The sequence below is a fragment of the Magnolia sinica genome, chromosome 6 (assembly GCF_029962835.1).
Source record: "Magnolia sinica isolate HGM2019 chromosome 6, MsV1, whole genome shotgun sequence".
Lineage (NCBI taxonomy): Eukaryota > Viridiplantae > Streptophyta > Magnoliopsida > Magnoliales > Magnoliaceae > Magnolia > Magnolia sinica.
Genome location: NC_080578.1, coordinates 82,716,909 through 82,861,087, shown reverse-complemented (window position 1 = coordinate 82,861,087; position 144,179 = coordinate 82,716,909). Strand labels below are relative to the sequence as shown.

The window sequence follows — 144,179 nt, the reverse complement described above, 5'->3', positions numbered from 1 at the left end:
CCCAAAAATCAGCCGTATGTGGAACTTAGGTGGGCCATACCATCTAAAATCATGTGAAGAAATGCCTAAAACATATAAAATCACTTGGTAGGGCCCACCTAAAATTTTGATGCATATGAAACTTGGTCTAACTCCTCATCCAAGTGGGACACACATAATGGATGGGCTAGATTTATGAACCACATCTCGGTGGTCCTAACAAATGATTATGAATATTTTAATGGATGGTAACCCCTCTCAACTTTTGTATGTGGTGTGGCCCAAAAAAGTCACGGATTGACTTGATTTTTAAGCCCCAGGCCCATCATGGAATGGTGCATATGACTGATTGGGTAGATGTTTGACACCCATCACGGTGGGGTCCACACAGCTTGACTGTATGAGAAGTTCCCATGAGCTCGACCGTATGGAACCTTTTCCAATATATATATATATATATATATATATATACATACATACATACATACATACATACATACATACATACATATATATAGAGTAATGGTCTCTTGCGAACCATCCCACATGATACCTTGGTGCGGTCCAATTCCCACCGCAAGAGATCCTTGTGCGGGCGCAGATTGGCTAGCTACTACTGAATTTGTGGCCCCACTATGATATACGTTTTGTATCCATGTTGTCCATCCACATGGAGAGATCATTTTAGGATGAAATCCAAAGAATGAGTGACATCCAAAGCTTCAGTTGACCCCACTACAGAAAACAGTGGGGAGAGTAACGCCGCCATTAAAAACTTTTAAAGGCCACAAAAAGTTTTCGATCAAGATTATATTTATATTTTCCCTTTTTTAAAAATAGATGAACGGAGTGGATGAAACACAAACATCATGGTGGGCCCATAGAGCATAGACCACCAGCCACGCCAATCTGTGCGGGAAATCAGATTGCCTACTGAGTTACTCAGTAGGCTCTTATTGTACCAGGTAAATAAAGTTAGGCCACTTTTGAATATATGTGGTCTATCTAGACCGTCCATCCGTTTTTCCATCTAATTTAAGGGGTTGAGCCCAAAATTGATGCATATCCAAAGATCAATTGGATCCAAAACTCCTGTGGCCCTCCTAGTATTTTTCAACGGTAGACATTCAATTCAACTGTTTCCTATGGTGTGGTCCATTTGAACATTGGATATACCTCATTTTTTAGTTCAAGTATTCAAATTATCTGTTAAAATGAATGAACGGAGTAGATAAAATAAATAAACCATGGTGGACATCACAGAGTTTACTCAATACGCTAAGTGCAGTGAGTTACTCACCACGCAATCCGCTTCTTAGCACCGGACCTTACTCTACGGAAGTGACGTCACCAAGTTTTGTGGACCCCACTATGATGTATGTGTTGTATCCACAACATCCATCCATTTCGAGATATTATTTTAAGCCATGAGCCAGAGAATGAGGTAGATCTAAAGCTTTAGTGGACCCCACCACAAAAAACAGAGGGAAGATTGATGCCCATTGTTGAAACCTTTCTAAGGCCCAACATGATGTTATTTTCAAAATCCAACATGTTCAAAAGTTAACAAAGACATTAAAGATGGGAAAATATAAATATAGGCTTAATCGAAAACTTCTTATGGCCTTTAGAAGTTTTTAATGGTGACGTCACTCTCCCTGTTGTTTTCTGTAGTGGGGTCCACTGGAGCTTTGTATGTCACTCATTCTTTGGATTTCAACCTAAAATGATCTCTTCAGATGGATGGACGGTGTGGATACAAAACATATATCATGGTGGGGCCACAAAGTTAGTAGCAGCTGGCCAATCCAGGACCGCACCACGGTATAATGCGGGAGGGTTCGCGGGAGACCATTACTCTATATATATATATATATTATAAAATTATTATATATCCATCATTAAAATCCTCCTAAGGCCCACCGTACTATTTATTTGACATCCAATATGTTGATTAGGTCATACAAGGCCAGATGAAGGGGGAAAACAAAAATCAGTTTGATCTAAAACTTTTAAGGCCTCAAAATGTTTTTAATGATTGACGCTCATTCAACACTATTTCCTGGAATGTGGTCCACTTAAGATTTGGATATATCTCATTTTTAGTCTCATACTGTAAGATGATCTTTAAAAATAGATAGACGACATGGATTAAACACATACATCATGGTAGGGCTCACAGAGCACCAACCACTAGCCATTGGATGGTGTCAGGGGGAGTAGCCAATCCGTTCCCCTTATTTGTGGTGTGGTCCATTTAATCTTTGGATATGATTCATTTTTTGGATAATTCTCTAAAATTATCTTGAAAAATGGATGAACGGTGTGGGTTGGTCCCAAATTTTCAATAAATCCAAAACTCAAGTGTACCATGCCACGCGAAATAGTGTGGAATAATGATTTCCACCATTGATACCTTCCTTGGGCCCACAACAATGTTTATTTCACATTCAACGTGTTCATAATATCAAAAAGATATAAATGAAGAGAAAACACAGACATTAGCTTGATCCAAAACTTCTATGAATGTTATGTTTAATGGTGGACGTTCAGTCCCTACTTTGTAGTCCACTTAAGCTTTGGACCCACCCCATTTTTTGGTTAATGTCTTAAAATGATCCAAGAAAAGTGTTGAACGGTATGGAGAAAGTCAATCCATGACTTAGGTGGGCCAAGAGCTTAAAAATAAAGTCAATCCATGACTTGGGTGGGCCACACCACATAATATAATGGAGAGGGGTTTCCTTAAAACATTCATAATCATATATTGGGTCTGCCTAAATGTGATTCACATATCCAACCCACTCATTATGTGTGTCCCACTTGGATGAGGGGTCAGACTAAGTTTCAACCGCATCCAAAACTCATGTGGGCCCCACCAAGTGCTTTTATATTTTTTAAGATGTCTTCACATAGTTTCATCACACACTGCCAGAGGATGCTGTTGGAGATAAAATGAAATGAAAGAAAAGAGAGATGGTTTATGGTATTTAATGAGATAGAATATTTTAATCTCTTGATCCATCATTTAGTTCTTACTTTTAATCTCATCCGTCTAATCAATGGCCTGAAAAGATATGGATTGTCTTATGTCTAATTAGTTGCATGAAAAAAAAGTACAGTTTTGGGACAATCCTAACCGTCTAATTAATGGGTTGAATCTCCATTTTTACTGATATCCACGTCGTCCATTCATTTTTATAGATCACTTTAGCGGTTAATCTAAAAAATGAGGCAGATCTAAATCTCAGGTGGACCACACCATAGGAAAATAGTAGTGATTGAATCTTCACCATTAAAACCTTGTTAGGGCCCACTTAATGTTTGTTTGATATCCACGCCATCCATTTATTTTTACAGATCACTTTAGGAGTTGTTCCTAAAAATGAGGCAGATCTAAATATCGAGTGGACCACACCATGGGAAAACAGTAGTGATTGAATCTCCACCATTAAAACCCTCTCAGGTGGGCCGGTTTCAGCCGCATTCAAAACTCATGTGGGCCCCACTAGTTTCAGCCGCATTCAAAACTCCTATGGTGTGGTCCACTCTTTGGATATGCTTCCTTTTTGTTCTCTAGACCTCAAATTATCTGTTAACATGGATGAATGGAGTGGATAAAATAAATAAATAATAGTGGACCCCACAAAGTTTACTCTGATAAGGACTTTTTAAGGCCCACCACAATCTGTGTGTTCTATCTAATCCGTCCATCTGTTTTGAAATATAATTTTAGGGTATCATCCCATAAAATGAGGTATATCAAAGGCTCAAGTGGACCACACGGTAAGAAACAATGGAGATTAAATCACACATGATTCCTATGGTGTGGTCCACTTGGGCCTTCAATATACCTCATTTTTGGGATCATTCACTAAATGTATTTATAAAAATGAATGGACGGAAGGGATAAACCATATACATCATGGTGGACCCCACGTGGGTACCCAATCCATACCCAAAATAATTGGGCGCGCGCTAAAAAGAGAGCTGCACGCCCAAATCAATATACAACCATCTCTCTCTCTCTCTCTCTCTCTCTCTCTCTCTCTCTCTCTCTCTCTCTCTGCCCAAAACCGATTCTCCCTCTTTACGCCCAAAACCCCCCCCCCCTCTCTCTCTCTCTCTCTCTCTCTCTCTCAATCATCCCATTTTCAAAGCCCTAGCATTTTCTCTCTCGCTATCTCAACGAACTTGGAAAGGTGAGCAATTGTTCATTTTCTTTTTATTGATTTCCTTATGTTTTTCAAATCTTCTTCGATTCTCGACTGAAGATCTCGATTATCAAAGAAACTCATTCAAACTTTACTCTTCTTTTTCTTTGTTTACATCTGCAAGTGAAATTGCTGATTTTATAAATGGGTTGCAGGTAAAGAAGGGCCTGCACGAGCCCATGAGCATGGGTTGTAAATGTGGAGTGTTTTTGTGTTGATTCTGTATTGTAATTGGAGTGTTTTTGTGTTGATTTTGCATATGGATTTTGATTGTTAGCATTTTCTAACGATTGTGGATGTCGGTTCATTGGCTCTTATAGGGGTTCATACGGGCTTTTGCATGGGTGTTACCTATTTTCAGAGAATCCATGCCAAATGTAAACTTGAAACCTGAAAAGATGCGATCTCTAGCAAAGGCCTTTCCAGAATCTTCAAGGTCCTTTGATGATGGGCTGTATAGAGCACTTGATATCTATTTCAAGGTTCGAACCCATTCATCGATATTTACTGTAGCTTGGATTTGTAACTTGCTTTCCTTTTCACAATGTTTTACCTTAGCAAGTTCTAACTTGCATAAAATGTCTTGTCTAACTTGTTTGTTTTTGCACCATATAGAGATATATCATTAGGTGCTAAATGACTAGTTCCAGTAATTTAAATATGCAATGAAATAATGTATATCTTTATGGGTGATGATAAGGTATATCTTTCACGGGACTTGGTAAATGTGTTGTAAATTCTAGGTACAATGAGGTTGAGGGATAGCCCCTCACCATCCTTCTCTTTACTGTGTGCATCTCTGTGGTTGTATCTTTTGCTTGTTTTAATAAATTTTCTATGTTACTTTTCAAAAAAAAAAAAAAAAGAAAAGAAAGAAAGAAAAAAAAAGAAGAAGAAAGAAAGAAAGAAAGAATCTTTTGGATTCTTATAGTGTCGTCTTGAATCTGCAATTGGTTTTTATTTTTGGTGTGTTTTTTTGAGATTCTTAGTTAGGTTTTGTTTGGTGATGTCTTTTATGCTGCTTTTGATTCTTTGTAGTTATTCTGCTATGGGTATTTGATTCCTTCCACCTAACCCAGATTTGGTCATGTTGATGGTTATGGTTATTATTTGGATTTGGTGTGTTTTTAAATTGGTTTTGATTCTTTTGCAGCATTTTGTAGTGTTTTGTGTTGATTCAGCAAATGGGTTTGGGGTTTTGTGTTTTGACATGCACATGTGCTGCAATGGCTTATGCTATATTTCTCATCTAGGAACTCCAATATCATAATTTTTAGTCCATGGAACCACCAGTTGATCTTGAAAAATCATTTGTATGGATAACATTCATATATTGGTGCTATCATATTTGTAAATTATTCCTTATTCATAAATTATGGAGGCAGTACAATGATTGTTGGGAAGCAAGAATATGAAGGTGAATCATCAGAAATGGGACCCTCAGACATTCTCTTCTACTGACAGAAAAACAGTTAGGATCTATCAATAGTTTATTCAACATTGCATCCTTCCTTAGGCTGTAACACGGTTTGTATGTGCATGCTGGTACCTTAATCCTTTGTACTAATTTGATGCACGTGTTCATCTATGTTGCATGCATTTGGGTGTTTGCATGGATTTTATTTCTCAATGATTTCGTTGAGCCTCCATACTGATCGTTTTTGTACTAAATGATGAAATAAAATTCATGTAGCCGACTCCAATTAGTTAGGTTAAGGCGGTGGCAGTGGCGAATGTGACTGATCACACGTTGGAGATCCACTTCTACTGGGCTGGATGTGGACTACTGCAAGTTTGGTGATTGGATGTGGACTGCTGCTCTAACTTATCAAATGGTTGTGTTAGTCCAATCCCTTGGCTTTTTGAGTATGACCTGATCATTTTTCTTGTAGTGTGGAAATGTCTCGTGCTTTTTTGTTTTGAATCTTCTATCTCTTGCAGGATCGAGGCAGTTATTAAAAGATGGTGCAGAAATATATAGGTTCATATGTTACTTCAATGGTGACATTGTGGGAATATGTTATTTGGAATTTGTTTGGTTGGAATATGTTATTCCGAGTGGACTCATATTTGTAAGTTTTGCCAAATCTTTAAAGTTGGATTTGGACCTGGAAGAAATGTTTTATTTGAGGCTACTTACTCCGTATGAGTACTCAGAAACAACATTAGGTTTTGTCTTTTCTTCCTGATTAAACTCAATGTTCACAATACAATTCACATGTGCATCCAAACATGCATATGAGTTTACAAGCCAAACAAATCAGTTTAAAACAGAAAGATGATTGACCATGTTCTTGCTTGCATGTATCCGTATTAGTTGCTCTTCAAATTGAGTTTTGCTGTCATGGAGTCTTCATTGTTGTTATCTACTTTATGTGCCTCATGTCACTTTATGTAACCAATGGTGGTTTCCAATAGTTGAAAGCCTTTATTTAGGGTGCCACTTCTATTTTAAAATTTCATGTTTTTGAGGAAATTCCAGATGTAAAGTTTCTTATCTCTGTATTTTAGCTATCACTATCGGCACTATTAGTAAATAATGGGTTTGCTCACATATGGATTGTAGGGTGGCGCTGAAAGGGAGCAAGCTCTGCTTCAAATGCTAACTGGGATGGATGGGTTCAAAGTTTCAACATCACAGGTATGCATTAAGAACTGTCCTTTAAGTTCTAGAGTAAATATAATCTAAATTTCTGTTAAAATAGTCGTTTTGAGAAGATTATAAGGGTTAGTTTACCATCCAGGGATGGAAGGCTGGCCATATTATAGGTATCCTGTCCTGGGAGTTGGTAGTACAATTCACCATGTCATAGGGATTAATATGAACAAATAATGACATGCCTTAAGGCATCCATCCCAACATCTTAGTCATAATCAACTCAAAATAAACCTAGTACATAGAAGGAATATAGATACACTAGTAATTCCCCTCAATATCTTCATATGGATGTTTCTTGCTTTACTTACCTTTTATGTTGTTTTTAAATGTATTAGCTCGAAATTGATGGAGCAGACTCAGATGTGAGTCGGAGCTATCCGAATGTTGATAGGGGGTCCTTGGAAGGTGGGAACCGTTGTTATGACCATGATGAAGCTGTCCATTTCCTATGGACAACATTGGAGTGGCCTGGCCATTTGGATAGGCCGTGTTTATGTATTTGCTCGAAATTGATGGAGCAGACCTGAATGTGCATCGGAGCTATCCGGATATTGAGCGGGGGTCCTTGGAAGGTGGGAACCGCTATTGTGACTATGATGAAGCTGTCCATTTCCTATGGACAGCATTGGAGTGGCCTGTCCATTTCGACAAGTCGTGTTTATGTATTAGCTCAAAATTATTGGAGCAGACCCGAATGTACGTCGAAACTATCCGGATATTGAACAGGGGTCCGTGGAAGGTGGGAACCGCTGTTATGATCATGATGAAGCTGTCCATTTCCTATGAATAGCATTGGAGTGGCCTGGCCATTTGGACAGGCCATGTTTATGTATTAGCTCATTAATGGCTTAGCCATCGAAATTATTAGAGCAGACCCTAGTTTAACCCTACACCTAAACCTAAACTTAAAACTAATACCTAAAACTAAACATCATGGTGGGGACAGTGCCCCCGACCATTGATTCATTCCTAGGACCCACCATGGTGGTTATTTGAAATCCAACCTGTTGGTAAGTTCACACCAACCTAAACCTGAAGAATGAATAACACAAATATCAGCTTGATCGAAAACTTAACCTAAATGTATTCTCAAATCCCTAAAATCTAAACCTAAACCTAAAACCTAAATGTATTCTCAGATCCCTAAACCTAAACCTACACCTAATTCTAATTTCAACTCCCTAACCTAAACCTAAACTTGAAAGCCCAAACCTAAACCCGATCCCGAACCCGAATCTGAATCCCTAAACCCTTAGCCTAAACCTAAACCTATAACCAAAACTTAATTCACTTAACTTAAACCTACACCTTAACCTAAACATATAACCCGAACCCAAACCCAAACCCGAATTCCTAAACCTAAACCTAAATCTAAACCTATAACCTAAACCTATTCTCAAATCCCTAAACCTATAACCTAAACCTAAACGTAAATATATAACCTAAACTTATAACCTATAACCTAAACCCAAACCTAAACCTATAACCTTAACCTAAACCTTAACCTATAACCTAAACCTATAACCTAAAACCTAAAACATAAACTCGATCCCGAACCCAAACCTGATTTCCGAAACCTAAACCTTAACCTATTCTCAATTTCCTAAAGCTATAACCTATAACTTAAACCTAAACCTAAACCTAAACCTATAACCTAAACCTAAACCTATAACCTAAACCTATAACCTTAACCTAAACCTATAACCTAAACCTAAACCTATAACCTAAATGTATTCTCAAATCCCTAAACCTAAACCTACACTTAATCCTAATCTCAACTCCTTAACCTAAACCTAAACTTAAACCCGAACTTGATTTCCTAAACCTAAACCTTAACCTATTCTCAATTCCCTAAACCGTAACCTATAACCTAACCTAAACCTATAACCTACACTTATAACCTAAACCTGTAACCTTAACCTAAACGTAAAACCTAGACCTAAACCTAAAACCTAAATGTATTCTCAAATCCCTAAACCTAAACCTATAACCTACAACATTAACATAAACTTATAACCTACACCTATAACCTACAACATTAAACTAAATCGATACTTATAACCTAAACCTATTCTCAAATCCCAAAACCTAGAACCTAAAACTAAACCTTAACCTAAACCTAAACCTATAATCTAAACCTAAACCTTAACCTATAACCTATAACCTATAACCTAAACTCAATTCCCTAAACCTTAACCTATAACCGAACCTAAACCTAAACCTATACCTATAACCTACACTTATAACCTAAACCTAAACCTGTAACCTTAACCTAATATGTAAATGTATTCTCAAATCCCTAAACCTAAACCTATAGCCTAAACCTATAACCTACAACATTAACATAAACTTATAACCTACAACATATACATAAACCTATACTTATAACCTAAACTTATTCTCAAATCCCAAAACCTATAACTTAAACCTAAACCTAAACCTATAACCTAAACCTAAACCTATAACCTAAACCTATAACCTAAACCTAAACCTTAACCTACAACATATAACTTATAACCTATAACCTAAACTCAATTCCCTAAACCTTAACCTATAACCTAACCTAAACCTAAACCTATAACCCACACTTATAACCTAAACCTAAACCTAAACCTATAACCTAAACCTAAATGTATTATCAAATCCCTAAACCTAAACCTACACCTAATCGTAATCTCAACTCCCTAACCTAAACTTAAACCTAAACTTGAAAACCCAAACCTAAACCCGATCCCGAACCGGAAACCGATTTCCTAAACCTAAACCTTAACCTATTTTCAATTCCCTAAAGCTATATAACCTATAACTTAAACCTAAACCTTAACCTAAACCTATAATCTTAACCTAAACCAAAATCTATAACCTAAACCTTAACCTATAACCAACCTAAACTTATAACCTATAACCTAACCTTAACCTAAACCTATAACCTAAACCTAAACCTATAACCTAAACTTAAAACCTAGAACCTAAACTTAAACCTATAACCTAAATGTATTCTCAAATCCCTAAACCTATACCTATACCTAATCTTAATCTCAACTCCCTAACCTAAACCTAAACCTAAACTTGAAAACCCAAACCTAAACCTGAACCCGATTGATGTAATAATGTAGCCCAATCACTTGGCAACAAGCAAGAAAATCTTGCTTTGTTGGCAAGCATACTCGAACTCAAGCATCACAATGCATCTATTTCCATCTCCACTATCTCTTATAGCATAGATTATTTGAGATTTGGATTTATCTCATTTTTAGAGTCATGTCCTAACACAATATGATAATATTAATAGACAGGGTGGATTTGTCACCAACTTTATTCGAAGACCATATAGCTTCTCCTTATAGGAAGTTGGGTAGGGCACATGTAGCTTGAATCCGTCAAAGGAGATAAGGATCACCTCTCATATGTTATCTCTCTTTTCATTTGTTTTTTTCCATAGGATTGTTTATTTTGTGGTGTCTGCTCACGTACAACATTTTATCATGTTAATATAATTATAAGTGGCCTAATCTTACCTTTCTAAAAATAACTAATAATAATTTTTACCTGATGAGAAATCACCAAGTACTATTAGGCTCAACCCAAAAGATAAATCAGCATTTTCTTTCTTTCTTTTTCTTTTAACACACACTTACACACCAGAGTCGCTTACGACCACAATGGGTACTTGAACCCATGACCTTGTATTGAAACTATTTTGAATCTACCATGAAGGCATGAGTAAGGACCTAGGTGTGTGTGCACAGTTGGCGATGTGTTCACCACACTGAATTTTGTGAGCCCCACCAGGAAATAGGCTATGAATAATTTTATGTATTTTATTTATGATGTTAAACTTATATGTATTTATGCATGGATGAATGTGATGTGGATAAGATTGTTTGTGTTTGGATGGATATAGTTTATGTTTGGATGAATGTAGTTTATGTTTGGATGGATTTACATAGTTTGGGTTTAGATGGATGTGAATGTGAATATTATGAATATATTATATAACAAGTGTATACCAGGAAGAATATGATGAAATATATTGTGATAGGTGTATATCAGGAATTTTGTGCTAGAATATTGGGAAAAAAAAGAGAGAAAGAGAGACTTTTACCTATGAAATATTTCGTAGGTAAAAGTCACGTTTTTTTCATAGGTAAAAGTTTCTAAAAGTTTTTTACGTATTTTTTTACCGATGGTGAAAGTTTTGTAAATATTTTTACCTATGAAAATTTTCGTAGGTAAAAGTTTTTTATTTATTCTTTACCAACGAAACAATTCATCAGTAAAAGTTTTTAAATATTTTTACCAATGAAAAACCTCGTCAGTAAAAGTTATTTATTTATTTTTTCTTCATCGGTAAAAGTTTTCTACATATTTTTACCTACGAAAAGAATCGTCGGTAAAAGTTTTGTACTTATTTTTTACTGACGAAAAAATTCGTCGGTAAAAGTTTTGTAAATATTTTTACCTACGAAAAGCATTGTCGGTAAAAGTTTTTTACATATTTTTTACCGACGAAAATATTCTTTGGTAAAAGTTTCGTAAATATTTATACCTACGAAAAAAATCATCGGTAAAAGTTTTTTACTTATTTTTTACCGATGAAAAATTTCGTTGGTAAAAATCTTGCCTTTGCCGATGATTCAAAATTTTCATCGATAAAAGCCTTTTGTAACGTTGTTTTATCGACGAAAATTTTCGTCGATAAAACTTTTTACCTACGAAAATATGCCTTTTAGCGATGAAAATTTTCGTCGGTAAAAGTGAGATTTCTTGTAGTGTGTAGCCCACTTGATGTGTATAAGGCCCATGTGTAGGGCTCACCTATTGTGTATTTGAAGCCCATGGGTTGTGGCCCATTGTGATGTATTCAAGGCCCATGGGCAAGGCCTGATGAGATGTATTTATGGCCCATATTTGAGGCCTATATGTTAAGGCCCATATGATGTATTCAAGACCCATGGGACATGGTCCATTGTGATGTATTTGAGGCCCAGGTATGAGGCCCAATATGATGTGTGTTAGGCCCGTGTGAGCAGCCCCTAGTGATATGTGTTAGGCCCATGTGAGCGGCCCATAGTGATGTTTATTCAGCCCATGTGATGAGGCCTAGTGTGATGTATGCGAGGCCCATTGAGATTGTATGTGGTCCATTGTGATGTATATAGGCCCATGTGATGTATATTATGGCCCATGTGTCGAGGCCCATTGTGATGTATATGTGACCCATAAGTGAGTCCCATAGTGATGTGTATTAGGTCCTTGTGTGAGGCCATGGGCCCATGATACATTTGGCTCTATGTGGCTTACTTCTTGGGAGCAATGATAGTTAAATGTATACATTGATGGGCGATGATGGTTAAATGTCCACATTGTGACCTTCCCTTAGGCCATTTCAATGGTCGAGGCTGATTGTTGAGGTCGATTCCGATTGTAGAGGCCGATTCCAATTGTCGAGGTCGATTCTGATTGTTGAGGCCGATTCCGATTGTCGAGGCTAATTCCGATTGTCGAGGCTGATTCCGGTTGTTGAGGCTGATTGTTGAGGCCAATTCCGATTGTTGAGGCCCATGTGATACGGCCCACTTGATATATATGAGGCCCGTGTGATGTGGCCCACAGTGACCATGTGAGGCCCATCGTGACCATGTGAGGCCCATTGTGATTACCTGAGGCCCATTATAACCATGTGGGGCCCATTGTGATTGTACGAAGCTCATTGTGACCATGTAAGGCCCATTGTGATGGTATGAGGCCTATTATGTATGTATGAGGCCCATTATGATGTGTAATGACCATTATGTTGTGATGATATGAGGCCTATTGTGAATCTATGAGGTCCATTGCAATAATAGAGGCCCATGATTATTGTATGAGACCCGTCGTGATTAGATGAGACCCATCGCGATGTGAGACGCCCATGGTGATTGTGTGAGATCAATCCTTATTATGTTCGATAATCATGCATAATATCATGTTACATGCCCATACGCATCATCTACATGTTTGATATGAGATGTGATTGACCATTGCATATGTCATAGGGTAGGTTGTTTATGGGACTCCCTGATAGGCAAAATTGTCACACATAAGCACATGGTATGTGTAGGATTGATGCATGATTGGACTGTGTGACTCATGCATCTCACATTGTGTGATTATGATTATCGTACGCCCTAGCGACATCAGGGTTGTAGCCTTCACAGGCATATCGTGGATGTCCAGATGGGACACCAAAAATTTGTTCTACATGGGGTGCTATAGATATCCCTGGGTGAAAGTCCTAGAACCCTCTTAGTTATAGAGGTTGCTCCAACATTTAAACCGAGTGGATGTATGAGATCATGAGGGTCGTTTACCATTAGGCCATGTCTCCCACTATGTTGTGTTCAGTTAGAAGGGGGTGCGGCTTTACCTGCCCAAGAGGAGGGGGCAAAGCTAGGCTGAGTTTGACCAGCTTGAAGAATGGGTCCGCTATCGACGAGCTGGACCTGATATTATTAGGTGGATAGTGAGGTCTCTTCCACTCACCTTATTGCTCGCGATGGGGCGACAATCTGGTTTAGAGTGTAATAGACCTCGGTGATTTCCCAGAGAGGATCCGTACTGATATGTGAACTTATTGAGTAGGATGTGAATACTCATTCATTCATTCATTCACTATCCACTCGGGCTAGCGGTGCGTAACTAATTATTATGTACCTTTGTAATGGCAAGAATTTCGATTAGGTGCGCGACTAACCTGAGATCAGGAGTCTACTACATTGAGTCTGGCTATCCAAATTTAGGTATGGGACTAGTTTGGATAGAAGTCTCTTGTGATGGACCCCATAGCCTGCGATACTATGTACTATCATCCCGACTTCACTCCAGCTTGGTCATTTCATTCGTATCATATATTGCATTGCATCCGCGGCATTTAACATTTTGGGTTGTCATGTTTCTGCATTTATATGGCCTAGATACGTCTGACGGTATTCGTGGACTCATTAAGATTTGCATATTACATTGCATCATCAGCATCTGATAATTGGCTTACTATCTCTACATTGCATAGCTGATCTACATTGCTTCATCAGTATATGATATTGTTTTATTATATTTTTGCATCGCATAACCTGGATAAGGCTAATGGTATTTATGGGCCTATCAGCATGTTTTCGCATTACTCTAATATCGTATGATTTATGATCTTGCCAGTATTTATGATATTGTATGGGCTTGTCAGTATTTCTACTTACTCTGATTACTCTGATATTGCTTACTTGGCACTTACCTTGTGCACACACTTTCACCACCCACTAAGCTTTTTATAAGCTTATGCACGATAAATGCGTGTAGGTGGTGTTAGGTTGCAGCAGCATTGAGCTTGGAGCATGCAGCAGACCTCTAGAGCTTTGATTTTTTATATATGTATTTTCCTTTCAGCATTGTATTCAAACGATTATATTAGTAGATATGTGATGATAATGTTGCCTTTGTGATTTAGGTAAACTTGTGGTTATGCTTCTTATGAGATAAATGTACGTTGAAAAATCCTCCTTATAGGATCTCAGGATCAGAATCTAGCGTATGGGTACTGAGAGTCGAGAATGGGGTACTATGGAGGCTGTCGGCACCGGATTCGGTGATCGGGATTCCTGTGAGTCTGATCTCCGGGTTTGGGGCATGACAAGATTGGCTGGTTTTTCACAGTGGAAACATATTCATTTTAAGTATCAGCATTGATCAAGAAGGTGACTTGCCTTTCCACAATGAGAATAGGATCTTATGATCCTTTTATTCTCTTGATTTGTTTCAACTAGGTTAGCATTTGAAGCAGTGTCATTAATATTTTCCTTTTGATCTCTTATACGATTGGCTTCATCTATTCAGATATATACAATAATGTTTTCCATGGACATTTCATTTTTCTTGTGTTTTATCTTATTTTTGTATTCTTTCCAAGTGGGATGGAGTTTTTCAATTAAAGCACCTCCAAGGAAAACATCATCCATTTTTAAACCTTTAAATATAAGCTCGTGCACTAAACTTTGATACTCAAGTATCTGATCAGATACGAGTTTATTATTTAACATAGAAAAGTTCATAAATGAGGAAATAATATGCTTTTTGGCACCATTTTCTTCTAAAATATATTTCTCAGCCATTGCCAACCAGATATCCTTGGTTCTTTCATATATAGCGTATACATCGTACAGTTCATTAGAAAGAGAATTCAGAATATAATATTTGTACTTGTGGTCATCCCTTGCAATAGTTTTTTATCGGCTTCATTTTGAAAATTATTAGATAGCACATACGATACTTTTTATGTATTTAAAGCACATGTGAGTTTCTATTTTCACCTTTTAAAATGGTTCCCATAAAATGGTACGATTTTAGATAATTCGATGGATGATTTTACTGCTATGTTTGTCATAGTTACAAATATACATATCAGTAAATCAATTTCAAAATTGTATAAATTTTGGATCTGTTAATCCATAATTATGGAAATTCAAAATTAAAATTAATTGTAAAACAAAATAGGAAATTTCAATAAGGAGGAATTTAAAAAACTTATTTGATTCAAGGCGCGGCGAAAGTCACTCGGCTTGAAATTGATTTGTCCTCCTTTGGACAATATTCATAATGCAACATGAATACTGGACAATCGATCACCAGTATACCCTCAAATGTGGTCTCGTCACATTGGCGCACTCAATATACGAAGACCCAAACTATCATTGTATGTCTAACCCGAAGATTTAACCAGATGAAGAAAAAAAAAATCGTTGCAGAGATTTGAAGTGAGAGAGAGAGAGAGAGAGCCAAAAGATTAAATTAATTATAAATTCAAAACTAAAGAAGTCCCTTATATAGACTTCAAAGATTACCTCAAATGGATGTGTACTCACACATGCTAATAATCATGGTTGTTGGGTTTTTTGAAGAATAAAACCTTTTATTTTCGGCTCTGTTCAAAAATACAAAACAAATTTTCAAAATGCAACAAAAAACTTTTTTTTTGCAAGTATACTCACACACGCATGCACACCACACCGCATCACACCGCGCTGCACCACATCACACCTCAAATGGGTGTGCACGCACACCTGCCAATAATCATGGTTGTTGGGTTTTTTGAAGAATAAAACTTTTTATTTTCGAGCTCTGTTCAAAAATATAAAACAAATAACCATTATGGCTGACTGCTGCAAAACAAAATTTCAAAATGCAACAAAAAAAAACTTTTGGTTTGCAAGTATACTCACACACGCATACACACCACACCATCCGACACTGCACCGCACTGCACCACATCACATTAGGGCTGTACACGAGCCAAGCTAGCTCGAAAAGCTTGCTCGGCTCGACTCAATCTAGCTCGACTTAACTTGGCTAGAACGATGACTTGAGGCAAGCCAAGCTTCAAATGACCTAGCTCGTTTTGAAAACAAGCCGAGTTCGATCATAGTGGATCTTGACTCGACTCGAACTCAGCTCGACTCTACTCGAATATATATTATATTATATATAATATATTATATTTAAAAATAAAAAATTAAATATTTTATATATATTATTAATTGAATATTTGATTTGGGAGTTGGGTCGGTATGGGTTTGGTCAATTGGGTCGGGTGGCTAGGTTGAGTCAGGTGCCGATTGGGACGGGTTGCTGGGTTGAGTCGGGTGCGAGTTGGGTCAGGTTGGGATTAGGCTCGACTCGACTCGAGGTAAGCTCGCCTCGACTCGATCCACTAGCTCGCCTCAAGCTCGACTTGGAATTTTTGGAAAACATGCCAAGCTCCAATGGTAAGCTCGAGGCCGAGCTCGAACTCAAACTCGAGGAGAGAACGGACGAGTCAAGCCAAGCTTGGCTCACCTCGACTCGACTCGGCTCAATGTACAGCCCTACATCACATCCCCCCCTCCATCCCCCAAACGACCAAATTCACATACCCCATGAAAGGGGCCTAAGCCCTATGCAAAATCTTCTTTTTATAAACATAAGTTTTTCTCCTTGCCTATCCAATGTGGAACTAAATCTGCACTACTAAAGAAAAAAAAATACCTTTGTTGCTTTTTAAAAAATGTAGAGGAAAATTTTCAAATCATTTAAAAATCATTTTTATTTATTTTAAAACACCAAAAAAATACATGTATCATAGTGGGCTATACCTTCACACATCTACTAAGGTTGTTGGTCTTCTGGATCCACCAAATCCACGTACTGTATATGTATTGGTGGGCCACGGCTTTGGTTAATCCGTTTGTGTTGGTGGGGCACGACTTCGGTGGATTTATCTATGGATGCGTGATTGTGGGGTATTTAATTAGTGGATACATACAAACATATATACATACATCATGTGTATGTATCTATAATATAGTTAATGAAACTTTTTAATTGTATTTTCTATATAAAAAATGTATGATTGATTAAATGTTTAAAACACAATATATTTAAGAAGATTGGTTTTTTAAAAAAAACATGTACTTTTTTCTAAAAATTGAATTAAGAGCTATTCTTTTACATTTTATTGATAACAAAAAAAAATAAAAATGGAAAACTTATAGGAGCCATTTAAAAATAAAGATTGGTGGTCATTGCTAAGGGTGCAACTTGTGTTGAGCTTGTTTACACCCATTTTTAGCACACCAACATGGAACAATAAGAAGTCGACATTACGGGATTGATCCTAGCAGAAATCATACTCGTGCTCCAAGATATCTTTTGTTTGATATTATATTCGGCAATACGCATTCTATTATTAATGTAAAGGCATAGACCATTACTCATACATTTTTGGGAAGCGATGCGTTGCATACCATGCGACCACAATTAGCAAGTCAATTAATGAGGCAGCGTGCCTGGCACGTTTATAAAGACCCACTAAGGGAAAGAATCCTATCACAGATCTAGATACAATTCACTTGGTAAGGTCGTTCGAGCTGTCTCTCATAGTTCTTTTAAAATTGAAGATCTTTCCAAAGACATTCGGAGGGTTTGTAGCATAAAGATTCTAAATATCCAAAGCTAGGACTAATAATCAGACCCAAATCAATAGAGGATGAACGCCAAATAGATTTGGTCTCTATCCATACATCAATCGAAATTAAGAGAATGGGAGGATTTGACCCCTCCAGGATTATGATCAGAAGGGAGTGAGAGTTCAGGGTCTTGCATGAGGTGATTTAATTAGGTCATTCAGATGCATGAATGGCCATGATCGATTTAAGGTCTGGGATCAATGATAAAGGTTTCTCTAATTGGATCCCAAATCTAGATGTAAGATCCTGAATATTCTAAAATAAGGAGTCCATGTAAAAGAGGAAATCTAAAAGCCCATGGTTCCAGATCTACACAGATCTCCTTATTCAAAGTGCATGTAGTAAAGCGAAGGATCCCAGATGAAGGAAATCTAGTGAGGGTTTTACCACCTCGACAACCTATAAAAGAAGCACGTGATGAAGAGCTCGAGGCCCACGCCAAAAAAAAATCTATCTCTTTTACATCTATATTTACTTTTATCCTAGCATAGAATAACTTAGTCTTAGTATAGATTGCTATTGTCCAGCACCACTTCTACAACAACTGTAGGATTCGATTAAATATCCACAATCCTAAATTGTTAGATCATGATGAGCTGAATTCTTACTTAGGCGAATCTTCCCGATCACATCCTGTTGACCATCATCCTCGATCAATCTGTTCTTACAAAAGGATAAGGTATTTATCTCTCGTTTTACTTATTTATTTTGGTATTTTATCAATTATAATAAGCTTCATCAAATATTAATGAAATCAGTATTGTCTTAGCCTTCTTTTTATTTATTTGTTAATCTTTATTTCTTTGAGAAATATTAATTGCAATTACTAATGAAAGGAAAATCATGAAGTCGTAAGGTAAAAAGAAATCCATCAGAGATGACTCACCCCTATCCTTTTGCAAATCATCTAATCGCTAATCACAATCGGTGACTGACTCGATATCTAAATTTGGTCCTACACATTCATTTCGGCATTAGGGTCATTAGTGTTCAATCAAACATTGAGTTGAGTACGACTTTGGCAGGCCCGCACATCATAATCGCACATGAAATCTGAATATATGCCCCTAATCACACATGTCATCTTGTGTTTGATTGAATTGCATAAACAAAGCCAACCCAAACTTGTTGGCTCAACCCGAGCATTGGGTCACACCCTGATCGATAGCTCAAGTGGTAGACTGAGTGAAAGATACCTCGTTTCAACACTGAGTATCGAGTGGGGGTGGCTAATAGTGAAGTGTCAACTAACAGTGTGGTGTACTAACAAGCTAACAAAAAAAAACCCCGAGCATTGGGTCATGTTGGCTAAGGTAGGCTTTGAGGTATTAGACAACCCTGCCCAATTTAATCGGCTTTGTATATAATATATACACAAGTGAGTTATGAATAACATACATAGATCAAGGCATAGATATAAAATAGGGTTCACGAGAGTTTAAACTTAATTATCAATGAACCAATATTATTTTCAGTCCATAGGATGTTCATATTACAGAGCCTGATGAATGACACAAATTTTTGACATGCGTGTTGTCCATTGGGTTCTCTCACATGTGTTCCACCCCTCACATTATGGACTCTTTATTGAATATTCATGAGTCATGACTCTATTACACAGCCCATTCAACACTCACACACACGCACGCACCACATATGCACTCCATCCCATTATCCACTATGTTCACATATGTACCTTTTTTCAATTTATTTATGAGTGGTGATTGCGAAATTTATTTTGCTAATGATTTTCTTTGGTAGTTACATGTATTACTTTAATAATATTACTTAATTATTATATATTTCATTGTATGTGAACTTTATTAGTTGTTGATATTAACTTGATCCAACCTATAAATCCAACCAAAATTTGGATAGGGTTAAGCATTTAATAGTCTAAGTTGGTTAGCTTGGATAGGGTTTGGCCTACTTGAGGTTGGGTTGGACTGACTTGACCCTTTACCTAACCCAACTTGCCTAACTTGCAATCTAGTCACCCTTGTTGATAGAACCAAGTTTAGTAGAAATTGGTCAATTTATACAAAGATTGTTTGAAAAGGAAGAATTTAACATAGGCAAAGAACAACGTTAGGCAACCCACATGCCTCATTTTTCATGCATGCAAAAATTCTAATTATTTTTAAGCCAAACTAAGCTACTTAATATAGAATTTACCTATGTAGAAGTGGGCGGCTTGAGTATGTGTCACTACAATGTTCATGTGAAAGCCACCGCTGCTACCAGCTGAGTCAAGTCGTTAGGCCCAGGACCCAAAAATCAGCTTCGTTTATGATTCAGGTAGGCCACATGACTGGAAGTAGGGTACTGGGCAATGCTCACCCTCCAAAGTATTTCCTTTGGTATGGTTGAGCTGAATCATGGATGGGCCTGATTTTTGAGCTGCAGGCATGTAATGGTCTTAGTGGATTTCATATAATCACCATGGTGGACTCTACAAAAAACAAGGGTGGACGTCCCTCATTTGTTTCCTTTGCAGTAGCTCACCAAAATCACAGGTCAGCCTAATTTTTTGCCCCTATACCTAATGTGGGATTACGAGTGGATTTCACATACACCATGGTGGCCCTATCAAAAGTCAAAGCTACTGTGAATCTTATAGAAGGCCACTCTTGATTTTCCCACCATGACATGAATGTGAGATCCACTCCGATCATTAGAAGTGTAATGCCACGTCAAGCTTAGGGCCAAAAAATCATGTAGACTTGTTATTTAGGTGGACCACCGAAGGAAATAATTGGAAGAGAGACATCCACACTTAATTTTTATAGCACCCACCGTGATGATTAATGAAATCAACTTCAATCATTAGATACCACACCGAATTTTAGGCCTGGGTCCCAAAAATCGAGCATATTCGTGATTCAGTTGGGCCATACCATGGGAAACAATTTGAAGAGTGAGCATTTTAGCTGTACACTATTTTCAATTGTGTGGTCCACATGAATCATATAGGGGGCTTATTTTCAGGATATGGGCCCAACATAGGATGGCTCCCTTGAAAGTAGGGTGAATTCACATAAACATCATAGTGGGGGCACTTGAGCTGCCAATTTCTTTAGTGGCATTGGCAGCCGTTCTAATAAATCCAAGGGAAGGTACTCCAATGATAATGTTTAGATCGATAAGGTGGCAAGATATTGAAAACCTTTTTGAAAAAGGAAGAATATAAAATACCTAATTTATATATAATATGTATACAAATAGGTACAAATATAGCCACTTTCCCTCTTCAATTCAACTCTGCATTTTGGCATTTTTGTTTCTCTCCTGTACTTTTTACTTGATCAAGGTTGAATTAAATGCATACATTTCCTATGTGGGCCATATGCTCTTTTCTTGGCTACGATTTATTTTTTGACCAGGTTGGATCGGTCAATTGGACAATTCCATTGACAAACGGAGCGGATGATGTATGGCCCTTACTGCAGGGCCCACGTTGATGTGCATTTTTTATCCACTCCATCCATCCTTTTTCGAGACCAGTTTAAGAAATGTACTAAAAAATGACGCAGATCCAAATATCAGGTGGACCATGCTATAGGAAACAGTGGTGATTTAACGTTTAGCCATTAAAAATTCCTAAGGCTACCATGATGTTTCCTTATGGTTTATTTTCCATCTAATATGTTCATCAGATAAAAATAAAATAAAAAATAAACCCTAGATGAATGGAAAATAATAAATATCAGCTTGATCCAAAACTTTTCTAGTCCAAAATAAAAAATAAAAATAATAGTCAATCACTACTGTTCTGTTTGGTATGGTCCACATGAGATTTGGATCTGCTTCATTTTTGGGGTCATGACCTAAAAATGAGCTGAAAAAATGATGAATGGAGTGGATATAGAATACATACACCAATGTGGGCCCCACGAGATAAGGGCCGCACCCAATCCGCTCCCTTGACGAGCTATAGAGGCCCATGGGCAGCCAGGCAGGTTGGGTTCAATCTGAGCCAACCAATTTAATTTACTTAAGTGGGCCACATTTTCTAACCCGAGCCTGATTTACTATCCATTTAGGTTAGTCTGAATGCCCCTCTAAATCTAGTTGGGTCAGGGCCACACCTATTTAGGATCTTCTAATTTCTGAGATTTTCTGTAGATAGGCAATCAAAGGTGAAGCCCATAGTATCAACGGTTCGGATCACTGTAGTATGGCCCCCATTATACAAGCTCAAACACCAAAGCACTGAAGAAGAACATGAAATAAATGGCTCCAAGTAAAATAAACCTGCGAGAATGCCAATTCAATCTGTCGTTTTGCCCTTTGGTGTTTCTTTCCGGTCCATGAGCTTGAGGCTGGGACGCGGATTAGCTACTGACAAGCCGAGTAGCGAGACTCCCTACTGAAGTGACGTCACTAAGTCCTGTGGGCCCTACTATGATGTATGTATTGTATCTACACCGTCCATCCATTTGGAGATATAATTTTAGGGCATGAGCAAACTTATGAGGCAGATCCAAATCGGTAGTGGACCCCACCCAACACAGAAAACAATGAGGAGATTGATGCCCACCGTTGAAATCTTCCTGAGGCTCACCATGATTTTTATTTGAAATCCAACCTGTTCAGTGAACATGGAGATGAAAGAAGGGAAAAAAGAAATATCAGCTTGATCGAAACTTTTGTGTCCTATTTAAGTTTTTAATGGTGGCCTTCACTCTCCCCACTGTTTTCTGTGGTGGGGTCCACCGGATCTTTGTATTTGTCTCATTCTTTAACTCATGACCTAAAATTATATCTCCAAGTGGATGGACGGTGTAGATACAACACATACATCATATTGGGGCCCACAGAACTTGGTGACGTCATTTCAGTAGCAAGTCTTGCTACTCAACCTGTCAGTAGCCAATCCGCGTCCGGCTGGCTGCTACATGGTGGGTGGTACGTTTCTGTGGTGGGACCCATAGTGGTTGACCAGAGAGAATCTACGCATGTTGTGGGCCCCACAGGTGTAGATAGTAATTGACAGTGGGCTGACGCGTGTTCATAGCCCATGTTGCATTGCAGGTGTACAAGCTTGTCATACACGGACTCTGACATGACTCCATAAACGGCTACTAATAAGGACCCCACACACAAACATCCAACTGGCCTTTTGGTTGCCATTTTGGTTTTATTTGGGTTGGGCCAATTTCAGGCCTTATTCCGGACCCATTTGGTCGTCTCATATGTGTTGTTGTCCGTGTGGTGCTTGAGCTAATTTTGGTGTGTTCCAGTTGAGCGTTGGATCTGCCTCATTTTCGTGCACATACCTTAAAATGATCTAAGAGAAGAGATGAACGTCGTAGATAAACAGATACATCACGGTGGGCCCACCCACAGACCTGCCTGTTCTTGGCTAGGGACAGGTGGGGTAGGATGCAATCCGCGTGCATTGGTTGGTGTGGGCCCGTTTGCCGAGTGGTTGTGGGGGTGCGGATTAGGTGCGCCTGATTATCGGGCCCACCTTGATGTATGTGTTTTATATCCACACCATTCGTTTTTTTTTCTTTTTTCGGATCATTTTAGGACATGGGATAAAAAATGAAATAAATCCAAATATCAGGTGGACCACATTAAGGAAACAGTGGTGATTAAACGCTCACCGTTAAAAACTTCTTAGGACCCATCGTAATGTTTATTTTCCATCCAACCTGTTGATAAGGGAAAAAACAAATATCAGCTTGATGCAAAACTATTGTAGCCAAAAATATGTTTTTTTTATGGTCAATCACCACCGTTTCCTGTTGTATGGTCCACTTAAGATTTGGATCTATTTCATTTTTGGTCTCATGCCTCAGAAAAATGAATGGTCGGTATGGATATACTACACATATATCAATGTGGGCCCCACGTTCAGGGGTGCACTTAATCCGCTCCTATTCAAGTGGGCTGTCAGGTTTTAGCGGACCTATTATCAGCCAAATCTTGTCTAGGCCCTTCTGCACTTGGGCATGACCATGTAATTTGAGTTAGAATCTTACCGTTACTCTAGATCGATTTTGGATTGTTAGTTCTGATCTGTTTTCATTACTAAATCTGGAATTCCTTGATATGTGATTTTGTAAATTTTGACAGTCATTCTTCAAGGCCAGATCTAACCCACTCATCCAGGGACATAACTGACCATTCATTCTGGACTTTGGGTTGGGCAGTGACCCCTCCACTACCCAAGTCGGTGGTGAAAAGCCCTGTGGACCTCACCATGGTGTATGTGTTTTACCCCGCAGTCCATCCATTTTTTCAGCTCATTTTAAGGCATGAACCCAAATATGAGGTAGATCCAAAGCCCAAGTGGGCCGTAGGAAACAGTGGGGATTGAACGCCTACTGTTGAAATCTTCTTAATAGCCACTGCAATGTTTATTTACCATCTAACCTGTTCATAAAGTCATAAACCTAGATGAACCTAAAAATTTTATGGCCCCCAGGAAGTTTTCAATGGTAGGTGCTCAAAACCCACTGTTTCCTTTGATGTGGTCTACTTGTGGTCTGGGTCTGTCTCACTTTTAGGCTCATGCTCTAGAATGAGATGGAAAAACAGACTGATGGCATGGATAAAATACATACATCATTATGGGGTCCACAAAGCTTTTCCACTACTCACCAACCAATCCAAGTCCATTTATTTAACCCAGTTTATATTTGACCATTAATGGTAGTTTAATATTTGGACCAAATAAATGGGCTTTTTATATGATTCTTTGGATTGATAAATCACATTATAATCTTTTAATTCTGGGGTTGGAATTGGTTGTGTTAGTCACCATGGTGGCCTTAATGGATAAAACTTTCATGTTGCTACTCATATAAGTGTTATTTCATTTCTTCCACAGGTGGTTATGATTTCATAGAGTTGCAAATTAGCTTTGGTCCCAAGGCAGTGTGATATGATTGATGCCTTGACTTAGATTTAAGAAACCAATATAACCTAAAGGCATGGGTTTCTTGAATTTTATAAAGTAGGCATTAGTCAGCTTCATGTTTAGGAAAGCAATTTACATGTTGTGATCTTGGCCGACAACGTAAGTTTCTTGTGAAGGTTGATGAGGTTACTTCATGATTGCTTTGGATTATTTAATAGTAGCATGATAGATTAAAATGGTGTTTACTCATTGTTCATGCTTCAATTTCAAAAGGAATGGAAAAAGAGATGTGAATATATGATTGTTACATTGTTGCAGAGCAACCTTGCAACTTTATTCTTAGGTTATTGTGTGATATTTTGACTCTCAATGACCCTTACTATCAGAAAAATTGAGAGGAAACCATTGAGATTGTTCTTGGGTGTGGGAACTAGGATATGAGATTAAGAGAAGATAATTCCATAAAACCCTGAAGTTAGTTACAAAATCAAAAAAGCCAACTTTAAAATTGGAAACTGAATCAGTTTCATAACCATGAAGTATTCCATCTTTGATTTCAATACAGAGCCTGATGTTTGAGAATAAACAAAGCTTTCTTGGGCATAACAGGAAGCCACTTTCTCACAACAGGTAAAGGTGGATATGACCTTGCTTTAGAGAAAGCTCATGTCCATAATGGAGATGTCATGTACAACCTAAACATTGAGACCTTTAAAGTGGATTTCTCATGTGACTTTGTTGCACTTTTCAATTCTTGACATGGGTCAGTCTGTTCAAAATGACTACGGTACCAGGATGGATAAGGATTTTAAATGAATTGATTGTACTAATGATTTAAATATCTATATCGACACAAGTACGGTGCCCTTGAAATACAAAAGGATATTGGTATTGCATAACAATAAAGTACGTATTTGTGAAATTTTGAGAATTTGATTAAATTTTCAATGAAAATTCAAGAAATGTTAAAAGACATTATCACACACTTAAAACTAAAAAAATTACAAAAAAAAAAACACAAATATACATAATAAATTTCCTTTGTATAGGGCTTTAATTATATGCTAACATGAGTAATACAATTTAAATAATAAATAAAAGTCACAAAATTTTATTATTTATTTTTAAAAAAATTAGCACATTAAATGTATTAATTAGTAGCACTACATTTGTCCTAAAATGTAGGGTGCATTTTTAAATTTTTGACAATGTTAATGAATCCTTAATATATATATATATATATATATATATATATATATATATATATATATATATATATATATATATAAGCAAATGGTGTGGTAGATATTAACAACAGTATCCATGCATCGATACACAAATATGAGGAACAAATATTGGTTGGTCAGTGTAATTTAAGAAAAAAAAAACCATTTTCATTTATTTTTATATTTTTAATTAAAAATAATTTTATTTTAAAATTTCAAAAACTTCCATCAATATATAAATCAGCCTACAATCACTCTTACATTATTTTCCAAACTCTAATTGCAAGTTAAATGGGTGAAATTTTATAATTAAAAAAAAAATTGATTTTTCAAAATAAAAAATCTCAAAAAAAAAAAAAAAATCATAATTGTGCACCTTAGAAAATCAAGGTGCACCTTGATCACTTGGCCATGTGAATGTGATAGGGTTCTATCTTAGCCATTGAGGTTAATGTTCATGGGTCCTTTAAGATATATCATGTGACTTATTTAAATCTAGTGTTATTTTAAACTTATATTTTATCGGTTGTGTGGGGAGTATGTAGTACATCTCCTGGTCCTTGAGAAGTTGAAATTGGACACAGTGGTCACTAAGCGAAAAGTTGTGTTCCAATGAATTTTAGTAATATGATGAGCCATGGCTAGCACAGATGCTTAACACACATGGGTGGACATCATTCTTTGAGATGTATGGTCATCCCATATAAGGGAGCTTACTTGGGCCAAGATGAAAGATCTCTAACATTAGGAACTAACTTGGTATCGATTGTGTCTTTATCCCTTATCCTATATAAGAGTATGAGTATCTTATTGGCATAGGATCATGGTTTGGATTTTTGGACACTTGTAGTGGTGGAATGAATTTCAAGTCGATAATCTAGGGGCCCATTAGCTTCAAGCATGATCATGTGATCAAAGACTTGATGGTGCATATTGGCTAATTAATTCTCACACCTAAGGACGTGTGAGAATCATGGATCTTGACTGGGAGACTTTAGCTTTACAAGATTTCATAGACACCCCTGAAAGTAAATGATGCTTGGTACATCCATTAAGGTTCATTAATTCATGTATTGACTAATAAAGGATTCACTGAGTTTCACATGGGACTTATTTAAGGCTAAATCTAATTAGATTAGGAACTCATCAAGTGATTTTTTTAATAATGACTAACGCTTAAAATGTTTTAATATGCTTTAAAAAGGTTTTCAACCATTAAAACTATTTTAATCGCACTTGACGATGATATGATGGCCTATATTTGATGTCCACTACTTGATCAACATGAAATTTGGATCTATGGTTGATGGCCTAGATAGTAAAAGGAATAGATCATAGGTATGTGCACATGTGAGAATCAATAGATTTCCTTCATGATAGAGTATACCAAAGTTTGTATGGCGGTGGAGCATTGTATTGTGGGTACCCATTAAACCATATCTCTTCTATATATTAATCATAGTAGAAGGGAAATAAACAAAGAAAGAAAGCTCGGACATCACCCCCATTGGGCATCCCAACTTAGATAAAGAAAAATGAGAGAGGTGAGAGAGAGGGAGATCTTTTTCCATTGCTCTACATCATCACCATCATCCATCTTCTTCTTTTTCTCCATGATCTACTTATGTGGATTATTAGTGTTAATCTTAGCCCCTACTAGAAGTTGATATTCTCTCTTGGGATCCCTACTTCTGTGATAGATCGGGGAAAGACCTCCTAGGTTAGAGAATATATATGTTAAAGTACTTGTTGTGGAAAATAAATATGAGGTGTTGTAATGCCCCATTGTTTTTGTTGTGGGGCCCACTGTGGACCCTATTGGGAGATCCTGCCTGTATAAGTTGACATGTTTGTCCATGTTCGGCTAGATCCAATTTTTGTATTGTGTTTTAGATGTGTATACGTGAGCTATTTTAGGTGGTTTTTTACATGATGCATGATTTTAATAGCCTTGTGATTGATGGTTTTGAATTATGTGGATTGGGCTTGGATGGGGATTGATAATAATTGTTCTCATCCATTCGATGAGATGAACTGTTGTTTGTGATTGTCTTGATGAGAGATTAATCACATGCATACTGGATTAGTAGGGCCATTATGGAAGGCCTGGATTCATCAGAATGATCATGCTTACGTGAGATTTAAGCTATTGATCCCTAGCCATCCAATTCCATCTAGGTTCATCTAGTTTGAGTGAGAAATAAATAGATTTTATGGGAGGGACAAAGGAAGGAAATAAGTGGATTGGATTGGACCAACATGGCCTCTTCATCGATTTGATCAAATTAGAATTTTGAAAGTTCATTTGTGTTGAATAGACTCTCCATTTCAAAGGATCCTTTATGATCTCTTTTATAATCATCATCTCCCTAGTAGCTCATGAACACAGATTTCATTTTCAATAGATCTAATGGAGGCCATAATAGTGCAATTAGAAAGTTTTGTGACTGAAAGTTCAAACATTTAGTATGTAAATTTACAAAATTAACTTTTAGATTTAAATGGGCATCATGTTAATATGACTTGATGTTAATGAGGTGATTTCTTTATTAGAATATGAAAAACATTATTTCTCAATGATAATAATAATAATAATTAATATATATATATATATATAAAAGATCAGTGGGAGTAAATTTGCATTTCTATGGTTATTTTCTGATGATAGGATGCTTAGTAGTATCTATATGAAAAATCATGCCCCATGTAATGCACAGGTTAGGATAAGGTGATAAGTTTAACAATTTTCAGTACTTAAGGATTGATATTTAGAAAAATAAAATAAAGGGCATCCCTTAAGTGTTGCCATTAGAGAGCCCAGTGCATGCTCAGTCTTTACTAGTCTAGACATAAAGTATACAGTTGGAATGTTAGGAAGGTACCTACAGCGAACAAAGGACTTCATGGTCACATCGATCATTGAGAGTCAATTGGATATTTAGATTTGAATCATGCTTATTTCCTCGACGACAAGCTGGCCCAAGGAGTCGAATTGAGTAGAAGTGTTAAGAAGGCACGACTTCATTGACTATGCAAGCGGGTCTCACATGTTAGGCCATCTAATTATAGAACTTTATCTCAGGACTTCAGATATGGATTGTGTTTTGAAGCTGTCAAGACAATTCAGTTACAGTATTCTTTTCAATAACAATGACAAGCAGTCAGGTTGAAGTAAGTAGACCTTTAAATCCTTGTTAGAAGTTCCCATTATCTCCCAAGTTTGCACTGAAAGTAAAGAAGAAGAGACTACAAGAGAGAACTCCTATTGTAATATAGATTCTTTGTTGGATTGACTGGGTAGTAGATAAGATTACAACAATTTAAATGTAAGACAATGTCCTTCTACCTTTGATTCTTCATTGTAACATAGAAAAGATCTTTGTTACATGATTTACAACCAGAAATCTCAACTGCAAATCTTGTTCTTGATGACTTTGCATAATTGCCTTAGAAGCTTTCAATCTGGCAGTGTAACAATGCTTTGTGTTTTCTCCAATTTTTCTCTTAATTTTGATTTTGAAAGAGGTTTTTTTTTTCACATTGTAACTTCTTGTACATGATATGGAGCAGTAGGAGAAATCAAAAAATCGCCTCATAACCATGCAGCTGGGCTCGATTGCATAGCTAGCATTGTCGAGCAGTTAGAATTTCAATTGTGCAGTTGGTCCTGCCTCCGCAGCTGGCACAGTAGCACAGATGGAGTCTCAACTAGTTGGGCTTTTATACACGGATGGGATTGTCAACACAGCTAAGTCTCAGCTGTGTAGTTGAGGCAGGTCCATCTTTTCTAAGTGATTTTCCACCCAAAAAAAAAAAAAATCTCAAATTTCGGGGTATATGAGAGTCTTTTAATGTTTTGGGGCAGCTTGATGACTTGAATCCATATTTGGACATTGGCGTGTTTGATTCGATAATAAATATTTAGGGCCCATTTGGATACCATCAAATAAGTTACTTTTTCTACTTACAGCGGTAGGTAAGTGACTTATTTTAGATAAGGAAGTTTGGTTTATGATTATAAGTAACGTTTTTACTTAAAAGTATATAATCACTTCAGTTAATTTTTTTAGCTTTTCTACTTTTCATTAGTTGTTAAAGCGAGGCATCAGGAGAGATGAAAGAGAGGAGAAGCTGATAAGTATGTTGTTTGCCAAACATACTTATCTTCTTAATAAGTAAAAACTCAGATAAGCTACTTGTGGAATAATTAACTTATCTTAAGCAACTTACAATCCAAATGCCCCTTTATTATCTTCAAAGCGTGGATGGTTCTTATCAACGGTCGTAATTCTTCCCAGAGACAATCGGAGACACTGGAGATGTTCTTTGCATTCTTGATTATCAATCTGAATTTTTAACCATTAATAGTTTTCCACTGCATGGAAGCTTTAATTCTTCCTGGAGACCATCAGAGATGTTGGAGATGTTCTTTGGATTCTTGATTATCAGTCTTATGTGTTTTTAACCATTGATAGGTTTCAGCTGCATGGAAGCCAGTCGAGTTCCAGCTGCTCAGTTGGGCCAAGCTAGCCCTTGCAACTAGAAAACCAATTTCGCCTTGTGCAGATGGGCTCCAGCTGAATGGGACTAAGCTGATTATCTGTCTTGAAAGAGGCACCAAATTGAAGAATTAAATGCATCAAAGCATTACATAAATTTTCAGGCCACCCCATTGATGTATAATCACCATTGATTCATTTTCTCATGATTCAAACATCTGTTTGCTTCTAAATTTTGTAAATGCCTCTAGCATGTCTCAATCTTCATCATACAATAATTTTTCTTCTTAATTATGTGTAGGAGTTTATGTGAGTGTGTTGAATGATCCTCGATTTAAGACATAAGGCATCTCTCAGCAAAAAAAGTATAATCACTTCAAAACAGGCAGACATTTTAGAACGTAATTTCCATGCAGCATTATCACACTATGAGATCTATTTCACTGGGTGTGCTAATTTTTGTGACCATGATCGTCTCAAATGGTATGCTCATATAACAGCTACATTTTTTAAAATTTTAGTGTGTATTAGGTGTTTTGAAGGCATTCAACTTGAAACATTGTTTTCAAATATTTAAAATTAGATGTTGAACCATATGGCCCAAGTGGAAGAGTATAAGAATTTCCCATCAAGTGGTCTAAATTGAACGAGTCTGAGGTCTTAAAACTATGATATTGTCTCTAGAACTTCATTTGCAAAAAACACCATTTTTTCTAGTTTGCAATCCAGCCACTAATACCCAAATCAGCATTACACATCCAAAGGCACACTTCTTGCAAAATTTATCTGAAAGAGTACTACTGTAATAATACTCAGATATATGATCACCATTACAATAGCTGTAAAACAATATAAATATGAAATAAGGCGAAGTCTACTTGAGCTGTGTATTAGGTGGGGCACACCATCTGGATCATCTGAACAGAACAGGCTCGTGAACGGTCGTGTGCGTCATATTTACAAAAACAATGAATGGTCTATAAAAACTTGAACCATCCGCATTCAATTTCCAATGTATTTGGTCTGCCTGAGGGCTGACTACCCTGACCTTGCTATCAAATGGTCCAAATTGTGGGGCCCACCTGATACACAGCTCAGATATCAGCACACATCAGATGGCGTGCTGTTATCCAGAGTGGTCTATGTGGGGTTGAAAACCTTGGAATAGGAAAATCCAATAAAAGGTAGGTCCATACTACAAAATGCCTTTCACAAGAAATCACTTAGTAGTAACTCACCCACCCCATGCAACTCACATACACAACAATATAGAATGTGGGTCCCATTGTAGATGAATCATAGGCTGAATGTTACACTTATGGAACAGTTTGAATCATGGTTACCAGGAACTCGTTTCTCCACACACCTTTCCCACTACCATTTCCTGCATATGCATTTCAAGTTTCTGGCTAACTACTGTTATAACTGAACTAAAATAGGACATTTCAGCATTCGTTTCACTATCATTTCCCACTCCATGTGTCACTCTGGTAACTATGATTACAACCCTCCAAGTGGTCAACCCAATTCCAATACAAATATGATGGCAAAGATCACATGATCAGTTTATCTGCAGGCTACAATACATCCGCAATAACTACAAGGTACAGACGGTCAGGATTTGCAAATATGTGATGAGTTGTCAGAACTTGAGTTGGGCAAAGGTGCACTATCATCTAGCCCAAAAAGAAAGGTAACAAGAAAATGATCGAAGGCTTTCAGCCATTTGATTTCATCCACTGCTGTCATGCAATAATACATACAGTTCAGATCATAAAACATATTGACAGAAATTTGCAGAACTTTGGTTGCATAGATGATACCAGCAATGGGCCACTGCTTATCAGATATCCTTGTAACATGTCAAATCCAAAAGGCAGCATCAAAGCACAGCTTCAGAGATGACATATCTGGTGATGAAAGCAGAGCAAGAATCTGTCAAACAATGTCCAAATTAGAGAATGTAGTTGGATTATCACTACGAAAGAGCGGAAGAATGTGGAAATGGTTCTTCAGTTCTATCATATGAGTATCAACATTTTGACCACTCTGGATAAATTCAAATGCCTGCCCAACACAGCCCAATACTTAAAACCATGGTGTTTCCCTCAACTTCCTATAAATGAGAAATTTTTCCTTCCTCATGATAAGTTGTATAAAATATTATGAAGTTGCTAAGCCCACACCTGTATGAAGCCATGCCCATCCATCCATGCACAAGCACACATGTCAATATGGAGCATGTGCACACGACCCAAGCTTTCCAATGGTGTGCCACGCAGTTCAGAGTTTCTGGCCTAAAATGGGCTGTTTCACTGCTCAAGTGGGCTGCAGTGAACAAAACAAATGGATGGCTAGAAAAATCAATCCAACCCTATGTTTCTTCTGTGTACAAGTGGGCATCCGATAGAATGCCCATATCTTGCATGCGTGCGATACTGATATTGGCATGTGTCCTTGCATGTTAATGGACCGACAAGGCTCCACATGTTTTTAGGTTGGCCTCTCATATTATAATATTGCATTAGGGGGTTAGGGGTAGTCCTGGATGTTTTCCTATCCTCAAGTAATTCTGTTTCTGCCAAGAGTACGAATGCCAATTTCTATACGAGTGAAATGGGGCATGGTGGATTTCTTCCTTCATTCTATTCTAAAGTTCTAATAAGATCATCATTACCCATTCAAAAAATAAAAATTAAAAAACTTTTTTTACTCTTTCATTCTTTGTAGGAAGGTCAGATTCTTCTGTATACTGCTGCACTTGAGGAGTGAAATTGCCTGATTTTAGGCCAGAAGATCTAACGTTTAATGGCTGTTCATGTCTCTGTTGACTGTCAAATATTGCATATTTCCCCCTATTTATATCTTGGTTTTATGAACATGATAATGCTTAATGGGTATATTTTATACATGTTTGTATTGCGAGGTGAGTATAAGATCTTGGATTGAAAAGAATGTCAAAAGCTTGGATTTGATGCTCAAAAATCACCAAGGCAACGAATGGATCTTAGAAGACCAAGATTGAAGATTTCGAGACGCCAAGATCCAAGGAAACCAAGTGGAGAAGGAAGTCAAAAGTATAAAGTGCAAAAATTCACACTGTCTATGTCATCAAAGGCTGTTCGATGACATCGAAGACAGTTTGATGACATCGAAGAATTACAGAAAATCAAGTCTGGTTGCTGGACTTATTGGATGCAGTTCTCGATGACATCGAAACCCTGTTCGATTGCTCGAAGACTTGTTCGATGACATCAAACTTTTTGCTAATTTTTGGAGCAACTCGCTGGAACAATCTAGACACATTCTCGATGGATCGAACACCCTTCGATGACATCGAAGGACTGTTCGATGGCATTGAAGGTAGGTTCGATGACATGAAAAGTTACATAGTACGAAAAGGCGCGACTTCCAGATTCAAGTTACGCTCGATGACATCAAAGGTTGTTCAATGACATCGAAGGCGTTACATAGAGTTACGCGGACTGCATAAATTTGAGGCAGTTTTCCAATTTTAGATGGACATGGCTATAAATATAGGTTTTCCTAGGAGTTCTAAACATGAATTAGGATTTGGGAAGCAAAGCAAAAAGGTGGAGCAACCTCCCAAGAGTTTTTCTTTCTTCTTTTTCTATTTTTAATGCTTTCTTTTATGGTTGTAAATCCAATCATGTCTATGGTTGGCTAAACCTCTTAGTTAGGGTTAAAAGGTGAAGCTTGTAGCATGTTGGGATGATTTTCTTGCTTTGATTCTTATTCTTGTTGAATCTTATAGATTTCTACTTTGATATTAAGAGAATATTTTCAGTTTTCTATGATTTATTGTGACTCAAATTACAATAGATGTTGTGATAGCTTTGAATATCTTCTTTTCCTGTTTTGAGATTGTGAGATTGGTAAATCTTGTTGTTCACCATCATCTCATGGGCATGGTAGAGTGATGGAATCCCTTCCAATCATCACAATACTCCCTCCTGTGTGCTAGGTCAATGAAAAGTTCAGATTTGGTTTAAATGGTTTATCTTCCAATTAGATAGGATAGGACTCCAATTCCAATTGTATTTCTTGAATCAAGCAAGGTAGCATCCTGATAACTACAAGTAGATCCTTGGCACCCTAGTTCCCTTTTGATTATTGAAATCCCTTTCACAATTACTTCCTTATATTTTGGATTTAGATTTAGATCTTTTTCTAGTTCTAGTTCTAATTACTTTCAGAATACGTACAAGATTAGTCCATGTGGATTCGACCTCGATCTCACCGAGATTATTACTAACATTGCGACCCTACACTTGGAGTTGTGAACAAGTTTTTGGCACCGTTGCTGGGGACTAAGACTGCGTTTTTCTGAGATTAATTGGTATTAGAATTAGGTTAAGATTTAGGGTTATTTTTTTGTTATGTTTTTAGGTTAAGATTCTTCTTGAAATTGTTTTTAGAAACTAACATTATTCTCTGTTTTGCAGGATCCTAACCTAGCAACTCTTATCCGGTAACTTCGTTCTAACTCTCTTTTAAGATTTCTTATTTGCTTTAGTTTTAAATTTTTAGATCCTAAGTTAGATTCCGAATTTAAGGGCTAAGAGTGTTTCATGCCCAAGTGGGTCCGTGATAACACTCTCCGTCTCTTGAGTGAAGGAGGATTAGTTGAGGGGTTGCCTATCCATCACCGGATTAGACATCACCTGAGATCCTCTGAGTCAGTAGAAGTAATGGTTGCAAATCAACCTCAACCTCAACCTCAACCACCAGTTAAGGAAGTTCGAGATGAAAACGAGGTGCATAATGCACCCCCGCCTCGTACTCTACGAGATTATTTACAACCGGCGGGGGTGAGTACACCTTCGTGCATGATATTTCCATTGAATGCAGGAACTGTGGATGTTAAACGGGGGGTGATTCAACTCCTTCCTAAGTTTCATGAGCTAGAATCTGAAAGTCCATACTTGCATATCAAAGAGTTTGATGAGATAATATTTACATTACACTTCCCAAATGTGTCTGCGGACAGGGTAAGACTGAAATTATTCCCTTTCTCTTTGAAAGAAAAGACTAAGTCGTGGTTACATTCCTTAAGACCTCGGTCCATTGGCACATGGGCTGAGATGACAAGGGAGTTCCTTAAAAAGTTCTTTCAATATCACAAAACGAATACCTCAAGGAAAGCAATCATGAATTTTATGGAAAAAGAAGATGAGACCTTCCAATGTTGGGAGCGATTTAAGGATCTCATAAATTCATGTCCACAACATGGCTACTAAACATCACGTATAACAAGCTTTTTCTATGAGGGATTGACCTCATCCATGCGCCAATTTGTGGAGATGATGTGTAATGGAGAATTGATGAACAAGGAAGCCGATGATGCATGGGATTATTTTGATAAACTCGCTAAAACCGCGCGATCATGGGATACCTCCTCAAGAACTACCACTTCTAAGCCTACCCAATTAAAGGAAAGTGGAGGAATTTATGTCTTAAAAGAGGAAGGTGATGTAAATGCAAAATTGGCCAAACTCACAAGAAAAGTCGAGGCCATGGAACTTAAGAAGGTAGAACCCGAAAAGGCTGCAGAAGTTGTTTGTGGTATTTGTGCTTGTAACATACATACAACTGAGAATTGTCCAACAATTCTTGCTTTTCAAGAGATATTGAATGAAAAATCAAATGCCATAAACAACTACCAAAGACCTATCAGTGGACCTACCTCAAATACATATAACTCAAGTTGGAGGAAACATCCAAATTTCAGTTGGAGAAATGAACAAACTACTACTCCTCAAGAGATCCTTAACCAATTTCTAAATCAAAAGAAACCTCAAGAGGATCCGATCTTAAAACATATTCAAAATCAAGAGCTTTTTAATCAGGGTATGCTACAAGTCTTTTAAGACCTTACAAAGGCCATACAAGGGCTTAAGACAAAAAAATCAATTGGGGAGAAAGGGATCCTTCTGGCCTAGCCTCTCCCCAATCCAAAACAGCAATATAAAATAAGTGACCCAAGCTCTTTAAATCGGATGGAGCAGGCTAAGTCTATCACCACTCTTAAGAGTGGGAAGATTATTGACAAAACTATTCTAGCGAGGGCTGAAAAGCCTAAGGACCCGAAAAAAGCTAAGAAGGATAGACCTAACAATGCTCCACATGGGTTAGAACCGAAACCTCAAAGTAAGCCGATTGCACAAAAACCTCTAGCTAACTCACAGGATATTCTAGAGGTGTTAAAACAAGTGAAGGTCAACATTCCTCTAGTGGATGCCGTTAAACAAATTCCTACATATGCCAAATTTCTGAAAGATCTATACACTACCAAAAGACGACAAAACATTCAAAAGAAAATTTTTCTGACAGAAAAGGTGAGTGTCATCCTCAAGTAAGATGTGCCACAAAAATATAAAGGTCCTGGTAGCCCAACTATCACCTGTATAATTGGGAATCACCAGATTGAGCATGCACTTCTTGACTTGGGAGCGAGTATAAATCTAATCCCCTACTCGGTGTACGAACAATTGGGTCTAGGTGAATTAAAACCCACCCAGACCACATTACAACTTGCTGATCATTCAGTTCGTGTACCGAGAGGGATGATTGAGGATGTGTTGGTCCAAGTTGATAAATTATACTCTCCAGTAGACTTTATTGTCTTAGATACTCAACCCATCGTAGATATGAGCACTCAAATTCCCGTCATTCTTGGTCGTTCATTCCTTGCTACTTCAAATGCAATCATTAATTGCAGGAATGCAATTATGAATTTATCTTTCGGAAATATGACATTGGAGTTCAATATCATTTTCAGCATGAGCAAACAGTCAGAGGATGTTGATGATATACACGACATTAACTTGATAGATTCTTTCGTGGAAGATAGAGCACTTTTGACTCTATACTCTGACCCTCTAGAGACGTGCTTGGCCCACTCTCCTAATTTAGATGATGACATGATTAGGAAGATAAATGTCATGCTTGCTGCTACGCCGGTACTTGAAGTTAACCAGTAGAGGCCACGATTTGAGAAATTGCCCCAAACCAATGTAGTGCCTCTACCATCTAGCCTCAAAGCACCAAAGCTTGACCTAAAACCTTTGTCTGCTGATCTTAAATATGTCTACTTAGGTCAAGATAAGACATACCCGGTGGTGATTTCTTCCCACCTCGAGAAAGAACAGGAGAGTGCTTATTTCATCTCATTAAGCATAAAAGATCCATTAGATGGTCAATTGCAGACCTCAAGGGAATTGACCCCTTGATTTGTACTCACTGCATTCATCTTGAGGATAATGCGAAAACCTCCCAGCAACCACAACATCCACTAAATCCAAACATGAAGTGGTTAAGACTAAGGTACTTAAGTTGTTGGATGTGGGTATCATATACCCTATATCCGATAGTCAATGGGTGAATCCAACTCAAGTAGTTCCCAAGAAGTCTGGAATTACCATCGTAGCCAATGTCGACAATGAACTCGTGCCAACTAGAGGCACAACTGATTGGAGAATGTGCATTAACTATAGGAAGTTGAATACTGTAACAAGGAATGACCACTTTCCTTTGCCCTTTATTGATCAAATTTTAGAAAAGTTAGTTGGTCACTCTTACTATTATTTCCTTGACGAGTATTCGAGCTACAATCAGATAGAGATAGCCCTTGAAGATCAAGAAAAGACAACATTCACATGTCCCTTTGGCACCTTTGCTTACCAAAGGACGCCATTCAGATTGTGTAATACCCCCGCCACTTTTCAACGATGCATGTTGAGTATTTTTTCTGACATGGTGAGGCAATATTTAGAGGTCTTCATGGATGACTTCTCTGTTTTTGGTCCATCCTTCAACGAGTGTTTGGAAAATCATAAAAATGTGCTGAAGCGATGCGAGGAAAAGAATTTAGTTTTGAATTGGGAGAAATGTCATTTCATGATTTCCAAGGGAATTGTTCTTGAACATATAATTTCATCCAAGGGAATTGAGGTAGACAAGGCTAAAATTGATCTTATCTCTAACCTATCTCCACCCAAGAGCATACGTGACGTGTGATCCTTTCTAGGACATGCCGGATTTTATAAACGATTCATAAAGGACTTTAGTCATCTCTCTCGTCCTTTATGTAATCTCCCTCAAAAGGATTTACCATACAAGTGGACTGAGCAATGCTAAGAAGCTTTCACTAAACTCAAGGGTATGTTGACTACCGCTCCTATCATGTAGCCACCTGACTGGAGCATACCTTTTGAAATTATGTGCAATGTATCTGACTATACTATTGGGGTGGTGTTAGGCCAAAGAAAAGAGAAGAAGCCCTATGTAATTCATTATGTGAGTAGAACTCTAAATTCTGCCCAAGTGAACTACTCCACTACAGATAAGGAACTCTTAGCCGTAGTGTTCGCTTTGGACAAATTTAGGCCCTACTTGATCGGATCCAAGATAATCATTTACACTGATCACGCAGAGCTGAAGTACATTCTTTCTAAGAATAATGTTAAGCCTTGCTTGATAAGATGGATCCTTCTATTCCAAGAATTTGACATAGAAATACGAGACAAAAAGGGAGTAGAAAACGTAGTGGCTGACCATCTCTCCAGGCTTGAACTCCCTCATTCCCTTGAGCCAACACCGATAAATGACAAGTTCCCTAACGAACAATTGTTTAACCTCTCCCAATTACCTTGGTTTGCTGACATTGCGAATTATCTTGCCACAGGTTTCACGCCGCAATATTGGACTGCGCAAGATAAGAAAAAATTCTTCGCCAAGGTACGTAAGTTTTTCTGAGATGATCCTTAGCTATTTAAATATTGTCCAGACCAAATTCTAAGGAGATGTGTGCTAGACAATGAACATCAGAGTATTATCTCCTTTTGTCACTCTCAAGTCTGTGGTGGTCACTTTTCTACTAAAAATACCACGGCCAAAATTCTGCAGTGCAGCTTTTACTGGCCCACTATGTTCAGAGATACTCATAAGTTTTGCAAAGCTTGTGAGCATTGTTAGAAATTGGGAGAATTTTTCTGTCGAAATATGATGTCACTAAACCCAATTCTTATCATTGAAGCATTTGATTGTTGGGGCATTGATTTCATAGGGTCATTCCCCCAATCCTTTGAAAATATCTACATATTGTTGGCAGTAAACTATGTCACTAAGTGGGTCGAATCGATCCCGTGCCGGAATAATGATCATAGAACAATCATTAAATTCTTAAAAGAAAACATCATTTCCCGATTCAGAACGCTTCAAGCCATCCTTAGTGATGGAGGTTCACACTTTTGTAATAGGTCATTTGAGAACTTAATAATATATATATATATATATATATATATATATATATATATATATATATATATATATGCATCAGCTGACAGGATACGTGACACCAGGAAAGGAGAACAAGGTGTGTACACTAAAGAAGAGTCTATATGTTTTGGAAAAAACGGTTAACCCTGACCCTAAGGATTGGTCAATCCGTTTGACCAATGCTTTATGGGCTTACCATACAGCTTTTAAAACCCCCATTGGAATGTCTCCCTTCAAACTTGTCTATAAGAAAGCTTGCCACTTGCCTGTAGAGTTGGAACATAGAGCCTACTGGGCTATCAAAAATCTGAATTTTAACTTGGACAACACTGGCTCGCTGCGCAAACTAAATGAACTCGAAGAAATCTGAAACGACGCTTACGAGAACTCAAGAATTTACAAGGACACGATGAAGGTATTTCATGACCGGAACATCCTTCGAAAATCATTCACATCTGGTCAAAAAGTCTTTCTATGTAATTATCGGTTACATCTTTTTTTGGGTAACCCTTCGATCTCGTTGGACCGGTCCTTTCACTATTATGAACGTTTATCCTCATGGGGCTGTCGAGATAAAGAACCTGACGAATGGCAATGCTTTCAAAGTAAACGGACATCGACTAAAGCCATTTGTTGAAAAGTTTGATTCAAAGGATATGTCCATACCTCTGATGGATCCTGTGTATCAGGATTGACCTCCTAGTCTGATGAATGTGTAGTTAGGTTATTGCTTTCATAAAATTTAGGATTAGGATAGTTTGCTTTTCAATAAGTTTAGTCTTCATGCTAACCCATCTGTGTTGAGAACTTCAGAAAAGCTTCAATTCTCCTTCTTCAAGTACTACCTTTCCATCACTCATTTCTTTTCTTTGCCTCATGTGCATTGCATGCTTATATCTTTTACATTGAGGACAATGTAGCTTTTAGGTTGGGGGGAGTGGATTAGGTAAACTAATCAGTGTTTTCTTAGTCTTTAAGCAAAAAAATTTTGAAAATTTTCAATTTTTAAAGTAAAAGAACTATTTGGGAAACAAAAGTTTGAGTAATTAAGAATGCTTTGAGTATGATGATAAGATAGATATTGAATTTTGAGTTGTTGGAGTTTGATCATCTGAAGTAGCCTATCACTTAAGTTCTTTCATTTAATTGATTAAAAGGAAGTTTGAATATCATGTTGATCTAAATCACGAGACACGTTCAATTCACCTTCTATGCATAATGCTAGAATTTATGATTGTTAGTATGTGAATCATTAATAGATGTTAAGAATTGAGTTTGGAGAATTTTATCCACCTTAAAATATGAAAGAACCAGTTAAAAAATAGAGAGATCGACAAAAAGGTCATATATGATGAAAAGATTAGAAAAGAATGAATGAATAAAAGTGACCGTCGATATAAAATCAAAAACTGGAAAAAGAAAAAAAAGGGGATAAGTTCGGAATCAGCGCTTGATTATTCATCTTGAAGTGATGAGCATGACTAACATTATGAAACGATAGTATTTTTACGGAAAGTAAGTTGAAATTCACTGAGCACATTAGAAAAACTTGATATATGAACTTACGCTTCTAAGTTATTGATAAGGAACCTATTTGATTAATTGCTCGTTTGATTCGGCTCTAGGTTTTCAAATTTTCACTCTTGCTTCTTTGAATTATACTCATTCATACTTGTTTACACGAAAGATTGTTTTCTGAAAAAGGTTTAAACATTGAGAATTGAAGATCATGTTACGCATGTTTTGCTCGGGACTAACAAAATACAGGTTGGGGGTGTATTGAGTGTCAAATATTACATATTTCCCCCTATTTATATGTTGGTTTTATGAATATGATAACGTTTAATGGGTATATTTTATACATGTTTGTATTGGGAGGTGAGTATAAGAGCTTGGATTGAAAAGATTGTTAAAAGTTTGGATTTGATGCTCAAGAATCACCAAGATAAGGAATGGGTCTTAGGCATGGTGTGCCGTAAAGGCCATTAGGTAAAGGTAATAGTGGCAACTGTTACACGTTACGGGATAAATGGAACTGGCAAAGGTGTGTATAGTCCCGTATTTTTCTTTTTCTGCTTTCCCAGTTGACAAGTACAACATTGTCCTATAATTTTGGCCACGTCTCGCTTGATGCTTGGCCAATAAAACATATCCTCCACCATGGCCTTGTCTCGACCAAAATGACTTGCGACCCCTCCTGAATGTAACTCCTAGACAAGAAAATCGCGGAAGGAGGTGCGCAGTATGCATAAGCAATCACTCATAAACAAATATCCGTCTAAAATCAAATACTCACTAATTGTTCCTGATGGACTCTCTAACAACAATGCGTACACAACTCCAAAATCTGGGCACTCAAAATAATCCTCTCTGACACGCTCGAGGCCCGTGACTTCGACACTCATGGAATTGAGTAACGCGACTCGACGACTCAATGCGTCGGCAAACTTATTCTTTATGTCGGCCTTGTGCTTAAGCATAAAAGTGTACTCTTGAAGGAATTAGACCCACTTGGCATGCCTAGGGTTTAATTTTTCCTAAGAGTTCAGATATCTCAAGGCCTCGTGATCTGAGAACAAGACGAATTCTTGCGGCAATAGATAATAACGCCAGTGGCACAGTGATTACACTACCGCATAGAATTCTGTCATAGATGGAGTATTTTTGCTTCGTCTCATTCAGTTTCTCGCTAAAAAATGCAACAGGGTGCCCTTCCTGACTAAGTACTCCTCCTATGCCGACTCTTGACGCGTCACATGCGACTTCAAAAGCTTTGGAAAAATTCGAAAGTCGCGTGACTGGAGCTTCGGTCATCCTGACCTTTATGTCCTTGAAGACTTTCGAGGCTACCTTCATCCATTGAAACTCTCCTTTTTTTATGCAATCCATGATGGGAGCCATAATGGAACTGAAACCTCAAATGAACCACCTATAGAAGGTAGCACCTCAAATGAACCACCTATAGAAGGTAGCCAAGCCGTGAAAGCTGTGCACCTCGTGAATATTAAGGAGTTCGGGCCAATTAACAATGGCTTTGACCTTCTCGGGATCCGCAAACACACCCTCAGATGATACAACAAAACCTAAGATAACACTACTAGACATGAACACACACTTCTTTAGCTTAGCATACAACTTCTCGACTCTAAGGATCCCACAAACTTGCCTCAAATGGTTGAGGTGTTGTTCCTTAGTCATGTTATAAATGAAGATATCGTCAAAGTAGACGACCAAGAACTTCCCCATAAAGGGCCTCAACACTTGGGTCATCACACGCATGAAAGTACTTGGGGCATTAGTCAGCCCAAAAAGGCATGACTAGCCACTCCTATAGCCCATCCTTTGTCTTAAAGGCCGTTTTCCACTCATCACCAGGGCGTACACGGATTTGGTGATAACCACTTTTGATGTCAATTTTTGAGAAGATTAGCGTTAGCCATCATATCCAACATGTCATCAAGACGCAGTATGGGAAACAGATACTTGATTGTTATTTTGTTGATAGCCCTACTATCAACACATTCTCCATGTGCCATCCTTAGGCGTAAGAAGGGTGGACACGGCACACAGGCTCATGCTCTCTCGAATGAAACCCTTTTGTAGGAGCTCATCAATTTATCTTTTCAACTTTGCATGCTCCTTTAGGTTCATTCTATAATGAGGGAGGTTTAGTAGAGTCGCCCCAAGAACTAAATCCATGGCATATTGTATATCCCCCATAGGGGGAAGCTCATTCGGTAGATCCTCAAGAAAGGCATCATGGAACTCATCCACTACCAAAATTGCTTCAGTGGGTAACTCTACACTAGCCTCTGGTGCACTCTCCCTAGCCACAAGGCCGTACACCACTAAGTCTGACTCAGTCTCTCGCTCAAAGTCTTTGGCATTTAAAATATGGAGAGGCTTAGACTTGGACTTCGACTCCTTCCTTTGAGCCGCTCACACCACTCTTTGTGGTGGACTCCTTTCCAGTCGTGTTCTTGGGCGTAAAGGTGGATTTAGCTTGACTTTCTTGCCTTCAAACCAGAATGTACACACATTTGAACGACCAAATATGGTGACATCTCTATCATAGAGCCAGGGCCTACCCAAAATAATATGGCCAACATCCATGGGAACAATATCACACCAAAGTGTGTCTTTATATGATCCAAACTGAATAGGAACAAGACAACGGTGTGAGACTGGAATGGAAGTCTTATCAACCCAAGACACTCTATAGGATTAAGGATAGGCTTCGAGCCTCAAGCCCAAACGGCTCACAGTGTCAGATGATACCATATTGGCACAACTACTACTATCCACGATCATCTTGTAACTCTTATCACCACACTTTGCATAGGTATAGAAGATCGTGTTGCGGCGCCAATCGTCGGTATTCTTTTCTTAGGCAAAGGCGCAACGCACAACTGCCAGGGTCGCAGACTCTTGCACTCCCTCTTCCTCATCACTAGGGGCCTCTGCTGGCTCATACTCTTCCTCCTCACCATCACTTTTCGGAGGCACTACTTCTACTTGCCCATCGATAAGGAACACCTTGGTGCCAGTGCGGCAAAGTGACCAAACCCCTAACATCTAAAACACCTAGTTGCATCACTTCTGCGCGAGCTAGACCTGACAATTCCTTTACTCTTATCATCCTTAGGCCTAAACTGATAACTACTGGAAGGTTTGTTTTGGTATTCGGTGCTAGGCTTAGCCCCAGAAGGGTTGGCCTTAGCGCTAGAATCGTGAAACTCAAACCGCCTTCCCATAGATGCTTTGAGGTATTGCTCAACCTCCAACACTACTTGATACAACTGTTCAAGAGTGTTTATATCCTTGGCGAGCAACTCTCTCCTAATGTTAGAACGGATGCCCGTCTTAAATAAAGCAAAAGTATGTGATCATCATCAACTTCACATCTGATCAAGTACTCTTCGAACTTCTCAATGTATTTCGTCACACTCATGGAACCTTGTCGAAGAGACTGCCATTCCTCAACCAACCTCAAGTGATAAGAGAAAAGGAGGTACTTCTCCTTAAGAGTTTCTTTCATTTCTCCTCAATGAATTATTGGGGGCTCCCTCGACCTTTTTTTTCTTTCGCTCAACAGTAGCCCAAAACCTTTTTGCTTGGCCCACAAGCTTCATCTTGGCGAATCGGACCCGACGAGCATCCGACATGCCATACTACTCAAAATAGTGGTCCATATCTGCAAGCCAATCTAAAAAAGTTTCAGGATCCAAGTGGCCATCAAACGTAGGAGCATCTACTCTAACTCCCTTGAGGAGTTGGGCATCTGGGTCATAATGATCCTGATGTCCCTCGCGGGGTGGGTGCACGGGTGTGCGCCCATGACCGTTTCTTTGGCCACCTCCATTCCTTGGTCTATCCTCTTAACCACCTGCTTGCGATTGGGCATCTACATCAATGGTGGTTTCTAGTTGGGTAACACGCACATTAAGTTGATCCAAGCGTTGGTCAATACGTTGTTCCAAGCGCCTACCCAAAGACTGAAACTACCGAATTAGGTCGTTCATGGATTCTTGCAATTGCTCCATGTTTAGTGTAGGGTGCAAACCAAAACCACGACCAGTACGCGTAGGCATACAACCACTCCCTCAAAGATCCTCTAATGCAACTATATGCGCCTAAATGGGACTAAATGATCCTATAGGACTATATGAGGGAAACTACACAACACTACTAAAATTTCAGCAACATAACTGCCCAAATAGTTTGTTAACAGAAAATTCGGCCATGAAAATTGAGGATTTTCTAACAACAGAAAATTCAGCAGTATATGCGTTGAATGATGGGTCCTAAATAGCCCTATATGATGAGATTTAATGCAAAATAAATGTGAGTAGACTAAACCCTAAACATGCAATGCAATCCCTTATGAAAAAACTAAGCTTTGATACCAAAGTTGATGCAGGACATGAAAATTAAATATGATATGCAAGATTTCAGAATTTAGATCATACTAATTTTAAAACAATCACAAAAAATTCCACATCCCACATAAAGTCAAGCATTCAACAAGGGGAATCTATAAGAGTCCAAGCCTACACATGTTAGGGTTGGATCAATTTAAAATTATAGACCAAACAATGCTCAAAGGAAAGTAGATTTATACACACATGCAAAGGATTATTTCCCAATCCAAGGGATTCACATGTTGCAAATTGGGAAAGCCCGACCTAGCTTACCCCGCTCTTGATGATGGGTGATCAACGGCCTATGCCTCCACAAGTGCTATCTAGGCTTCTATGGGGCTTTCCAAAACCTGAGGCAACTCGGCTCCCAAAATGGAATTGCCTGACCTACCTCTGTAGTTAGGGTTTGCAAAAGTGGAATAGAACTTGGAATTTAGAATTATCTACGTTTAGAGTTAGGGAAATAAGGTGAGAGACAAGTGAAATAGAGGAAAGACAAACCCGAGGTGATCCACACATGTGGACAGTGGCTAGGCCCAGACGCACTTGTGTGGGATCCTGGTGGCATGTGTGTGGGACCAACAAATCTGAAATCGGCCAACTTGGGTCTGGTCGGCCAGGAGAGGTCCACCTTCACGCCAAGTTTCGAGCCGATCAGATGTCCGGTTTGTGCACGGTGCTCCACCGAAGTTTCAGCTCTCCTACAGGGCCTGATTTTGCAAATCTACTGTAGAGGAAGTACTAGCTGCAAAAATGGATGGATTTGGAGATGGGATAGCTGTGGGAGATGATAAATATTGAGGGTAGGAGGTGGAGGCGATTTGGGATGGATGCAGTGTTCGAAATATCGATACTATCGGCCGATATATCGGCCGATATTATCGGTATCGCACCAGTGCGAGACGAAACTCCGCCGATAACACCCGGAAGATACCAAAAATCTAAAACTTCAGATATCGTACGATATTATCGTCGATATCGTGCGATATATCGTCAACATCATGTGATACATCGTCGATATCGCCGATATCACCAATACAACCCACCCCGATGCCGTGGGTTGTGGAAAATCAAAAAAAATTGAATTAGAAAAGAAAGAGAGAGAGAGAGAGAGAGTACCTCGTTGCGTGAAGGAGAAAGAGAGAGAGAGAGTACCTCGCTGCGTGAAGGAGAAAGAGAGAGAGAGAGAGTACCTCACTGCGTGAAGGAGAGGGAGAGCGCTCGTGACAGAGAGGGAAAATGAAGAAGATGGGGCGGGAGGGGTGAAAATGAGGATTGGCGTGGGTGTGGTTTACTGAGCACGCTCCTATCATACTCAGTAAACTCCAGTTGGGGCCCACTTTTAATGTATGTGGTATATCCACACCATCCATCTGTTTTCCCGTATAAATTAATGGGTTGATCCCAAAAATTAGAACGGGAAGTGGATTATACCACAGGAAACAGTGGTGACACTGATTTCCACCGTTGAAACCTTTCTGGCCCCTGCAGTGATGTTTATTAGTCATCGAAACCGTTAATAAGATCATATGGACGTGGATTAAAGGAAAATACGAATTTAATAAGATCATATGGGCCCTGCAGTGATGTTTATTAGTCATCTAAATTTAATACTTTTGTGGCCAAAAATGAGATTTCAACGGTGGATGTTCAATTCAACTGTTTTGTAAGGTGTGGCCCATTTAAACATTGTATATGGTTTATTTTCGGGCTAAAGCCCTGAAATTATCTATTAAAATGTATGGACGGAGTAGATAAAATACATAAATCATGGTGGACCTCACATGCGTTTACACAGTACGCTAAGCGTACTGAGTTACTCAATGTAAAATCATATAAAGTGGTGTCCATGTTCTGTGGGTCTTACGGTAATGTGTGTATCATATCTACACCATTCATTAATTTGGAAATAATTTTTTAGGGCATGACACAAACAATGGTGTAGATATAAATCTTTAGTGGACCCCGCCACAGAAAAAAGTGGAGAGAGTGACGCCCACCATTGAAACTCGTAGCATTCTTGAGGTCCCATCATAATGTTTATTTGTGATCTAATCTGTTCATAAGTCTAGAAAGATATGGAATAATGGAAAACACAAATATCATCTTAATCATCCATCTCTTGTGGCCCTCAAGAAATTTTTAATGTTGAACATCACTCTCTCCACTGTTTTCTGTGGTGGGGTCCACTCGAGCTCTGGATCTAACTCATTTTTTGGCTCACCCCTAAAATGATCTATTCAAATGGATGGACGGTGTGGATAGAAAAAATACATCGTGGTGGGACCCACGTAACTTGGTGACGTGACTTCAGTAATCCGTGCTGGTAGCGAATTGCGTACTGAGTAACTCAGTACCCAAACTGTGTGGGGTCCACTGTTATTTATTTATTTTATCCACTCTGTTAATCTATGTTAAAAGATAATTTTAGGGCTTGACCCAAAAACGAAGCAAATTAAAATCTCAAGTGGACCACACCACAAGAAACAGTTTGATTGAACCTCTACCATTAAAAAAATTTTGGAGGCCAAAGAAGTTTTGGATCAAGCTGAAGTTTGTGGTTTCTCTTCATCCATGTCTTTGTGATCTTACGAACAAGTTGGATGACAAATAAAAATTACTTTAGACACTAGGAAGGTTTCAACGGTTGAAATCATTATTCCACACTGTTTCCCATGTAATGGTCCACTTGAGCTTTGTATTTACTTCAATTTTGGGATCAACCCCTAAAATTATCTGTAAAAATGGATGGACGGTGTGGATAAACCACATAAATTCATAGTAGGCCCAACTGAGTTTACTCGGTACGATAAAAACATACTGAGTAACTCAGTACGCAATCCAATTACCGTACGGAGTAACTCACTACGCTTAGTGTGCTGAGTAAACTCTGTATGGTCCACCATGATTTATGTATTTTATCTGCTTCGTCCATCTATTTTAATAGATAATTCTAGGACTTCAACCCAAAAATGAAACATATACAATGTTCAAGTGGACCACACCATAGGAAACAGTTGAATTGAACGTCTACCGTTGAAAATTTCTTGGGGACCACATCAATTTTGGATCAAATTTATATTTATTTTTTCCCCTTATCCATGTCTGTACGATCTTATGAATAGGTTGGATGACAAATAAACATCATTGTTGGGCCTAACAAGGTTTCAACGGTGGATATCATTATCCCTGCTGTTTCCTATGGAATGGTCCACTTGATCTTTGGATATGATTCAATTTTTGGCTCAACCCCTTAAATTAGATGGAAAAACGAATGGATGGTGTGGATAGATCACATACATTCAAGGTGGGCCCAACCCACAAAACTGCCCGTTCGATTCGAGGCTAGAGACGGGCAAGGGTAGGACGCAATCCACGTCCGTGACGATGCAAAGACGAGCACTGATGCTCCTCGAGCTCCAGTTGCACGAACGGTTCAAAGGAGATCAAAGTTACATGGGCCCAAAGTGATGTATTTATTATATCTACACCGTTCATCTATTTTTAGAGATCATATTAGATCATATTAGAGCAATACCTACACCGTTCAATTTAAAAATAGTTGCGTTAGTTCAGTTAAACATCGCATAATTTACGAACTTATACAAAGGAAATTTATTATGTGCATCTTTTTTTTGAGATATTATGATTTAAAAGTGTGTATTAAGGGCCTTTTTAACAATCCTCAAAGTTTCATTAAAAAATTCAACCATTTTCCCAATGTTTCCCCATGTTTCCCAAAAAGTGCGATAAACTATGCGATACAAACGATATATCCCGTGTGATAACCGATACGTATCTGTATCCCAAGGGTGCGATACATTGTGCGATACCGATATTTCGAACACTGGATGGATGTGGCTTCGCACCACAATAGTTAGCCCTTTGAAAAAGAGAGGGTTTCGCACCCAATTAGATTTCCACAACTCAGAGAATTAGATAAGCAGGAAAACTCGGAATTTGATTAATAATCTTCAATCAGAAAAAACCTACAAGGGGTTGACTATTTATAAGAAAAACCCTATACCCCAAAAGCCACGCCATGTGTAACAAAAATAACAACTAATCAAAATAATCTAAACCGTTCATAATGTTCCTAATAACGATAATAAGCAAAACTCAAAGTCCTATATCATCTAGGGTAGTGGGCCACAATAATGAGATCCAATGGTGGGATCCACATGATGATCAGGTCCGCTCCAAGGAACCATACCACAGCCCTCTAACTAGGAGGCCCTCCATGGATGTCATCATCGATCCAGATCGATGGTGGGGCCCTCTTCCTCCTTGCGTACGTGCGTAGGGGGGCATGCGTGTGCACGAAATGTCCCCATCAGAAACCTCAATTTCTATGCGTGAAATAGGGAATAACAAATTCTTTTTTCTTCATTCTTGCATTCTGTGAGTGCTTACTTGAGTCATCAAACATGTATTAACGTAACCTAGGCTTTCAATAAAGCATTAGGTTTGTTTAGTCATTTGTCATTTTCATGCGTCAGTTTTTTCGCAATATTGGATTATGCACATTCGAGCAAATCAGAAGTTCTTGCACAGGTGTTTTATTGGTCTGTGTGCGATCACTTAATTGCACTTCAAACCTGGTTGGAAATAGACAGGTTGGAAAGGCTTTAGATTAGACCTATTTGCATGCCTCATATTTCCTTTAAGATGTAACTAACCAGTATTCTCATGGAGATAATGTCTTAAAATCAACAGATTCTTGTTCAAAAATTGATGCACTTATTAGCATCAAATTGTTGATGGTATTATGCCATGTGTCCATTATTGTGTTAGTGCATTAAAGGTAGTCCCGTCCAGTGTTCAAATTGTCGACGATAATATCGAAATATCGCCGATAATTTCGGTGTCGCCAGTGCAGCGACACCGAAACCCCAATATTTCGTGTCGTTTCCAGATATCGCCGAAATCTCGCCGATATTATCGGTATTTCCATCATCACACCGACATTTCGCTGTTCCCACCAACCACGGGTGGGAACTGTAGGCAACAACCCACTTTTATCGATAAAAGAGGGGTTGTCGGCGAGAAAATCACAAAAAACATAAAGAAATACCAGTTTTTTCACCCGAATTTGGAGAACGACGCGAATTCAGCTGCTGTTGAGTGCAGATCGCATTTCCGGTAAGATTCAACTCCATAAATTTCATTTTTTTTTCCGTCGAAAAATCTTCATCAACTTCTCGAATCCGCAGGCCGAGATCTTATTCGAAAATAGAGGGTTTTTTCGATTTGGGATGAGGGAGAGGGATTTTCGGTCTGAAACTATGGAGAAATCGGTGGGATGGAATGAAAATTTGAAATTTTTGGAAGGTGAAGAGGGATTTTGGGTTTTTATCCCAAATTGGGGATCGGGCGGGCCGCGGGCGGGATTGGATTGCGTACTTGGTTACTCAGTACACTCTTATCGTACTGGGGCCCACCAAGAATGTATCTGGTCTATCCTTGCGGTCCATCCGTTTTTCCATATTATTTTATGGGTTGAGACCAAAATGTAAGCGTACTAAGAGATCAAGTGGACAACACCATTGGAAACAGTTTGGATAATGATTTCCACCGTTGAAACCTTTCTAGGCCCCATAGTGATGTTTATTTTTCATCCAACCTGTTCATAAGATCATACAGACATGGATGAAGGGAAAAAATGAATAAAAGTTTGATCCAAAACTTCTGTGGCCCCAAGATATTTTCAACGGTAAATGTTCGATTCATACTATTTCCTATGGTGTGGTCCACTTGAGGTTTGGATATACTTAGTTTTTACGCTCAAAAACTAAAATTATCTGTTAAAATGGATGGACGAAGTGGATAAAATATATAAATCACGGTGGACCCCACAAGTGGGCTTTGATGTTGCAAGCTCACCTGGGTGTATCACTTTGAGGCCACCCCACCACGGCTTGGGCGTTGAGGGTCCGTGGGCCCCACCATAATGGATCTGTTGTATTCATGCTGTCCATTAATTTTTAAATATTATTTTAGAGTTTTATCCAAAAAATGAGGTAGATCTAAAACTCAGGTGGACCACACCATGGGAAAACTAAAGTGATTGGATATCCACCATTTAAATCCTCCTGAGGCCCACTGTACTGTTTATTTGACATCCAATCTGTTAATTAGATTACAAAGACTCAGATGAAGGGAAAAAACAAAGATCAGGTTGTTTCAAAATATTTATGGCCCCCAAAAAGTTTTTAATGGTCAAAGTTCATTCAACACTGTTTCTTGTAATGTGGTCCAATTGAGATTGGGATATACCTCTTTTTTTTTTTCCTCACATTATAAAATTATCTATAAAAATAGATGGATGGCATGGATGAAACACAAACCTGGTGATGAGGCTCACAGAGCACGACAGGGAGTAGCCAAATCCGTTTCGGATCAGGACGTGGATTTCCTGAACTTTCCATGTGTTCCTGCGCTGCAAGCTCAGGTGGGGCCTACTATGATGTTTGTGAGAAATCCTCTCCATCCATCCGTTTTGTGATTTCATTTTAGGACTAGTTGTAAAAAATGAATGGTATCCAAAGCTCAAGTGAGCCATACTAAAGGAAAATGTGGTTTGAGAAATTCCTATCGTTGAAACCTTCCTAGGTTCAACAGGGATGTTTAGATGCCATCCATACCGTTAATAATATCATTACAATTGGAATGAACTGAAAAAAAAATATTGACATGAATCAAAACTTCTGTTGCCCCACGAATATTTCAACTGTGGATGTTTAATTATCACATTTTAGGCTCACTTGAGCTTTAGATACAGTTCATTTTTGGCATCATGTCCTAAAATGAACTCACAAAACGGATGGATGGGAAGGATTTTTCACAAACATCACAGTGCCCCACTTGAGCTTGCAGAGCAATGCCCAGCAAATTGGGCGCGGATTGGATACTGACAAGGGGAACGGATTGGCTACACCCCCTGTCACCAGCCCGTGGCTGGTTCTCGGTGATCTGTGTACCCCACCATGATGTATTTATTTCATCCATTCCGTTCATCCATTTTTAAAGATCATTTTAGTGCTTTATGCCAAAAATCAAAGGGTTATAAATCTCAGGTGCACCACACCACAGGAAAACAATAGTGATTGGATATCCATCATTTAAATCCCACTAAGGCCCACTGTACTGTTTATTTGACATCCAATCTGTTGATTAGGTCATAAAGACCCAGATGAAGGGAAAAAACAAAGATCAGCTTGATCCAATGATTTTATGGCCCCAAAAAGTTTTTAATGGTTGACGGTCATTCAACACTGTTTCCTATAATGTGGTACAATTGAGATTGGGATATACCTCATTTTTTGTGTAATGTGATACCGATATTTCGAATACTGGCTGCACCAATGATCAATTCGAATTTCATCTAGAGCATATGGTGGGCCCTGGATGAAATAATTTACTTTTCAACGGCAGATATACTTTTAGACATTCTGGCCCAACTGAGTCATAGATCTGGCTCATTTTTTAAACCATGCCCTTGAATGACCATGTTAAACTAGTAAACCAAGTAGATCTAGCACACACATCATGTGTGGGCTAAAAAAAAATGGACTAAACCTCACGTGTACATTAAATACGGACAGCTAATAATATCAATTTCTTTTAGCCACCTTTTTTTTTTTACATGCATAGCCCACCTAATGAACGGCCCACCCTGAATTTTGGAACAAGGAGAGGGCCAGCCTGATGATCGGCTTGGATCTTACTCATATCTGCCACATTGCCACATGTGATAGGCGAATGTACCACTAATCAGGTGGGTCCAGCTGGGAAAATACTCTCGTATAAAATTCAGGCTGTACCATTAATCAGGTGGTCCGTGAAGTTAGAAACAGGCGGATGGCTTGGAAATTTTCAGCCAATTTCTTTATGCCATGCATTTGTCTTGATAGCTGTAGCCATTCTGATTAAGTAGCCCACCTAATTATTGGGCCATGATATCTTCATAGTGCTTCCACCCTGATTGATGAATTGGATCTCGCACCTATGTGCCAAGCTGGCACAAGTGGGGGCGATGTTCTGATCTATCTTATGCAAGCTTGTGGGTTTAGCGAAACCTAGAAACATGGGAACAATACTGCCAATATTATATAAACTAATTTTGATATATATAAATATCAGAGGTACATAAGAGAGTTTCTCAATTAGTACGAGCAGAGGATGACATGGGAACAGAACTGCCAATATGTTGAGCACCAATACTACTCTCAACTGCCACGGGATCCAGACAATGATTACGAGCCACGTTGTCACTCCATGTGGGGATGAAACATGGCCATAAATGTGTATTTTTTTCAATTCATTTACTTTTTCATGTCTTAATTGTTATAAGCTTGCATTTGTATATTATATAAACTAATTTTGGTTACTATTTGAGTGATTTCTTACGACAACGCATACTTTTTGCCCCACATTAAATGGAAATTTCTAATTTAATGCATTCTTTTTGCAAAAATTTCATTCCTGAATATGTAAATATGTGTATTTAGGCATGTCCTGAAGTTTCACTGAAAAATTCTACCATTTTCCCCATTTTCCCCCCTTTTTCCCTGCTTTTCCGGTTATCGGCGATATTATCGGCGATAACGATATTATATCTTTATCTCTGGCCAGCGAAACTTGTAGCGATACCGACAACTCGAACACTGGTCCCGTCAACTGTTTCTTATTTCCTGACCAAAAGGTAAATCAGCAATTGCAACCCATCTCAAGGGAAAGCCAGGTAGAATTCTTAGCTAGTAGATGTATATTGCTCTGCAAGGGTCGTAGAAAAATATAATAAGGGTACAGAGAACTTTTACCACCTATTTCAAGCAAACCCTTGCGTTCTCTCTTCCATCTCATTTTTCTTATTCCTCGTAAATTACCATACCAATTCAGGGGAAAAGAGCAATTTTAAACTTACCACATAGACTGAGGATGTTACCCTTTCATTCACTTGGTATTTGATTTTCGGGTTGTGCAAAAAAGTGTTTGGCGTTGTGTGCCACTTCTGCTTCCACTATTGCTTCTAGCATGATATCCGATCCTTTTGCATCATCTGCAAATTTGCTTTCTTTAGCGATACATAAAATATTACAAGAAAGTGCATGTAACTGGTGCATTGGAAAAATACATGCACGTATGCAGGGCTGTCAATGGGCCGGACCGGGCCTGGGGTAGGTCGTGGCCTGGATTTTGAACTGTTTTGGGCCAGGCCACCGGGCTGGGCCTATTCAAAATTCTAATTTTTCAGGCCCCAGCCCGGCCCATTGACACCCCTACATGCATGCACTTTTTCCTTTTTTAATGAGAAAACATAAAATTTATTGAAAAAAAAAAAAAAAAGAAAGAGAAAAGACCCAATAAAAGATGAAGACAATGGCAACCTCTCTCTTGCAAAACAAGAGTGGATGGATTAGAAACCCTCATAATTAAAGAAAGCCAAATGTTCATGATGACCAAAAAATCCTTAATTTCATGAAAGATGAACCCCAATTTACAAGGTTGCAAAATTTCCATGAACACCAATTCAAAACACTCAAACAATATCCCTCCAAAATTAATGGGCCTGGGAAAGAGTTGGAGAAGATTCATAGCCCTTCTAGGATTGCCTCATATTTAGCTTTCACATGGTTGCAATCCCCCACAAGACCGGAAAACCCAATATTAACATATGCCTCTAACCATCTCTAAGTATACCTCCCATTCAATATGAGCCCACCAGAGAAGAAAACCAACAAAATTTAACCTCCAAACAACCAACTGATTTGGAAAAAATAAAAAAGAAAAAGAAAAAAGAAAACCTCAGGCTAATGGCTTTTCTTGGATGTTTGAAAGAATTAGCACTTTCCAATAGGAAGAGAGGTCTGAGGTAGCTAGTCCATGGAACTCATCACGAGCGAGGCCCCACCCAATGATAAAGCTTTGATTGATCCTAATCATAAAAAAATAATAAATAATAAATATAATAAATAATAATAAATAAATAAATACAACCATTCCATTCTTTCCAAATGCACTTGGGAGCATTTGCCAAAGAAATTTCCCTCCTCCCAAAGGTTCACTTCCCAACAATGCATCCTCCTAAAAACACTCACACCCTTTTTGAAGGTGATCCTCCCATTAAAAGAATCATCTCTTGCCTTGGCTATGTTCTTCCACATCCCAGTTCCCCATGGGCTCGTCTAGCAACCCCCAGACACCAACCCATCTCACTTTCATGGTATCCATAGTGCCTCATTTTTACAACTAAAACATCACCTCTCATAGAGGTGGACCCATTTCCTCTCGCTGATCTTCCCATTGCCAAGTGCCAACACACCTTCATTCTTGTATCTTTGAACATCTCCTCTTTTAACAAATAATACTAAAGCCTTTCTCCCCTACCTTTCCATGGAAAGTTTCTTTGGATTTTTTTTCTTGGCTTTTCACTACCGGGCATGGAATCTTGAAAAGTTTTAATAATAGACGGCAAGATTGCACAAGAAGATTTTATAAGAGTGACACACCCTCCAAAAGATAGAAAACTAGGTTTCTACGAAACCAATCTGATGCAAGACAATTAACCACTTGCTCTAAAAGCTCAAATTGTTAGAGCATGACGAATAAATCCCCTTATCTCATAGCCTAGGCCCACATCTCATGAGTTAGGACATCGGCCAAACCCCCCTCCTAGGCCCCAAATCACCTGGGTACCGCCTCACATGAGCTACCCGCCTCACATGGGCCACCCACCCCGAGTGTGCCCTTGCATCCTACGGGCAACTCCACTCAAGCCCGGTGTGAAAATGCCCCTACATTAATCACCCCCGGTGAGGAGTCTCGAACACGAGACCTCCCACTCTTATACCAATTTGATGCAAGACAATTAACCACTTGTTCTAAAAACTCGAACTATTAGAACATGGCAAATCAATCCCTTTATCTCATAGCCCAGGACCCACATCTCTCGGTTAGGACCTCGGCCGAAACCCCCTCGTGGGCCCGAAATCACATGAGTACCGCCTCATATGAGTCACCCGCCTCACACGGGCTACCCACCCCGAGTGTGCCCCTGCATCTCATAGGCAACCCCACTCGACCCCGGTGTAAAAATGCCCCTGCATTACAATCTTTTTCCAAATTTTCCAACATAATCACCAAAAGCATGCCGTCTGAAAAGGAGGATATCTGTGATTGTTTTGTTTCATATTTCAAATCAGCATTTCCTAAAGAATTCAAATTGAGACTGCTATTAGATGGCATTCAATTCAGAAGAATTCGTGAAGTCCACGCACACCTCCTAGAGAAGGAGCTCTCTTCATTTATCAAAATTAGCAAGTACTATGATCTTCCATCATATCATAGTGCTGTCCCATCTATTTGGGATCTGCTTGATCCATTCATAATTTGGCTCGTTCATTCACTTGGGATCTGCTTGCTCATGAACTCGCTGGGATCTGCTTGATCCATTCATAATTTGGCTCGTTCATTCACTTGCTCATGAACTTGCTGCTTCGCCAAAAGTGACTAGTCACCTCCTTTCCTCCACCAAAAGATGCTTAGCCAGAAACAACGAAGGAGGGGGGCTGGGGAAGAAGGCCGGCAACTACATGAGGGGGAAGCACCAAAATGTGCAAATCAAATCATGATCTTATAATTATAATAAGAACAAGAGATCTTTCTCGATCAATCCCTTTGCCCCTCATTCTTCGAGAATCAGAAAGATCCTTTTCGAGTTTGAATTACAAAAGTTTATCCTTAATGCATCAGTTGCATCTTTTCTTTTCTTTTTTTCTCTCCATGATGATAGACTCATGCATGTGTTGCAAATTGCCATATATCCAACAGCACAAGCAACTGGGAAAACAAGGAGTAATATGAGGATGATAGGTGGGGGCCATTTTTTTGTCAGCCCCCACCCGAATGTGTAAATCCCTCGATTGAGTTTTTAAATACAATAGGAGTATTTTTATTTTATTTTTTATTTTTTAAAAAAAAAAGGAGTAATATAAGGTGAAAATATTAGATTAGTAACTGATTATGAGAAAAGGTAATTACTGTGGCAATTTGGTAGTAAACCAGTGCTTTCAGCAGACACAGGAAGAACTGGGAAAAGACCATTGAGCTTCTCCACATCTTCACCACTGTTTAAGGAGGCAGCCTTTAGAGTTGAGGATTCAGCCAATCTTGCATATGCCACTGCTTGGCTAGGCAGACTAGCTGAACTTACACTAGCTGCATTTTGATCCTGGAGATGCATACATGCAAAATAAAATAATTTTAGATGCAAGGGACTTTATATAAAAACTGAATTGATATTTCCACCCCTTGAAGTAAATAGGCCCCCAATGGAGCACTCACAGGAAGAATTTAAATGATCGAATTACCCCTGTTAACATGGTATCAAATTTAGAGTGTGAAAACAACATTACCCTGAAAAGAAATATGTTTTATAAATATAAAAGGCCAAGCCAAACCTTAGAGATGGTGTCTATTGCCCGCTGCTCTTCATCAAGTTTCACAGTGATATTTTTTCCTATTAAAGAAAATCAGTTGAGAAATCCACGTGTAGGCAGAAAACGCTGGATGGAAGGTGGAATACTTGCAATCTGAGAAATGGATAGTTCAGTTACATAAAACTTCAGGCCTAGCAAGGTTGATCATACCATTTGTAGACAATGCATGATCTGTGCCATCCATTAGCCTCCTTGTCAATGGCCCAGGATTCATGATTGATAGGCTTCGGACTTCATAGCGAATTGCTTCTAATTGTGCAATAGTGTCTTGAAGTTCTTTATGGACCTAAAACGTAAAGAAGAATATGACATCAGTTTGGTATGCTTCTGAGGATGAAAATGTGAAGAAACAGAAGAATCAGCAGCTTTGCACAAGCATACTCTGGCCTCAGGGTTTCAAGTTTGAACAAGTGGGGTCCAGTAAGTCCAGACCATTAATCCATTTACATCACCATGGAGGCATGGATGGACCATGACCCAAAAATCTCCTTGAATGGACAATTCTAACCTTTTAATTCGTGGCCTACAAATAGACAGTTAAGAAGAAAGATACAACAATGGTCCACTTTCAACTGAAATAAGTTTATATTGATAAATAAGAGTGCCAGTAATAGCTGCACAGAGTCTTCCAATCTGGGATATTTTTGGGGCTTGATCCATCTATGGCAGGACACAACAGCCCAATAGTCTGCATCCTGACTACTAACTTCGATAGTCCTGAATCAAACTCAAAAAAACCAAAACCCATTACTATAAATAGCTTCTATGTTTTTCAATACTCCAATCTTTCTCAGAAGAAGGCATATGGTCATGACCATTTTAAAACTAAAAAAATGGCAAATTAGCTATGTGTTGTCCAGGCCCCAACAAAGCGTGGATGAAATGAATATTAAAGAGGATGCGTTAATGCCACACAAAACAAGTATCTCAATGCAAATGAAGTGACTAGAAGGTTGCAAAAGGAACTGCCAACAACAGCATGAAATCAAGATACCATGTTTCTCTATTAAAGACGGAAAGAGAATGTTGCCAGCTTCCCCCAATACATTAAAGTATACGTAGAAAGCACATTATTTCACATAAAAATTATTAGAAATATATCATTTGGGAATATGCTTTTACCATTTTGATGTGTGAAAGGAGGGAGGGAGGGAGAGATTCAGGGTATAATGTTGTGCTACTTTCTATGACTAGCACTCTATTCTTAATATAAAGAAACCGAATACAGTGGAAAAGGAATGGAATATGAGGTATTCTGCACAATGAATACCTTTCTACACTGTCCCTCAAGATAGAGCATGAAAATCAATCATACCCACCTGGTGGCATGTTCGATGCAGTTGATGATGACAAACTCTAAATAAATAAATAATCTGCAAGCTGATCTTCTGACATTTTCTATAATGTTTTTCTTCCTCTGAAGTCACCTTTTCGCAAAGAAATGCAAATCTACTTCAATATGTTAGGTGTGTCCATGATACGCCAGATTGGCAGAAATGTGTATCCTAGCCAAGTTATCACAATGGAACCTTCAGTTCTAAGGACCCCACAAACTTGCCTCTGATGGTGGAGATGTTGTTCCTTTGATAAGAATGTCTTCAAAATACACCACTAGGAACTAACCCATAAAGGGTCTCAACACTTGGGTCATCACTCTCATAAATGTGCTCGGGGCATTAGTCAAGCCAAAGGGCATGACTAGCTACTCATATAGCCCATCCTTCGTCTTGAAGGTTGTTTTCTACTCATCTCCTGGGCATATACATATTCGGTGATACCCGCTCTTAAGGTCATTCTTCAAAAAGATGGTGGCACCTATCATCATATCTAACAAATCATCAAGATACAGTATGGGAAACCAGTACTTGACCATGATTTTATTGATAGCTCTACTATCCGCACACATGCACCACGTGCCACTTTTCTTAGGTGTGAGAAGCGTTGGCAAGGCACACGTGCTTAAACTCTCCTGAATAAAACACTTCCTAAGGAGCTCATCTACCTGCTTCTTCAACTATGCATCCTTCGTAGGGTTCATTCGATAATGAGAAAGGTTTGGTAGAGTCGATCCAGGGACAAGATCAATGCCATGATGGATGTCCCTCATGGGTGGAAGCTCATCTGGTAAGTCCTCTAGAAATACATCGTGAAATTCATCCAAAATCGGATTCACCTCACGGGGTCCCTCTACGCTAACCTCGAGTGTAACTTCTCTAGCCACTAAGGCGTACACCATCTAATCCACCTTAGCCTCTCTCTCAAACTCCTTGGCATCGATAACATGGAGAGACTTAGGTTGGGATCTCATCATATCCCTTGGGTTACTCGACTTCCCCTCAGCTTTCTTCTCTGCACTGCTTTTTGGTGGGAGAGGAACTAGAGTGATCTTCTTGTCCTGATGCATGAATGAACACATATTCAAGCAGCCATATAGCATCACATCGCGGTCAAATAACCAATGCCGTCCCAAAATGATGTGCCCAACATCCATAGGCAAAATGTCGCACCACGGCGAATCTGAATAGGATCCAAAGTGAACAGGCATGAAACATCACTAGGTAACAGGCATGGAAGATGTGTCAACCCCATGAAACTCTATAGGTCTAAGGGTGCGGTTTGAGTTTCAAACCCAAACGGGATAAAGTGCTAGTGGAGACCACATTAGTACAGCTACCACTATCGACGATCACCTTGCAATTCTTCTCTCCACATTTTGCATAGGTGTAAAATATCGTAGTCCAACGCCAGTCATCATTCTCCTTAGCATTGGTCAAGGCGCACCTGACTACTACAAGTGGTGTGGTCTCTTATTCCTCTACTTCCTCATCACTAGCACTAGTGATATTGGGCTAATAGGCTTCTTTAAAATTGCCACGTTCATCTCCTTCTTCCTCACCTTCATCAATAACTAGGGCCTTATTCCTCTCTTTCAAGGGACACTGATGCACAAAGTGACCAAATCATTGGCAATTGAAGCATCGTGTTTGTTCACCTCCCTTAGACCTAGCACTTGCTATCCCTTTTCCTTTGACATCTCTAGGGTTGGACTAGGAACCAACTTGCTCAAATGTGCTAACGTCATGAGAATAAAGTTCTTGTTGGATCTCGAATTGAAGGTCCATCCTGAATTTGGACAATGTAATCATCGGGTCCTCCTCAATGTCACATCGCATCATGTATTCCTCGAACTTGGCAATGTAATCTGACACAGTCATGGGTCCTTAGCGCAAAGCCTGCCACTAGTCTAGGAGCTTTAGCAATAAGAAAGAATGAGATACTTTTCTTTAATGACCTCTTTCATCTTAGCCCAGTGCGCAACTGGTGGTTCTCCTCTCCTTTCAATTTTACGCTCCATGTTGGCCCAAAAAAGTTTGGCCTGGCCCACCAGCTTCATCTTGGCAAATCTCACTCAACGGCCATCAGACATATCATACCACTCAAAATAATAATCCATGTCTGCCACCCAATCAAGGAATGTTTTGGGGTCCAAGCGACCATCAAAACTAAGAGCCTCAACTTTTACACCCTTCATGATTTGTGCGTCTAAATCATGACAGTCATGATGTTCCTCACATTGTGGTTGCACTTGTGCTTGACCACGGCCAATACCTTGGCCACGACCACACCCTTGCCTATCAACTTGATCTCCATCTTGAGATTGAACATCTTCCCCAATGTCGGGGTTTGCTTGTAGGGAAGCCTCAAGTTAATTGGCGCGCGCATTGGTCGCGGTCAATTGAGTAACAGTGGTTCTATTGTGCGTTTCAATGGTTGTCAAACGGTGATTGATAGCATTAAGGGCCTCGACAATCTACTCTAGATTCATTGTGTGACGTAAACCAAAACCACATCCAGAACAAGTGGAGATACACAGGGTAACTTTTAAGGGGAAAAACCTAGATCCTAGGGTAACGTTGTGACAAGGACACGACCAACCTAAGGACCAAATTGGACACACTGGAGATACTAATCTGAAAATTCAGCAACCCTTTACCCTCAAATATTATGTTGAAAATTCAGCGGGTTGGTAATCTAAGAGTACCAAACTGAAGATTCAGCAAGAGTGTAATGTGAAAATTACAAGCTGAAAATTCAACAAGGTGACAACCTGAGATTACTATGTTGAAAATTCAGCAATGGTATAAGTGGGAACGCTAGCTAAAAATTCAGCAATAGGATACTTCAACTATGACAATAAAAATAAATAAATAAATAATAAAAATAAATCAGCAATATGATCCTCTATTGAATGTATGCTCTGCTAACTCTAGATGTAACTCTAACCTAAATGCAATACAAAAATCCTATGCTAAACCTATGGTCTCTGATACGAAATTTGATGTAGGACCAATGCATGAACTCAAATATTGTGAAAGATCAATCAACAAAATTTAATTAATTAATTAAAAAAATTACAAAACTTGCTAACTATCATCACAAATACCAAGATTCCAAAAAGAGATCATGCATAATTCAGGCCTATGTTACCAAGCACCATCCTACAAGACCATTAACTAAGCGAAACCATGATCTAATGGATGTAGCATAGGGTGAAGCCTATTTCAAAGAGGAATGTCTAATACTACCTAGGGTGAAATTAAGGCTTTAGGAAAATTGGAAAAAACTTGGAATTAGAGTTAATGGGATAAATTAGGTAAAGGGGTTAAAGGATTTAGGTAATAGAATAAGGGAATCAGGGTTTTGGATGAAGGGAATGTAGGGATTTAGGTTTAATTGAAGATTAAGAAAATATAGGGTTTGGTAATTTGGGAAAATAGAAAGATTTGGGATTTCTAGGTTTAGGGTTAGGGTTTGGATATGGGATTTCTAAGTTTAGCGTTAAGGTTAGGACAAGAGAAGGTAGGGTTTTGTTGTATGGGTAGTGGAAGGCCAAAGGAGTAAGGTGGGGCCATACGGCCAACCTATTGGTTCACACATGTGGTCATACGGTCAAGACTAGGTAGGATAGGTTTTGGGTTTCTAGGGTTCAGCTTGTCGAGGAATGTATAAAGGATGAAAAACGAAAGGCTATTGAAGGATTTGAAGAAAAGGAAAGAAGACACGAAGAACTTGAAGAAATACCTCGATTGTTGATAAAGAGATGTGAGTGTGAGGATAGATGGAAGCCTCGCACTTCTGTTGATGAAGATAAGCTTCGCACTGATCTTCCTTCCAAGTCACATGGAAGACATCCTCACCTTACACGAAGATTGGAGAAGAAAACAATGAGTTCTCTTCTTCTTTTTTCGCAAAACCAAGCAATGAGTAGGTCACCCCTCAAGACCTTTTCCGAAATTACAAATTAAACCCCGTTTAGTGAATTTTGACCAAAATAACCATAGTCTAATGAAAAATCAAATAAAATCACTCCTAAGGTGTCCAAAGCATAAATCAATCATAAACTAAATCCTAAAACATAATATTGTCCAATAATGATGAAAATGGCCCACGGTCAACAACCCGACCATGTAATCCATGCAATCCAACGGCCCAATCGTCACGTCCCTCAAATCCAACGGTCCAAATCACTCCCTAAAGCAACCCAAGTGCATCTTCCCAATGTGGGGTCTTCCAGATGCTCACACATGCACATTGGGGTCCTCAACATGATCATGAGTAATCTCGCCTAGCCATAGAGAAATCGGTGCGACCCGCCTCATATGTACAGAAAGATGTATGTGATGTGATATCCTCATCAGGATGCTTTACGAAGGATGATCTACTTCTCAAGAGCTATAAAGCCCACAGTAGACTCCTTAGTTTTAATTATTAATGGTTTGCTAAATATGCATAGGCTCAATACCCTTAGGCCCAATGCCCATCTGAGGCTCAGTGCCTATAAACTCGGCACCCCTAGGATCAGTGCCAATTACAAGCTCTGCACCCACTTATACAGCAATTCCAATGAGTGCCCTTACCACTGTTCAGTGCCCTATCTCATTTAGCATCCATGATGCTCTAAGTACATGATTGGTACTGTATACCATTTATATCCCCATCAACATGGTTTGCTTATCTTAACTATGATGTGATGCGTGCTCTATGGAAGACAAAGCTAAGCACTTCCTATCTTATGAGCTGAATACGCAATATCACAAATGGTTCCCTACTCCCTCGGTCCATCTTGTACTAATCATACCAATGACTCTATATGAGAGAGAGAGAGAGAGAGAGAGAGAGTTGCATAGTGCCTAGAGCATGCTTCATCTCATTGTGTGAGAGGGCGTGGAACCTATTCTTCCTAAGCTAGTGACAAGGGCGTGGAGCCTGAATCCACTTATGACAGAGCCATGCCTTGGTTTCAAGGGCTACGCTATATTCCGCATTGCATGCATCATGCATCATCTGCATCACATTCACATGCATCTACGTTAGTCAACTTCGACTCTATTTTAAATAAGCTATTTTGACACTATTATTGTCTTAGAATCAAAGGTTACTTTATGTAATATAATTAAGGGCTTGTGGTATGTCACAGCTTGAAATGTAATAAGAACCGAAGATAATAATAAAAGCCTTCCAATTATATGCTCTTGTTTATCTCTTATGTGAATGTGGCAGTCTTGTGAATGTGAATATACATGCAATATTTATTCCCATTCACATACCAAAACAAACAATGCCATAGTATGGACAAGCGTAATATAATTATGGACCTCATGGATAAATGGCGAGAGACTCCAGCAATTACGATTCACAATCATTTGACTACGAACACGGCCAAGAGTATGCGCAAAGCATATCTAGTTTATAGCTATGGGAAGATGTATTCAAGAGTTTCATATATACTCACCCTGTATCCAATTCTGAATCCACATTAGCCACAAATGGTGGCAATTACATAATACCCACGGATGGGCATACTGATCCAATTCAATGAGGATGAATATCAATGATATGCAAAGTACGTCAAAACGATTACATAGCAACCATGTAATAGTAACGATGGTAAAAATTACACATTATGGGGCCAAAACAATCATTAAAGAAAAAATGACCCATAATGGTCGTAAAACAGAATTTTATTTTATTTTTATTTTTATTTTAAGAAAGGTCGTTACGGCTCCTAACAGGTACATTCCTCATTTCATCTCTACGACTCTAACAGCAACAAAGTGTGGTGATGGATTGAAGTGTTTTTATGCTTTGAGTTTATTTGTCATATACCAACGTTATTCTACGAGATCACTCACGTTTCTAAATCATTCATTTCCCAACTTAAGCTGCTCTGATGGCACTGCTCATCGCCAAAGCGACGCAGGTATCCTCAACCAGGGGACATTATCTGCTCCACTATGTTGAAGCCCAGTTCACCTAAGGCAATTGACGTTTCACAAAGTGCTCATCTCTACACACAACCTTCATTCATTGTGCATGTTGGGGTCATTTCAATTACACCTTCCTTTATGAAAAGCTCTTAGAGAGGGGACCATGTTAGCACAATATATAGTTGCCCATCACACCACTACGAGCAGCCGAATATCGCAACAACACCAACCCATGCAATATCCTTTAGACGGCAATATTTCTCAACTGTTGGCAAAGCAACCTTACCTAGAAGCAACTCTCATCGCAGAAAAGCTTCCCACACTGCCCTTAGGAAAATCCTCTGCCTTATCTCCTCAAGGTCCAATTTCCTCAAGATAGTTACATATATTTGAGTCGAAGTGTGTTTCTTCATCAGCCCTGTGCTATGGTCAAATTCCTTGCGCTATTTAGGATCCCTTTGCTCGTTAAAGAAAGAGATAAAACCCAATTTCCAGAAGCCCGACCTCGCCTAAGAAGCCAAGTTGATGTTGTGATTTGAATCCCCTTCCATGATCCATAAACCAATATATGAGGCAAGGTGTTACACAACCCTATTCATGAGGCCAAAATTCCAGCCTCATTGGATCACACAATACCACAAGAACCAAAAATTGCCATCAATACCTCACCCTTCTCATCTCAAATCACACCTCCCAACACGAAAGAACCTTGGGTCTCTCCTTCTTGCTTTAGAAGTACCCCAAAACTCCAGTCTAACCGTTGTTTGGCAATAACTATAGACACAATTCTCAGCTACATCAAAGATCATTACATTCATTTCTTTCCATAAACCCCACATAATAAAACATGTCATCATCTTGCACAAAACGATTCCCTTAACTGGAAACGGCCTTCCAAACCACCGATACCCATCAATGAGATCTCTTAGTGACCTGTTCGACACCCACTCAATGCCAAAAAAATTCAAAGAAATGGCTCCCCACCTCCCTCACCATGTGATAGTGAATGAATAAACAATCAAGTATTTCTTTGTCAGCATAGAAGCAAATGCTAGGGAAGGAAATTTTTCTTTTTCATAAACTATCCACAGTCAAAATCTTACTAACCATCAATGTCTAGGCAAATGCCTCCACTCTACAATGAATATGATTTTGCAACACACAAAGAACAATGGGGGACCATGCATCTTGGACACAAAGGCAAATGAAGAACAATTTAGATGAAATGCATCCATTTAATGTCAATCTCCAAATTTTACTATCCAACTATAATTATCAAACCTTCAAAGCTCGCAACTTCATTGTCCTTCAATTGCTGCCGAATACACTGTTCCACACCACAATAGTCTGAATTATTTCATAGAAGTTCCTGACAAACCCCCTCTACACAAAAAGTCCGAATAAAGAAGGATAAGATATCACAAGAGGGTCATTCCCTACCCAACACATCAGTTGGAGAAGTCTCCTACTCCAACTAGGAATTTCATACCCTTCTTTATAAAATTGCCTGCCCTGCGAATATCTATCATGTACCCAACTGTAATCTTCTAACTATAAATGCATTAGCCAAAGACAACAGGAAGATACGAAGAGGGGAGCCACCCAAGGAACTGACATTACAAGCAACCCTCTCTTCACTCCGAGGCCAACTTGAGCAGCACCACTAAGATTAAAACAAAGATTCACCCGCACAATACAATGACAAGAGAACTTGACAACACAAAAGTAGAGAGTTAACCGTGGGGTTAGGGTCAGGTACTAGAGTACCCACACCCAGGCTGATTAGATTCAGATCTTGTCAAGTCTAGGCCCCCTTCGAGTCCAGGCCTCCTTTGTGTTGAGGTCAGGTCCTGGTCAAGTAAGGGCATTTGCATGGATGTGCCAGCCCAATGGATGGATTAGATAGTCCACACATGTGCCACTTCTAGAAGGGTGGACCTGATCTGAACCTCCTGGAGCCCACCCAACCCAATTTTAACTGGAGCCCACCCAACCCAATTTTAACTGCGTCCAAAATGGTGGACCTGATCTGAACCTCCTGGACCAAATTAACGAGGTCTAAAATGGACCTGAATCCAACCCAGCTTCTAGAAGGGTCTGAAAAATTGGATTCTGGCTTGTTTAAATTCAATCAGATACATCAGCCACCCACTGGTCCAGGTACCCATTGACAACCCTACACAGAAGCTAGGAAACAGTACCCGAGATCTAACATCTACATCTGATTAGACCAAGAAATTATCTAGCGATTGAAGAACTCCAACCTGAAAACTCCATGGAGCTGTGGTCAACCATAATAGCTATAATTTTCCTTTTGATAGATTTGATAGAGGATGCCTTCAAAAAATCCTCCCATCTCTTTCTTTCCACACATTCAACATTAAGGTAACATATTTCATAAAACATTTCCATCGGACCCACCTGTTGATAAGATCTTTAGCCAACATATGCATCACCCAAGCCACTCCAAAATTGTTCAGAAAACGGTCAAACAACTCCTTAACTAGGGAATGGAACAATTTAGAAACAAATGATCCATAGACTCTTCATCCTCCCAGCAATTAAAACATATTATTGGCATGGCGAAATTCCTTTTCCAGGTTATTTGGTGTCCGGATTCTATATGTCCAAGCAAAAAAGTTCCACACTAGGTGGGAAGAAATTGCATCACACTTTAGATTGCCAGGGTTGATACCATTACTTCTAACACATTAATGATAGAACCATTTCAAGGAGAAATGGTCTTTTTATTCGATCTCCATACTTCATGATCTGGGCTACTTAGATCCACCTGAGTCCCATTCAGCATCCCCAGGCCGCCAGCAAAAATCTAAAGCTATCAATTTCATCGTCATTGAGATTTCTAGGAGAAGTGGCATTTCGCACCACTTTACCACCAATTATTTCATAGAACTCATTTAGCAGAGCTCCTTTTCCAACTAGATATATCACATGAAGCTGGTTCTATCATCAACCCCTTTCAAAATTAACATATTTACTTCTAATAATACTTACTGTCAACGAGTACCAAAACTCAGGGGTACCTGATGAGCCCAGCGAGATTTTAACGGTCCCAGTCTAATTTTTCAGACCCATTTATATATTTTAGTAGAACATCATGAAAATCACATTCACCACAAATAATCCATAAATCAAAATATACGTGATTACAATATATATATATATATATATATATATATATAATGATATGCACGTTGTCCCAACTTAATATATGACAGGGGACTATCAGATGAGTTGGGTGAATTCATCGAAACATGTTTATATCTTCATCTTTTGATCTTTAAAATAGGTGAGTTGGGCTCGAACCCAAGAACTCAATGGCAAAACATGCCCATCGGCCATTTAGCTACCGGCTTGAACCCTTCTAACATGCTTCTAAGCCTTGAGATGAAGAAAATAGGCAAAAAAAGTGGAGAAATTTTGAAGAAGAGATCACAAAAGGGGGGTTATGCCTTAATAGCCAATACAGCCATTCAATTTTTAATATGGCCATTTTACCCCCTATCCCATATTGGTTGGTGATGGATATATATACAGTACGGCAGTATAACCATGGCCCATTTGATTCCACCAATTGGATAGCTGGAGTTGCTCAGTTAGTGCAATTTTCGAGTTATGCTCAATCACAATAGAAGCATTAGACAGGATGGATTGCCATACATGTTAGCATGAGTTCAATGGATGAATCGCCACCAATTTAAAAATGGTGGTGAACCATCACCTTGTACTTGCCACAATTCATAGTTTCATCCCCCATTTTTGGGAGACTTGTTTACCTGGATGAAGACAAGATTGGAGCAGAAAGGAAATACCTGGCTAGCTTGGGACTGCTGTAGAACACTATCGAACTGCCCCCGTGCCATCTGAACATACCCAATCGCTCTCCCAGCTAACCTCCCTGTCGTTCTAGCTATGATTGGTAGGTCCTTAGGTCCTGAAAAAAAAAAAATCCCAACTAGAAAGATCCATATAAACAGAAATTTCATTTCCCTTTGGAAATCTTAAAAAGAAGCATAAACATACCCACAACCCAAAAACAATTGAGAACTACAAAAAGGAAGATGCCAAATCGTCTAAAAAAATCACAAATCAAAATGCATCTATGTCTGAAAAGAACAGAAAATAAAAGATACATAAATAAAAACTGAAAATATCAAAACTGAACTCTAACTCAAACTTTTAAAAGAGAAAAGATCATATCCTCTGAAAACTTTCTAATCAAAGTTCATCTAATAATTTTCTAAAAAAATAAAGAAAACACGAAGTCAACAATAAGTCTACAAATTTAAAGAATAAATCCTCGAGGAAAAAAAAAAAAAGTATCAAAAAATGCATAAAACTGTCTACAGAAAACTCATCCCAAGATCCTGTAGTATCTGAGTAGAAACATAAAGGAACCTAAAATGGATAAACAAGAATTTCATACCTCATTAAGAATCCCAACACGACAGTACTACACCATCACCACATGATCGTTTATCTCATGGAGTGTAAGAACACAAGCAATCAACACCACTCACATTCAAATCAATAACATCTAGATGCAATCCTCTCCAATACAGCACATGTGCTACTCATAAAAGAAATTTTAGATAAACCAAAAAAGAAATTTATTGATTGTTCAAGTACTTCCCTTTCCACCACTATCATTCTCTAGACCTATAATCAGACTATAATCGTTCTCAGGACCTATAATCAAACAGTAATCGTTACTGGAACCGATAATCGTATTGTAATCGTTCCTGGGACCTATAATCGGACTGTAAGCGTTCCTAAGACCTATAATCGTTGCTGGGACCAATAATTGGACTGTAACCGATCTAGGGACCTCTAATCGGACCATAATCGTTCCCAAGACCTGTAATTGCACCGTAATTATTTTCGAGACCTATAATTGTGCCATAATCGTTCCTAAGGCCTAAAATCGGACCGTAATTGTTCTCAAGACCTATAATCATACTGTAATTGTTCCTAGGACCTATAATCCGACCATAATCATTCCCGAGACCTATAATCTAATCGTAATCGTTTTCAATACCTCTAATCACGCCACATCGTTCTTGGGACATATAATCAAACCGTAATCAATCCTGGGACCTATAATTAGATTGCAATCTTTCCTGGGACCTATAATCGCACCATAATCATGCTCGAGACCAATAGTTGGACTGTAATCATCTCTCAGACCTATCATCGCATCGTAATCGTTCCCAGGACCAATAATCGGACTGTAATCGTTCCTAAGACCTATAATCGGACTGTAATCATTCTCAAGACCTCCAATTGGACTGCAATCTATTTCAGGATCTATAATCTCACCATAATCGGTCCCGGGGCCTATTGTTGGACCATCATCGTTCCGGGGACATGTAATCGTACAATAATCGTTTTTGGGACCAATAGTCGGACCGTTATCGTTATCGGTACTTGTAATTGCACCCTAATCGTTCTCAAGACCTATAATTAGAGTTGTACATGAACCGAGTTAGCTCGGTTAACTCGTTCGACTCGACTCGAAAAAGCTGGATTCGACTCCATTCGAAACTGAGCTCGAGCCGAGTCGAGCTAATTTTTGGAGCGCGAAAAAACTTCGAGCCGAGTTCAAGCTTGTCCGAGCTCGAATCGACTCGAATCGAACCTCAACTTGAATCCAACTTGGATCGAATCAGTTTGGTGACTCGGTTATTTGATATTGACGTTGCTCACCAAGTGTTTGATGAAATGACTCAACGAAGTGTTGTTTTGGGTGCATACATTCTCTGCGAGATTGGCTGGTGGCGAGGAAGGTATGAATATGAAACAAATCACTACAAAAAAAACCTTTACATAATAAAACTACCCTTCTATTTTGATTTTAACGCTGCCTATTGAGTGTTGATGAAATGCCTGTAAAATGTTGTTGTTGTTTTGCCTATTGTGAGAAATTGAAGGTGCACTCCATGTGTTTGAGAAAATGTCGTGCAGGCTCGAACTTGGCTTGAACTGGCCCGAGCTGCTGACCGAGCCCAGTCGAGCTGGCCAGTCAGGCTCGATGACCGAGCCCAGCCGAGTTCGAGCTGGGGTCAGCTACTGGCTGAGTCGAGTCGAGCTTGGCACAACTCGACTTGGTTCGACTTGTGTACAACTCTACCTATAATCAATCAGACTATAATCGTTTCTGGTACCTATAATCAGCCTGTAATCATTCCTGAGACCTACAATCCAACCGTAACCAATCCAGGGAGCTCTAATTGGACCATAATCATTCTAGGAACCTCTAATAGCAATGTCATCATTCTCAGGACCTATAATCAGACTGTAATAGTTCCCGGGACCATTATTCAACTTGTAATCATTCTTGGTACCATTAATCAGAATGTAATCGTTCCTAGGAACTATAGTTGCACCGTAATCGTTCCCGAGATCTACAGTCAGACTATAATCATTCTCAGGATGTGTAATCGTACCGTGATCATTCTCCGTACCTATAATTGGACTATAATCGTTCCCGGGACCCGTGACCGGACCGTAATCGTTCTCAGGACCTCTAACTAGACCATAATCATTCCCGGGACTTGCATCCACATCAAATAAGGACATTCACATGGTTGGCCCACTTGAATGGATGAATTGGACAACACACCTTGGTGATAGTTTGACACATGTGAGGTGATCTAGCTTAGCATACCTCATTTCATTGCCAAAATTTTGAGTGTGTGTGTGTATACACACACGTATGTGACACACATGTATTTTTTATTTTTTATTTTTTTGAAGTGAGACACACATATATAATATTTCTAATAAATTTAACTAGAGTTGACCCGGACCCAGACCGGACCAAACCCGACCAGATTTTAAATCGGGTCCAAGATGGTGGACCCATACCCAAATCTGGACCCAAGTAGTCCCAATTTTCTACCAGGTTTAAATGGCAAAGCATCGCCTGTCCCAATTACTAAACAAGTCTAAGAAATCGGACCTGGACCTGGACCTGGGCCTGTTAACATCAGGTCATGGCCATCGGTTACCCGCACGTCCAAGTACTCGTTAACAGCCCTAAGGCAATCACTGGGCACAATTTCTTCAGCAAGCTTGACATCTTTAATGTTGATCCCCAATTGCTTGTTTCTTTAATTTAGATAGACAAAACCAAAAAATGCACATGTAAAACCAACATGGGCTCCTCGGAAAATGGAAAATTGTGTATTCTAATAATAGTTATATTGTTTGGTTTGGAGTGTAGTTTTCCATGGAAATGTTAAAAGTTAGGGGTCAACAAGCAAGAGTTGTCTCTCATAACCTTAGAAATCTACATTTAACAGGTTTTTTAGTACACTATTTTTAATGGTTTTTTAGTAAAACCTTGAAAATGAAAATCAATTTTTTAATCTACTTTTTTCACAAATGAGGGAAATGAGATTTCCATAAAAATCCAATTCAATTCCAGCATATCCATGTTCCCAAACACCCTTTATGCGTATAAATAGTATGCAACCCGCCTAGCAAAGTCACTCCATAATATTGGACACCCAGAAGCTCAGGCCGATCCAAAATCATCATGTGGGCCACACCATAGAAAGCAATGGACAACAACCCAAAAACCTCCAAATTGATGAGGTGGGCCACCCGATGGTTAGATCAGCCCAATTTTTTGGGTGTCCCATTTCCATGGTGGAGTGACCATGCTGAGCAGGTTGATGACATACAAGCACTAAAGTGGGTCCACAAGTCTACAACTAGTTGCCTATGAGATAGGGATAAAACAGTCAATTGCTCAAAAATAACGGTGATAATAGAAGGTGTGGGGAATCTGCAACGGATCTATAAAACAGAGGAGAGGTATCTATGAAAAGTAATAACAGAGGGGAAGTGTTTGCAATTATCCCATTAAATCAATCAATCACAACCTCATAATGACTGTGGAATTCAACTTTAGATAGGATTCTAACAGATCCTATAGAGAACAAAGGTAAAATAATCAAATGACAACTCAAATTCAATTGAAAACCCTAGAATCTGCAAAATCGAGAATCAAAATTCCATGAGAAGTTGCCCAAAATTTAACAAATATTTACCCCTCCTTGGTGGATCATCTTAACAGGACCAAAACGCAAATAAACTGAAAATGTGAGGTGAAAAAAGAAAAATAAAAATAACCGATGAGAGCTGCGGTTGCTCCAAGTAAGAGGAAGAGCTCGCCGTACGAAAGTCCCAGCATCCCGCGTGTAAGGCAGATGAAAACAACGGCTCCCTGGCGTTTTAAAACCCCTATGTACGAACTCTGGATCCTCGCCCGAGGGTTTCTCCGACAAAATGAGAAATTTGGGACTGTAGACCCCACCTTTTATCCAGCTGTTTGTATGAAACAATACAAACTTAGTTTGGGAACTTAGACCTTCTCGTACGGACAGCGAATTTGAGGACGAAAATACCCCTCCTTTCACGAAAACGGATTGGGTACTCCTCCTGCCACCAGCCAGTCGGTGTGCCCCCCCCCCCCCCCCACACCATGATGTATGCATTTCATCCATGCCGTCCATATATTTTTCCACATCATTTTATGATATGAGACGAAAAATGAGGTATATCCACATCTCAAGCGTACCACATTACAGAAACAGTGTTGAATGAGTGTCAACCATTAGAAACCTTTAGGGGGCCCACTGTGATGTTTGTGAGGAATCCTCCCCGTCTAAGTTCATTCATAGGGTTACAAAGACCTGGATGATGAGGAAAAACAAATTTCATAATGATCCAAACCTTCTGTAACCCTTAAAAGGGTTTCAATGGTAGACGTTCAATTCCCCCCTGCCTTTTACAGTGTGGTCCACTTGATAGTTAGATCTATCATATTTTTCGTCTCAAGCATTAATATGAGCTCACCAAATAGATGGTCGGTTTGGATATAATACAGACCTCATGATGCGACCCACAAAAGCAACACAGCAAAAAAAAAAAAGACTGTCGTGGCACTGCAGCTACGCAGTGTGGCTACGGTTATAGCTACATTTATAATTCGTAGCCATAGTGTATCGTAAATTGTAGGATTTTTTAGGCAAATTCGCTGGACAGTTCTGGACTTTTTCGATAAAATCGAAAGACATTTGATATATCGAAGCTATGATTATAGCTACGGTTATAATCCGTAGCTATAGGGTCCCACTGACCCTAACTCACTAGCTTCTTCTTCTTTTTTTTCGTTGTAATCCCCACGGCATTTTGTGGGTCCCATTATGAGGTATGTGTTATATCCAAACCGTCCATCCATTTGACGAGCTCGTATTAAGGCTTGAGACGAAAAATAAGACAAATCTAGCTATCAAGTGGACCACACTGTAAAAGGCAGTGGAGGATTGAACGTCTACTATTGAAACCCTTTTAGGGGTCATATAAGTTTTGGATCATTATGAAATTTGTTTTTCCTCTTCATCTAGGTCTTTGTGACCTTATGAATAGATTGGATGGAAAATATATGTTTGGTGCGCCCTACAAAATTTTTAACGGTGAAAATCAATTTTTCCCGCTGCTCTTTGTGGTGTCGTCCAATTGATCTTTGGATATGATTCTTTATATATATATATATATATATATATATATATATATATATATATATATATATATATATATATATATATATAATGCTCCCAAATGATCTCGAAATATGGATGAACGTTGTGGATATAATAAATACATAACTATGGGGCCCATGTAACTTTGATCTCCTTTGAGCGGGGCGAACATGAAAATTGAGCAGGGCAAATTAAAAATTGAGTGGGGCAAACATGAAATTGAGTGGGGCAAACTACAAATTCAGCAGGGCAAACTGAAAATTGAACGGGGCAAACTAGAAATTGAGCGGGGCAAACCGAAAATTGAGCGGGGCAAACATGAAATTGAGCGGGGCAAACTAGAAATTCAGCGGGGCAAACTGAAATTTTAGTGGAGCAAACATGTACATTAAACAAATACCTTTTTTCTCTTCTTTTTTTTTTGGTTTTTATGTTACTTAGAAGGTGTTTGATAAAACACCTGTAAAACCATTGTCTTTGTTTGTAAAACAGTGGGTTTTTGAAGTTACAGTTCAGGTGTTTGTAAAAATGCCTCATGGTAAGGACTGCATCACTCTGGGTGAGGCTAGGGTGCACCTAATATACTCTTGAAAATTGGGTGGCTTTTCACGTATAGGACAAGACGTAGCAAATCGTTTGCATTCTCTCTGCTTGTGCAATCGTTTGCATTCAGCGGGGCAAACTGCCATTATTAGCAAGGAATGGATGTTTAATTGACCTATAAGTGAGGGAATAGAAACTTTACAGACATCATTTTCTGATAGTCAATGGAAGAACCAATTTTATGAACTAAGCATCTCTCTTACGTTGAAAAGTTATCAGATGTGAGACAAACAAATTGTTTCCTTTTAGTGTTCAAATTAAAGGGAAAAAGTGAAATAGCATGGAGCTATCAGAAATCAAAGCAATAATAAAGAAACCTGAATTAACAAAGAGGAGAGGGAGACCTAAGGCCATCTATAAGGTCTCGACCTCAGCACAGGTTGTCGCAGCCACTTCCGGCTCCGCAACTTGGGCCTAGATTTACTTCATTTTTTTGAGGCATGCCTTAAAATGAGCCATCAATTTCATTTTAGCGAAGCAAACATGAGCCATCAATTTGAAGCATGTCCCACTCAATTTCTAGTTTGCCCCGCTCAATTTCATTTTTGCCCCGCTCAATTTCTAGTTTGCCCCGCTCAATTTTCAGTTTGCCCTGCTCAATTTCTAGTTTGCCCTGCTCAATTTCTAGTTTGCCCTGCTCAATTTCATGTTTGCCTCGCTCAATTTTCAGTTTGCCCCCCTCAATTTTATGTTTGCCCTCCTCAATTTCATGTTTGCCCTGCTCAATTTTCTGTTTACCTCACTCAATTTCTAGTTTGCCCCACGCAATTTTCAGTTTACCCCGCTCAATTTCATGTTTGCCCCGCTCAATTTCATATTTACCCCGCTCAGTTTCATGTTTGCCCCGCTCAATTTTTAGTTTGCCCCGCTCAATTTCTAGTTTGCCCCGCTCAATTTCATGTTTGCCTTGCTCAATTTTCATGTTCGCTCTGCTCAAAGGAGATCAAAGTTACATGGGCCCCACAGTTATGTATTTATTATATCCAAAACGTTTATCCATATTTGGAGATCATTTGGGAGCATTATAAAAAATAAAAGAATCATATCCAAAGATCAACTGGACAACACCACAAAGAGCAGCGGGAAAATTGATTTTCACCGTTAAAAATTTTGTAGGGCCCATCATAACATATATTCTCCATCCAATCTATTCATAAGGTCACAAAGACCTAGATGAAGAGGAAAAACAAATTTCATAATGATCCAAAACTTATATGACCCTTAAAAGGGTTTCATTAGTAGACGTTCAATCCTCCACTACCTTTTACAGTGTGGTCCACTTGATAGCTAGATCTGTCTTATTTTTTGTCTCAAGCCTTAATACGAGCTTGTCAAATAGATGGACGGTTTAGATATAACACATACCTCATAATGGGACCCATAAAATGCCATGGGGATTACAACGAAAAAAAAAAGAAGCTAGTGAGTTGGGGTAGTGGGAACCTATAGCTACGGATTATAACCGTAGCTTCGATATATCAAATGTCTTTCGATATTATTGAAAAAGTCCAGAACTATCTAGCGAGTTTGCCTAAAAAATCCTGCAATTTTCGAAACACTATGGCTACGGATTATAACCGTAGCCAGACTATGCAGCTGCAATGCCGCGGGAGTCTGTGTTTTTTTTTTTGTTGTGTTGATTTTGTAGGTCCCGTCATGACATCTGTGTTATATCCAAACCATCCATCTATTTGGCGAGCTCATATTAAGGCTTGAGACGAAAAATAAGATAGATCTAACTATCAAGTGGACCACATTGTAAAAGGCAGTGGGGAATTGAACGTCTACCATTGAAACCCTTTTAGGGGTTACAAAAGTTTTGGATCATTATGAAATTTGTTTTTCCTCTTCATCCAGGTCTTTGTGACCCTATGAATGAACTTAGACGGGGAGGATTTCTCACAAACATCACAGTAGGCCCCCTAAAGGTTTCTAATGGTTAACGCTCATTCAACATTGTTTCCTGTAATGTGGTACACTTGAGATTTGGATATACCTCATTTTTCATCTCATATCATAAAATGATGTGGAAAAATATATGGACAGCATAGATGAAAAGCATACATCATGTTGGGGCCCACAGACCACCGACCATCCGCCATTGGCTGGTGGCAGGGGGAGTACCCAATCCGTTTCCATGAAAGGAGGGGTATTTTCGTCCTCAAATTCGCTGTCCATACGAGTAGGTCTAAGTTCCCAAACTAAGTTTGTATTGTTTCATACAAACAGCTGGATAAAAGGTGGGGCCCACAGTCCCAAATTTCTCCCGACAAAATCGGGTTTTCATTTCCCACAAGTAGACCCCATCGTCCAGTAATCACGACCGTCATTTATTCAGTAGCATAGATCGATGTACGGACGATCCTAATCCATCGATTTGAGTACTCAAAATGCAAGGCCGTGAAATGAAAAGAAGGTACTGGATGGATGCGGATTGCATACTACGTAAAACACTTATCAGTGGGCACACATGTCGGTTTAGATCTGACTAGTGGATTAGGTGGATTTAACAGTTCGGTATGCCCACTATATAGTTGTGATTTTGTAAATAGGTTTTAAGTGGGACGGTTGAACCGTGATCCCTATGTACAGTTATTAAGCCGGATATGAAAACCTATAGGGTGGAGATCCTAGAGGGGAGAAGTGTGATGAGTAAACTTTTCAAGCCATCTTTCGTATAAATATATGTCTTGGTTCCCTTACTCACACAAGAGAGAAAATCTTAATCTTATTGATTGATTCTCCTATAGGTCTGAGGTGCAGAAAATCACGATTCTCGTCGGCGATATCGAGGCATCAGAAATGTCTTCCCAATTAGGTACTCTGGGCTCTTGCTAGAATTTGATGATTATGACTCATCATTATTCTGGGTCATTTGCTTGAAGGCCCAAAATCAATTGAATATTAATACATTTATAATGTTTATAATTTACATTCATTTAGTATTATGTGGAACTTGTTTATTCATTATTGTGAGTGTTATATTTTGTATGTCCAACTATGACTATTTCCAATATTCCAAACCAATTCAATTCAATTCATTTGCTTATTGGGTCCAACTATCAAAAATGAAAATCGTCCGTTGAAATAGTCAATGTTAGTGCACTGATTTTTGCATAATGTTTGTCAATCACGTGAGTTTTTGTGTCACGTAGTCGGTTGAGTCATTGGAAAGTGAAGACCGAAGACACGAGCAAAGACAGAGCATCAAAGAGTAAAGAACAAGTAAATGAGGTATTTTAGTGACCCTAACCCTTGAACCAAAACAACTTTAAACCTCTAAATGATATAGGATTAATAGAAATACCTAATTGATCATCCCTTAGCCTTAAAAACCTAAGATAAACATGATAAATAAGGCTAAAAGAAGTGTAAAGTTGTCGTGTAAAAGATAGCCAAAACAACAGTTTTTTATGGCTTTTTGATGGCATCAAGTTGCCTTTGATGTCATCGAAGGACCCCTCGATGCGATCAATCGAGAGTCAGAACTATCCGGCAAGAAAAATAACATTTGTTTTGATTTTCTCGATGGCATCAAAGAATAAGTTCGATGGCATCGAAAGACTGACTCATCGATGGCATCGATTGAGAGTCAGAATTATTTAGCAAGAAATACTTTGAAATTCTGATTTTCTTGATGACATCAAATATCGCCTTCGATGACATCGAAGGTCCATCGATGGCATTGAACAGACAAGTCAGATATGTCCAGCACCATTATCTAATTTGGTCAATGGCATGGCATTGAAGGTACTTCAATGACATCAAAGACACCTTCAATAGCATCAATAGACCTATTTTCTGCTCTCTTTTTTTTACCATTAGAGCTTAAGCTTTTTATAAAGGGCAATCGGTTCTTGGGCATTTATATGGGTTTTTGGTACAATAGAAGCTTAGGTGAATACATGTTCATACCCTCATCCCAAACCTCTATACATTTAAATTTTAAGCAATCTTCCTTAAGAGTAACACTCTTATGTGGATTTTAACATTTAACTTGAAGATGTGCTTGAACTCTTCTATTTTATAGAGATTAGAATTAAGCTATCTTAATATACCACTGTCCAAATCATCTATAAGACTCATATAGGTGAATCCCCTAGGAAAAACAACTCTTATTAGTTGTAGGAGATTCCACCAACCTCCCATCACATTGGTCACCTTAAAGGAGCATTATATGTAATGTGTTTGACATTATAGTTGGGGCATTAGCAAAGTAGTTGCATCATTATCGGGGGAGTATCTCGGAGATAATTAAAGCACAGGAAAGCGACGATCAAGCTACCTAAGAAGGCACTACAAAAGCGGCTCAACCCGACAAGTAAGTTGTCAATTGTAGGAGTCCATTTACTCTCATTCCTTAAGTAGGATTGAGGGTAAGAGTTTGTGATCCAAACTTGACTTAGGGTCTTGTCTATGACATTGTCTCTTATATAGAGCTTAAATCATAGGTTCTTGTGTAGGGCCTAAATCAAATTCTTGCATAGGTCATCCAGCACAAGTGTTTGCGTATTGGTCTCCATAGGAACCTCTGGCGGGAATAAATGTATGGCCTTGTGTAAGATCGAAGTTGTTGGTTAGCCTAAGAAAAACCAACTAAAGTCTCTTACAGGAGCCTCGGGTAGGAGTGTACATACCAAGTTTTTGTGTAGGGCCTAAATCCAGGTTCTTGTGTAGGGCCTAAATCCAGGTTCTTGTGAAGGATCTTGGCTCTTATGTAGGGCCTAAATCTTAAAGTCCTTAGTAGGGCTATAAAAGTTAGAGGTTAACCTTATTTAAAACTTTCAATAGTAAAATCCGATACACTCATGGGTTAAGTGTGTCCGTTGGGAGTGGAATATGAAGTACCCGAACCATTATATATAATTGTATTTGGGGTTGTTATTTGCGCACTTGTTTAATTAATACTTATATGTTTGAATGTTTAATTATGTATGCATGATTAGATGAATGCTTAGTGTAAATACTTAACACATCACACACACATATACACTATTGTATACTAGTTTTTTTATTTGTAAATCATTTATAGTTTATGTGATTGGACCCTCTATTAGCTTGGAAGCCTTAGAGTTATAATGCCTTATTTGGTTTAATTTTTATTCTGTTTAAGTTAGGCAATTAATTTTTAAAAGGTCATACCCCCCCCCCCCTATAGTCTTCATTCCTTAGCTCCATCAAGCTTCCGCATGCATAGTCATGGTAATCCCATTATGCCACAGGCACAATTTCAGTCCGAGGCTGCATAAACTTAGATATGGCCTTAGAGGAAGTCAAGCCTCCTATTCCATCTGACTCTGATACAGATTCAAAAAAGGCTTATTACAAGGCCTGTATCAAGTCAAACAAGATGTATTTTAAGATCATAAAGAACTCAATTTCTGAGACCATGCAGGTTGTCATGCCCAACATTGAGAAAGCTAAAAAGTTCCTGACCGAAATAGGAAACCAATTTATAAAGTTGGATAAAACTGAGTTGAGTTCGCTTCTGCATAAGCTGACTCAAGCCACCTATAATGGTGAGGAAAACATCAAGGAGTACATCGGTGGGTTGTCTGACGTGGTGGCCAAAATCCGTGCATTGGGCCTTAAGATTGAGGATGAACTCGTAGTTTTCTTAGTTCTAGACTCTCTACCTCCATAATTCATTCAATTCCAAATCAGTTATAATACCCAAAAGGAAAAGTGGACATCAAGCAAACTGATATCTTAGTGAGTTTAGGAGGAAGAGACTCAGAAGGTTAAGCAAGACACATAGTGCACACATATTGATATCTGGTCAAGGACGAATGGGGAATAAGAAAAGGAAGCACAATTTAGGAAATCGTTCTTCAAGTCCTATTGGTGGCAATCAGCCTAACTCTGAGGAAAAAGAAAAGAAGAAAAAGCGGGGACCTAAAGATAGTTTCTTCTTCTGCAAGAAGTTTGGTCATCAAAAGAAGGATTGCACACAATTTAAAAAATGACTCGTTTCTAAGGGTAAGAATCAAGTTTTAGTCGATTTTGAATCTAATTTGATTGATATGTCCACAGATTCCTGGTGGATAGACTTTAATGCAACTTTTCACATATGTAATTCCATGCCTGATATACTCTAAAGCCGAAGACAAGTGATGCAAAAAGATTGGTGTATATTGAAAATGACATTAGAATAGACGTGGAAGCTATTAGAGTTTGTAAGCTTAAGTTATCGTCATGACACTTTCCTGATCTAATAGATATTGTTTATATGATTTCTATAAGGCACAATTCAGTTTCCATTTCTTGTTTAGACAAATTTGGTTATGAGTTTAAATTTAAAAATGAAAAATGGAGTATTTTCTATAATTCAGTTGTGATTGGTTCTGACACTTTAGTTAATAACCTTTATCAGCTACATTTGAATGTTTCACTTATTTACAATATTAACTCCTCACATGGAAACACTAAAGGCACCAAGCGAAGGTTAGATTATGAAAATTTCCCCATACTGTGGCACAGGCGATTAGGCCACATCTCTCCTTAAAAATTGGAAAGACTTATGCGTGAAAGAATTATTCACTCTTTGGACTTCTCAGACTTTTGAGTCTGTATAAATTGCATTAAAAATAAAACAAACTAGAACCAGGAAAAAGGGTGCCACTAGGAGCATAAGACTCTTGGAAGTGATTCAAACAGACATCTGTGGACCGTTCCCTACAATATCTTCGAATGGGTAGAAGTATTTTATTACTTTCATAGACGACTACACTCATTATGGGTACTTCTACATTATTAATGACAAATCAGATGCCATGTATACATTTAAGATATATAAGGTTGAAGTCGAGAATCAACTCAATATAAAAATTAAAGTCGTTAGATCCGACCGTAATAGCGAGTGCTATGGAAGGTATGACGAATTTGGGTGTAATTCAAGGCCATTCGCTAAATACTTATAAGATTGTGGCATCGTCACCCAGTATACCATGCCTGGTACTTCAGAATAGAATAGTGGAGCAGAAAGGCGTAATCGCACCCTAAATGACGTAGTGTGGTTTATGATTGATAATTCAATGTTGTCGGAATCTTTATGGGGTGATGCGTTGAAAATAGTCGTGCATATCATAAATAGAGTCCCAAATAATGTTATAATGAAAACACCACATGAATTGTGGACAAGGTGAAAGCCTAGTTTACGATACTTTTATGTATGGGGTTATTCTGCAGAAGCCGAACCATATAACCCGCATGAAAGAAACTTAACCCTAGAACAATTAATTGCTTCATTATTAGATACCTAGAAAGATCTAAAGGATTCAAATTTTCTTGCTCATCCTATTCTATGAGTCATTGAGACTATGAATGCTAGATTTATTGAGAATATTGAAGATAGTGAGAGTGTGAACTTAAGACACATTATGTTTGAGGATGAGCGAATTGTGATTCCCACCACAATTGTTCAGAGTAGTGTAGTCATCTGTCCAACAACGGACCCTGAGATCCCTATGAATGACCATATAGAGCCTCAAATACAACCTACTGATGAGGAAATGAAAACCCGATTTAGAATAATGAGCCTTTAAGACAATCACATAGAGAGAAAAGATCTACAATTCCAGATGATTACATCATCTATCTGCAGAAGCATGAATTTGACATTAGAACTGAAAATGATCTTATATTTTTTTACAAGTCGAGCAAAGTATGAATTCTTCTCATTAGTTCAATGTCATGAATGATAAATTGAAATCCATGAGGGATAATTGTTGAATTGTTTGGAGGGATTAGGCTGATTGTTCGTAAATGGGTATTCAAAATCAAACAGGACTTTAAAGATAATATCGAAAGGTATAAAGCCATACTACTTGCAAATGGTGTCAGTCGGCATGAGGGCATTGACTTTAATGAGACTTTCTCACATATGTCCAAGAAAGACTCCTTTAAGATCATTATGGCTTATGTGGCTCATATGGGTTTAGAGCTTTATCAAATGGATGTGAAGACTATGTACCTCAATAGAGACCTAAGTGAGAACATATATATATTGCAACCGGAAGGTTTCAAAGCCAAAGGCTTATAATACCTAGTATGCAAACTTAAGAAGTCCATTTATGGGTTGAAACAAGCATCACGATAGTGGTACCAAAAGTTTCATGAAATTATTTCCTCATATGGTTTCATTGAAAACACTGCAGATGAGTGTGTATATATGAAAGTTAGTGGAAGTAAGTTTATTATTTTAGTATTGTATGTTGATGACGTTTTGTTGGCCATTAGTGATATTGGATTGTTGTGTGAGGCTAAAAAATTTCTATCTCAAAATTTTGAGATGAAAAATCTTGGTGATGCATTAATCATCATCATCATTTAGATTAGCCGAGACAGATCACGTGGACTGCTTGGCCTGTCGCAGAGGACATATATGATGGGGTTCTTGAAAGGTTTAACATGTAAGGTTGTACTCCTGGCCAAACACTTATTATAAAAGGTGACAAGTTTGGCCAATTTCAGTGTCCTAAGAATGACCTAGAAAAGGACAAGATGAAAGATATTTCGTATATGTCAACAAGAGATAGTATGATGTATGCTCAGGTTTGTACGCGTCCGGATATTGCTTTTGTGGTTTAAATGTTGGGTAGGTACCTTAGCAATCCAGAGATGAACCATTGGATAATTGTTAAGAAAGTATTACACTACATTTGGGAGATTCAATCGTTTGGAGCTGATTGTATATACAAATGTAGATTTTGCGGGTTGTCTCAATAGGAAGAAGTCCACCTTGGACTATGCATTCATGATGGTTGGCGGAGCCATATCATGAAAGAGTGTGAAACTGTCAATTACGATGTCTTCTACTAGGAAAGCAGAGTATGTAGTTTGTCATGAAGCCACGAGTCAGGCGATTTGGCTTCAGAGTTTTTTCTTTTTGGTTTACAGGTTATGCAGATGATCCCGAAACTATTAAAAATCTATTGTGATAGTTCAGCTACAGTTAACTCTCCAACAACAAGCATTCATCGAGGTCAAAGGATATTGACATTAAGTATTTTGTTGTGAAGGAGATATTTCAGAATTGTCAAGTGTTTGTAGAACTCATTGGTACAAGGCAGATGATAGTGGATCTTCTCACTGAAGGTCTTTCTATTACGCTCTTTAAGGAACAAGTGACGTCTGTCACGCCCCAAACCCGGAGATCGGACTCATAGGAATCCCGATCGCCGAATCCGGTGCCAACAGCCTCCGTAGTATCCCATTCTCGGCTCCCAGCGCCCATACGCCAGATTCCGATCCTGAAATCCTACAAGGAGAATTTTCCAACGTACATTTATCTCGTAAGAAGCATAACCATGAGTTTACCCAAATCACAAAGGCAACATCATCATCACATATCCACTAATATAATTATTTAAATACAATGTTGAAAGGGAAATACATATATCAAAAATCAAAGCTCCAGAGGTCCGCTACATGCTCCAAGGGGACAATTTCAATGGTTGAGATGGACTTTGGATGGTGGGATTGGGTGATAGGAAGGTGGGCCACACTTGGGGTTCTCTCTCCTTTAGGGATTGCATGGACGTTGGCTCTCTTACTTGGGAATGGTTAGAGAATGAGAGAGAGAGAGAGAGATGTGATGTAGGGAGAGAGGGATAGGTGTGATGGGTAAGTGATGGGTGTGTAAGGAGAGTATGGGTTTGGTTGGCTTTGGAAATGAGAGAGGGATGGTTGCTTGTACTTGGAGATGGGATAGAGTGATGGGTTGTACTTGACTTTGATTGATGGATTGATGTGATGTTTAGGGTAAAGATTCTCTCGGGATTCGCAACGCGCGGCGTTTTCCTCGAACTGAATGCAAGCTCATATCTCTTGGCCTAGGTATCACCTCGGCGCGTAATACGCGGCATCGGAACCGTAGCGATGGCGCGGTCGCTAGAGTATAAGTTTCAAGTCGAGCCAACTCTAGAATGCGGGATATAACTCGGGATTGTGCACAATTGCTGTCTACGCGTCGCGGGTCGTCGAAATTCGACCGGGAGGATCACGGAAGCCTATGGAACAATATAGGCTAGGACACAGGTCTTAAAACGTCTATGAGAGTTGTAAATCTCAAGAATGTATTTGAGTAGTGGGAGTTTTTTAGTTTTGATCCGATTATGTACAGATATCTCAGAGATCTCTTTTATATGTATTGATGATTCTGTTATTCAGTTTATATCTTGCTTCTCCTTCAGTGTGCACTTTTAGTTTTGAGTAAGCAAGACTTTGGTTTCTGTCTTAGTAACATGTTCAAATGAACCACTTGAAGATAGGCAGGTGTGATCACATTAAACGTGCAATCTTTATACCACACCCTATATCCTTGATCCATGTCGTTTAGGTTATTGATATTCATGACTGTGATTCATTGCACTTCGAAAAATATAAATGTTGTGTTAACTACCATGATCCAGTATCAATAATCTTAATGGACCAGATTTGATAAATGTTGCTCATAATTATCCAATGATATTGTTTTGAAATTCAATAGGATACTCATTAGGAACTGTTAAAAGTAAATGTGTTTTACAAAATTATTTTCACAAATAAAATAAAATATTTTGTTTTCTTTCAGAGATCAATGTAGCCCAAGTGGGAGAATGTGAGACTCTTATCAGATGGGCCACACATAATCATTGGTTTAGATCTGACTGTTGATATTCAAATTGAGCAATTCAAAGGACCCCACTATAGTTGTGATCATTGTAAATAGGTTTGGAGTGGGACACTTGAACCATGGTCCCTTTACACAATTATTAGTTGGATATAGAAACCTATAGTGTGGAGACCTTAGAGGGGAGAATTATGATGGGTAAGCTTCTCTAGCCCTCTTTCCTATAAATACATGTCTTAGTCCCCTCACCCACACAAGAGAGAAAATCATAATCTCATTGAGAGGTTCTCCTAAAGGTGTGAGGTGCGCAAGATCAGAATTCCTATCGGCGACATCGAGGCATCGGGAATGTCTTCTCAATCAAGTACGCTTCAAGATTATGATATTGAATCTCCATTATTGATGCATAGATGATCCATCAATTCCCCAATGCAGATCTAACATACTAACCTTATCTGTCACTAGCTAGGAACGAACAGGGCTTGGAGGGGCAACCGTGATGTATGGGTTTTATCCACCCATTCATTTTGCAATATTATTTTAGGTCACAAGCCCAGAATGGAGGAAGTTCCAAGGCTCAAGCGGACCAGAAATTGATATTAAATACCTACAATTGAAATCTTTTTGGGGTTGTTTACACTATGGTCTGATAGAAAATCTTTACCTAGTGACACTACTTGTTTGGCACACACCCAAGTCTTACTATGATATGCAGTTAATCTTTTAATGGGATGACATACCTTCCACGTTTTGAATCGTGGCATGCCAAGTGCCCATGATTGGGTTACCCATTAATAAGCAGTGGGCCTGACATGTTTATAAAAGACCTATCCATATAACAGATCTAATTTTGAATTTGGCAATGAAACACTCGGTGAGGCTATCTACCACCATCCTTTCAAAACGTGGGATCTTCTTAAAGACATTTGGAGAGCCATTAGAAATTAGAAGGGTTCTGATTATTTGAAGATCAAATTGGTGTCAAGCAAACCAGGGCACAATCTCAAAACCAAGTCACGAGAAATCGGTTGGACATTAATCAAGTTCACTCTCTGGACATCAATCAAAGTTAAAAGAATAAGAGAGTTGGATGAGAAGATGGATCCATCCAATAACAAGTCAGTATCGGACAGATCTAGACCGTCTAATACCACGAAGATCGTAAGAGACAAAGGGATCACCCAGACATCCCAAGGTCAAGCTTCAATTGAGATCAAGATATTAGGAGATCAAGATCTAGTGGATGTGGTCCATCTATCGCCTCTGGCACTCTAAACCATAAGGGAACAAGATCTCATGTCAAATGCAGGAGGTGATTTGATTCAGACTGACTAACACCTCGAAGTGGACGAGGTGGGTCACCAGAAGAGACGTTGAGTAGCCATAATCGACCCAGGATCAGCCTATGAGGTTCCTGGATCTTGGCATAGTTGTCTTCTTCATATGATCTTTGGTGTTCCTAGGCCAGATCTTTAACGGGCAACAAAGATCTCCATACCAGGATCAAATACGAGAAGAAGATCTGAGAAGCCAACAAATTTGGATCTAGTTGGAATCCTTTCTTTCTAATAAAAGTTGACGATTCTGGAATAATAAAAGAGATTTCCATATCCAGAACTGCGACAAGCACAAAGAATCCATAATCATCAAGGAAGGCCAGCAAGGGGTTTCATCACCTCGATAAACTATAAAAGGAGCACATAAAGAAAAGCTCGAGGCCCCACGCCAAGCACATCTATCTACTTTTCTTTTTTTTTAATCTTTCATTTATCTTGACTTAGCCTAGCCTTGTTCTAGCATAGATAGCTACTGCATAGCGACTCCCGCTACAATACCTTAAGAGTAATGTAAATATCATCAACCTTAAGTTATAGGATAACAATCATCTAAGTTCCAATTTAGTTGATCATATCAATCCATTCACATCTTGTTGACCACCTGCCTCAATCGTCTATTCTAATAGACGCATCAAGTATTTATCTTTCCTTTTTCTTTTATTTCTTTAGTTGTTTGATACATTGTCGATTGTGATGGGCCATACATTCAAAAATTAATAAAATCAACAAATTTTAACCTTTCTTTTATTTATTTATACATTCTTGTTCATTTGAGAAATATACAAACCTAAGGGATAGTGGAAGAAAAGTCCTTAAGACCATAGACTCATGTCTATTATTATAAGGCAAAAAGAACTCATTCAAAGGGGCTAATCCCTACCCTTTTCACAAATCACCTGAATGGAGCACAAACTAGTGGTTGAGAGGATAGATGTATCACTGCATACAGTCTTCAATCAGTTTGACTCAACATGGGGGACATTAATGATTCAATCAAACCCCTGAGTCGAGCAGACTCTAGCACGCCCACGCAATCATAGCCACATATGAATTTTAAATACAAATTCCTCGTTCATATGAGCGGCCTTGTTTAATTGAATTGGCAACGACACTCTTTTAGGCACGCCCGATGGGACCTAGTAAGTTTTGTGTATTTCTCAAATTGAACAGAATGCCCCCTAATTTTAAGAGAAAAGGCTAGTTTTGTGGTTAATGCAGCAGAAGAGCAAGAAGACCTAGCTCAACATTATGAGCTCGTAGTTGATGTTGAAGTAAAATCCTCATTCGAACACATCTCTAGAAAATTTGTTGCATTCTTCCAACAATTCGTAGGATGCATGCAATATGCACTGGAATATCTAAGTCATAATTTGAAGTAAACGAGAAAAAGGCCCAAAGTCTTCTCCTAACACTAGAAGCCATTGATGAGCATTCTCCTATACTCCACCCTTGTGGATATGAGGAAGAATGACCCCTTGAGCTCTCAACCAGTGCAGTGAGATTAAACCGCAAGGCTGACCTTCACCATCTCTGTCGGCAACAAGCAACGACTGAGATGGATGGCTTTATAACCAACCGGAGTATCCTAGCCTACAAAGTTATTACCCTTTCGAGTCAATGCCTTACTGGCACGAGTAACTTTGGAGGGCATCTGGCTGCCTAGTCATTACCATATACCCATGTGGTTGAACTGATCGGGGGGCAACCTCTTGGTGGATCAATCAAACATAATGGATACCAGAGAGCCAAATACTATGGGGGGAAATGTAAGACCCGACCCGAGTTCACATATGTGCATGTGTGTGTGAGTATGCATTTCATTTCTTGTGGTCCCGCGGTCCTATCGGTCAAATTCCAGCGACCCGTGACCCTCAGATTGTGTTTGCGGTCATCTTTGAATCCGGTCACATAGACTCAACTCGAATTGAGCCGAGACCTATGCCATCTTGTCCGCTTCGTCATTGCGGTTCCAATGCCGCATCTTGTGCATCCATCCGACGTGTAGATCATAATATATAAGCTTTTCATTTTTAGCCCTTGATCATGATCATGTGGCCCACCTAGTGTGGAGGACACATTTTTCAAGATGGCCACCCACTTTTATGCAAATTCCAACACACACCACCCACACACTACCTAAACCCCATCCTCTACACCACTCACTACCCACACACTACCCATCTCTACCCCAAGCCTATGAGTTTATGAGCATTGTTTATATCACCCTAGTTTCATGATGGATTTACCTATCATAGGAGAGAAAACTCATGATGACTCTCTCTCTCCCTCTTTTCTAGCAATTTCTCTTCTCTCTCTCTCAGTTCTCTCTACTCTCTTCTCTCTCTTCTCCTAACAACACCTCCACATGTCCCCACCTTCTCCTTCTATCTAGCCCCTTCTTCCTCTAATCCCCTCCCATCTAACCTTCAACAATCCATCTCAATCATTGAAACATGTCCCTTGGAGCATGAAGAGTAGATTGATGCAACTTTGGAGTAGGATCCATTAAGGTGGGTGCTTCTTCTTCTTTCCTTTCTCTCTTTCCTTTTGCTACATGCATGGAAGCATGTAGGACCCACCAATCCATGGTGGAGGTCCTACATGGCTCCTAGGATGGAGGCCATGGGCCTAGATCTTACTCATTCCTTTCATGGTGGGTCATTCTCCATGGACCCAACATGATGTACTTTCTCTTCATTCTAGTATCTCATAGGCCATTTAGGTCTTTGCATGCATAGTAGGGAAAGGTGTCCCCACCCTCCAGCAACTTTTCTTGATGAATAATAGCTTGCATGTAACATATGTACATATAGATGGCATGGATTGTAGTATGGAATGTCCATTAGTGGCGGGACCTTCCACCAATGGCCGGATCTTTCTCCTTCTCTCTCCCATTCTCTCCTTTTTCTTCTATTTATTTCTAATATAGTGTGGCCCACTAAGAAGGTCAGCAACATCTCAGATCCATCAGGGAGATGGGGCATTCAAGCCCACCTTGTTGGACGTCCAGGCCGACCATGCATGCATGGGTTGTGTGGCCTCCAACTTTGATTTTTCATGGAGATTTTAATGCACTAATAGATTTGAAATTTTGCTAACCCATCAAGGTGGACCCCACTCGATGGATCAGGGTATTAAACCCTTAGATTTATTTATATGGGCCAACATATGGACATCATATGTTGCTGTCCATAATTCAGACCCAGTTGGAACATGACTTTTGAGCTAATGTTTGGATCTGTTTACATGCCCTTTTCTCCCAAATTTTCTTAGGAATTTTGTAGTGCATGGACCGTACTTTGATGTGGAATGGGGCCCACACCATTTCCCCAATGATTGAGACCCATGGGATAGGCCAAAGTGGGCTAACTGTCCAGAAATTTCTGGATAGTTCAGCAACACTAAAGTTGGAAATGAGCATTTTTACCTAAGTTTGTGGAATAAGTGGGTCACCCCAGTGGACCCCACTTATTGTCCAGATGTAGGGTCACTTTTTTCCTAATTTTTCAAGGGTTTGGGTGGGTCCAAGCCCACCCCATGTGGTCCCAAACATAGGGACAGTCACATTTCCAGCAACATTTTTTTAGCAGTAGATTTCTTCAGGAATACCTATCTGTCCATAAAATGCAGGAGTTAAATAAAATATTTTTACTATCCCAAAAAATCTAAAATTTTTTAAGAGAGTGTCCCACCCATGTTAGGACCTACCTGCAAAATTTTAAAGCCAACGGACCCCATTTGGGCATCCAAAAGGGTGGGCCAACATACTGAACTTTCAGAAATTTCCGCTGTGCAATCCAACAGCATAGTCCGATGAAAAATAAAGTTTTAAAAATTCTTTCTAAGGAGGTGGGCTACATTTCTAGGTTCTAACTTATTTTAGGCTTGATGAGGGACCTTGGGTCCAAATTTCAGGAATTTTGGAGGCCCAGAACCCACCCATTGGTTGGCCCAAATTCAGCACAGTTTTATTCCAGCAATATTCCACCCTGGACAGATTGTATTCTTCAAATTAATTAAAATACTTTTGGGTATCCTAAAATTATAAAAATTTATATATATGTGGCACACCTATTTTGGGACTCACCTACTAATTTTTGGAGCTAATGGATTCCTATACACACCGTGCCAAGGGCCGGACTGGCCCACCATGTTGGGACGTCCAGGTCTGTCCGATTTTCTAGATAGACTGTCTTATTTAAATTAATTAAAATACTTTAGTTATCCAAAAATCATGAAATTTTGTGAAACTATGGCCCACCCATGGAAGAACCACCTTACAAATTTTCATGGCCAATGGGCCCCTATACTGACTGTGGTGCGGCCTGCAATTTAGGTCAGTTTTGGGCCAAATAACCAGGCACCATGGGACACCCCTACCTTGGGCTGTTGCGAGGCCTGTATTCCAGCAGCATGGCCCACTTCTAGTGTATGTTATGCATTCCCCTCTCATATGGTGGGACCCACAGTGATGTGTGTGGGTCATTAGAAAATAAATACTATAAATCAATTTATTTGCTGGACTCCAACAAACCCAAAAAGCGGGTGGGCTGGAAATTCAGCAATGGGCCCAATGTCTGTTTTGGGGCAGTATAGCCCACTAGATTTGGGGAAGATTTAAGTCAGTTATCTTACAATTTTAATTTTATTTTTGGGCTTAATTAGTGCATGATTAAAGGCCCATTCCAATTGGATTCTTCTCGGGCTAGTCTTCTAGTTAATGGGCCTTATAGCCTTGGTTGGGCTGGAACTTTTGATAAGCCCGTTGGGCCCTTGGGTCCTATATTTACCTCGCCATTGTGATGGGTCTTATGGGCCAAATACTCAAGTAGTTGGGCCCTTGCTTGCCCATTATAATAAATCCATATTTGGGCCGAGATGTGAGGCCCAAATTACTTGTGTTAAATATAAGGATTTCCTATATGTTAGGAAAATGGGCTGTCCATTGGGCCCACCACAATGAGTGAACCCATGATCCTTATGGTTGGGCCCAAACTTCACTTGAGGGCCCACTCCATGGCCTATGATTTGGGCTTGGGGTATGGCCCACTAGACTATACATTGCTTAGACTTTAGATCTCTTATCATATGCATAGCGGACAACCTTTTTGGGACCCAGTTGAGGTTGGATGTCCTCCTTGGTAGCCCTAAGGTAAGCCCATATAGGCCTTTATAGGTGGTTAAAGGCCCACCTTAGGTTAGCTAGGACCGTCCCTCTTTATGGCCATGGCTCTCTCTTAGCATGTAGGCCATCCCAAATTACTGGGCCCCTACTGGAGGATTTCTCTTCTTCTTAGAATACCTGTCTACGTGCCTACACCTTGACCCTCCTTAGGATGGAGGATTCCATAATTTTCATAGGTAGCCCACTTACATTTCGTGACCCATATGCATCATTTTTATGAATTAATTGCATTGTGTGGTGGTCATTGAGGGATGGAGTTTCTCCCCTCATGCACATTGTGTGCCTGTGGCTAGTGCATGATTTGTGTGTGTGACTCATGCATTGCCATCGCATTTCATGATGATACTGCCCTTGCTTCATCAGGGCCTTGCCTCCACAGGGACGTTCGTGGATGGCCGTATGTGTGGACACCGGAAATATTATTTAAGCATACCGGGTGCATAGGATGCCCATGGGTGAAATTCTCAAAACTTCCATGGTACCAAGGATCTGCTCCAACGCCGTGACCGGGTGAAATATATGAGCACACGAGGGTCTTATACCATTAGGCCGCGACTCCCACTGTCGTGTAATCGGTTGGATAGGGGTGTGGCCTTACCTACCTGGTGTGAGGAGGCATTGTTAGGCTAAGTCTGACCAGTTCATAAATGGGTCCGCTACCGTCGGGCCTTGCTGGTGATTGGCTGTCCACAGGCGGGTAGTGAGGTCTCTTACGCTCATTTAACTGTGCAGGGTCTATATAGCTATAGTCATTCAGTGGTGTATTGCACCCCGGTGATTTCCTTATGATTAGAAATGTACTTGATATGTGGTTTGGATATGAGCACTGACATTACTTGCATCGCATTAGCATTGGCTGTGTAAGCCCTTTCATGCATTGCCTTGGTATGGTGTCCAGTATTCATTGCATGGTATTCATGATAAGCCTTGGTAAGGTATTGATATTCTCATTGAGCATGTTCTTTCCTTGTACCTCCTGTTCTTCTTCTGTGCACCACACACACTTTCACCACCCTCTAAGCTTTTATAAGCTTATGTACGATTGATGCGTGCAGGTGATCCTAAACAGGTGTCATAGAGGCAGAGCGTGAAGTAGAGTTGAGCTTGAGGACTCCAGTGTTGTTGATTTCTCTCTTTTCCTATTATCTGATGTATGTCCTTTTGGGCCTGATGTAAACTTGTAAAAGTTCAAATTCTTAGTGGATTTTGTGATGTGTGCCCTTTGTTATTCTCAGATATACTTGCTGTGATCTTGGGTATGCTCGTATTAGAATAATTATACTGTTATGGAAATCATCCTTGTAAGATCCCAGGATCGGAACCTGCCTCAGGAGCCGAGAATGGGGTACTACGGAGGCTGTTGCGGCCAGAACTGGCGATAGGGTTCCTTGTAAGTTCGGTTATCGAGTCTGGGGTGTGACATGCAACCTTAGGTTTCCTCAGCCTTTATCAAGGATATTACAAAACTTAGGCACTCGGGGGGCAACCCACAACTGTGACTCCATTCCATAACAGCTACCACAAGACAGAGACACTCAAGAGGCAACCTCCATTTACACCTCTACTTTACTAAGGACAATACATAACAGAGGTACTCAGGGGGCAACTTCTGGTCGCACCTTTTGTCCAAGACAAGTATTAAAGAATGGAGGCATCTGAGGGCCAATGTCCAGCAACGCCTCTCCCAACGGATGTACCATATCTATCCCACGAACCAAACCCTAAATAGTTGTCAAGGTATCCCGATTAGGAAAATCTGTCAAGCCAACAATGCGCGCTCAGCTAGGATGATATTATAGGACTTATCTAGGAGTACAATGTCTAACTAAATAGCCAATGTTTACCTCAACTGACCTATAGAAAATCGTACCCTGAGTGGGTCGACCAAAATTATGAGTTATCCAGAGGTTTCGGGTTTACCAAGTTCACTTTAGTCTCAGGAGATAGTGAGACCTCTATGATTGAACACATTGGCCACTTCACAATGCAATACGGTAAAGCATCCTACTAAACTAGTGACAACATCACTCAAGCTTGGACGTGGCCAGATTCCAAAATTTAAGGAAGGTACAAATGTCAAGTTAGGCCCATTCTTTCAAATAGTTGTGACTAAATGCTCACCGTTGAAACCTTCTTTAGGGCCACCCTGGTGTTTATGTCCCATCAAACCGTTGATAAGGTCAGAGATACTTGTATGGAAGGAAATCACAAATATTAGGTTGATTTAAAACATGGCCACTAGACGGTGGGATCCACCATAACGTATGGGTTTTATCTACATCGTTCATCTACTCGACATATCCATGTTGCCCACTATTTTGTATGTGTTTAGCCACACCATCCAATAGGTGTGGGCCACTATGAGGCCGCCTTAATGAATGCTTTAAATATCTACGTTGCCTATTTGTTTTGTCAGTTCATTTTAAAGCTTGGACCCAAAATGAGATGAATCAGTAGCTCAAGTGGGCCACACCACTGAACCACGGGCTATTTGATTACTCCCCTTGTCATCCTTGTTTGGGGCTGCCATGGCACTTACCTTGATGTATATATTGTATCCTCACCAAACATCCATTTTGCTAGATCATGTTATGTGCAAAGGTCCAAGTGTGGGGCCGATTCTAGTCTCATGAGGACCATGCCACATGAACATCCAAACTTCTAGTAGGAACGGCTATTTGGCTCTCACTCTCTTCATATTAAGCCATTCAAGGCGGATTATCACATATATTATGCACCCTGCATTATATACATGAATGGGAATATGTGTGTATGTGCCAGGATTGGTAATATGCTAGTATACCTAACTCCGATAAAGTTGATTCAGATACCCATATGCATCATTTGTATGCCTACTATGGATTTCGATTGATCATAGTATATATACGCCTTTCAGCGTGATATACTTATGGAACTCATACGAGATAGAGTTGCCCCACATGATTGCGCAATATGCGCAGATTTGTGACGTGACTTGGATAGCGTGATTCATGCATTATGCACTGTGTATGTTACATTGTATCTACTCCCTACCTACACCAAGGATGTAGTCCTGCAGTCTTATTGTGGTTATCAGATGAGTTTATGGACACTAGAAACTACTGAGGTTACAAGACGTCATAGACATCCTTAGGTGAAAGTCCCTAAACCCTGTGGTACCAATAGGATGCTCCAATGTCTAGACCAAATAGATTCATGAGCGCATTATGGTTGGATACTGGTAAGCCGCGTCTCCCACTGTATCGAGGTTGGTTGGAAGGGGGTTTGACCTTACCCGCCCGAGTGAAGAAGGTTATATGTTAGGTTGAATTTGACTAGCTTATGAAATTGGTTCTCTATCGACGAGCTGGGTGGCTTTTCGTATATTACTAACGAGGATAGTGATGTCTCTTGCACTCGCTTGATCTCACACGCGATAGGCGGTTGCTAGTGTCGGAAGTGTGCTAGACCCAGTGATGATCCAATTATGAACTATTTTGAGATATGGATTAGATATCAGGATTGACATGTGATATATATTAATCATACATTCATGTAGCACTCAAGATTGTAGATGCGTAAATTTAATTTAGTGTCAAACAATCGTGGGCTCGGTCTCTAATAAGTATGAGATTATTTGGGATCAGGAGTCTATCATCCTAGAATTACATTACATGTTAGGTATGGAACTAATATATGTCGTAACCCTGGTGAGAGGCCCCTATCGACATACAATACTATGCACTACGACTCTTTTATTCATCATGCATTTTGTATTGCATGTTTGTATATGACATTTAGCTCGATGGGCCTTTACTTTGTATAAAATTGGTATGGCTGATAGCATTCATTGACTTAATAGCATAGCTCTTCATCATTTCCGCAAACTCGAATATCGGTATACTTGTCATATCCATTGTGCACGCACATACGCACTCTTTAAGCTTCGTAGTAAGCTTATACATGTTGTTTCCGTCCAGACTATGTTAGAGAGCGATAGTAGTGAGGCAGGAGCACGTGCTTGACCTTTTGGAGTTTTTATATATATATATATATCGTATTTTCCTTTGCAGTACTGTACTCAAATACTTTTATAGTAGATATGTGATTATGTTTTGGCTTATGGTACATTCATGCTTATGCTTCCCTTTAAAAACAATTACCTTGAAAATCATCTTTGTGGGATTCCGTTTTTGAGACTTAGCATATGAACGTTAGGTGCCAAAATCGGGATACTGCAGAGGTTGTCGACTCCAAGTTCAAATTGCGGTGAATGGGCGTTGGAAACTGAATTTGGAGTGTGACATTTGTGCATACACTAACTTGATGCTTAGGGAGGAGTGATTTGATGCCCTTAATCATTTTGCTTCTTTGCACCCTTTTTGGCACAAGGAGCTCTGAGGTTTCTCTTTTCATTTTCTAAACTATAGTGTAGAGCATTTATCCTTTATATGCTTTGCTTTTGCTGAACAGAATGTTTAGTAGTTAAAGAAAAACATGTTCATAGGTTGAGTGTAGCTGAAATTAGGATGTTGAGATGAATGGGTGGCAAAACGAGGAAGGATAAAATTAGAAATAAATGCACTCGAGAGAAATTAGTACTACTAATAGGTAGTAAGATGAGGGAAAATAAACTTAGATGGTTTGGTCATGTGCAATGAAGAAAAAGAAATGTGCTAATTATGAGTGAGTTGATAGAGTGGAATGGTGTAACATGATTTACCCAACTAATTTGGATAGGGCATAGATGATATTGTTGTTGTTGTTGGGGATAATGCCAACGTAACCCTAACATGCACCCCAACTCATTAAGTGCATGTGGCCGACTCGATGAGTGGATTTTAATTGTTGAGACATGCCATTTTTGTAGTGGATCAACCTAATTAGTGGTGTAATTCCAAGCATGTATGCAATGTTGGCATGACGCTCTCGAGAGCAGATTAGGTGCTGCCCTCACCATGGGGCCCACCTTAATGCATGTATTCTATATCCACTCTGTCCATCCATTTTGCTAGATCATATTTGCTAGTGTTTGAAATATCGGTATCTCGTTACGTATCACATCCTTGAGATACGAATACGTATATGTTATCGCATAGGATATATCGGTTATATAGCGAAATGTATCATTGTTGTTGGAAATATGGGGAAAAATTGAGAAATTAGTTGAATTTTTCAATGAAATTCAATGATTGTTAAAAAAGACATCAATACATACTTATAAATCAAAGCATTATAAAAGAACAAGTGCACATATAGATTTTCTTTGCATAATCTATGCATTGTCTAACTAAATTAATTCAAGTATATTCAAAGTCTATTTATATAATTTATAAATGTAAGAAGACGGGTGGAAATACAAGCAATACATTTAAAAGCAAAAGAAGAATAACTAGATCAGGTTACGTGCATGTTCGATTTTATGTTTGGACTCAAAGATTGCAACCGATTTGTGAGAAATTGAAAATCTTTGATTTTTTTCTAAAATTTTTTGCAATTCGGCCCATCTCCCTCAAATCTAGAGATGGAAGCTCCCAATCCATGATTTTTCATGTTTAAAATCATGAATTTATAACAATTTGACACTAATTTAACATGATGTGCAAAAAAAAAAAAAAAATTAATTAATTAATTAAATAAAAAGGATTGAAAATAAAAAATACTAATTGAATTGAACATGCGAGATATATCACATTACTTGTGTATTTCATATCACACCGGTGAGATGCAATGCAAGATATATTGTGGGATATTATTGTCTGATATCATCGATACTTAAAACACCAATTTTAGTGTATGAACCCAAAAATGAAGAAGATTCAATTCTCAAGTGAACCATATTATAGGAAACAATGGTGATTTCCTAAGGCCCCGGGTAATGTTTATTTGCCATCCAACCTATTGATAAGGTCACGTAAACCTGGATAAAGGAAAAACAAAAACAAAAAAACAAAAAACAAAAAACAAAAACAAATATCAGCTTCATACAAAACTTGTGGCCTATTAATGGTCAATCACCACTATTTCTTACTATACGGTCCACTTGAGAATTGGATCTACTTCATTTTTTAGCTCATGTTTTAAAATGATCTAGAAAAATGGATGGATGGAGTGAGCCCCACAATTAGGGCCACCCTTTCCTGGGTGAGGTGAGGTCACACTTAATTTGGATGTTCTAAAAATCATGACATGATGGACTGTCTAAATCAAAAGTCGACCTCTAACGATGAGTAGCCCACATCCAAGGCAAGCATTGTATGATGGGCAACCTACATTAAAGGTGGGGCCCACATGATGGACAATCCACATCAAAGGTGGGCTCCACATGATGAGCAATTAATAATGGAGGGCTCCACATGATGGATGATACACATCAAGGTGGGGCCCACATGATGGATGGTTCACATCAAAGGTGGGCTCCACATGATGAGTGGTGGATATTGAAGGTGAGCCCCATATGATGGACAATAACATTGACAGTGGACCTCATATGATGGATGACCAACATCAAAGGTGTACCCTACATGATGGACGGTGCATATTAAAGGTTGTCCCCTAATGATAAATGGCCCACATTCAAGGTGGGGCCTACATGATGGACAACCCACATCAAAGGTGGGGCCCACGCAATAAACAGTCCACATCAAAGGTTGGTCCCACATGATGGAGGGTGGATGTGAGGTGACCAAACAAACTTGAGGGATAAATACTCGTGATGTTGGAAACCAAATATGCTTTCCTACTTTTTGGCTGATAAATATGTCTCGGCTGAATCAATAAAATCCAATATAAGCTACTTGTAACATAAATTGCTTGTTTACGGCATATTAGGATAATAAGTCATCTTTTTTCACTTAAAAGTTTTGGTAAACATCATTATAAAAGTTACTTATCTTAATAAGTTATTATTTTAAGCCTTTTGATTAATTACTTTTCTACTTCTCTCTATCGAAGTGGGCTCTCTCACAGCCCATGTCAAGGGAGGCTCTCTCTCACGGTCCGAATCAAAGTAGGCCCCACATGATGGAGTTTTCACATCAAAGGTGGGGCTCACACAATGGACGGTCTACATCAAAGGTGGGCCCCACATGATGGATTACCCATATTAATGTGGACCCACATAATCGATGATCCACATCAAAGGTTGGCTCATAATGATAAATAACCCACATCCAAAGTGACTGGTATGATGAACGATTGACTTTAAAGGTGGGGCCTAGACGATGGACAATCTATATTAAAGGTGGGCTCTACATGATGGGCAGTGGACATTGAAGCTAGGCCCCACACGATGATTGTGGTCCATATCGATGTGGCCCCACATGATGAACGATCCACATAAAAGGTCGGCCCCTAATGATGAATGGCCCACAACCAAGGCAAACCCCACATGATGGGCAAGCCACATTGAAGGTAGGGCCCACAAGATGGACCGTCCACATCAACAGTGGGCCCCACATGATGGACGATCCACATCAAAGGTCAGCCTAATGATGAGTGGCCCATATCCAAGGCAAGCCCCACATGATGGACAGTCGATATTGAAATGTGCCCCACATGATGGATAATAACATTGACGGTGGGCCCCACATGATGGATAGCCAACATCACATGTGGGCCCTACCTAATGAATGGTGCACATTAAAGGTTGGCCCTGATGATGAATGGCCCACATCAAAGGTGTGCCCAGCATGATGGACAACCTACATCAAAGGTGGGGCCCACATGATGGATGGTGGATATGAGCGGGACCAAACAGACTTGCAAGATAATTACTTGTGATGTTGGAAACAAAACATGCTTTTCTACTTCTTAGATAATAAATATGTTGTTTATCAAACATACTTATTTGTTGATTAGAAACCAAGATAAGCTGCTCATGGGATACCAAGATAAGCTGCTCATGGGATAAGTAGCTTATCTAAAGTAACTTAAATAAACTTACTATCCAAACGCTCCCTAGGATGCAAACATTTGTAGGAGTTGGTCATAGTAAGATGATGTCGAAACCAGAAAAGATTTCACAACCACCATCACAAACATGATATCCAAATGCCCATAATGATTCAGTTTTTGTAAATTAACTAGGAACGAGATTCACATATCAAATGGTAGATTAAGATATGCAATGGATTAAAACTTCTGCAGTGAAATGTGGTTCACCAGCTAAAATCTGAACTTTTTTTCCCATGTTTTTAAGGAATTTTGCCTCATCTTCCTTGGCTACTTTCTACTTGTAGGGATTGTTGTTGTTGGTTTAGGATTCAGCAAGTATTTATATGTAATTCAGTGATGCAGTAACAAATAAGAATGCATAAACACTCTTTCTTCTTCTTCTTTTTTTAGCTTGCCAATTTACCAATAATATAGTGATCAAGATCAACTGATCTGATTTTATTCGGTTGTAAAAGAGTAAAAACCCCAATGCATGAAGGATTCGGTTGCCAAGTGTATTCAAGATCAACTGTTCATGTACATTTTCTTTTCATAAACCATGTAATTGCAACCATTTTCCCACATTGGGATTTATTCCAGCAATTCAAGGGGCATCCAAGCACATTCTAAATTCTTGTTTTCATTGTCTGCATTGAAGTCATCAAACGGGTTGCTAGTTCATAAACCAATCACCACCTTTGAGTGTTTGGATGCACTACCCATATTTGAGTTGCATTAGAACATTCAAACATTACATTCAAGTGGCACTGTACAGGAATGAAACTACAAGTTGCCATTTCCACCTGATTTCACTGAATGATCATGATTCTATTCGCTTGTGCATCCAAACGCTTCCTTAGGAGCTTTAAAACTTCTAGTACCATGGACAGATTGATGTGGAATGATTAGGCACTCGTCCGTAGGCAATGATCCTTCATCTCACAATATCATCCCTCTTCACAGTGAAATCCCAGAGGTCCCCATACTTCTCATTAAAGTCCCATATGTCCATGGAATTGTAATCAGCTATCAGTTTGTCACGGGCTCCCCTCTCCATGTTGTAAATCTGAGGCTCGAAATTGTGGGGTTTATCTGGTTTCCCCATCTCAATAGCGCAGAAAATCACCACGAAAACAGCTGCACCAATATACAAGTACTCTCCCTGGAAACATGAACCACAACAGCAGTTAGATTAGAGATTGCTTCTGTCAACAGCCATTTTAAAGTGTGGGCATGACTATGTATGAGAAAAGTTCAATAGGATTGATTGTGTTTAAGAAACTCAAAAAGGAATTGCAAAATCTTTTCATTGCTGACAAGTTCTCAGTACAGCTCCATACAAGCAGTTATTTGTCGTTTTGCACATAAACCATCAGCAAAACTCAATTGAGTTGGAGACGAACATTGATACTCCAGATGAGTGGGATACGCAGGCACTCAAAATTAGAAATTCCACGTGGCATACTAGTCAAAATAAACCATAAAAAATTTTCTACCCAGTGTAGATGCATCATGGACCAAAAATCAAAGCTTATTTGATTATCTGACTATTGGATTGGTGGACATTTATTGGATAGTTAAAATGAAAAATATCCAACAGTGTTATTTCCACAAACAAGTGTCCACGAATTAGAGGTTAGGATTTTTCAACCAATCTGATCTTGGGATTGTGACTTCGCAACAGTGGCTGAACAATTTAGAAGGTTTTATCAGAGTTGGTACATGGCATGTGTACAATTTCTGCATGCCTGCGCATCAAGCTTCATACACAACCTGAGTATCATATACCTCATTGAGTTTTGTTTCTCTCTCCTAAGTGATTCATTTTGGATTGAAAAGCTAGGACTTCATGGTTCTAATGGGACCTAACTCATTGAAATTTCATCCAGTAAAATGGAAGAATTATAAATCTCCAACATAATAGATAGGAATATTGCAAATAGAGCCATTGCAACACCCATGAAGGGGGTAGTTCTTGACCAGATCGTTGAATGATCCATTTACCATCCTTCCTTCTGTAGGAGTCAAAAAATACTATGATGGTTCCATTGCTTTATATATTTATCTCGTCTGAGATTCAGCAATCCCAAAGTTTGAGTACACATCAACTTCGGGGGCACCCTTCCATGTGAAACAATGAAATACATTTCGACATGGAGTTGTAGGCAGTAGAAACCATAAGCAGAGTTGGAAACTTGGAGTCAGAAAACTTCCATTCACCTACATAAACAGGCCCAAATGCAGTATATTGAAGTGAAAAGTAATCGTCGAAGAACACAAGAAAAACCCAGTTTTCCAGGATCAATAGGAAGATAATCCTATTTATTTCTGATTTAAAGAAACCAATAACTAGTTTGTACCAAAATTTCCTTCTTCCAACTTTCTATGCTAACAGTTCATGAAAAAAAAAATCTGTAACTTGGAATTTCTAAAACTAGATATTTCTTTACCGGGACGTGGTATACGAACCCAGCAGCCATGGCTGGAAGAAAGAGCCATGACATGATCCCTGCCAAGAAAATGTTAAATTCAGTAGTAATATTAACCAACTAAAAGCAAAATTATAAGATTATGAAGGGTTGGTGAGCTGTTATACCTTGAAAACCTGAAGGAGGTTCCGCGGCTGTATACTCTGACATGACTCCTTCCCAAAATGTCCCTAAATCATAAATTCATGTTAGAAGCAGCATTCAAAAACTCAAATCTCGACAACAAAACCAATCTGTAGGTCTTTTAATTCGACTTGGCAAAAACAATGAAAAAGCCACAGTTTGAGGATTTTTTATTTTATTTTTAAATAAAATTTCCTTCATGGATACAATGGGCCCCGTCATGGTTGGCCCATGCATCAGAATCCCCCAGATTGGAGTATTGTCATCAATGCTTGCAGACCATTGGAGCATCGATATCGCCATCACTGTTTGCAAACCACTCTCCCTCCCTCATTGGATCACTAAAAAATATATATATGTCCTTAACTAATAATAATAAAAATGTGGTAAATGGAAAATACTCCATCGGATTACGCAAAAGTATAGTCTGACCTCTGAAGGACACCTGCGCAGCATGGTTTTAAGACTCGGCAACTCGTTCAGTCCTGAGTCGAGTCAAGACAGTAATGGGTGATCCGATTATTTGAATGCATGCTCATGGATTCGAACTGGATCCGACTTGACCATGTCCGAGTCAACTTAGACATAGCTGAATTAGATGAGTTGTTAATCCATGCTGCCCAGCTGCCCTACATGTGGGAAACTGCACTAACAGATTGATACACCCTGCTGTGGATGGTCCATGGTGCAAATAATGGCTGATCCAGCAAATAGACAGCTAAAGTATGAAGGACAATAGTTCATACCTAGTGAGAAGGGTCCATTCAATGTGGTTAGGATTGCCCCATCAGTGCCATTTTGCACTACAGGCCATCCAAGCAAGGCCCACCAGATGAAGGGCCTTGATCAACCACAGTGGATTCCATGTAAACAATATTTCAGGTTGTCCTTGAGAATATCACCTTCATGGCCTTCATGGCCTTCGTGATATGTGTGGTGCCCATCATACTCTCCATAAATAAATTCATCCTGAAACTCAGAAAATAAACATAAATAAATAAATAAATAAGGAAAAGTTTGTGAACACACATCTACTTACAGTCCAACAACAGTAGCAGGAATCTTAACAAGCATTCAAAATTGGGGTTTTTTCTAATTTTTTTTAAAAGGGGGTGGATCCTCTACAATGTTTGTAGAAAAAGCTTACTCTACAACTCTGCTTGTGGGGCACACTACCCATCTAGAAGGGTTGCCCCACCATGGGCTACCATGTGAATTTGGAAGTTTGTTGATGATGTCCATTGTTTTTCTATGGTGTGATTCACCTATTGATTATATAGACCTGAGTTTTGGGGCATCCCATCATCACGGTCTCACATGGTGGACCCCACATAGAAAGTTGAATGACATTTACAGGTAGTGGAATAAGTTCCACGGTTGTTAATAACCTTTGCGCCCTTGTGAAGGACGTGGATTGCGTACGGAGTAGCGGATTGAGTACAGAGTAGCTCAGTAGCTATGTGGGACCCACCATGATGTATGTGTCTTATCCTCGCCATTCATCCGTTTTAACAGCTCCTCATTTTAGGGCATGAGCCCAGAACTGAAGCATATCCAAAGATCAAGTGGATAAGACACGTACAATATGGTGGGGCCCACAGAGTTTACTCATTACGCAATTCGCGTACCCAGGTGAATAAGAATTGTAGAGAATCCCGATTTTAAAAACGAAAAAAAAAAAAACGCATTTTCAGATACTTGCTAGATTCCCGCCAACCATCTTTAAATGGTGGAAGATATCTGAGCACCAAACTCTCGGTGCGCACTGCGCACGGATGGAAACAGGGAAGAAGCAGCGGATGGGATTGCTTACAGGGCTGATACCGTTAGTGGCCCACCGATCGCGCGCCTCTTCGGAGAGATCGGGCTCGATTTCCGATAGCCCAGCAGCATTCAATCTAGTGTTGGAGTAAGATCTGCTGCTGCTGCTGCTGCTGAGGTTGCGCGGGTGGGATTTCTCGAGGCGGAGGAAAGTTAATGTTTTAGGATGTGAAGAAACCCTAGCCCTAATTCTGCAGTAGGGTTTGGGAGTGAGGGCGAGAGGTACTGAATAACCGGCCATGATGAAGGACTGAGAAATGGCCATTTCTGCTTCTGGAGTTTGGTTGTTTTTGAAATTGCAGCCCTCTTTCTTTGAGATTTTCCTCCCATTTTGTATTCTTTTTCTATTGAAAATTGAGTGAAAGAGAGCGCTCGCTTCGCTCCTTATCCCTATGCAATTGATAATGAAATTTGATACTCTGATAGCGTGTTATGGTTCATACACATGCGCTGGTTGATAGTTCATGTGTCATGTACGTAACTCAAATTAAACCGTCCAAATAGTTGGACTACTTTAGATGGATCATAAACTAATAATTATGATCAAATCATGCATTAAATGGACAATCCATGGATTTCTGATGGATGGCTCATGAAAAATAGATAAATTTAAATTCAGCAAGCAAGTCTCTATTAATCACAGGTTGGCACGGTCCAACGGATCATAAGTTTGTCTTATAAACTATCTAGAGAGGAATTCACGATCTGAATGGTTAAATTTGAATTATCATATGCCAGGTGTGCAGTTTTCGAGGGCATGTATATGAACCATCACATTCTCCAGAGTATCAAATGACTTATAGTTGCACGGGGCATTTCATTTAAACTCGTGCGCATGAGTCGGATTCAGGCGGAACCGATCTAGTTTAATGCCTGGAGAGTAGCCACTGCTATGTGGACCCGCATGATATATGTGTTTTATCCACACTGTCCATCTATTTTTCCATGATCATGTCAGGGCATGATCCAAAAATGAAACAGATCCAAATCTCAAGTGGACCACGCCACAAGAAAACTGTGGTGAACGCTGACCACTAAAAACTTCCTACGTCCTACTGCAATGTTTATTTTCGATCCAACCTGATTATTAAGTCCAACGTTCATTCATTAAAAGAAAACACAAATATCAGCTTCATTCAAAACTTTTGTAGCCCTGAAGAAATTTTGACGGTCTCTTGAATCCATGAGGAAAATAAATTTGATTTTTGACCATCGATTGATGGAATCGTGCAAATTTGGCATGGACAACCTGGCATAGCCAGTTAGTTGGCTAAAGTAGATCGTTCTACCCTAAGATCACGTGGTATGTCGAGTAACTTATTTGGGTTTGTCAAATATGTCTATTTTAAGTTCTAACGGTCTTGATGACTTCTGCCTTTGATCAGGCCTACCCTGATCCATCTTGGATATGAAAGTGTCCGCAAACCGCTTGACATCAAAATTTTAATGGTGGAAGTTCAATCACCACTGTTTCTGTGGTGTGGTCCAAGTAAAATTTTGATCCACTTTATTTTTGAGCTCAGGCCCTAAAATGATATTGAAAAATGGATGGATGACATGCATAAAACACACACATCATGGTAGGGTTCACAAAGCATTATCCGGTGGCTACTGTCGGTAGGAAATGGACGTTAGTGCCCCCAAGGAACCACCAGTGAAAAGTAAAGAATCCCTTAGGTGAAATGACATGCTTGTGCTTTCATCGTAGGAAAGCAGATTACGTGGTGTGGCCTACTCATGGTGTGTTGACATCACCAACTTTTGTGGTGCCGATGTATGTATTATATTCACACTATCCTTCCATCTCACAAGATCATTTTAGGGCACAAACCTAAAAAAGGGGCAATTCCAAAGCTCACGGGGACCACTCCACATAAAGTTGTGGACAATAATGCCAACCGTTGAAACCTTCCTAGGGCCCACCATAATGTTTATTTGCCGTCCAACTTCTTCATAAGACCACACGATGAGAGGAAAATGCAAAAATCAGCTTAAATCAAAATGTCCATGGCTTCCAAGGAGTTTTCAATGGTAGGCGTTTAATCCTCACTACTTTCTATGATGTGGTCTACTTGAGCTTTGGATCTACCTCATTTCGGAGGGTCATGCCCTAAAACAATCTCACAAAATAGATAGACGCTGCAAATATAAGACATACTGTTATAGAATATTGATTTTAAATATATTTTAATAAACAAATTTATATAAATAATTATTTAAAGTTGTTTTGCAAAAACCTACTTTTTGGTGTTTTGGGAATAGTCCTACATTGGAAAAGGGGAAGGAAAACTCTGTGTTTATATGAGAAAGGTGGAATACCTTTATGTTTACTTAGTCTGAGGTGTATTGGGCTTGTGTGGAAGCATTGGAACACCCGCACGCGCTCACACTCGGGCTCGGGCACAGTCTCGGTCACGAGCGTGGGCATGTGAGGCAGTGTGGCTGTAGAGGTGCTAGTGGCGCACTTCGAACGTCCACATCGTGTCGCAGAAGGTCGCCGTTCACGAGATAAGTGCAAGTCGCAGTGCGACAGAGAGCTAAGGCAGGTGGTTGGGTGTCTAGAGGTCTGAATGAGACCCTGTGACTAATATAGAGGCTGAAAATACTAGTCGTTGGAGTAAGGTTTAACTCTTCATGCACATTAAGGCTAACCATGCAGAAACTGTTGCATGTGGCTAGCCCAACAACTAGAAATGGCTAGCCAATGAATTTAAACGGTTAGAAACTATTGCATGCAGCAGTTGTTACACCACATGCGTAACAGTTAGAAATTACCAATAACGGCTAGTTTCTCCCAACATCTAGAAACGATCATATGGTTTAATGGCCCTGGACCAAAACTGTCAACCATCCTAGCCTATAGATACAGTGCCTAGATGGGTTTCCAAACCATCACTAACACACTAAACCACCCTCATGCAAATTACTCAAAAAGTATCATTGTACTCTAGTGAGCTAGCCAGCAAGGTTCATCCAAACCTAAGACTGAAGAATAGACCAGCAAGGTGGTCTAAAACAATTCATCTGAAAAATTGCCCGAAGAACAGACTAGTGTTGTGGTCTAATTTTCCTTCTCTTTCTCTAATTCTGGGATTTTTCTTTTACTTATTTCTGCTAGAAATTGTGTACAAGAGTTCCATTAGTGGATCCTCGTATTTGCTGAACGCAGATCCACACCATGCTCGTCGTATCCTAGAAGCTATTTGCCTGGAACCTTCCAGCATACTCATTTATTTGAGTAGGGGCAAATAACACTTTAAGGACAGCATTCTCATACGTGTTTCAACCTGTCCTAATTATTTTCGATTTACCTATTTACAGAAAATATTATTTATGTATTATTTTATCAACAATCTTAAAGCATTATTTTGAGATCGAAGCCGAAAGCGTATCATCTATCAAACTGATGAATCAGGACTTGATTCGCCTTGATCGGTTCGATGGAACCAATTTTACAAGGTGGTAAGACAAGATCAAGTTCCTTTTGATGACGCTAAAGATCTATTACATCCTAGATCCTAATCTGCAACCATTGCCTAAAGCTATTGACGAGGACACACCTGAAGTGATCGCCGCCCGCAATAAACGAGCTGAAGATGAACTCCTATGCCGTGGACACATTCTAAATGCGCTCTCCCACTGTCTGTACGATATGTACACACATGCATCATCTGCAAAAGAGATTTGGACCGCCCTGGAGTTCAAATACAAAACTGAAGAATGAGGTACCAATAATTTCCTGATAGTCAGGTACTTCGACTATAACATGGTAGATAACAAACCGCTACTGCCTCAAATCCAAGAATTGCAACTAATAGTGAATAAAATCATGGCCATTAAAATTAATCTTCCTGAGTCATTCTAAGTTGGGGCTATTATCACAAAATTGCACCCGATGTGAAAGACTATATAAAAAAGTTGTTGCATAAAACTGAGGACTATACACTAGAACAAATCCAGAAACATCTTTAAATAGAGGAAGAATCCCGCAACCGCGATAAAAAGAATGAAAATGGAAATTCTTCATCCAAAATGCATACAATAGAGAATGTGAATAACAAGAATCACGAGAAAGACGATTCCTTAAAACCCAATAAAGGAAAATTCAAGAAAACTTAGAAGAAGAACGAAAAGTTCAAAGGCTCTTACCATGTCTGTGGAAAAATCGAACATTATGTGAAAAGGCCGAGCTATTAGGGGGGGGGGGAGGGGGGTGTTGGAGGGGTTGAATAGGACTATGCCAAATTTTAAAAAATTAACAGCAAAATTTAAACAATTAAATAAAGATAGCACTTAAACAATCCACAATGCAGAAATGTAAAATAACGTCAAAAATCTAGTATTGAGAGGTTGATACAAACTTGGTTCTAAGGACAACCTAACACAAAAAACTAATGGTTTTTGGCAGGACAACCTTAATAGAACGTGGGTGAGTATCAAAAACTCAAACTGAAGAGGATATGAAAGAAATAGAAACTAATCTATTACAACATTCATCACACAATGCTGAAATGTAAAGATTACAACATTCACATCCACAAATACATCTCACGATCTTAAATCACAAAAGTAAATAAAATAAACCACACGTCCACCAAACACAAAGAATTATAGTGGTTCGCTTGTGTGTATACCAACTGTTAAATAACAGCCACACAACTACTCCACTCCTAATATCCTCACACAGTGAATATTAACGTTCACTATGAAAATAGGTTTTTCAAGGTTCACCTAAAACCTTCACAATTGTGTCTTTCAAGTGGGCTTACACAATTCAAAAAACCCCACACTCTGAGTTTTCTAGATCACCTCAAACAAACCAAAACAAAGAGATTTTTCTAGTACAATCTCTATGAAACTAAAATAAAGAATTTACAAAGCTGTAAAATACCTGGATATTCTCCTTTTGATGTAGGCCGGAAGAACCAAATCAGAGTAGAAGTTCAACGTAGAAGTTCAATGTCCACACTCACTTATGAAATGATTCTAGGTTCGAGATTGATTTTAAATTTAAATCACCTTAGGCTAGCTTGATTTGATTTTGATTCCAAGTAATGAAAATACTTCACTTCCTCTTTCAAATAAAATTAGAATACAGAATACAAAATCAAATATAAAGAAATCTAATTAAAGAGAATATATAATAAGCATTAAATAGCTTAAGAATATCACTAGCTTATCTCTCAGAGTGGCGTATTGATTTAGCTTGAATTGAATATTAAACTCTGAAATTCATGCTCTATTTATAGTTACAGAAATCGCACTCCCGACTGGTCCTGAGATCGGCACGACTGGTCGTAGGACTAACAAACTTTTAAAATTTGGGCATGATAACATAAGGATGTTCCACGACTGGTCGAGTCCTGTCCATGACTGTTCGTATGGAACCCAATTTAGTTGCTAGACTTTGAGTCGAGCGTACAGGACTGGTCGAGTACAGGTCGAGCACTGTTCATACAACCAGTCGAGTAGTCTTCGAGACTGGTCGAGGTTTTAACAAAAATTCTTGAAAATCAGTAACAAACTTAGGACTGGTCGAGGAATTCTTGGACTGGTCGAGCCAATGCTAGGACTAGTCGAACATATTCCAAGACTAGTCGAGAAACAGCCAATGCACTTATAAAGTGACTCAATTTAAATTATGTATTCAAAATGACCTACCCTATGGTCAATCTAGGGTCATTCATACCTTATACATTATGTATGAACATTAAAACTTCTTTTCCTTTGGTTGATAGATGATCTTTGAAGTTCACGAAGCTTGAGATCTTGACATATATAGAAGCTTGAACTTGAGACCTTTTGAAGCTTGAATTTGACTAACATTGAAGCTTGAGCTTGAGGTTCAAAGTATAGGAACTTTGTTTTGACTTGAAACTTGAACTATGAATCTTGAAACATTGAATTCACACTTGATGTTGTACTTGAACATGAACATGTAATCTTACATATGAAGTTTTTAAAGTAAGGACCATTGTCCTTGCACTGTCTTGAACATATCGATGAGCTACACAAGACACAGATTCCAAGATGTTTTAGCACTACAAAATTTGACAATTATAGGAGCTAGAAACCATAGCACTTATATTATGCTCAAGTTTGCCGATATCACAAATCTAAAAAAGAAGTTAGAGCAGTAGAAACGATATAGTGACAATGATCATTGAAGTGAACATAATCCAAGGAAAAGTTCCTAGTTGGTGGTACGATACTGCGTCCACTATACATGTCTGCTACGACAGATCAGCCTCAAAGCCTATGAGAAGTTGACCATTGGTCAAGAAGTCCAAATGAGTAACGAAGTCCGATCGAAGGTCGTCGACAAAGAAACCGTTGAACTGATGTTTACTTCTGGGAAGAAAGTAATTCTGACAAATATACTACATGTCCCAAACATGAGGCGAAACATAGTTTCAAGGGATCTTTTGGGTAAACCTGAAATAAGGGTTATGTACGAGTCAGGAAAACTAATTCTATCCAAGAATAAGAACTTTGTCGGAAAGGAATATGTTTGTAACAGTATGATTAAGTTTTCTCTCAATAAAAGTAGCATTTCTGCGTATATGGTTGAATCTATTGGACTATGGCATGATAGACTAGCCCAAATAGGATATAATACCTTAAAAATCATGGCTAAAAATGGTTTAATCTCATACACAGGTAATGAAAATGATAAATATGAAGTGTGCGTATGATCCAAAATGACAAAGAAACCTTTTCCTAGTGTCAAGGGATCGTCCCAAGTATTGGATCTTGTGCATAGTGATATCTGTGAGTTAAACAACATTCTTACTCGTGGAGGAATAATGTATTTTATAACTTTTATTGATGATTGCTCTAGATATGTATATGCATACCTATTAAAAAGCAAAGATGAAACACTAAACATGTTTAAACTATATAAAGCAGAAGTAGAAAATCAATTAAATACAAAGATAAAGGTTCTCCGCAGCGATAGAGGGGGAGAATACTTTTCAAATGAATTTGTTAACTTCTGTGAAGAACATGGACTAATACACTAATGTACTGCACCATACACACCGCAACAGAATGGTATAGCAGAAAGAAAGAATATGACGTTAGTGGAGATGGTCAACTCAATGCTAATATGAGTAAAGTTGCCACTCAGTTTATGTGGTGAGGCACTGCTTGCAACATGTCACATATTAAACATAATTCCATCTAAGAAGTATAAAATATCGTCATATGAAACATGAAAATGTAGAAAACCTAACCTAGGATATCTTAAAGTGTGGGGGTGTCTTGCATATTACAGAAATCCTGATCCAAAAATAACCAAGTTATGACCCATAGTTATTAAGTTCACCTTCGTAAACTTTGCACAAAATAGTAAAGCTTATAGACTCCTAGATGTAGAACTTAACACTATTATAGAATCAAGAGATATTGAATTCTTTGAAAACTTATTATCTTTGTAGTCAAAGGATAATGAAGTCCAAACTTTTAATAAATAAACAATTGGTATAGCTCCACAGGTAGTAGAAGCTCCAAGTAAACCTCGTAAGAATCAAAGGATAAGAGTAGAGAAGAGTCTAGACGATGATCATATAAACTTTCAGCGTATCTCTTTTCATCTTGTAGAAGGAGGTAGAGAAAATATTATAAGAAAAAATTCCTATAATAATAACTATAAAAGATGACCCTAAAACATATATTGAGGCTATGTCTTCTAGAGACTCAACTTTCTGGAAAGAAGCTATTAATGATTAAATAGAATCTATAGGGTCAAATCAAACATGAGAACTAGTTAACTTACATCTAGATTCTAGACCCATAGGTTGTAAGTGGGTATTTATGAAGAAATATCACATTGATGGGACCATCCAAACCTTTAAAACTAGATTAGTAGCTAAGGGTTTTAAATAAAAAGAATGGATAGATTATTTTGACACATATTATCCCGTAGCTAGGATAACATCCATTAGTATTTTATTTGCGCTAGCTTCCATACATCATCTTTACATTCACCAAATGGATATAAAGACTGCATTCCTAAATGGTGAGCTCAATGAGGAGGTATACATGGAACAACCTAAAGGATTCGTTCTATCAAGAAATGAAAATAAAGTGTGTAGATTAATTAAATCTTTATATGTATTAAAACAAGTATCAAAACAGTGGCATGAGAAGTTTGATTCAAAAATACTATCTCATGCTTTCATACATAATGTAGCTATATAAATGCATGTAATTGATAGTAGTTGATGACATGTTAATAATTAGTAATAAAATGGAAGGTGTAACTAAAACAAAGAGGTTTCTGTCTTCCATATTCAAAATGAAGAATCTTGGACATGTAAATACCATCCTAGGTATCAAAGTTAAAAAACATTGTGGGGGTTATGATTTGTGTCAATCTCATTATATTGACAAGATACTAAATAAGTTTAACCATCTAAATATAAAAGAAGCAAAAACTCCATTTAATCAACGTATCAAGTTAAAAGAAAATAATGGAAGAGCAGTTGTACAACTAGAATATGCAAGTGCTATAGTGAGTCTTATCTATGCTATGTAATGTACTAGACAAAATATCGCATATACATTGTGATAGTGAAGCCACATTAGTTAGAACCTATAGGGCACGTATAATGGTAAGTCTAGACATATAAGTGTACGACATGATTATGTGAGACAATTGATTCGAGATGGAATCATTGCTATTTCCTATGTGAAATCAAACAATAACTTAGCTGACCTTTTTACTAAACCTCAACGAGAGGGGTAGTAAAGGCAACATTTAGAGGAATGGGGTTGAAACTCTTTAACCAAAATTCCACCAGTGATGGTAACCCAACCTAAAATCAGAAAATTTTTAATTTTGAGTTCAATGAGTAAAAATAAGTTACTGATATGTGAAAAGTTTTCAGTACTAAAATTATATCCGACATCATTCATAATAGATAAGTGCTGAGCGTTACGAAAGAGAGTTAATGTAACATCCTGGATTTTCACTGTTTTGGATTTCCAAAAATCCATCAATTTTTAATTTTTTTAAATTTTATTTAATCAACCTAAATATTACTTAATGACCATTAGCACTCAATGCTAGTTTATACAGGGGTGGTACCAGTAAAGAGCTGCACCAGTCCGATTAATCAGCCATAGGAAGCCAATGAATCCGCCCGATCACTTGAACATCAGGTGTAGTGTAACGTCCCGCCCAACCAGAACAGTGTCCTGGGGCGTCCACATAGGATTTGTCACAGGACCGTTCATTTAAGCTACTCGTAGTGAGGTATCACAAATAAATTAGATCAAGATTAGCCTAATTGAATAGACCAAACGAGCCTTGATAGAACCTGGTGTGGGCCTCCAAGCCAGATGACCGTTTACACTTAGCGACAGCCCGTGCGGGCTATACCGCGACATAGGAAGGTTAGAAAATTATAAAAATTCAAGGGAGCATAGATCTCACTGGGCTTGGGGACCATCGCGGACCACGGACCCAGTGGACACCCAGAAGTGGAATTTGGCACTTGCCAGATGCGCCCCACCAATGTCAAAATTAGAATCTGGCACGTGTAAATAAAACTGAAATGTAAGACATTTCAGCTGTCAGATTTCTTCATAATTTATAATGAGGGTCTAATATATTTTTCTACACCCGCCCACAAAAATCTGAGACCCGATCGTGAAATGGTGACCGTTGATAGCAAATCGGACCCGTGCGACCAAACCCCATATCCGATCGACCCCAAATTTTGCATGGCCCTTCAACGGGCCATGGAGCACCTATCCTATAAGTTTCATGGCCAGAGGGCCACCAGAAATGCCCCAATTTTCTAAACAAGCTCTAGACCGCTCGTTGGCGGGCCACTAGTTCCAAAACTATAGAATAATGTCCGTCTCATTGGGCTTGACGTCCATCGCGGGAATCGGACCTGGGTACGGTCCAGAACCGGTCAACTTGAGCTGAAGGACGAGTGCATGAGAAGTACAAATACCCTAAAGGAAGGAGTTGGAACTTAAGTGAATTGAGTCATCCACTCTTACGCAAAGTTGAGGATTTCGGACCGTCGGTTTGCGACCAAACTTTACCCATGGAGTAAGGATATTTTCCTGCTCATATTCGTATAGCCGCGGCCCTGATCGACTATCGGTGACCGTTGAACAGACTTCTTATCATATATGTCGATCGGCGCATCCAAATGGTGGGCCGATCATATCCCTACGTAGATCATCATTAGGGTTAGCTATCCTACGGTGTATATTGACTTGTACACCCCATAGTGGGCCCTAGAGCTTAGAAAGACCCTCTCATAGGTCTAATATAGTAAAAACCTAGCACTTGGGGCCATTTGCTCCAATCTGACACTATATAAAGGCCTTATTTGGGGCACTCCCTCTCCCATACGAATTTGCCCTAGGGAACAAAGGGAGAGAGGAGAGAAAAAGGAGAAGGAAGAGAGGAAGAAGAGAGTGAAGGTGGACCATAGGCAAGGTGGGACCCAAGGAGTTCAATCTTGCACCTCCTTACCTCTTCTTCAAGGAAGAACCCTCCACCACAACCACACATTCGCTCCGTTGATCGTCTAGGTAAAAGCCCTCATCCCTTTTCTTAAAAACCTTGAGTTTAGGAAGGATTTGCTTGAAACTCTAACATGTGAATGGTTGCTTTAGGGATTTCGGCCGTCCGACCCCAAAAACCCTCATTCGTAGGTCATTTTTCAAGCCTCCAACGATCCATAAGTGCGGACTATTATCCTTAGGTGGCCTAGCACCAAATTATAGTTGGAGTTTAATGATTTTGTTTGCTTGGTGTGTTGTATGGAAGAATCTAGGAAAACCTAGGAATGACATATTATTGGAATTGTATGAAGTGCATGTTTATTTCTCTTTAATGTTAATCTTGCCTCTCTCATAATCTAGTGTATGGATGATTACATGCTTATGTATGGTTGATTTCTTCTTCTCATATGTGTTGCTTCATCTTGTGTATGATTTATTGCTCTTGTACATATGATTTCTCAACATGGAGGAAGTGTTAACTTCCTCACTAACCCACACCACACACCTACACTTTATTCATAATATTAATAGATGTTTGTTAGAGAAATTTGAATTGTATGTTGAGCAACATGAGAACATGGTGTTGAATATGCTTGATGTTACATTGGTAGTTGGCATGCTATAAGTCACTATTCCTACCCTTGGGTTGGTCAGGAACATGAGGAGAGCGAAGGTGGTTCCGTTGGTAGGACCACCTTAAGGCTAAACCCATGGGTTTGGGCGAGTACATGTGGGCGGCAGTAGTTAGGCTACATGGGTCGCTTGTACCCGATGTCGTTCCGCCACATACTTGCTTGGGCTCGTGCGGTTTAGTCCACTGGCTGACCCACCTAGTTGTTAACCTTGTTTGCTCACATATGTATGGAAACTGGAACACCCTACCACCGTTGTAGCCCATCGATACCGGATGGAATATTGATCCACAGTCTTGTGAGCTGGGCATAGTGGAATGGGACACGGTGTCCGAGCTGTCGGCCTACGCTAGGGTGACACGCCTCCCCGTAGTGACCGCGAGCGACCCCACATTCAACACCCCCCATGTGCTTGAAGTCGGGGATGGAGAAAACCCGACGGGGTCAAGGATCGCGGGGTTTCGGCCTCACACATTGGGGGGTCTTGGCCTCGCAACTAGTTCAGGGCATTTGATACGTGGAGTGTATCAGATTTCCAAATCTGCTGGATGAATGGACTTAACTAAGAACCCGGTTAACATCATCATTGCATGGCATTAGCTAGGTTAGCGACTCGGTAGTCGAGGTTGCACTGAGGGAGTGTTGGCATTGGCGATCGTTAGATGTTGTCGCACGAGGGAGCGTTGTGGTGAGGGCATACATCATATCATCCTACATGCATGCACATTAACAAGACTAGATAGATGTTTATGATTGATTGTTTTTCATTAAATTCTTATTATAATTGATGCTTGTTGCAACTTAAGACTAATAGCACCCACTGAGTTGATCACTTACTCCCACTCTGGGACGGTGTTTTAAAACACCAACCAGACCCGTTCATAGATGCAGGTGATACAGATTTCGTGGAGCCTGGTGATGCCAGCCTCGAGGAGGAGGACGAGTTCTCTTACTTTCAGCTGATGGATGGTTCCCCGTCGGCCTAGTAGACAGGATTTGGATCGGTGAGTTGTGGACTCAACCCTATTCTTTTAGACATGATACTCCTTTTGTGATTTTGTTGGGCAACGCCTGATGCGACCCTTTTTATATCCTTTTGGACATGTATATAATGATGTATTTTCATTTCAGCAGACTAGTTGTGATCGTGCTTCATGTTTCAAGTAATTCCATGCTGCGCCTTTAAACCTGGATTAATCGCATATTAATGAAAACCGATTATAAGTGACCCCGGGAACTCGGGAGTCGAGCGTATGCACGACCCCCGATTTTCAGGGTGTTACAGTTAAGTCTTAGAACTCTTAATGAAATCTAGTGTAAAGGACAAGTGTCTTAATAGTAACGAAGACACTGAAAGGATTTCACCTATGTGAACATAGAGATGGTGCCGCCTCTCATAAGATTTGGAGTTTCTCTCGGGATCGTTCATGAAATAGGATGAGCACATGACCATTACTTGTGCTGAGCAAGATTGTGGAAAATTTAATATACACAAAAGTGAATATGTGTGTAGTTTCTCCAGCTATTTTATATAGGAATAATTGGTTCAATGCTGCAGCTACCAGTAATTTCGATAAAGCTTTGAAATACTTACACTAAGGGAATATTCAAATCAAAAGATATCTTTTTTTTATGCATATAAGTTGTTTCTATTTTGGCAGATATATTTTTTCGATAAAAATTATATTTTAAAATCAAGTGGGGGATTGTTGTAGAATATTGATTTTAAATATATTTTAATAAAAAATTTTATATAAATAATTATTTAAAGTTGTTTTGCAAAAACCCACTTTTTGGTGTTTTGGGAATAGTCCCACATTGGAAAAAGGGAAGGAAAACTTTGGGTTTATATGAGAAAGGTGGAGTACCTTTGTATTTACTTACTTAGTTCAAGGTGTATCGGACTTGCGTGCTCTAGTGCGAAGCACTAGAACACCCGCGCGTGCTCACGCTTAGGCTCAGGCATGGGCACGGGCTCGATGCGAGGGTTTCCAAACTGTTAGCCATCCTAGCCTATATATACAATGCCTGGATGAGTTTCCAAACCATTACCAACACACTCAACCACCCTCGTACGAATTACTCAGAAAGTATCATTGTACTCCACTGAGCCAGCTAGCAAGGTTCATCCGAACCTAAGACTGAAGAACAGACCAACAAGGTAGTCTAAAACAATTCATTTGAACAATTGCCTAAAGAACAGACCAGTGCTGTGGTCTAATTTTCCTTCTCTTTCTCCAATTTTGGGATTTTTCTTTTATTTATTTCTACTGGAAATTGTGTACAAGAGTTCCATTAGTAGATCCTTGTATTTGCTGAACGCAAATCCACACTAGGCTCGTCGTATCCTAGAAGTTATTTGCCTGGAACCTTTCAGCATACTCATCTATTTGAGTAAGGGCAAATGACGCTTTAAGGACAGCGCTCTCATACGTGCTTCAGCCTATCCTGATTATTTTCGATTTACCTATTTACATAAAATATTATTTTTGTATTATTTTATCAACACATACATCATGGTGGGACCACAAAACTTGGTGACATCACTATACCATCAAAAGTAAGTGGCATGTGCAATTCATCTTTCTTTACAAGCTTCATATTTGACATGCGCATATAAATTTATTTTTTTTATTAACCATATTGAAATTTATAAAAAATTCTTATATCAAAACCTTTCACCATAGATAATTTATGACTAATCAAATGATTCATGTCAATTCACCATTGACTCAGCTAATTACAAGCCAACTCAGCTCTAGTAGGACTTTGTGTTTTCATGGTCGAGTTTAAAATAAGAAGTATGGATAGTATTCTCATGTCTTCGGTTTTGCAAATTAAGATCATGGATTAGTGATCTAAACATGTCTTCAGTTTTGCAAATTAAGACCATGGATTAATGATCTAAACCTGTCTTCAGTTTTGCAAATTAAGAGCATGGATTAGTGATCTAAACCTGTTTTCGGTTTTGCAAATTAATACCATGGATTAGTGATCTAAACCGTTGATTTATATGAGAGAACCCAATGTTGGGGAGACTTTTCAAAAATATCCTCAGGATGAGATGATTCTAAACATTTGATCACCACCACCTCTTGGATGGGTTAAAAATTTTGGGAAAAAAAAAAAACCTAAATTTGCACAATGCCATCCAATGTAGTTCTAGGCTTCTAGGCCCCCCTTTTTAAAAACTTTTTACATATATTAAATGATTGGACTAATTAATAGACATTTTAAGCCACTTGTTGCAAGATTATATGATCCAATCAATCTGGGTTTTGATCAATGGCACATCCAGGGATAGCCATTCTAATGAATAGCCTAGATCATTAAGCACCTTTGTGGGTGGGGTTGGTGATGTCCAAGAAAGTTGACACTCTTAGCTAAGTAAAAAGGTTACTTATAATTCATCTTAAACCAAACTTGCTTATCTCAAATAAGTTACTTATTCACTGCTGTAAGTAGAAAATGTAAGTTATTTGGTGGTATCCAAATGGACCCCAGGGAAGGGTAAATAAGTGTTCAGGACAGGCACGGTTAGATGGATCTGTCACTTTAGGGCCCACTGTGATGTATATGCCTTACATCCATGAGGTCCATCCATTTTGACAGGTCATTTTAGGTCATGATCTCAAAAATGAAGCAGATGCAAATCTTAGGTGGACCACACCACAGGAAATAGTAGTGATTGAATACCCACCATTAAAAACTTCTTGGGGGCTACAAAAAATTTGGATCAAGCTGACACTTGTGCGGTTCCTTCATCCAGGTCTTTGTGACCTTATCAATGGATTGGATGGAAAATAAACATTCCAATGGCCCCCAAGAAGTTTTTAATGGTGGGTATTCAATCACCTTTGTTTTCTGTGGTGTGGTTCACTAGAGACTTGGACCTGCTTCATTTTTAGGATCCCACCTTAAAATTATCTCTCAAAAATGGATGGACGTCATGGATGTAAGGCACATTTATCACAGTGGGCCCCACAGCAAGGGATCCACACACTTGGTAACAACGGGTTCCGGAATTTCCTCAACTTACTTTGAATTAATGCGTCCCATGTGTACAATTTTTTATTAAGTGTTTATCAACCGTTCTACCATAGTATCAAAAACTTCTTTTTTTTGCTCTAAGAAGAAAAAGAAGAGGAGAGAGAAGAGATTAAGCAGCAAACTACAGCCAACCACTGAGAGACAAGGCTGCTATTGAATTCAATGAAGTTTGGCCCGGTGAATAGAGTACAGAGGAAATGTGGAATAGTCTCCGCCATTGGGGTTTTTCTTAAACACGTTGTATTAACCAAACACATGTATGCTCGTTTTAAACTTTTATATGCCACACATCATTAATATAGAATTAATCCTTGCCTTTGAAATTGCACTAGTATTAAACATTTTTACAAAAAGACGAGTGAATAATTCTAATTTTTCTCCTTTCGTTCCATGTAAATTGGGGACCATGATTGGATGGTTCAATATAAGTTACTAGTTTGCTATGTGTGCAATCTCCTATCTCATACGTATAAACCATCACATTCTGCCGGAGCATCAAAGCTTTTCTCTTTTAAATTACTTGAAAGAAGCAAAGAAGACCAATAACGTGGCATCATGTTTGCTAACATAGAAAAAGTGTGCCTGTTTGGGTGACACTTAAAACCATTTTATTTAGGGGGTGTTTGGATCATAAGTTACTTTGGATGAGCTACTTATGGCATAAGTAGCTTATCTTGGTCTCTACATATTCTGCTGATAAGTATGTTTGGTAAGCAATAAACTTATCAACTAAAAAGTAAAAAAATTATGTTTGGTTTCCAATATCATAAGTAATTATCCCTCGAGTTTGTTTGGTCCCCTTTACATCCATCATCCATCATGTGGGGCCAACCTTTGATGTGGACCATTCATTGTACGGGCCCACCTTTGATGTGGGCCATCCATCATACAGGGCCCACCTTGAATGTGGGTCATTCATCATTATGACCCGACCTTTAATGTGCATCATTCATTATGTACAACCCACCTTTGATGTTGGTCATCCATCAAGTGGGGTCCACCATCAATGTTATTGTCCATCATGTGGGGCCCACCTTCAATATCCACCGCTCATCATGTGGAGCCCACCTTTGACGTAGACCGTCAATCATGTGAGCCCTACCTCTGATGTGGGCCGTCAATCATGCAGGGCCCACCTTGGATATTGGCCACTCATCATTACGGTTGACATTTGATGTGGACTGTCCATCCTGTGGGGCATACCTTGATGTGGATCGTCCATCATATGCGGCCCACCATTATTAATTCCCCATCATATGGAGCCCACTTTTGATGTTGACTATCCATCATATGGGCCCCACCTTCAATGTGGGTTGCCCATCATGGAGTGCTCACACTGGATGTGGGTCATTCATCGTTAGGGCTAACCTTGGTGTGGACTGTCCATCATGTGGGGCCACTTCAATATGGGCCATATATCACATGGGGCCTAGCCTCAATGTCCAATACCCATCATGTGAAGCCCACCTTTAACGTGGACCATCCATCATGTAGGCCCCACCTTCGACGTGAACCATCCATCATACCAACCCCCTTTGGATGTAGGCGTTTTATCATTATGGGCCAACAATTGATGTGTACCATCCATATATGGGTCCATATTAATATGAGGGTCATCCATCATGTGGGGCCTACCTTTTATGTGGACTGTCCACTATGTGAGCTCCACCTTTGATGTGGACAGTCCACCAAGTGGGGCCTCCTTTGATATGGGCAGTGAGAGAGGAACTCCTTTGACATGGACGGTGAGAGAGAGGTAGAAAAGTAATAAATTAAAAAGCTAAAAATAATTACTTATTAAGATAAGTAGCTTTTAGTACATGAGTTATTTTTACCATGATGTTTATCAAACTAACTTAAGTAAAAAAATAAAAATAAAAAACTTATTTACTTATTATAAATTAAAAAGTAGCTTATTCAGTGGTTTCCAAACATGTCCTTAGTGTTTGATTGACAAGGATCGATGGGTGGTGTTGGTGCCGGTTGGAATCTCTGTCAATGGCTATTGAGATTACATTTGTTGGTATACCACACCTATTTATCTAAAGGGTCTCTCTCTCTCTCTCTTTCTCTCTCTCTCTCCACTTCCTTGCAAGTGATGGTGCTTCGTATTTTACTTAATGGCCAAATAATATAATTAACTACCATTTAATAGATGCATTAATCTTGAAGGCTATTCTTGTTGCACATTGGCTATAGACCACTGGCATTCAATTCAAGGACCAAAAAAGAAAAAAAAAATCACCTTTAGAGTAAAAATGTCATAAAAAGCACTGGTATTGGAAATTGATATTAGATTTTGCACGGCCTATCAAGCCTATTTGATAGGTTTATATATTTATTTAATGGATTATATTGAGATTTTTTATATTTGAGTTTTTATTAATATAATTACTTCATGATAATGTATGCACATAGACTTTCAAATTGGTCATAATGATGATATGTGGCTTACATTCTTAGATTAAAGACTTGGTCCACTTCTCACATGGCGTAGATCATTATGTAAGCATGCACAACAAAAATGTTGCATATTGAGATGCATGTACGTAGAGATGTACCATCGATTTCCAACCCATGGCTCAGCGGTAAACAAAGTGCATTTCAATGCTAAGGTCATGTGGGTTTGACTGTCCTATGTGGTGTGTGAGTCCGTGTAAAAAATAGTTTTTTTTTAAAAAAAAAAAGTAGATATGAGATGTACCTATGCCTTAATTTATAAGATGGTGAGGATGAAGTCTCATATAAATCAATATAATCAGCTCTATACCAAGTGGGTCACAATTTGTATCAATTAAACAAATCGTCAAAATTCCTAAAGTTTGACATTCTCAACTTGCTAATTAACGATGATGACAATATCAGGGAACTTTAAATTATATAAGCCTATATATAGTAATGGGGATGGATCATTGGTATTAGATGGATCCCGCGTAATGATTGTGTAAACAACAAACACTTGATCATTTATGGTGTGTGAATTGAGCTATACATGCTGCAAGACCAATTACTTACGGGCGACAAATCGACTCCAGCTCAGTCTTGCGCGAGCATGCTTGTACGGTAGTTACTCTTGTGTCTTCATTACTCACACTATGTGATAAGGTCATGATGAAGTGATACTACTTGGATGTGCATTCTCAATGCCATTGGCACGTATTCAACTGGGTCAAAAGTATGCTAGGAATACGGCCAATCAAGACTGAGTCATAGATATAGATTAGAAAAAGATTGTAGATTATCACATCATGGTGATGCATAATAGACTTATTTAAGATGACATATCAAATGGATTGTTAGCTTTTATTGCGAACTATTTTTAAAAAAATATATTTATATATTATTATATAAATATTTTAAATGAATTTTGATCAATCTTATTTATAAAGATAAAATCTATTTGCTCTCAAAAGTAGATAAATGTATATCACAATCAGAGCATTGATTATTTTTTTATATATATTTATAAATAAAATCAAACGTGCCCAACCAAGTGTAATTAGATCAACGGTCTATGAAAAGTGGTTAGAAATTGTTGGAATTGTACCCTAGAAATTCAATGTTACCCCTGTTCACAAGTGATATAGATATTATATTGATGCCTTCATAGATCATGATTATCAAGTTTCCTAAATGAACAAATTGATGGCCATTAGCTAATATGTGGGGTACCTAAAAGCAAAATACATATGAGTTATAAGGGAGGGATTCTTCTAGTTGTCCTTAGGAACTTGAGATTAGGCACAACAATCATTGACCAAGGAAAAGTTACAGTCCATGGATCTCATTCACTGTTATACTATGACCATCTAGTAGACTATAGGAAAAACCTAAGGTTAATATTATCACTATGATAATGGATATGGCCATCTTGTGCGGGGAGACTAATGATGAGTTAGGATGAAAATTTTCTACTATTAGGCATGACTTGAAGATAGTGTGCCTTGGACCTACCCCACATGGGAATGTGAGTGCACATGGAAAAAAGATCTTGATTTGGACCTATTAGATACTTACATTAGTAGATCAAGATCAAGTCTCTAGTCTTGGGATCCATTTACATGGACTATGATCAACTTAATGGTGCATTGGAATCTGATTTATCCTTAACACCTAAGGCCATGTGAGATTTATGTGTGCTAGATGATGTGATGTAGAGTTTAAGCTATTGTTGTATCACACATGACACAATAATACTTTATGAATCATAGAAGAGACCTATTCCCACATGACACAATAGTATATTGTATGGATGAATGACATGTTGATCTCACCCTGAACGTGAGCCCAGGGATGAAGATGTTGATCACCTTGGATGTGATAGGGGATTGCATTACTGGTATGTTTATTTTCCTTCCACAATAATAGGTTGGTTTTAAGGCACTACTCAAGTGATATTGAGTTGATTCTATCACTTAGGGATGGATGCCAACATCTATTGTTAGTCTGCTCACACTAGATCCTTATAGGTGAATTATTCCTTGCCTTTGAACTAAACGGATCTTGTTATACCTCGTGTTTTGGACATGACTGGAAACAAGACGTCTTAGTCAATGAGAGGAATATATTGATGCAAGACAATTAACCACTTGCTCTAAAAGCTTGAACTGTTAGAGTATGGCGAATTAATCCCTTTATCTCATAGCCCAGGCCCCACATCTCATAGGTTAGGACCTCGGCCGAATCCCCCCTGTGGACTCGTGGGCTCCAAATCACATGGGCCACCCACCCCGAGTGTGTCCCCGCATCCCACGAGTTACCTCACCCGAGCCCAGTGTGAAATGCGCATTAATCACCCCCAGTAAAGAGTCTCGAACACGAGAGTTCTCCCGTGGGCCCCAAATCACATGGGTCACCCACCCCGAGTATGTCCCCGAATTCCACGGGGTACCCCACTCGAGCTTAATGTGAAAATGCCTCTGCATTATATATATACTATAATTAACTTAGCTCTGAGCCCATATAATAAAAAGTTTGTATTAAAATAACCAGACACCTAAATATGAATTTAGATCCACTCGTGTGAATATAAAACTTCTCGTAATGATATATCAAATATTAAATTGCTTTATTTTAATTTTATGATAACACTATAGGATTTGGCAAGAAATATGTTGGTAAATTCCAAGATAATCTAAGTGTGCAAATCCACAAGTTTATTCTCTTAATGGATCATTGATGAAGACATCATGCGCACGCGCATGACCCATACCCTATGCACGTACTCAAGGAGGAGGAAGGCCCCACTATCAATCTGGATCGACGACGACATTTATGGAAGACCTCTTAGTTAGGGGGTCGTGCTATGGAGCATTGGAGTGGACCCGATCATCATAGGGAGTCCATCATTGGATCTCGTGATCGTGGCCCACTACCCTAGATGATTTAGGATTTTGAGTTATGGTTATTATCATTTTTAGAAACATCATGAACAGCTTTGATTGCGTTGATTAGTTGTTATTTTTGTTATTTCGTCCCTAAGTAATAGTGTACGCACATGGCACAACTTTTGGAGTTTAGGGTTTTTCTTATAAATAGGCAACCCCATGTAGGTTTTTTTTTTACATTGAAGTTTATGAATAAAATCCTGCGTTTTCCTTCTTCTCTAATTCTTTGAGTTGAGGAATCTAATTAGGTGCAAAACTCTCCCTTCTTCGAAAGACTAACTACCGCGGTGCGAAGCCACAACCATCCTGAATCGCCCCCACTTCCTACCATCCCTATCCATCATCTCCCATAGCCATCCAATCCTTAAATTCATCATTTTTTGCATCCAATCCTTTCTCTACAGCAGGTTTGCAAATTCTAGCCCTCCAGGGGAACTGAAACTTCGGTGGAGCACCATGCACAACCCGAACATCAGATCAGCATGAAACTTGGTGTGCGAGTGGGCCATCCCTGGTCAACCACTCCCTAGGTGGCCAATCGCGATTTCGTAGGCCCCACACACGTGTGGGCAGCAACCCACGCACGTGCGTCTGGGCTAGATTGTTGTCCACACATGTAGACTGTTCAGTTTCTTCTCTCTCTCTTCGAATCCTCACCTCTCTCGCCTTAAATTTCAAACCCTAATCCTAGATAATCCCCAAATCCCAAGTTTTTTCCACTTTCGCAAACCCTAGACTTTCTCCGAATTGAAACTTGGTAAATCTCTTGAATTGGGGAACAATTCTTTACAAGAGTAGATGAATCTTATGCTCCTTTAGACATTGTTTGGTTTATCATTTTATTTGATCCATTCCTAAATGAGTGTAGGCTTGGACCCCCGTAGATTCCCCTGGTTGAATGTTTGATCGTATGTTGGATGTGAAATTTTGTGATTGTTTAACATTGGTATGATCTAAAGCTTGAAATATTGCATGTCATATTTAATTTCATGTCCTACATCAATCATGGAGTTCTTAAGTGAACTTGAGTTTTCAAATGATCATGTCATGATCATGAGTTAAAGCATGTCATATATGTGACAACTATAGGGGTTGATGTTGTATGCAATTACTACTGATTTACGGTTAATTGCACATGTTAGATAGAGGGAGTTACCAATAAAGGAACTTTATGGACTTTAAAAGGACCACTGTGACTCCTTAATCTTCTCGACTAAGAAGTCTTATTCGATAAGGCTGCTTGAGGAACTTGAGCACATATTAACCTTTGGGCAAGTGGAAGATGGGAGTTGTACTCTACAGAAAACTAATATGAACCCTATCCACTGATGATGCTGATGTAATATTAGTGATCTCAGCCATAGACCATGATGACCAATTGTCCTAGATGAATAGATTGTTTTGCCTTAGTTAAAATGTGAAGGTACCTGAAACTTACAAAAATATGGGTTATAGAGTAAGGATTCCTCTAATTGTCCTTAGGAACTTGAGATTGAGTATAATGGTTACTGAACAAGAGAGGGTTGCAGTCCATAGATCGTAATACCCTATTATACCACGACCATTTAGCAAGTTGTAGTTATTTTCATCAGTATGATGATGGATATAGTCATCCTATGTGAAGGGACTAATGATGAGTCAAGATGAAAAGTCTTCACCATCAAGCACGACTTCAAGTCGGTGTGACTTTACCCTACCCCATATGAGAGTATGAGTATAACATGGATATGGGATCTTGGTTTGGACCTATTGAGTACTTTTATTGGTGGATCAAGGTTAACTCTCTAATCTAGGGGCCATTTGCCTGCACAATGATTGACTTAAGAGCGAATTAGAATCTAATTTATCCTTTAGACCAAAGGATGTGTGAGGTTCAAAGTCTTGATTATATGTACTTTAGCTCATTTTACAAGGTCATCGAGTAGCCAATAAAAGCATCTATCAAGGTCTGTTTATACTTATATGGGTTGATAAGAGATTCATTGGTTTCCTAGAAACTCATTTATGATGTGAAGCTACGAGATCAAAGGATCATTAAGTGATTTTTCTATTAGGCTCACTGATCAAAGGTTTTAAAAGGCTTTGAAAATGTTGTTAACCGTTAAACTTTATTTTGACCATTCAAAATGTTTTGATCGCACTTGATAGTAATTGAAAGTTTCAAATTTGATGGCCTACCCCTTAATGTACATGGGCAATGAGTCTTTGGTGGATATTCATGGTAGTGGAGGGATTAAATCGGATATGCAAGCATAGATAAGGCAAGATTAAATATCACATTAAGGTAAGGCATATAAAAAATTATAGTGACGAATTACCATACAAGCGGACCCATATACCTGAACTCCTCCCTATAAATATTTTTTATTCTAGAAGGTAGAGAACTTAAGAAAACCATAGCTTAGAGAGCTTGGACGCCCCCTTTAGGTGTTGACCTAAAGAGAGAGAAAGAGTGAGAAAGTACAAGAGAGAAATTCATCTCTCATCACATGTTTCCATATTTGGGGTCCACTTGTGTGTGGATGTACTTCTCATTAACTCTACACTGGGGCTGACATGTGAGCTCCCTACTCTCCTTCAACTAGGATAGATTGAGGAGAAACTTCCTGGTTTGAGAGATCGTCAACGAGAAGTTCGAGTTCTACATCACACGCATCCTACATTCAGGTAAAAATCTAAAACGTTCATCATAGATTTTGAGTAATAGTCTAAAACTTTTATCATACTTTTTGGGTTTTAGATATATGATATTATAAAAAAAAAAATGGATATCTTTGAGGCTAATATAAATTTTGGAGTTTTCAAAAAGTTAAATTCATCTGCATTAGGAAAAAAAAAAACTAATAAAAAATGGGATGAACCGTTTCTAATGCACTTGTAAATTTAGTGCTTTGTCCTCCCTTAAGGAGGATTATAGTTTAAGAGGTTTCACGCTAAATCTACTTTATTAGATGATGTAAATTAGATTTTCTTATTAAGAAGAAACATGATAATTTAGAATACCACTCCACACCATAACATAAGAAATACTGGAGTTAAGTCTCCAACTGGAATTTCTTCAAGATTGAGCCATATAAATATTGGCATGGGGACTTGCCCCCCTCTCTCTCACAAAGTCAATAGTTTTAAAGAAATCCGTTCCTAGAAATCCTAATCCACCGAATCTAAAGACTTATATTATGTATAGTGTCCTTTTTTTTTTCCTTGTAGTTGAGAATTTATAGTATGTATAGTGTTCTTTTTTCTTGTAGTTGAGAATCAACGTCTTTGTGAGCTTTCCCTTGTCTTCGCATCTATTTCCATGAAACAAAAAAGGCAATCATGGTTACCCATTTGAGATAATTCTGTTAGTGAAAATTACAAATTGGCATATTTTTGACATTTCTGCTTTAAGCTAATATCTGCCAAAACCGTCACAGGTTTTAACAGCGCAAAATAGGTTTTTATGGATGGATGTTTGACAGTTGTTTATTAAATGGCCGGTCCATCATCATCATCATTATCTAAGCTTTATCCCAACTAATTAGGTTCAGTTACAATAATCCTGTCACACTATTCCACTCAACCATAGCCCATATCCCTGGTTAAACCATACCATATATCATCAATTATTTTCTAACTACTTCCACCCAGTTTCTTTTGGGCCCCCCTATGTTTTTTTGGAGCCTTTAAATTGAATCAAGTTGCTCCTAACCAATTCAGTTCTTGGTTATGATCGGTCCAGATCGATCTAAATATAAATAGTCAGGCATGGTCGGTCAAGCTGTAGATCTCATACATAATTGTAGTTCAGGCGATAACAAACACATGAACATAACAAACACGACCATGTACACTTTGTTTCTTTCTTTCTTTTCCACCATTTATGGAATGGTGTTGAGAGATCCTCCATAGATGTCGCATACGTGCACATCAGTCCAGAACGCCCAAATGGTGTCCCCCAGTATCGAGCAATAGTGCAGAAGAAAAACAAAGTAAAAGGAAAGAAAAGAAAAGAAAAGGCACTTTTTACCAGTTAAAAAGGCTACCACCCAGGCACTGCGTACTGCATACTTTTAAAATTGCCCTGCCCATGAAGGGGTCCACCAGTTGGTCCAGACAGATAGCCACATTTTTCTTAAGTGGGTACACCTGGCCCATGCAGTAGTGCAATGCAACGGAGATGCTTGGCCACAGTAGAAAGTTAGTTTGATGGGCCCTCCCCCACAAGAAATTAATTTAATATAATGCAGGCGGCCCATAGCCAATGTATCAGATATTAAACTGATAAAAACTAATACTGAACTTGATACAAACCATGTGTGCATTACGCAAGCCCCCAATTGATCCAGACCATCCAATTAGTGTGAGCACCTCTTGGATAAGCCTTAGATATAAGAAATCTGTAGCTATCCGATTCATTCCCATTTTTGGACAGTCGAGATAATAAGCTCAGAGCAATTGTCCAGTAAAAAGGTCCACCAATTGAATGGTTCTAAGCAACCAGTGGCTGTATGTTTAGGAAATTGGCACCCTTGTATGAAAACAATGGGCAATTCAAAAAGAATTGCAAGTAAGGTTGTGGTTTGGCTGGTTGATCTGATGGGCCTATTGTGGGCTCCGAGATGGGACATACTAAACACCTTTGATAAGCTGCCTATCCGTAGAAGATTTAAAAAACATGGATAGCTAGGATCTTCCAATCTGGAAGGTTTTCGGGGACCTGAATAATGGTCTGGATAGCAACTGTTGTATAGTTCCCAAGCTTCAAAACTATGATTTTACGATCCAAAATCAAGTTCTTATAGAGTGATTACATATATTTCCATGAGGAAAGAACTAATTCATCTATGCAAATCAAATCCTAGCTGCAACATTTCAACTCAGATGCAATGCAGAATTCTGTGGATAGGAAGGCTACCATTTGAGAATCATAACCATCGGCTCTCATAAGCTCTCTTTCGTGCCTGCAACTTCAAGGTCTTGTTTCTCACTTTCACTGACAGCTGTGGAATTCTCTGCAGTGGATTCAATTGAATCTTCAGCCGGTTTTCTCAATTCCGTCTCAAACTCCTTGGCTGCCTGTAAAGCTCAAGACAAAAATCGCCTGTGGTGAATATTGGAAAAAAAAAATGTCTAATGACCCACAAAATTAGAAGATCGAGTGTAACACAGCTTGCATATGCCAATAGGCATCAAAATCAATAAGTAGAACATACTAACAACGACTATTCATAGTAGAGCTTCGCTAAGCCCAGGCGTGAAATAAAGCCCAGCGTCGAACAATGGGTCTGAGATCCAATCCATCCATCAGAAAGTCACTACTATATTGATGCCCTGGGCCATGAATCAGGTTGATACACTGGTCAGGTGGGCCACAGTTCGCAAAACATGTACACAGCTTTGAAAAACTTTGCTGAATTTTTCTAACCCATCCACCTGTTTCCAATATTGGGGCCTATAAGCTGAGTTGGCAAGATTTATTTTTTGGAAAACATGTAGAATGTCAGACCAACCTGATGGATGGATTCAATCTGGAACATGTGTGGGCATGTGCATGGGTTTTATGGCACATGGCCGTGTGCTTAGCAAATCTCATGCATTGTATATCGTCTACTTCATTTATAACTAAGTACTTAAAGCTTCTGCAAGGTATTATTGGCCTTAAGATGCGTACATATTTGCAAGAATCGCCATATATGGAGCCTTTGTTCGTCAGGATCATTGGCAGTATTGCCTCTCTACCAGTGTGGGTAAACGAAAAATCCTGGAGCTGAGGACCCAGATTTCATTGAACATAAGAACTAATTTCCAAGGCATGAAATTTTGCAAATTAGCCTGTCAAATGAAAGCTAGTTTCCAAGGTTTGGAATTTTTGTGAATTAGCCCACGAGATAATGTTCGACAAGTCTCCTTTTTTTTTCTTCTTTTTTTTTTTTTTATGACGTTAGGGTGTCCCCGCCCCATTTTGAGGCAAGACTATTCCCTATGGATGCACGCAATCACTCACAAACCATGTGCATCGGGTAATCCCTACCACCATCTTTCTTGTATGGTTCTTAGAAAGGATTCCAAGGGCTCTTTCACTTAGCTTCACAAGCCACCTCCCAGCAACACAGGATTTCCGTCTCTCAAAATCCCACCTGTGTCACGCTAACAGGATTTCCAATAGAAAACCTATCAAAGTGGAATTATTATACTCCTTCGAAACGGCCAAGCCATTTGCTCTTAGGGGCCTGTTTGTTTTTCAATTTACAATATAAATACGGTGAAAATAGGCAATTATTACTTACAGTTGTATTTACATTCAACAGCAGCCACTTGATGTTGACAAGTAAGGTTGCTTGGAATGATACTAACCTGGAACTAAGGAATGAAGACTTGTTTTCCACTAAAATCTATGGGGGACACCGTTATGTATGTGTCTAATCCACGCCATCCATCCATTTTGCCTGCTCATTTTAGCGCGTGAACCCAAAAATGAGGCAGATCCAAAGTTCAAGTGGAGCACACCACAGGAAACCAAGGGGAATTGAGTGCCTGCTGTTCAATTCTTTTTGGGGGCCACATAAGTTTTGGATCAAGCAGATATTTGTGTTTTCCCTTCATCCATATCTATGTGACCTTATGAACAGGTTGGATGACAGATACACATCCCTGTGGGTCCTAGGTTCATGTTAACTTTCAATGGTAGGTGTTCAATCCTCCCTGTTTCCTATGGTGCGGTCCACTTGAGCGTTGGATCTGCCTCATTTTTGGGCTCCAGCCCTAAAATGAGCACATAGAATGGATGGACAGTGTGGATCAGATACATACATAACAGTGGGCCCCACTGATATTGTAGGCATAATTCTGGTCCAATTTTAATGTATTTACACCACGGTTTTCAAGGCCTAATTACCCTGTAAATTCCTCCATTCCAATCAAGTGTGAGAAGTAATAATTGCTCATTCACAACTCCATTTACAGTGTAAATTGAAAAACAAACAGGCCCAATCTTCTCTCTCCTCAGATCACTATTAATCACAATATCCCATCCCCTAATAATGTTGGAAACCTTGACTCCAAAGAAATTCCGTTTTGATGAGTGACCATTCGATGATGATGCTTCTGGTCCCATTGACAATCATACAAAACACAAAATAGGAGGACATGGTGAAGGATTCTTGGCCTTTCCATAAAATGCCCAATGCACAACTTCTAAATAGCGCTCCCAAAAATCTTTCTACATGTAAAAAATGACATTTGTGAGAATATGATGTCTAGTTTTGTCTTTGTTTCTGGGGTTTTTTTTTTTTTTTTTTTTTTTGTGCACCTTGAATTTCAAATCTGGGGGGGCTTTTGTGGTAAATAAGATCACTGATCTGGATTAGGAGTGCAATTTGGGCAGGTTGGGTTGGGTTGAAGGTGAACCAGCCTGACCTTACCTCACGAGGACCTGACCCAAATTCCAACCTGAGATGCCCAACCCTATCCCAAACCGACTTCCTATATACTCAACCCTAACCCGACCCAACCTGACCCAGATAAATGTGATTATTCCTAACCCGACCAAACCCAACCAGAATTTCAAACAATGTTGGAGTTTTCCAACCCTAACCAAATACCAGGACCTTGACAACCCGACCCAACCTGACTCATGTTTGGGTTGATGCGAACCCAAGTTGCAGCACTAATCTGGATCACCTTGAGGGACTGAGCAAACTGACACTTGTTTAGGATCCAGACAGCCCTTCAAATATGCAAATGGTCTGGATACCACATTGTTGATTCCACATGGAATTTGGGCCCTGAGAAAGAGTACACTTGCCAAGAATAAGGAACTAACAATTCTCACCTCTGATGGCCGTATGAAGGTAGCTCGAAGTGAAGGTAGCTCAAAGTGGCAATATGCTTAATACTCGATGCAGTGTTTTAAACTGTGCAGAAGGGATGGGGTAGCTGTCTGAGAGGCTCATTACAGATGGCTTAAAGTGACAACATAGTTATTTTGATGCAGCATTCTATGTGAACATTTCACTCCAAAACTAAGGTAACCAAATGAATAAAAGAAACTTCCATTGCTCTCAAAGAACCATCTCAATGTTTCTCCATTGGAATTTAGGACTAGATGGAAAAACCAAGAGGACAACCGGAACCATTTCAACCAGAATCAACCAAATCATAATGCCTGCCATGAACAAAGGAAGGGAAAAATGAAAGCCCTGGTCCTAAATGAAATGTTGCATTTGTTTCTTGAATGACAGAAACAGGTTGCAAACCCTAGTCTATGGATGCATATACTAAATTAGCAATCCACTGACAAGGTTGCTCAACCTGATTGAGATAATATGAAACAGTACTCTGTGAGGAACTTCATAAACAGAACAGAACTTTTCAGAAAGAGAACTGTCATGTGTGGATTGATAAATTAACAATCCCCATTGGGAACTGTCAAGTGACAACATGATGGGGTTGGCATATTGCCAATTGTGAATCCCAAAAGAAGAATTCAAATGGTTAAAACTAGAGGTCTAACGTTAATTAAAGCCGCACTCTCAAACCTGCCCGTTTATTACATGTCTCTCCTGAGATGCCCGGTATCGGTTAGAAAGTCAATAGACAAATTGAGACGCGATTTCCTTTGGCAAGGAAAGGAAAAAGGCAAGAAGTTCCATCTCCTCAACTGGTCGGAGGTCTGCACCCAGTTATCCCACGGCAAAGCAGGGGTTAAAGACCTTAAAGATATGAACAAAGCTCTCCTGGGAAAGTGGATTTGGAGGCTTAGGGCTGAAGACAACAGTCTCTGGCGTTCTATAATAATGGGTAAAAATGGCTACGGGTCTGATGGTTGGTGGCTGAAAGATTTGTCAAAGGAAATATCAATCCACACAGCAGATTTATGTCAAAGGAAATATCAATCTACACAGCAGATTTACAGCTTTACAGATTTACAGATTTACAGCTTTACAGATTTACAGATTTACAGATTTACAGCTAATATCTACAGCTTTGACTGATATGACAGTTATACAGATTTATTCCTTCCTTAATTAGGATATATTAGCTGTACAGTATATTTAGATAGATGTATATATGGTAGGGGCTGAAGATCAGCTTGTATTTCTTCCCTAAATAGCTTGTAATCTACCTATATAATGGGCAATTGTCAATGAAGAAAGGCAGACTTTTTCAAAAGGACTCTAAACTGTCATGGTATCAGAGCTATAGCTCTAAATTTCCATTTGTCTCGTGCTCTCAAGTTTCTTAGTCTCGGTTATTCTTGTTCTAGTTCTGTTGACCTCATGTCTTCCGATAAGTCTGATGTTTCTTTGATTCGTTTCAATGGCAAGAACTACTCTGCTTGGGCGTTTCATTTCAGGATTTTCGTCAAAGGTAAGGAGCTGTAGGGACATGTTGATGGCAGTAACCTAGCTCCTGACAAAGACAAAGACCGACACGCCAAATGGGAAGTCAAGGACGCACAAGTTATGGCATGGATTTTGGGATCCGTTGAACCCAACATCATCTTGAACCTTCGATCTTCTCAGACTACAGCTCAGATGTGGACATACCTGAAGAAGGTCTACAGTCAACAAAACACTGCTCGTCGTTTCCAGCTTGAACATGAATTTGCCACTCTCCAACAGGATAGTCTTTCTATCTCTGATTTTTACTCTAGATTCACTAATCTTTGGGCTGAATACACTGATATAGTTTATGCTGACTTACCATCCGAAGGTCTTAGTTCTGTTCAATCTGTCCATGAAACTACTCAGAGGGATCAATTTCTAATGAAACTAAGGTTTGAATTTGAAGGCACCAGATCCAATCTTATGAACCGAAAATCTGTCCCCTCCTTGGATACATGCCTAAATGATCTTCTTCGCGAGGAACAGCGCCTTCTCACTCAAACCACCATGGAACAACGACGATCTACATCTGTTCCTGTAGCCTATGCAGCACAAGGCAGGTCACGAAGCAGGGATATGAGCACTGTTCAGTGCTTCTGTTGCAAGGGATTTGGTCATTATGCTGCAAACTGTCCCCGAAAATTCTGCAACTATTGCAAAAAGGATGGCCATATCATCAAGGAATGCCCAACTCGACCCCCCAAGAAATCGGAGACAGCATATACTGTCTCAGTTGGCTCTTCTAGTGCGGGTAGTTTGGTGAATACAACACCAAGTGCTCCTGCTCCTGCTCCCGTTTCAGTCCAACCCGTGACCCCTGACATGATTCAACAAATGATCATTTCTGCATTTTCAGCTTTAAGACTCTCAGGTAAACCCTTCACTACATCATCTCCTTGGTACTTTGATTCCGGGGCTTCCCATCATATGACAAACAATGCTGCTTCTCTTACCAATGTAAACAAATATTTTGAAAATCTCAAAATTCATACTGCTGATGGCAATCATTTACCTATCACGGCCACTGGTGATGTTTCCTCCTCTCTCACTGATGTCTTCGTATCTCCCGGTCTTACCACCAATCTTGTGTCTGTCGGTCAGTTAGTTGATAATGATTGTAAAGTAGAGTTTTCTAAATCTGGTTGTGTTGTGCAGGATCAACAGTCAGGGCGGATGATCGCGAGGGGGCCTAAAGTGGGACGTCTTTTTCCTCTTCAATTTCCTTTGTCTTCTTTTTCTTTGCCTTTTGTCGCTTGTAATTCTGCTCATGTTGATTACCGAGCGTGGCATAAACGTCTCGGACATCCAAACTCTAATGTACTTCATGCTTTATTGAAATCTGGTTTTCTTGGAAATAATGAAACACCATCTCTTAGTGTTGTTCAGTTTGATTGCAATTCTTGCAGACTTGGCAAAAGTAAAACTCTACCCTTTCCTTTTCACACACCGCATGTTGTCAAACCTTTCGATCTGATACATAGTGATGTGTGGGGTATGGCACCAATCACTTCGCATGCTAATTACAAATACTTTGTCACTTTTATTAACGACTATAGTCGTTTCACATGGATTTATTTCCTTCATTCCAAAGACGAAGTATTTTCTGTTTTTAAGATTTTTCATGCATTTATTCAGACACAATTTTCGGCCCATGTCAAAATCCTTCGTTCCGACAATGGGGGTGAGTATATGTCTCATTTGTTTCAGGACTTCCTACAGAATCATGGCATCATCTCTCAACGGTCTTGCCCTTCGACACCTCAACAAAATGGAGTGGTTGAAAGGAAGAACCGTCACCTTCTTGATGTGGTTCGCACTCTTCTGTTAGAATCTTCCACGCCCTCTCGATTTTGGTGTGAAGCTCTTTCCACTGCTGTCCATCTCATTAACAGATTGCCTTCTCCCACATTGAACCATGACTCACCTTTCACCAGGTTATTTGGTCACCCTCCAACTTATTCTAACCTTCGTACCTTTGGTTGTGTCTGTTATGTTCATCTTCCTGCACATGAACGCACAAAACTTACGGCTCAGTCAATTAAATGTGTTTTTCTAGGATATTCAGATAGCAGAAAGGTTTTCTTTGCTATGATCCAAATCTGTGTCGCATTCGAGTTTCTAGTAATGTTATTTTTTTCTATAATCTATATTTCTTTTCTACCCATCAGATCATGTTTCTCCTTCATTTTCTGTTTTGCCTATGTTTCCTAACTCTCTTGCAGATCCAGTCCCTTCTAAACCTCTCCTAGTGTATCGACGACGCTCCACCGCCACTTCCCACCAACCTTCAGCACCTCCTGAGCCCCCTCAAGCTTCTTCCCCGACTGCTGCTCCTGTTTTAGCACCTGCACCTCCCTCTCTCCGACTCAGTACTCGGGTTCGTAGACCCCCAGATAGGTTTGGTTTCTCTTCTCCTTCATCCTTCACAGCCACTTTGTCGTCTATTTCTCTTCCTTCATCTTATAAACAGGCAATGGAGCATGAGTGTTGGCGAAAAGCAATTGAAACCGAACTTCTCGCACTTGAAGAAAACCAAACATGGGATGTTGTTCCATGTCCCTCCTCCGTGAAACCCCTTGGCAGTAAGTTCGTGTTTTCTATCAAGCTTAATTCCGATGGGTCCATAGATCGTTACAAAGCTCGGTTAGTGGCACTTGGTAACAAACAAGAATATGGTCTCGACTATGATGAGACCTTTGCACCGGTCGCCAAAATGACCACTGTCCAAACTATACTCGCTCTTGCTGCATCCCAATCCTGGCCCTTACATCAAATGGATGTTAAGAACGCATTTCTCCACGGTGATCTCAAGGAAGACGTTTACTTGAAACTTCCCTCTGGTATGCCCACTTCCTCACCTACTGATGTTTGCAAACTGAAACGTTCTTTGTATGGTTTGAAGCAGGCACCAAGAGTATGGTTTGAGAAGTTTCGATCCACTTTGCTTAGTTTTTCTTTCACTCAAAGTCAGTATGACTCCTCTCTTTTTCTACAAAGGACATCCACAGGTATCGTCGTCCTCCTTGTTTATGTGGACGATATTGTCATCACTGGCTCTGACTTGGAGGCAATCTCTGCAGTTCAGACTTTGTTGAATTCTACATTTCACATGAAAGATCTTGGCCAACTCACCTATTTCTTGGGTTTAGAGGTGCATCATCAGCCGCACGGTCTCCTCTTGCATCAGCACAAGTATAGTCAAGATCTGGTTCAGCTAGCCGGTCTCACCAACGCTACTTCGGTTGACACCCCCATGGAACTTAATGTGAAATATCGACGTGACGAAGGGGAGCTTCTTGAGGATCCTACTACCTATCGGAAGTTGGTTGGTAGTCTTATCTATCTAACCATTACCCGACCAGACATCTCTTATGCTGTTCATACCGTCAGCAAATTCATGCAAGCACCGAGGCATCTCCATCTATCTGCAGTCCGCCGCATAATTCGCTACATTCTTGGGACACCTACTCGTGGCTTATTCTTCCCTTCCGGTTCTTCACTTCAGCTACAAGCCTATAGTGACGCTGACTGGGCTGGCTGCCCAGACACCAGGAAATCTACTACCGGCTGGTGTATGTTTCTTGGTGATGCCCTTATCTCTTGGAAATGCAAGAAGCAGGACCACGTCTCCAAATCATCTACTGAGGCCGAGTACCGAGCCATGTCTGCAACAGCATGCTCCGAGATCATTTGGCTGCGTGGTCTCCTCACAGAGCTCAATTTCATTCCCGTACATCCTACTCCACTCCATGCCTGACAACACTAGTGCCATCCAAATTGCCGCAAACCCTGTCTATCACGAACGCACCAAGCACATCGAGGTTGACTGTCACTCAATCAGGGAAGCCTATGATCATCAAGTCATCACTCTTCCACATATCTCCACAACTTTGCAGATCGCCGATATCTTCACAAAATCCATGCCACGTCAGCGCCATCATTTTCTCGTTAGCAAATTGATGCTTGTCGATTTACCAACATCAATTTGAGGGGGGATGTCAAAGGAAATATCAATCTACACAGCAGATTTGCAGATTTACAGATTTACAGCAGATTTACAGCTAATATCTACAGCAGATTTACAGCTAATAGCAGATTTACAGCTAATATCTACAGCAGATTTACAGCTAATAGCAGATTTACAGATACTATCTACAGCTTTGACTGATATGACAGTTATACAGATTTATTCCTTCCTTAATTAGGATATATTAGCTGTACAGTATATTTAGATAGATGTATATATGGTAGGGGCTGAAGATCAGCTTGTATTTCTTCCCTAAATAGCTTGTAATCTACCTATATAATGGGCAATTGTCAATGAAGAAAGGCAGACTTTTTCAAAAGGACTCTAAACTGTCAAGATTTACCGTCAATCAAAGTCACCCATATATGGAAGGAGATTATGAGAACCAAAAAGGAAGTTCTGCCTAACATCGGTTTCATCCTCGGCAACGGTGAAAAAATCCGCTTTTGGGATGATGTCTGGATAGGAGATCAACAATTAAAACTCAGATTCCCTCTTTCCTATCAGATCGCGACGTTAAGAAAAGGATTTGTTGCTGACTTCCTCCACGTTGTTGGGGGAAAATTCGTCTGGACTGTGAACTGCAGAAGAAATTTAGAAGACTGGGAGGTTTCGGACTATACAAGCCTTTTGGAATGTCTCTACTCCTCATCTCCCTCAACCTCCTCTGAAGATGAATTTTATTGGAAACCAGAAAAGTCGTCCCTATTCTCAGTCTGCTCCTTATACGTTCAGGTGCGCAAGCAAGAACCGGCGCCTCTTTCCAATCACTCTTTTATTTGGAAGTACAACGCCCCTCCGAAAATCCTTATATTTGGATGGCTGGTAGGAAAAAAGAAAATTCTGACTATAGACAACCTCAAGAAGAAAGGAATGATCCTTCCCAATATATGTCTATGTTGTATGCGATCTGAAGAGACCGTTGATCATCTTCTGCTTCATTGTCAGTTTGTTCGCTCCATCTGGTCTGAGTTTATGAATAGTTTTAATATATGTTGGTGCTTCCCGGCAGTGGCAGATCTTTTCCTCCTTGCGTGGCATGGGACTTATTTGGGAAAGAAGAAAACCACTATCTGGAGAATGGTGATCCTAGCAGTCTGGTGGACTGTATGGGGGGAAAGAAACAACAGATGCTTTAGAAATATTTCCAACTCGGCTAGGTCTGTGGCGTCCTTGGCTAAGCGGCTTATCATTGAATGGGCTCTGCATGTTAAGGATCTGTCGGGTCCTGATTTCTTTTTTTTGGGCGTGTAATCTTGAGACCTGCTTTCTCAGCGGCCTCCCCTCTTTTTCAATGAAATCGTTTCACCTTTCAAAAAAAAAAACTAGAGGTTGTAAGCATGTCAACAAAAGATTTTAGGCAAAGCAATCCTGGGTAGGGGTGCAACTCGGGTAGGTCTAGTTAGGTTGGTGGTCAACCCAAGGTATTGAATGCTTAACTCTAAGACAATTCGAGTTGGATTAGGTTAGACTAGCTAGGGTTGGGTTAACACCTGCAACAAGCAAAATAACACATGAAATTCAACATTTAACCATCAAATAACACCATTAACTACTGAAATAATACAAGCTAAATAAAGTCTACAATCACCATTCATTGGAGTACTTGGCATGTGAGCCTCAGGTCAGTTCCAATCATGAACCCTATTTTCTATGCATGGAAAGCATATAGTCCACAACATCACTAGTTCAAATCACAAACCCTATTTCCCATGCGGGTGTTGATTTTACATATATATCATGTACGTTAGCCATAAATCATATGTATATGTACTGCATATAAGGTTGGGTTCGGGTTGCCCAAGGCCTAAATGGAAGTCCATGCCAACCTAGGGTCAGGTTATGGATTTTCAACCGAACCTCAATGCAACTGGACCCCACCCGATCTAAAGTTGAGGTTGGGCCAATTAAGTTCGGGTTGACCCGACACTTGTTACATTCTAATCCCGAGGGAGTGTGAGGGGAGGATTGCAAGACGAGCCCATCTTCTACAGTTGTGGCTTTCCATCAATGCATAGGTTCGCAAGGCAACTCTGGAATCAAGAGAACAGATTATGATTTTGAGGGGGATATGCATTTGATAAAACCATGCATATGTACCATTTTGGGCTAAATGATGCCAAACATATCTATAATAACTATAGAAAACACCCCGATCAAGTAGAGTTATCAAAAGTAGGGAGCATACTTGATTTATGCGAGCATGGAATAGACAAAAGGATGTGGTCTGAAGCATGGATTTGAATGTCAGAATTGTATCGGCCATCGTATCTGTATTGGCACGATACAATATGCGATATGGGTCCATATTGGCCCGTCTTAAAAACAATACTATATCAGCTCGATACTGCTCATATCGCCACCGATACATTGTATCGTGTATCGGTCATACTTATATGGGCATTTTTAAATATATATTTTTTATATTAAAAAAAAAGGGGGAAAACAATGCAATTTAACACGTTTCCCCCTCTTTTTACTTATCCCTCTAATTTCTTTAGCTCAGTGATTGTTCTATGCCATTTCGACCAGATCTACAACTGTTTTGAAGATCACAACAAGATTTTTGGGCTCCAATTGAAGGATCAAACGCTGGTTGACCAATTTGGGGGAATTTAAAATAAAAATAAAAACTAATTTTTTGTTCTTGCTGTAATCATGACGAATCAAGGCCTTAACCCAAATCGATCAAATCATGTTTGAATTGTCTTAGATTTGGAGATTTTTGCATTTTTTATTTTTTAAATTTACCTTGGCATTTTGTGAAAATTTCAGGATTTTTTAATCTTTTTAAACAAATTGTTGTAATGATGCATCAAGAGTGTTTTGACACTATAGATCTACATATTAGACAAGTGTGTAAGCAAAATCAATCAGGAAATTAAACCAAGGGTGCGTTTGGCTGCACCAAATAGCCTGAAATTCATAATATTTCATTATCAATGAATCTAATTTAGTCCGCAATATCATGATATTTGGTGCAACCAAAAAAAAAAAAAAAAAACGCACTACAAAACACAAAAAACACAGCAGAACCCTCCAAATTTATCAAAGAATGCCATAAAACAACATGAATCCCTAAAAAAAAAAAAAAAAAAACCAAATGCTGAAAATCACGTCTCAGAGAGATTTCACCATAAAATAATTCAAACAAAAGAATCCATTTTCTTTTTACCTGAAACGGAAAGTAATTCATTTAAATTAAACCCAAGATAATGAAAAAAGAAAACAGATAAAGAAAGGAAGGAAAAGAAAAACCCACCTGTTGGAAGCCCTTGAAGGTTTTTCCGATACTCCGACCGACTTCGGGCAATTTCTTCGGCCCGAAGACGAGGACGACAGCGCCAGCAATGACAGCGATCTCGGGCACGCCGAGCCCGAACATGCAGCGGCAGTTGAGGCCCCTATGGGCTCTGCTTCTGTCCAAGACCAGGCTATTGTTCTGCTTCCTGAAGAAATCTCTTCTGCCATGGCTGAAGAAAATGGAATTGTAGGAAGAAAGGGAAGAAGAAGATCGATGATGAAGTGATGGAGTTTTTGGAAGCAAAAGAGATGCTGAAGAAATCGCCATTTCCCTCTCTCTTTTTTTCTGTGATTTTTTCCTTCTTCGATCTTCTCTCCAGGGCAGATTTCTCTCTGTCTGCGATTCCAGCAACGATTAGACAATGATACTGGAGTTATTTGATACTCTGGCAGAGCGTTATGATGATACACCCGCACTTGCATTTGGGGTCGCCGCGTGCCTACCCTCGTAGCCACGGTGGTACCAAGCAAATGTGGGGCCTACGTGATGCGTGAACTATGTTTAAACCGTCCATTAGATGCCTCAGCACATGTTCCCACCTGATACCGAAGATCGGGTTGATCAGTGAAACATCTGGGCCATACCATGGGGTGCAACTTATGAGGGAATTCCCACCCCTGATTTTCTTAGAGGACCCACCATCTTCTGTATATAGAATCTATGCTGTTCCAACCCTTCGTCTGTCCTGGATGAAGATCAGGTAAAAGCTTAGGCTGTCTTGCAACTTAAGACGGTCCCCTGCGCAAATTAAGGGTTGGAGAACTCTCTCAAGGGCGTGTTTGGGCAGTGGGATTAGAAGGGATTTCGTGGGATGGGATTCAAAAAACATCATTATTAACCATGGTAGGGATTGTCCCCTGTTGCTGCTATGGGATAAGATCAATGCCGTGCTTTGTTGGTGTTACGGTGGTACATTGGATGGAAATACGCACTCTCATTTGAAATTACTGAGAATAACACACGTGTTATGTCTAAACCGTTCATTTATTTTGTAACCTCATTTTATGGCATGGGCCTAAAAATGAGTGAGATCCAAAACTTATGTGGCTCCAAAGAAGTTTTCAATGGTAAGTATTCAATCCCCGTAGCTTTCTATGGTGAAGTCTACTTGAGCTTTAGATTTACCTGATTTTTTGGCCCATGCTCTAAAATAATCTCGAAAAATGGGTGGAGGGTGTGGATAGAGCCCACACATCATGGTGGGACCTACACAACTTGCTAATATTGAGTGAAATTGTCACGGAACCCAATGCAATTCCATCTGCTCTAATTCCAAGCTTTGACCAGCTAAAATCCCATCCCACCTAATCCCTTCTAATCCCACCGCCCGAACATGCCCTTATATTGTTCCACTCTATCGTGGGTCGCCTAAGCGACGGATCAGGCTGATTTTCGGCAAATGAAAGTACTATGAGGTGACGCACCTTTCAGATGGCTTAGATTCCCTGCATGCACCACGTGGCGCCCACATCTTCTCGGTCCCACTGTAGATAGGTTCCAAAACTGAAATGGTATTTACATCGTGACCATAATGTCTGATTTGTTAGAAGTTTCTACTTGAATACAAACCGTTGATTACTTTTCCTGTTAACGTCCATTAGATATGACCCGTCTAAGTAGTTAAGGCCTAGCTACAATATAATTGTCTTTTTACAGGCTATTTTAAGTTGGATCGACCATCTAACAATGGCACGTGTAATTTTCTGAGCGCACGTGTACCAGACATCACACTCTGCCAGAGTATCGAAG

The 144,179-nt window shown here is 39.2% G+C and overlaps 3 protein-coding genes, 1 non-coding gene and 1 pseudogene across 5 annotated transcripts; all 5 read right to left on the bottom strand.

Annotated features, from left to right (window-relative positions):
- Positions 1 to 31,874: 31,874 nt before the first annotated feature.
- LOC131248944 (uncharacterized) lies at positions 31,875 to 73,782 on the bottom strand. Its single transcript, XM_058249473.1, has 7 exons — positions 73,631 to 73,782; positions 69,304 to 69,425; positions 58,353 to 58,488; positions 58,164 to 58,222; positions 57,745 to 57,934; positions 54,650 to 54,763; positions 31,875 to 32,416 (listed from the first exon to the last, which is right to left on the bottom strand). The coding sequence occupies exons 1-6, from the start codon at positions 73,689 to 73,691 to the stop codon at positions 54,654 to 54,656; spliced, it is 678 nt and encodes a 225-aa protein (XP_058105456.1). The 5' UTR covers positions 73,692 to 73,782; the 3' UTR covers positions 31,875 to 32,416; positions 54,650 to 54,653.
- Positions 35,634 to 35,738, bottom strand: LOC131250332 (small nucleolar RNA R71). The gene has a single exon (XR_009173253.1). It is a non-coding gene; the product is annotated as a small nucleolar RNA R71 (small nucleolar RNA).
- Positions 73,783 to 101,317: 27,535 nt separating the features above from the next.
- On the bottom strand, positions 101,318 to 105,485 carry LOC131248943 (photosynthetic NDH subunit of subcomplex B 5, chloroplastic-like). Of its 2 annotated transcripts, XM_058249471.1 has the most exons (5): positions 105,119 to 105,480; positions 104,208 to 104,274; positions 103,290 to 103,352; positions 103,144 to 103,202; positions 101,318 to 101,855 (listed from the first exon to the last, which is right to left on the bottom strand). In XM_058249471.1, the coding sequence occupies exons 1-5, from the start codon at positions 105,389 to 105,391 to the stop codon at positions 101,628 to 101,630; spliced, it is 690 nt and encodes a 229-aa protein (XP_058105454.1). In that variant the 5' UTR covers positions 105,392 to 105,480; the 3' UTR covers positions 101,318 to 101,627. The 2 variants fall into 2 exon arrangements, with proteins under 2 accessions (XP_058105454.1, XP_058105455.1); XM_058249472.1 differs by lacking the exons at positions 103,144 to 103,202; positions 104,208 to 104,274 and having other exon boundaries at positions 105,119 to 105,485.
- A 24,363-nt stretch (positions 105,486 to 129,848) lies between these two features.
- LOC131250486 (U2 spliceosomal RNA) lies at positions 129,849 to 130,027 on the bottom strand (annotated as a pseudogene).
- A 400-nt stretch (positions 130,028 to 130,427) lies between these two features.
- On the bottom strand, positions 130,428 to 142,790 carry LOC131248942 (sec-independent protein translocase protein TATA, chloroplastic-like). Its single transcript, XM_058249470.1, has 2 exons — positions 142,389 to 142,790; positions 130,428 to 130,789 (listed from the first exon to the last, which is right to left on the bottom strand). The coding sequence occupies exons 1-2, from the start codon at positions 142,695 to 142,697 to the stop codon at positions 130,655 to 130,657; spliced, it is 444 nt and encodes a 147-aa protein (XP_058105453.1). The 5' UTR covers positions 142,698 to 142,790; the 3' UTR covers positions 130,428 to 130,654.
- Between the last annotated feature and the right edge of the window lie 1,389 nt (positions 142,791 to 144,179).

Excerpts from the sequence above, each read along its gene's own strand:
- LOC131248944 (XM_058249473.1), bottom strand. The coding sequence starts at position 73,691 with ATGCTGGGACTTTCGTACGGCGAGCTCTTCCTCTTACTTGGAGCAACC. Across the intron at positions 58,489-69,303 it reads AGCAGTCCCAAGCTAGCCAG|GTCCATAAAGAACTTCAAGA; the intron begins GTATTTCCTTTC and ends TTTACGTTTTAG. Across the intron at positions 57,935-58,163 it reads CAATAGACACCATCTCTAAG|GATCAAAATGCAGCTAGTGT; the intron begins GTTTGGCTTGGC and ends ATGCATCTCCAG.
- LOC131248943 (XM_058249471.1), bottom strand. The coding sequence starts at position 105,391 with ATGGCCATTTCTCAGTCCTTCATCATGGCCGGTTATTCAGTACCTCTC. Across the intron at positions 104,275-105,118 it reads CCACTAACGGTATCAGCCCT|GATGAATTTATTTATGGAGA; the intron begins GTAAGCAATCCC and ends TCTGAGTTTCAG. Across the intron at positions 103,353-104,207 it reads AGGCCATGAAGGCCATGAAG|GGACATTTTGGGAAGGAGTC; the intron begins GTGATATTCTCA and ends TTTATGATTTAG.
- LOC131248942 (XM_058249470.1), bottom strand. The coding sequence starts at position 142,697 with ATGGCGATTTCTTCAGCATCTCTTTTGCTTCCAAAAACTCCATCACTT. Across the intron at positions 130,790-142,388 it reads CCTTCAAGGGCTTCCAACAG|GCAGCCAAGGAGTTTGAGAC; the intron begins GTGGGTTTTTCT and ends TGAGCTTTACAG.